General features: G+C 47.3%; 4 protein-coding genes and 2 pseudogenes across 8 annotated transcripts; 4 read left to right on the plus strand and 2 right to left on the minus strand.

The window, feature by feature from the left end:
• The first annotated feature begins 776 nt into the window (after window positions 1-776).
• On the plus strand, window positions 777-1,775 carry LOC307050411 (G/T mismatch-specific thymine DNA glycosylase-like; annotated as a pseudogene). The gene has a single exon. The product of its transcript is annotated as a G/T mismatch-specific thymine DNA glycosylase-like (transcript).
• A 16,658-nt stretch (window positions 1,776-18,433) lies between these two features.
• On the plus strand, window positions 18,434-36,434 carry VSX2 (visual system homeobox 2; the record flags this gene model as incomplete). 2 transcript variants are annotated; one of them, XM_079700540.1, is made up of 5 exons in its annotated part: window positions 18,434-18,803; window positions 20,104-20,188; window positions 24,050-24,173; window positions 35,114-35,294; window positions 36,052-36,434. In XM_079700540.1, the coding sequence occupies 5 exons, from the start codon at window positions 18,434-18,436 to the stop codon at window positions 36,432-36,434; spliced, it is 1,143 nt and encodes a 380-aa protein (XP_079556666.1). The 2 variants fall into 2 exon arrangements, with proteins under 2 accessions (XP_079556666.1, XP_079556667.1); XM_079700541.1 differs by having other exon boundaries at window positions 36,109-36,434.
• A 25,575-nt stretch (window positions 36,435-62,009) lies between these two features.
• ABCD4 (ATP binding cassette subfamily D member 4) lies at window positions 62,010-76,401 on the minus strand (the record flags this gene model as incomplete). 2 transcript variants are annotated; one of them, XM_079700039.1, is made up of 19 exons in its annotated part: window positions 62,010-62,078; window positions 62,242-62,357; window positions 63,322-63,398; window positions 63,720-63,772; window positions 64,214-64,263; window positions 64,649-64,685; window positions 65,140-65,231; window positions 65,369-65,577; window positions 67,349-67,438; window positions 67,651-67,742; window positions 67,851-67,972; window positions 68,206-68,300; window positions 69,851-69,901; window positions 70,563-70,688; window positions 71,043-71,159; window positions 72,275-72,414; window positions 73,586-73,713; window positions 73,872-73,990; window positions 76,364-76,401. In XM_079700039.1, the coding sequence occupies 19 exons, from the start codon at window positions 76,399-76,401 to the stop codon at window positions 62,010-62,012; spliced, it is 1,821 nt and encodes a 606-aa protein (XP_079556165.1). The 2 variants fall into 2 exon arrangements, with proteins under 2 accessions (XP_079556165.1, XP_079556166.1); XM_079700040.1 differs by lacking the exon at window positions 70,563-70,688.
• Window positions 76,402-81,575: 5,174 nt separating this feature from the next.
• LOC307050915 (DNA-directed RNA polymerases I, II, and III subunit RPABC4-like) lies at window positions 81,576-81,898 on the plus strand. Its single transcript, XM_079701181.1, has one exon. The coding sequence runs from the start codon at window positions 81,609-81,611 to the stop codon at window positions 81,780-81,782; it is 174 nt and encodes a 57-aa protein (XP_079557307.1). The 5' UTR covers window positions 81,576-81,608; the 3' UTR covers window positions 81,783-81,898.
• A 12,428-nt stretch (window positions 81,899-94,326) lies between these two features.
• Window positions 94,327-94,975, minus strand: LOC307049980 (BOS complex subunit TMEM147-like; annotated as a pseudogene). The gene has a single exon. The product of its transcript is annotated as a BOS complex subunit TMEM147-like (transcript).
• Window positions 94,976-108,645: 13,670 nt separating this feature from the next.
• Window positions 108,646-110,802, plus strand: VRTN (vertebrae development associated; the record flags this gene model as incomplete). Its single annotated transcript, XM_079700123.1, has 1 exon — window positions 108,646-110,802. The coding sequence occupies one exon, from the start codon at window positions 108,646-108,648 to the stop codon at window positions 110,800-110,802; it is 2,157 nt and encodes a 718-aa protein (XP_079556249.1).
• Window positions 110,803-142,799: the final 31,997 nt, after the last annotated feature.

The following is a 142,799-nucleotide window of genomic DNA, read 5'->3' on the forward strand; positions in this document are numbered from 1 at the left end:
TGCTCCCATATTTGTCCACCTGCTTGTGGTGTCCATCTGCTTATGGGGCATTTGTGTCCCTGTTTGTGAGTTCCTCAAGGGCAGGGACCAGCTTTTTATCTTTACGCCACCAGTGCCAGGTACACAATCTTTGCTCAACAACATCATTGAATAAATAAAGATACCTCCTCCAGAAAGCCTTCTCTGATTGCCCTAGTGTGGGTTCTGTGCTCCCAAGGTACACTGTGATTATGCCTTTAAAAATAAGGTAAGTCAAAAAAAAAAAAAAAAAAAAAAAAAAAAAAAAAAATAAGGTAAGTCGGGCTCAGGACAGACAGAAGCTCCGAGAGGAGGGTGGGTCTGGCCTGGGCGGGGTGGGGGTGGGGGACACGGGGTGGGAGGGGGGACTAGAAACTTCGGGGAGGAGCTTGAGCGCCAGCCGCTGTCCCAGTTCTGCCAGCAATCGAGTCTAAGTGTCTGGTTATTACCCTACCGCAGTACGTGCGTGGGCCGCGGTACTAGAGAGGCCAGTGGCTCGCTTGCCCGGCAGGAGTACCTGCGCGCGTTATCAGCAGCAGGGAATGGAAGCGGAGGACGCAGGCAGCTATTCCCTCCAGCAAGCGCAAGCTTTTTATACGTTTCCATTCCAACAAAAGATGACTGAAGTTCCTAATATGGCAGTTATGAATGAACAAGAAATGCCAGCAGAAGTTCCAGCCCCAGCTCCTGCTCAGGAACCCACACAAGAGACTCCAAAAGGAAGGAAAGGAAAACCCAGAACAACAGAACCCAAAACACCAGTGGAACCCAAAAAACCTGCTGAGGTCAAAAAATCTAGCAAGTCCACAAAATCAAAAGAAAAGCAAGAAAAAATTACAGACACATTTAAAGTGAGAAGTAGACCAGTTCAATAGTGTTTCAGAAGCTGAACTTTTGACCAAGACTCTACTGGACATTTTGACCTACAGTCTGGACATTGTGATTATTGGCATAAACCCAGGACTAATGGCTGCTTACAAAGGGCATCATTACCCTGGACCTGGAAACCATTTTTGGAAGAGTCTCTGTCAGGGCTGAGTGAGGTCCAACTGAATCACGTGGATCATGACACTTTACCAGGGAAATAGGGTATTGGATTTACCAATATGGTGGAAAGGATAACACCAGGCAGCAAGGATCTTTCCGGTAAAGAATTTTGTGAAGGAGGACGTATTCTAGTGCAGAAATTACAGAAATATCAGCCACGAGTAGCAGTGTTTAATGGAAACTGTATTTATGAAATTTTTAGTGAGGAAGTTTTTGGAGTAAAAGTTAAGAACTTAGAATTTGGACTTCAGCTGCATAACATCCCAGACACAGAAACTCTCTGCTATGTCATGCCATCATCCAGTGCAAGATGTGCTCAGTTTCCTTGAGCCCAGGACAAAGTTCATTCCTACGTTAAGCTGAAGGACTTAAGAGATCAGTTGAAAGGCAGTGAGCGAAACACAGACATTCAAGAGGTGCGATACACATTTGACCTGCGGCTCACCCAAGAGGATGCAAAGAAGATGGCTGCGAAGGAAGTAAAATATGATCTGGGTTATGAAGCAGCGTGCGGTGGTGCTTATAGTGAAAATCCGTGCAGCAGTGAACCTTGCAGCTTCTCTTCAAATGGGCTGAGAGCTGACAGTGGAGAATCAACTTTCAGTGACATTCCAGATGGGCAGTGGATGACCCAGTCATTTACAGACCAGATTCCTTCCTTTAATAATCACTGTGCGATGCAAGAACAGGAAGAAGGAAACCATGCTTAAGAAGGGTGTTTCTCGGGCTTCCCTGGTGGCGCAGTGGTTGAGAGTCCATCTGCTGCTGCAGGGGACATGAGTTCGTGCCCCGGTTCGGGAAGATCCCACATGCCGCGGAGCAGCTAGGCCCGTGAGCCATGGCCACTGAGCCTGCGCGTCCGGAGCCTGTGCTCCGCAGTGGGAGAGGCCACAACAGTGAGAGGCCCGCGTACAGCAAAAAAAAAAGAATGGTGTTTCTCAGCCCTGCTTAAATGCTGCAGTTTTAATGCAGTTGTCAAGTAGTGGCCCTCGGTTTGTTAACTGAAGTATTTTATTTATATTTTACTCTGGTGATGCAATCATGGTACAGTAGAATCAACTGTACAGACCTAAGTAGTTTGAAAGGAGAAAGTAGAGTTTTTTGTGTATGAGTTTTTGTATTGGAATTAATCGTCATTCCAGCTTTTTATAAACTATCTTTCATTTATGAAGACATTGATTTTCTTTTGGGAGTCACTTTTAACCTGTAATTTAAAAATGCAAGAGTCTGCATATTTACACTTGATTATTAACTGTGCGTAAACTTAGACGCACCGTTATCCCTTTCATACGTAAGAAGGGCATGCTAATGATAAGATTCCCATTGGTAAAGAGGCAAATGTGCTGATTTTCATCTGTGAGGTTAACCCTCAGTGGAGTCTCATTTGGTAGTTTTTAGTGGTGTCTGATGGGCTTCCTGAGTTGTATTCACACTCAGACCTCCTTGCTTTACCAGTGGTGAGCGTCTGTGAGAGTTGCTTGGTAGTAGAGTTGGAGAGTATGGCCTTGCAGCAGCAAGGCTAACCCGGCCTTACCTTTCAGGGCCAAGAGCCCTGGCTTTGGCTCTCTCACCCCCATGTGCTGGTCCTCTAGTAGGCAGAAACTATTCTGCTGGGATGGTAAGTTCCAGAGAGTGCAGAAGACCTTTTAAATTTTGCTACTTCATCTGTGTTTTACTTGAGAGACATACATTTGACAGGGAAGGAACTGAATTTCTCTCTCAGTATCTATCACCATTCGAAATTTATCCTCCTTGGCTTTAAGCATGTAACATGGAAATGATGAGAAATGAACGTTCAGGTTGAGTAACAAGATGCTGGAGGTGTTTGATCATCTTATTTAAACGTGCTTTATATACATGAGATGTACTAAAATAAATAATACAGGATTTTTCTTGCTAGGTACATCGAATAAGCCCGTAATTTAAAAAAATTCTTTCTCTTCGGCATTGCTGTTTGTTACTGTGGACTAAGTGAACCTCGTGGCCAGGTTACTTTGAAGTAATGTTATCTTTGTGATTTTCTAATGCATTTTCCATGGTGCTACAAATAGTCCAGACTACTAGGCCTGGTGGATATCAAAGCTGGGTATTTAGAAATGCCAGTTGCATTTACTTCTGATCACCTCTGAATATTCTGATTTTATACCTACCCAGGGAGCATGCTGTTTCTTGATATGAAAATATTTATGAGGTTTTGTTTTTTTTCTAAAAGGTTATATAGCCTGTTGTTTTTGTAATAAGAGATACAAATTATTGTTGTGAATCTTAACCTGCTTTTTTAGCTGTAGCTATGATGGATTTTATTTTTCCTTTAGTCTAGGTAAAGCTGTGTAAAAGTCATTCATGTTATTTAAATCACATCCTGTGCTGCTGTTTACATGGATGTTTTGTGCAGGTGCTTTGAAGTGCCTTGCATCAGGGATTAGGAACAATTTAATTATTTTTTCATGGGACTATGTAAAGCATGTAACTAGGTATTGCTTTGGTTCTTAACGATTATAACCTTACATAGATTTTTTTTTTGAGTGGAGAAAATACACTTTAAATTATGATGGACACTCACTAGAGAATGGGTTTTAAGATTTTTTTCAAGCATACAATAATGGTGTTTTTCATTAAATATGACAGATGAATGGTAAATGTTGATATACCCTATACACAACAATATGAGACTTTATCATTAAATAATATTTTAAAAGTTTTAAAATTCATTTGAAACTCTGATGGTTTTTACAATAAAAAATATTGAAGATGAAAAAAAAATTAAGGTAAGTCACAAGATTTCCCTAGTGGCCTAGTGGTTAGGATTACGGGCTTTCACTACCGTGGCCCAGGTTCAATCCCTGGTCGGGGAACTGAGATCCCGCAAGCAATGCAGCACGGCCAATAAGTAAATAAGTAAATAAATAAATAAGGCAAGCCACTTATGGAGAAGTAATATATATAGACAAATAGTTGTAGATAAAAATGGATGAAAAAAAAAAAAAGGATGGATAGGCAGAGAGCTCGGAGTCAGACTGCCTGTATATGAACCCCAGGTCCACTACTTCTGACCACATGACCTTGGGTTCTTCCCAAGGTCTCTTGTTTCCTTGTCTATACAATGGATGTATTTAATATTTCCTACCTCATAGGGTTTTTTTTTTTTAAAATTGGTCACACCACACGGCATGTGAGATCTTAGTTTCCCGACCAGAGATCGAACCTGCGCCCCCTGCATTGGAAGCGCGGAGTCTTAACCACTGGACTGCCAGGGAAGTCCCCCTCATAGGGTTTTTATGAGGATGACATGGGTGAATAGAGAAAAGCACAACTGTGCAGGGTACATAGTGAGCAATTAGTAAGCACTTGTGTGTGTTGCAGTGCATGTCACACTGATTTTCTTGCCAGTGGTGGGATCTCTGAAAACAGGACTGGACTTCTCATCTCTGTTGATGGGGTTGGACGGACAGACAGGCCTGCACGGGGCTATCTCAGCAGTCCTGGCTGCTGCTTTCACACTGAAAGTTCCAAGGGGGCACACGTTGGGCAGGACCAGCACATTACTCCCACCATTGATGGAGAATCTGCTCAGTGTCAGACCCAGAATCCCAGACCTTCCCAAAGAGGCTCACAGCTTTGTGGGGCAGCAACACACCCATGAAAGGGGTCTGACCTCATGGTTCAGGTCTGGGCCATGTGTCCCACATGGTCAACTTCAGAGGATGTCTGCCAGGCCTGAGCTTGCATGAAGGGGCCAAGCCCCTGGAGGAAACGGGCACGCTGACCAGGGAGGGAAAGCTGAAGAGTCCTCTGCAGCAGCTGACTTAGGGCCATCAAGGACCAGAAGACAAAGGGAGTATGGTCTGCAGTGCCAGAGGCTGGGAACGGATGGGTAGATGCCAGAAAAGGTTGATTTCCTCAGAACATGAGGAGGCGTAAGGTGTATGTATGCACAGTGTTTGCTGACTGGCAAACTGAGCTGCTCCAGAAATTTTCAAACATTACCGGTTACGAACATCTTGATTCCTTATGTGTGGGGAGGGGCCTGGGAATCTGTATATTTGACAAGACCTTAGGTAAGTCTCATGAACAGGTGGTTTCCTCCGCCATCCCACCCTCCAGGCCCGGGAGCTGCAGTGCCCTCGGAGAACGGGGCTGACTGTGACCTCACCTTGCCCAGCACCCTCTGACAACCCATCGAGCCCCTACTCCACGCACACCCAGCCCAGGACAACCTCCCTGGTGGAGCCCAGATCATATCCTTCCATACTGCAGCAGGAGGCCTCCCAGGCCAGCCTGGGCTGTGGGATAATTTGATATTCAAATCCTGGCAAAGACCTGCTTCAAATTGTTGCAAATTAAGCTGATTTTGTCCCTCCGAATGAGGGATTTGCTCCTGTGGATCAACCCTTCCGAGGACTTGATGAGGTCAGGATTAGAGACGGAGGGCCGGAGAGAAAAGCCTGAGGTGGGAGGCTGGAGGGCTGCTTCTTGGTGGGAGGGCGAGCCCGGCCTCTGTGTGTCTCTCCCCAGCCCCGGAGTTAGGGAAGTTTCCCAGTCTCAAAACTCAGCTCTTCACAGTGATGCGGGGTCTCTGGGCCCCTGAGGGGCCAGCCTTGCCACCCCTGGCCCCATCCTCAGGAGAACCCAGCCCTGTAAAATTCCCAAAGTGGACCACATCTCATCTTTCCAAGCATCTGAGAGCCAGGGCCCAACTGATCACCCCCATTTCACTGATGAGGAAACGGAGGCTCCAAGAGGTGAGATGAGGCTCTGCTGGCCAAAGACAACCTGGACTCAACCTCTGCCACCAACTTGCTGTGTGACCTTGAGCAAAGGGCCTCTGTGAGCCTCCTCGTAAGGATTACTGACAATGCATGCACAGCGCCAGACCGTGGTAAGCACGCCATTAAGCATAGGCCAAGGTTACTACCCACACAGCAAGCACTGGCCAAGGCCCTGAAGCTAGGAAGCGGCAGAACAGGGATTAGGACCTGGGCCTCTCTGGCCTGACTGAGTCACCCCCCACCACCACCCGCCTTCTCCTGGAGGTCTGTGCCTGCTGACGACGCCCCTCCCTGGCAGAACTTCATTTCCATCTGTTTTATCAAGGCCTGTACTGTATTTTGCAGTCATTTCGAATTGCACCATTAAAGATTTTATGCTGGAGACGTTAAAATTAAAAAGATCTATGTGCAAAGAGTCACAACGAATTTAATCAACTTGATTTAATAGAAAACAGCAAATGGAATTTATGATGCTCCGAAAGACAAGGGAATTTTTTTTTCAACAAAAAATAATAAAAAGCACTTTCTGGAAAACAGAAAGTGGAGTGGGATGGGGGTGGCTCCCCATCTGAGAGTTTATCAGAACCTAATCCGCGGCCAACAACCCCAGTCGGGGTGGTTTGCCCGCTAATCCCAGCTGCCATTAAAATATTAAAGATAAATCTAATCGTCTCTTTATCCAAAATAAGCGACTTTTGTGGGGGAGAAAACACATAACCCTTTGGGAGGAGAATTAGTCCTAATGCATCAAATGGAATTCGGTCCAGGCTGGGGCGAAATAGGGTTTAGAGTCAAATGAGATGGTAATAGAAATAAAACCCAGAATAACAAATTAAAAACCCTCATTTACACGAATTAAAAGGGTGCACAAAAGGGCTGGAAGCCCAGGCCTACACTCCTCATCCCCCAGGTCCACTCCCCCCTCCCCTGGTCTCGCCTGCCCAGCTCTTCACCCACTCACAGGCCCCCAGGAGAGGAGCCACTGCCTGACCTCATCCTCTCAACTTGTGCCCCGCAGCTTCCTACGTACTCCCCAGCTTCCCGCTCCGAGCCCAAGTCCAGGCTGGGTTCCTGAAGGCTGACTGAGCCCTTAGGCATCTTTCCATATCTGGGGTGGGCTCTGGGGTCACACAGAACTGGGCTCCTGTCCCAGGGCCACCCCTCACTATGTGAGGTCTTGGTTTAATTTCTTAAACTCCCCAGGCCCCTGCTAAATTCACGGGAAAATGCGGGTAACACTAGTCTCCACGCTTACGCAGCTTCCCTCCACGGCCTTGACCTCATTGCTGCCTGCAGCCCTAGCTCCCCTGGATTCAACAAGATGACATCAGGACAGCCCCAGGCAGCTTGGCCACTAAGGGACCCTGGGGAGGTCAGACCTGTGCCCCTGGAAGGCAGGAGAGCAATAGGTGAGCCTGGAAGGCAGGGGGGCGGCCAGCAGCCATTTTAAGGAACTAGGTGGGGTCACCCCTAAGTTGTCACTCAAGAGGCCTGAGGCCACTCCAGATCTTCAGGCTTCTCACTAAGCAGCGCTGTGTCCCCTGAGGTTGCCTCAGGGTTGATCTGTGGCTCCTCCTTCATGGTGGGATTTCAGGGGCTCTGACACATACCTCCCCCAACCCGGGAAACCCTCACCTTCGGGTCCAGGTCTGAATTCCCCACATTAAAATCACACTCTCTGCCTTAGTAGCAGGATGCTTAGCAAAGGAGACACACTCAAATAACAAAAAAAGAAAACAGAAAAAAAGGAAAAAAAAAAAAAAAAAGGAGACACACTCCCCTCCAGAGGATTCAAGGGCCCCTCCGTGAGCCATCACGAAGTTGACAGGTACAGACCAGTATGACAAACCCGCTCCCAAGAGCCTGTCTGGACGGCGGGCAGGAGAGGAGGAGGAGGAGGCTCTCATGCCTGAGGCACCCCCTACACACACACAGGAGGGCAGGAATACACCTCTGACCTCCCCCATCCTTCTTAACAAATCCACTTGAACGGGAAATTCGTGCTGACAGCATTTTATTATGGGACATTAAGTGGAATCGGATTGCGGGGCTCAAGCTTTCCCTGGCTGACTTTCTGTGCTCTGTTGGCCTCCTCCCCTCTGCACCCACCAGAGTCCCTCCTCCCTCTAGGGTGTGCTGGGAGGGGGTCTCTCCTCTTACCTTCTTCAACACCTACCTGACCCCCACCTTTGGACTATGCCAAGTGGTAATTCTGGGAAATTGGGCTGGGCTGGAAGACATCCCTGGCCACGTGGGAGTGGGTGACCTTCTCCCCAGGATGACTGACCGGAAACGTGAGGAGATGCTGGATGGGATGGGGTTTCCCCAGAGAGGCGTCCTAAGCCTGAGGTTTGATGGGCAAGTGTTGATGGAAGGTGGTCACAGGTAAAGGAGCTGGGGCGGCCCGTTGCTGCAAGCTACCTGAGCACGTGGGGAAGGGGCTGGATTCCCAGAATAACACACAGTTCTGGGTTAGCAAATAGTTAGCACCATTATACAAGGTTGTTATAAGGATTAAAAGGAAATATAACATTTGTGAGTGCCTACCATATACCAGGCACCGTGGCAAGGGTTTTACATACATTCTCTCACTAATTCTCACACCCCCATAACATGGATTCTTTAATTATCCCCATTTTACAAAACAGGAAACTGAGGCTCCCAGGGGTCAAGTAAATGCCAGGGTCTGATCCCAGCCAGCTGACTCCGGAACTGTGCTTTTAGCCACTGCACCATAATAGCTCATATCAAGTGCTATACTAGCCACTTATGATAAAATGGTCAAGGTGTGAGATTTGGTGCCAGATGGCTGGCCAGGTAGTATATGGGTTGGTTCACAATTCTGCTCTCCCTCTCTACCCTTGTCGTGCCTTCCCCGGTGGGGGGAGTTTATTGCCCCACTTCATTGCCTTTGGTCTTTGCTATGTGACTAGCTTCAGCCGATGGGATATGAGCAGGTATGACCCAAGCAGAGGCTTTCAATGGGTTTGTGTGGTTTGGCTGCCTCGGCTAGAAGCGCATGCCTTTGGTAGCCACAGTCCCAGAATGAGAGGTATGAGGCAGACCCAGAAGCAACCCACAGGTCACAACCAAGCCTAGCTGTGCCTGGACCCTGGGACCCAGAGTGAGAGATAAACCGCCTGAGATGTGGACATTGTGGTTACACCTTATTTGTAGAAGCCATAGAGTTGCTCTGCTCAGACACCCCTTCAGGAAAGAACTAGCTGTTCAGGTGCAAGAGTGCAGTTAGCAGACAGCCTCCAGCTGCAGCCTCTTCCAGATCCGCTGCAGTGCTGTTTGATTTTTTCCCAGCTTTACTGAGATATAATTGACAGATAACATTGTGTAAGTTTAAGGTGTATAGCAGGTTGATTTGGTACATTTATAATCTGCAAAATGATTACCAGTATAGTATTTGTTATCACCTCCATCCCATCACATAGTTATCATTTCTTTTTTGTGATGAGAATATTTGAGATCTACTCTCTTGGTAACATTCAAGTATATGATCCAGAATTACTAGTTATAATCACTCACCCCAGTGTTTGAGTGACTGGGCATGGTGAGGGTCCTAGGGCCTGGCCGTTTCTGCCCAACTCAAGGCTTCTTTAGTGGGCAGCCTTTGCTCCGGAGCTCCCCATTAGATTGGCTGAGACTTTGTCAGAGCTGCATTGTGGTTTGAGGCTCTCCCTGTCCCATCCTGCTCCCCCTCCCCTTTACCTTTCACAGGGTGACCCCCACTCCCACCCCCAATAAACCACTTGCATTCCTAACCCTGTCTCATTATCTGCCTTCTTGAGTACTGGAACTGACACAGTCTTATTGCCACAAAACCCGACTATGCAATTCACTAGCTGCCTGACTGTAACCGTACGATGACTCAGTTTCCTCATCTGTAAAGAGAAGATAACAGAAGCACTCATCTCATAGGTTTTTTGTGAATATTGAATAAGATAATCCATGTACAGTGCTGAGCATTCGATAAATGTTAACTGAGATTGCCAGAGGTAGCTGTAAATCTCAATAAATAAATGCTAGCTACATATGAATGATATATGATAAAATATCAAGTCAACAGGTATAAATCTAGGGCGGATCTTAAAAGACTGAAGTGTGAGAAGGGTGGACAGATGAGTTGCAATTGTGGACAAGTATAAAGCAGAAAAAAATAACGAAAGCTTTCAAATGAGATGGTCGATATATTCTGAGCCATCATTTGTAACCAGAAAAAAGATTTCCAGACTTCTATATGATCTTTCACCTTCTAAATACTTTCATGCATAGTTTCCTCCAAGAAAGCCAGGAATGGCGTCACCATCTCCATTTTACAGGTAAAGGGACTGAGGCACAGAGAGGCTAAAAGACTCACCCCACAGCACACAAGTAAGTGTTGGAGGCAGAAGTGAAACTATGTTTGTAGCTCTCCGTGCACAGAGGATACCGGGCATCCTGGAAAAGCACCAAAACAAAAAACTAAGGGGCTTCCCTGCAGCAAAGTCAAGTTGGTGCTACCTAGACCACTACAAAAGCTATTCTAGGGGACACTGGAGAAGTTCTCTAGATAGCACAGAAGAGAAGAGAATCAGGTGAGCATCAAAGTCTATGAGGTTGGAGAGGAGAGACAGATCCAAGAGAGATTTCTAGCTGTCAGGACCTGGGGATAAGCCAGATCTCTGCTGTGATGGCAAGCCCTTCAATTTTCTCCCAGGTCAAAACATTTGATTTCAAATCCTTCTCCAAGGTATCAGTGAAGTGTCACTTATGGCCTCTAGTAACAGAGACTGGACACCAGTGGTTTAGACACTGGTGGGGGGGAAAAAAGGGAAATTTCTTTCTCTTTGTATAAAAAAAGCTCTTTGGGACAGTCCAGGGCTGATATGGTGGCTCCTGGGTCTTCAGGCCCCCAGACTCCTAATCTTCACTCCACTTTCCTAATGTTGGCTTCCATCCTCAAGGTCACCTCATAGCCCAAAACAACTGCTGAAGCACTAGCCATCATGTCTGTGTTCCAGACAGGAAGCTGGAAGAAAGGCAGAAAGAGCAAAAAGGGTGTGTGCTAAATGTCTTAAGATTTCTGCTCATATTTCATTGGTTACAACTTTATCAAATTGACACTTTTAGCGGAAAAGGAGGTTGGGAAATGTAATCTTTTATCTATGGACATCACCACTCTGAATAAAACTAGAGTTCTGATACTAAGGCAGAGGAGAGAATAGAAATTGAGTAGGCAACCATCAGTCTCAGCATGCCCATAAACATAGATTTTATTAAGACATCTCTCTCCAAAGCCCTTCTCTTTATTACCTCATATTATTCATAGCTCAATGGCCCAAATTAGATTATTAAGGGAAATTAAGGTTCCCAGGTTAAATTGTGTTGGGGAGTAGACTTAGGTACTATACCCACAACTTTAAAAATTTGGTTTCAGGTTTATGAACAACTCTGTCTAATTTGACCCAAAAAGGAATTTACTAGAACAATACTGAGTAACTCAAAGATTCTCCAGGAGGTTGGGAAGCTAGAATCAATGCCCAAAATATTGTCACAGTAGTGGTCTGGTGAAGAAGCCACTGCAGTCCCCTTTACTGGACCCTAAGTGCTGGATCTCCCACTGCTGCCACCACGAACCCTGAGCAAGGAATTCTGCTGCTAATCTGTCACTCTGCAAGTTGGGCTTTGCTGCAACCACACTGCTACCAGAGGAGGTTCTCCCAACAACTTCTGCTTCTTTGTGTCCTTGGCTCCCCATTCAAAGTCCAGGGTGGTTTCTTCTGATTGGTGGAGCCCAGGTCACATGCCATGTTCTAGCTGCAAGCGGGGAAAGCAAGTGTCTGGCATTTCCAGTTTTGTTGCAGCACTGGGGCTCGGTCTTCCAAAGAGTCTTGGGACTTTTAAGTTGGGAAATTCTCAACCTGATTCTCAGATAGGAATCAGGTTCAGGTGACGGACAGCCCACAGAATAATAAATGACTATCATAGGACTTTGTGGATGTTCTTTCATGTAAACCGCACAACAACTCATTTTATGCATGATAAAGCTGAAGCTCAGAGAAGTGAAGTAACTTGCTTAAGGTCATGCAACTAGTAAGGATAAAGCTGCCCACCCCAGAGGGCCAATAAGTAAGGAATCAGGAAATTTGTGGGATCAGACCCTGGTGGTGCCTCTTTCCTTCCCTGACTGGATGCAGCATTGCCATGGTTCCCTTGCTCCCACCTGCCTCCTGGGTCTCTGGTAAAGCCACCCTCTAGGACATAGGCCCATCGCCTCCCTTCTGTGATCCTCCTCCAGGCTCCCCGACTTTCTTGCCATTTACAGTAGCTTAATATTAATGGCTTCTGCAGGCAGCTCTACTGACCACCGGGACCTGCCTGGATCTGAGCCTCCCTCCCGATTCTGATAAATAGATGGAGGCCAAACTTCTGAGCACAGGGAGATACCCTTGAGCCAGATCAGGATCCCATGGGAAAAGCTCTGGGCCTGATGAGAGGGCTGCTGGGACTCTAAGGATAATATAGAAGCAGCCATCAGAGAGACTTCTGGGCTCCAAGATCTCTGAGCTTTAAAAATTGTACTCTGCCTTAGGGATAGCGCTAGGTGCTTTCAATTTTTTTTTTTTTTTTTTTTTTTTTTGAGTAATCCCCAGTCCATCCTCTTCTCTCCCTCCCACTGCCACCTTCAACTCCTAAATCAACCAATGCTGTCTCTGGCCTGGATCACACAGTCCACCTCCCGACTGGCCTCTTTGTTTCACAACCGCCGGCAGCTTCCCTTCACCCTGGGGATAACATCCAGTGTCGCACGAGGCCCTGCAGGCCCGGACCCCTGATGACTGTGTTCCCCTTAAAGGCTCGCCTGACCGTCAGCTCTCCCCTCTAGCCTCCCTTAACTCCTCGCTGTTCCTCAGAAGTGCCTAGCTGGTTCTTCTCCAGAACATGGACACCTGCTGTCTCCCCAACCCTGCCACCTGCTCCAGCCCCCCACATGGCTGGCCTCTCACCACTCAGGTCTCTGCCCAAATGTTGACTACCCAGAAACCCCTTCCTGTCTTGCATCAAAAAGAGGCCCCTCCTGCTGTCAGTCTAAAACCCCTCACCCTGCTGTGTTTTTCCTTAGCACTTTGGATTCTTAAATTATCCTGTTTGTTTACTTACTTGCCTCTTTGTTAACTGTCTCTCAAACTGGAATCTAAATTCCATGAAAGCAGGAGGCTTTGTTTTCTTTTACCCCACAGTATTCCCATTAAGAGTATCTGGCATACAGTCGGTGCTCAGTAAATACTTGCTGAAGGCTCTTGACTAAATTATCTTGCAACATTCCTGTGGGACAAAACAAAACAAACATCCTCTCAGGGCATCAGGGATGTGGTCACTGTGTCACTGGCTCTGGATTCAAAGTCCAGGGTGGCTGCTTCTGATTGGTGGAGCCCAGGTCATATGACCATGTTCTAGCTGCAAGGGAGGCTGGGAAAGCACGTGTCTGGCCTCTCCGGTTTCATTGCAGAATTGGGGCTCTGAGACCCATCACCTGAGACTGAAGGGAGACTGGACACAGCCCAGAGGCATGCAGCAAGCTGGTAGTGGAGCAAGTCCTCTAAGCCTTGCTGTTCTCCATTGTTCCACACTGCCCACAGGTGAGCACTGGGGAAGAGACAAGGGCGATACATGTGGGATGTTTTTCTTTTCCCTTGAGTGGCTAAGGAATGGTTACTGCTGAGGGAGGGAGGAGACAGGGAGTTGTGGGCACCTGAAACCTGGTGGGTGGTGTTCTGCTGGGATAAGATCCTGAGCTGCAGATGGCACCTGGAACACCTACCTGGTGACAAGGTTTACAAGACTGGCTTGAAGGCAGTGCCAAGAGTCTATTCCTTCCTTCCCACTCCCTGGGGCCCTCCAAGAAATGTCCAAAGGGTATAGATTATTCCTTGGAGAACTAGGAGAAGGAAACCAGCCCAGATGTTTGAGGTAAGGTGTTCTTCGTAGACTGAGGTTCTGCGGATTCACCAGCCTTGACCTCAGTAGCCCTTCTCAACCCCTTCTGGTGTCCCTTCTTTTTCTCTCTGCCATTCTCGGCAGGGCAGGATGGTAGCTCAAGCATTGCTGGGGCATCACTTGCCTCCCTATACCCAAGCTCCCTTCCTCTGTTTGAGGCTCTGGTTCCATCTTCAAGTAAACAAGAATGCAGTGGATTTGGACTCTGGTTGGCTCTTGGCAGCTGCATGTTCCTGGGGAGGTCACCTAGCCTCTCTGAGGTTGCTTCTTCATTTGAAAAATGATATACATCTTTCAGGATAGTTGGCAGGATTTGTTGAGACAGTGTGAAAAAGTCCAGAACTTAATAAATGTTCATTGTGTATAACTTAAATGTGAATCAAAATCACTCCTGTTTAAAAAAAAAAATCACTCCTGTTTTTTTCGTAGCATCAGCTACTTACTGAACAGGGGAGATGGGCTATCTGGCCCAGTGTCTGATGAGAGGAGGATGAGAAAGCTGGAGCTCAGGGACTCTGCCAGGACAACCATCCAGCACAATAAGACAAGGTGTACTCTCAAGAGGTAAGCCCAAAATACACAAGAGCATTAAAAAAAGTGAAACACATTCGTGGGTGACAGATTCATAATGGGATTATTGATTCAAACACAGATCCTTTCTCTTCCTTGCATTTTCCACCCTCCTCGCTCCAAAAATTGTTGCTGACGGCTGGGAGGCGACTCAGGGAAGGAGTTAGCAAGAGACGATGACTTGGCTGCAGCTGGTGCTAAAAATGACCAGCATCACAGCAAAGGAAGGAGATGGCATCATCCTTCATCCCTAATCTCCCTCCCTGAGCCTTAGTATCTTATTTGTAACAAGGGGGAAAGAACTGGAGAAGCTGAGTGGATTAAATGCCATAAGGGGTCTGACACCCATTAATAATAGTAGTAAGAATCGTGATGTCTGGAGTCCCCAGGGCCAGACACCATGTTAAATGCTTTAAAAATAGCAGCTCCTTCAATCGCTGGCCCAAACCCCATGAAGGCCGGGACTAGGTCTGTCTTGCTCCCTGCCATATTGTCAGTCCCAAGTATAGTATCCTCCTACATGATGATGATAACCAGCACTCCCAGGAACCTTATTTTGTAGTCTTATTTTGTATACTCACAGTATAGCCTTATTCACCATTTTCAGCACTGTACATTTCTAATCTTCATGACAGTTCTAAGGGGTAGGTACTACCACTATCCCCATTTTATGGATGAGAAAACTGAGGCACAGAAGGAAAAGAGAAGCTGGGTAACTTTCCCAAGGTCACCAAGCAAGTGATAGAGCTGGAGTTTGAACCTAGAAAATCTGTCTCTAGAGCCCATGCCCTTGCCCCCTATGCTAACTCAGGGGGTCAGGGAATGCTCACAAGTCCAGTGTCAGGCTGTTTTATAGATAAAGCAATAGAAGCTAAGAGGGAAGTTAAATGACTGGCTCTAAGCCACAGAACAATTAGGCGACAGACCCAGGATGTGGGTCCAAGGTGACCAAGCTAAATGCCTCTGAAAGGGTACAGTTCACTCCCCCAGGCCAAACCCTGGGGGCCAGCCTTTCCCTGTAGCCCCAGCCCTGCCCCCCGCGACCCCAAGTCCACAAATGTCCTCAGTTTTGGTCTGACCTCAGCTAGGCAGCTCAGAGACAGCCTTCCAACCAGGAGTCCTTCAGGAGTGGGACTGGCTGCAGGCTGACGCTGGGCCCTCCCTTCATCTGTAGCCTCTGGCGAGTGTGCCTCTCAGAGGGCCTGGGGTTGTCCCCATTCCCAACCTCCTAGGGCAGGATGGAGGTTGTCTCGCTGGGAGTGGGAACTGGCAGCTTCACATACAGTGTTTGGTCAAGAGATTTTTCGTCCTCCTCTCCTGGTAAGAGCTGGGTTTCCATCACTCACTTCCTTGCCCATAGGCTGGCATCTGGCTCATGGTGGACGTCCCGTGATAAGTCAGGGATATGACAGCTGCCATTAACAAAACTTCCCCATTCAACTTCCCAGGGTAGGCTGGCATGTAGGGGAGTCCGAGAGAGGGATGGAATCAAAAGAAAACAGCTTTTGACACCAGACTCATTTGAGGTTGAGTCTGGCCTCTCTCTGCTGCTTACAAGCTAGGTAGCTTGGGACAAGTCACCTAACCTCCCTAGGAGCTTAAGTTTCCATATTCATAAAAGGGTGATAGAAATTCTTATCTGGAAGGCAAAGCCACTGCTCTGCACAGCTCTAGGGGGCATCATTCACATGGTTGTCTGTGTGAGTGGTGCCACATGGAACCCAACTCCATAGAATAAAGGTGAAAGATGCCCCAAGATTGCATATCCCTGAGTCTGTACCTTGCAAGTAAGAATAGGTATGTGAACTTTCAAATGTGGAACCAAGATACTAACAGGGTCCTTGTGAAGACCTGATATTATACTATGTAAAGGGGCTGGGGAGCTTGGGTGCACAGTAGGCATGGCATTATTGTGGGATAAGGAGGTGGCCCTTGGAGTGAACAGTGCCCATCTCCCAGACACCTGCCGCACTGAGGGATGTCCCTGCCTAGTTCTGGATCTTGTGTGGACCAGCCCAGAGCAGATGAAGACCCGCCTCACAACAGCCCTTTAGGCAAGGCCTCAGCTTCCATGTCCTATAGGGTTTCTTCTTACTTCTCAGTTTGGCTTCACGGCAACCACAGAGGGCACTAGGTATCCTGGCAGTGGGCTGGGAGAGTTGAGGGTTTCAATCTGTTTGGGGGTTTGCAGTTGACTGGCCCAGAAATTCTGACTGGAATTTCTCCCCAGCCTTGCTTTCAAGTCTCTGCCTAAAACAACTCACCCTGTCTTTATTTCCCTTCAGAGGGTGCCTTCAAGTCAAGACAGCTTTATTAAAAACCTACCACTGGGCTTCCCTGGTGGCGCAGTGGTTGAGAGTCCGCCTGCTGATGCAGGGGACACGGGTTCGTGCCCCGGTCTGGGAAGATCCCACATGCCAGGGAGCAGCTGGGCCTGTGAGCCATGGCCGCTGAGCCTGCGCGTCCGGAGCCTGTGCTCCGCAACAGGAGAGGCCACAACAGTGAGAGGCCTGCGTACCGCAAAAAAAAAAAAAAAGAAGAAAAGAAAAGAAAAAACCTACCACTGTATGCTATGCTAGGCACAGTGGAGAGGAAGGTGCCAAGGTAGATAGACAGTCCTTAGCCCCACAAAGCTCACAGAAGAATTAGCTGAGGAGGTGGAGTGCAGGGACTCCGGGGTCCATGGTGCACGTATGTGTGTGTGTGTGTGTGTGTGTGTGTGTGTGTGTGTGTGTGTGTGTATAGAATCACCTTCACTTAACACTTGGACCCAAGGGAGCCATCCTCCCTGAAAGCAAGGAACCAGTAGCTCCACTGCCCACCTTTGGAATTCAGGCTTTTCTTGTTTCTCCAGGTGAGGGTCCTGCCTGCCTAGAGCAGTTCCCTGCAGACTCTCACCACTTTTCAACTGGCCCAGCTGGCTGCACTTCTGCAGCTTCCAACACAGGAGTTAGTCAAGGGATCCCCATCGAATGGGCACGGAAGCTCGCCTTTTCATTGCCTCTCACACTCTCCCTTCTCCTCCTCCTTCCCTCCACTTCAACAACGCCATCCTCTTCATTCGTCTGTTCAGTGAACTCTGAGGTATAGCAGACCCTCTGACTTGTCTATCTGATTTACTGGGAACCCCTAGCTCCTTGCTCAGAGCTAGTAAGGGCTCAATACATATTAGTTGAGTGAATGGTTAGAAGAGAAATGAAATCTTTCCATGGAAGTTGGCGACCCTTCATGTTTATTCTAGGAAGATGCTCAGGTGTCCACCGGTGTCTCCAAAAGAAGTCACCACCGCTTTTCTTTCCCTCCAGGAACCCCTACTCCTGACCCCCTTATTCATTCATTCATTCATTGGGTGATATTTATGCCTTCTGAACTAGACATTGTATCCTGTGCTGGGGAGACAAGCTTTGAGCTCTCCCACCCCATCTCCCTCTTCAAACCCCCTTCGTTTTCCCCGTTGCCACCACACACTCTGCCCAGGACACTTGGCCCTTCCTAGTTCTGCCTTTTTCGGAGTGGTCCCATATTTGGGTTTCTTTGACCCTGCCAAACCTGTATAGGATTGAGGGATTGAGGGAGGGAGGGAGGGAGGCAGCAAGACTCCCAGTCTCTAGCACCTGCCCTCAGCCCATCCTTCCACCCCACCCCACCCCAGGGACTGTCCAAGCCAGCTCTGCCCAGAATCCCTAGCCACCCAGCCTCCTGGAACGGCCCTGAACCTTGTTGTCTCATCCCAGCCTCTGGGCGTCCTGCAGAGCCCACCCGGTGCCTGGCCCCAGGCGCCCTGGCCCCTCAGTGCTGCCCGCGGCGGGAGCTGCCAGCTTTTTGGAATTCCTAATCGCTCCTGGCCCCGGTGATTGGCTGCTCAGCTCTGACCCCACTTGGGCTGCCGCCTGGTTGGATAAAAGGGGAATCTCCTTGGGGCTCCTGAGCATTAGACATCGGAGGGGGCACCTGGGACCAACTTCGTGAAGCGGGGAGCCCGGCGGGGGGGTGGGGGGAGCAAAAGACCTGCGGCCTCAGCCCCTTCAAAGAGCCGAGAGATGACGGGGAAAGCCGGGGAAGCGCTGAGCAAGCCCAAAGCCGAGACAGTGGCCAAGAGTACCTCGGGGGGCGCCCCGGGCAGGTGCACCGGGTTTGGCATCCAGGAGATCCTGGGCTTGAACAAGGAGCCCCCCAGCTCCCACCCGCGGGCTGCCCTCGACGGTCTGGCCCCCGGGCACTTGCTGGCTGCGCGCTCCGTGCTCAGTCCCGCAGGAGTGGGCGGCATGGGGCTACTGGGGCCCGGGGGGCTCCCCGGTTTCTATGCACAGCCCACCTTCCTGGAAGTGCTGTCCGACCCGCAGAGCGTCCACTTGCAGCCGCTGGGCAGAGCGTCGGGGCCTCTGGACACCAGCCAGACGGCCAGCTCGGGTAGGTGAGGGCGAGGCTGTGTGGCTGCCTGACTGGGGTGAGAGCCGGGAACCCCACGCCGTCGACTCTCGCTTGCACCGCAAGGCCTCCTCCGGGCGCAAAAGTTCGTGCCAGGCCGAGAGGTCGCAGCGCGGGCCTGGAGCCGGCGCGCCCGGGGCGAGGGCTCGGAGGATGCTCCCGGCTGCGGCCGGGTTTTGGCCTCCGTGTTTCCGAAGCCCGAGCTGTGCTCCGGTCCCCGGGTCGGGCCGGCTCTGCCGCGGCGCCTGATTGGGGCCCCACTGGAAAGAAGGCTTAGGGTGTCGGAGCGCGTGGGGCAGTCGGGGGTCCCCTTCCATTGCTCCACTTCGGCCCCGGCCTCTCGGCGGACCCGCGCTCCTAGAGCCCGATTCCGTTCCGGGCGTTGGCGGCCCGGGAAGCGGGTGCCAGCTTCGGGCCCCAGCCCTGGTGTCCAAAGTTGTCTTTTCCTTCCTCCTTTCCTCCGTTCCAAGCCTCCCGCATTGGTCAGCTGGGTTTTAATTTTCTCCTCACGAGCTTAGACAACCCGGCCACGGCGGCGGCCCAAGGGGTCTCAATCCGAGATGCCACCTAAGCGGCACAATATCTCGGATCCCGGCTCCTTGCGGGCTCGGGACACCTGGACGACCCTGCCGCGCCCTACGCGGGCAGTTTTCCCGGCCGCACGTCTCCACCAGCTCGGCCCTCCGGCTCTGGTTCGCGCTCTGCGATTTCCCCGATTTTCCGCTCTCGTTTAATTAATTTATTTTTATTTGGAGGGGTAACGAAAAGTGGTGTGTCGCAGTCTCTCCAGTCCTGAGGGGGGGCGCATGGTGCGGGCACTGGAAAGGGGGTTGTGCCCGGGAGCCCCCAGCCCTTCCCGGAGTCCAGGTCTCCGCGCCCAGGCTCCGCTCCTGCGGGCCACCTTCCGAACCCCGGTGCCACGGCTGCTAGCGCAGGGCAGGGCGCCGAGCCCGGGGCACCGCCGGGGGGCCCTGCGACCCGCGGAGGCTGTCGCGCTCCCCTGCTGTCCCTGCCCAGGCGTGTCTGGGCCTTTGCTTCTCAGAACGAAACAGAACGGAATGTGTTCACGACCTCCAGATTGCGGCGCCGGCGTGGGTAGAAACAGCCGTGGCTTAGGCATGGGGTAGACCTCGCGGAGGGCTCTCCGGGGAGACGGAGCAGGCCCGGCTGCTCCCGGAGGCCGCCGGGGGTGGGGCCCCCGCGGGTTTCGGGAGCCTGACGCGCCCGGGTGCTGCGGAGCGCGTCCCCCATTCTGCCGCACGTGCCTCCGCCCGCTTTTCAGATTCTGAAGATGTTTCCTCCAGCGACCGAAAAATGTCCAAATCGGCTTTAAACCAGACCAAGAAACGGAAGAAGCGGCGACACAGGTAAGGCCCCTGCAGCGTTTTCGGTCACCTTCCTGCTCACCTACCCCCTGCCGTCGTCCCCTGTTCGGGAGTAGGGCCGCTCGGACCCTAATTTCGCCGGCTCTAGATCTGAGGTCCGCTGCTGTGCCAGGACGGGGAGACCGGACGTTGTTTGGGGACATGCGCCCGGGGCCCTGGCGTCCGGCCGTGCCGGGTGAGGACCTTGATCGGCCGCCGGGGAAGCGGCACCGTTTCAGGCTTTCTCCTGCTTCTCTGGGAGAAAGGAAAGCCCCCAGCTAGGGCTAAACCCGAGCCAGAGAGGAGCTGACGGCCCCCAGGTGCCAGCCCTGCATCGGCACATTCGGAGAGCCACGCACACCTCCGGGCGGGCAGATCGGCTCTCCCCTCCCGCCGGGGCCGGTTCCTCTGCCCTCTGCCCCGGCCCCTATTCCTCTCCCGCCGTCCCTGTCAGCGCCGCCAACCCCCTATCTTTCTGCCCCCACCGTTCGCAAAATCTCGAGCGTGATACCCGCATGGATGGCAAATTTTCCTTTGGCTTCTGCTCCTCTGTGATCCGTAAGCCTCAGTTTCCTTGTCTGTAAAATGCCTAGAGAGGAGTGTGTGCACTGAAGGACCCCGCAAGCCCTCGCTGGAGTGGAGTGGGCTGCCTTGGAGGATACAGACTAAAGAGTGAGGGTTTTTTTGTTTTTGTTCTTCTTTAAATATTTTTAAAATAGACATTACTTGCACAAAGTTAAAATACAGTAGGTGCCGAAAGGTATATCCTGAAAAGTAATTCCCCACACCAGACCCGCATTCCCTTCCGCAGCCGCTACCAATTCCTTGTGCAAATGTATGAGGAGGTTTTCAACAAATAAAGGAGTCAGAACCAAAAATCGACCTGACTTCCTGCGGGTGCTGTTTGCCCCTGCGCTTACCCTGGCTCTGTTTTCCCAGATCTCTCTCCGCCCAGTGCGGATGCAGCGCCCGCAGGGTTCCCGATCGCTGGGTGGACGTTTCCCCCTGGGGTGCTCTCCACCTCATCCTCTTCTCCCCAATTTGTTCTCAGCCTCTTTGCACCCTTTCTCTGGGTGCTTTTCTGCGTTCCTCTCTTCCTTCACCCCCGGAAATGACCCCCACGTTTTAAAACGGCTCTTCCTCACCTCTCAGGCCCTAACAGGTTCTGGCTTGAATGAGGGTGAACTTTGACTTGGTTTCTTGGTGACCTCGGTTTGTTCCCTTCAGGCGGCTGTTTGTTTTTGTTTTGTATTGTTTTGTTTTGTTTTATTGTAAACGGAAACGTTGTTTTTAGTCCTGATCCTGGGTCACTTTTTACATTCATCTGTCCAGCAAATATTCATTAAAACACCTCTGATGCATCCATATCATGCTGGTGGCAGGGTGGGGGTAATCCTGTCAGCCTCTGGAGCCTGGACAGGGACCTCCAGCAGGGACAGGGGCCCGGAGGGCAGGTTGGAGTCTGGCTGACGGGCTTCTGTGCTGCTGACCGAATAGGGGTGGGGGAGGGATTCCCACAGCAAGGAGAGCCCCGAACAAAGCACCCCCAGGAGCAGTGCTTCTGCATGGGGGCATCTCCTTGTGCAGCAGTTGGAGCTGACTGACCCACGGCCGAAAGTCCATGCTTAAGTTTTCTAACCCTCTATCCTCACCTGATACCCTCTCCACCAGGGAAAATTTGGGTGCTTTGGAGGGTTCCCAGGGAGACAGGACAACAGCCCTAGGTTTCGGGCTATTTCTGGTACACGAAGGGAACAGATTATTGGAGAGAGGAGAATGGCTGGTGCAATTTTTAATTATTAAAAACTGTGTTTTCCTGAGCGTCTCTCATTTGGGGAGTTCAGGTAAGAGACCCTGGAATATGGTGATGAGAGGCAAGCATCTCTTGATCACCCAGAAACACAAGGGGCTTAGCAGGGGTTAGAGAGGGGAGTGGGGATGGAGCAGCAGCCTTCGGAGTCTCTCAGATTTTGCTCTTCCCTTTTCCTGGAAGGCTCAGCTCTGGTAGACTGGTTACAATGGGAAACTGAAGGGTCTGGGGTTCTGCGTAAAGCCAGGAGCAGGGTTTGGGTCACGTTGTATGGGGTGCAGGGAGACTCCCTGGAGGGCACATCAGCATAAACACGTGGATTAGCTCTGAGGCAGGAATGAGGGGAAGTCTGCGGGATTTGAGGCATTGTTTCATTTTGTTTCTCTCTTAATTCCTTTCTTTTTTGCTTTGTTTTTTTGTTTGTTTGTTTTGGGTTTTTTGTTTGTTTTTAATGAGAGCTCTCCCAAGCAGAGGCTGGCACTTGAATGGTTCTGAATGACCTGTCATCACCTTTCCTCTTTGGCTTTGGCCACGCCCCAATAGCTGTGTGCCTCAGTTTTCCTAGTTTTGAAAAAGACTTGCATGTTTTGATTGTTTATTTTGACTGTCTGTTCAGGGACCCTTCAGTAAGTGGCAGGAGAGGAATAGAAAGGAGCAGATCTTCAAATTCTGAAGAATTAACTTTCTGTATACATAAGCATTCTGTTCCTCCCAAGAGGATAGGAGAAACAATTTAGAATCAAACCAGTCATTTTCTATAAAGAGCAGAATCTTTCTTTCTCACACATCCCCCGCATCATCCTCCAAGACGTTAAAGCCAACACCAGCACAAGGAGTATACGGGGCTGACATTTGTACTTTTTCCTTGTGTTGGGTGAGGTGAGGTCGGCAGCGAGGGATTTTAAACCACACGCTCCCCCATGCTGGTTCCAGGGTCCAAATCCCGGAGGCTCAAGCAGGGAATGTACCATTGTACAAGTGGAGTCTGCGAAAAAATCTGGACTATATTGCTCCCCAGCTTGTTGAGGAGGGTGCAGGATAAAGGTCACCTAGAACCTGGTGAAATTCAGGTCTGGAAAAAGAATTTGTGTCTGTAAGTGGGTGAGTAGTGTATTTATTCAAGAAAGGGGGATATGAACCCCCTAATATTGGAGGTCAAACATTGTATGTACTGGAGCATATCCATTTGCTAGGGTAAGAGGATGTGGCTTTTTACTGGATTCTTAAAGCAGTTTATGACTCAAAATAGGTCAATGTGAACCGCTCTGTGGGCACTGGGGGAGTGTGTGGGAAGGCGCTCTTGGGATGACCTGAATGAAACTCCCCTGAATGGGGCTCCCGCTGGGTGAGTGGCTGAGCCTGTGTGTGGGATGGCGGGGAGGTGACCCTTGTCTTCTGGGCCCAGGAAGGGACAGAGCACCCCCTTCCCCATCTCCCTGCCCCCAAGACTGCGTGGGCGGCTCTAAGGAGCCTTTAGGTCTGGGCAGGTGAGGAGGGCGGGCGTGCTGAGCTAGGGTGAGGGGCTGCTAGAATCAGTTAGTTCTCTGCTGTACAGACGCTGGGGCTGGGGCGGCTGCTGCATTTGACCTTCTGGTGAATCTTTGAACTCTGAGTACAATTTAAAAGATCAACTCTCCTGTCTGTGAGAGGAGCCCAGGAAGCTGGTCCCGATGAGGCTGAGGCACTTATTTACCTGGTGAGCCCTCCACGCTGTGCCTGGAAGAAGAGGGGCTTTCTGCAGTTTTCTAAAATTTGTGTCTTAACACCCTTTCCCCCCAAGCACTTCCAGGAAGATTCCCGGTATAAAATGTCACTGAGGGCTGAAATAATACTCCTCACCACCAGAAGGGCAGTGTGGGCCCTCAGACTTGAATGAAGAAGAGTTCAGAGGATGGGGTGGGGGGGCCAGGGAGCGAGGTTGCCTCCCATTGTGCTGGCCAAGCCTGGGTTTGGGATCTGTCCAGGAGCCATGGAGCGGGGGGGGGCATTCTGTCCTCTCTGGGACAGCTTTTTCCATTCTGGGGGTCCTGACTGACTTTTTTTGCTCCCCTCAGGACAATCTTTACCTCCTACCAGCTAGAGGAGCTGGAGAAGGCATTCAATGAGGCCCACTACCCAGACGTCTATGCCCGGGAGATGTTGGCCATGAAAACGGAGCTCCCCGAAGACAGGATACAGGTAACAGCTCTGAGTCCCTGTCTCACACTTTCCTTACCCTCAGGGACATCGACTGCCCCAGGCTCCCAGACACCCATCTCCCACCCCGCAGCAGAGTGTGTGCTTGTCTGTAATCACGTCCTCATGCACAGCAGTTCATTTAAGCAGGCAGGTGTTTGCTGAATACCTACCATGTGAGATGGGCACTGCTGGGGGAACAAGAGACTTAGCAGAGGAGGCGAGGCCTGCTGCTGCACTGTGGGCTTCCTGAGGAGTATGTGAGACAAACCATGCGCCTGGAGGTGGCCCCAGGCCTCTCTGGGTGCCTGGGGGTGGGGGAGCATCTGTCTCCCTTCCTTCCACTGCTTCCCGGTTGGGAAGAGGTTGCCCCCTCCCTTCCTATCTACTCCCCACCACCTCCATCTACCTGAGCCTCCTTCCTCCTCACAACCCAACAGCTGGCCCTGCCCAGGGCTGCTGCTCCTTGACTTCTCCCAGATCTGGCCCACGATGTGCTCATTAAGCCCCCCCCCGCCTCGCTGGAGAGTTTTGTGGCGGAACCAGCCCTGACCTGGACTGGGCTGTCCTCAGCTCTGCTGGGCACCCAGCCTCCTTTTATCAGTGTCAGGATCCTCCCAAGTCCAGGACGCCCCTAGCTGGGCAGGAGTGGTCCGCTTAATCATTTCTTTGGGAGGAGATGAAATCCGATGATTCTCCAGACAGGGCCTCCAAGAGCAGGAAGAAGTGATGTGGTGGAGGAACACTTCCAGAAGCTTTGGGGTTGCCTTAGTTGGATCAAGACCTTTAATCAAAGCTGCTCCTATCGGGACACCTGAGTGGCCTGGAGTAGTTGATGACCCAGGCTGGAAAAGGGTGGAAAGGGTCCCGACTTCCTGAAACCCCGTCTGCTCCAAATCTCCTCCTCCTTTGTGTCTCCACGTGTGGTGGGAGTTGGGGCGGGTAGGGGACAAGTCCAGAGGAACCAAATAAGGTGTGTAGGTTCCTTGCACTCCCTCACTGGAGAACCAGAGAATGGGAAACGAGGCGTGAGCTGCTTTTCCAGAAGAGCCTGCCTCTCCGCTGGAAGTCTATGGGGAATTTCAGCCAATGGCTTTAGACAGTGACACTAACAATAAGCTCAATTATTCATAAGCAGATTATCTGTTTGGCGCATTATCCATGGTGGCCTGGATCCATCATCCCCCCCAGCTGAGTTCCAGTGGGAACAGGCTGGGTGTTGCTTCTGGATCTTGTGTGTGTGTGTGTGTGTGTGTGTGTGTGTGTGTGTGGTCATGACGAGCAGCGGGGGTGGGGTGAGACTGCCCAATTTCCCCGTTGGTTGGTCCCACATTTGTGCTACTGACCAGTAGGAAAGAACAGCCTGTCTCTTGCGGTGGCTTGTCCTGAAATCCCTTTGGCTGTGGTGGTGGTGGTGGGTGGGAGTGTCTGAAAGATCTGGGGAAGCTCGCCCTCGCCCTCGGCTGTCACTGCATTGCTGTAAATGCCCAGCCGGCAGACTCTAGGCTTTTTAAAATCACTGGGGGCGTTGTCTACAGGGTGGTGTCTGAAGCCACCAGAACCAGCATGGACGAGCCAAGAGTGTGGAGTACATTGATTCCCTGGATTGTGAGGACTGGCTGTGGAATTTGCGGTTATGGGAGAACCAAGGCAAGGATCTCTCCAGCTCTTCCAGCACTGCCTGGTTCTTTGGCTAAATCATGCTCCCAGAAAGTGTGAGTTGTCAAATAGCCGTGCCCCCAAGTGTTTTACCAAGTGGCCTGGGAAAGGTCTTAACATCTATCGGTGACAGTCACAGCTCTATCCCACAGAGCAGTTCCCATGTGCCCAGTGTTCTAACTATGGAACATGCACAGGAGAGGAAGGGTGGTGCAGTGGTTAGGGACACCAACTCTGGAGCCAGACTGTCCTGGCCTCACCAGTTACCAGCTGAGTGACTGTGGACAAGTTACTTCACCAGCCCAAGCTTCCCATTGCTCATCTGTAAAATGGGGATGACAGTGGCAGCTGCAGGTGTGATGAGCCATGTGTGTGGCGTGTTCCAGTGGGTCCGGCGTGGGCCCAGCTCACTTGGTTTGAGCTCTGATCTCATTAAATCCTGGCGATAGCCTGTGGGGGAGAGAACATTAGCCTCCTTTTATAACTGAGGAAAGTGAGGCCCAGCAACTGCCCAAGGCCAGACAGCTAGTAAGTGGGGAGACACAAGGACCCACCTAAGGTCCCTTTAGGCTGCACCTAAAGCCCACTCATTCACCACCTGCCTCTTGGGTTTGAAGCCTTTGCTTTGACTTGAAGCTGGAGGAACAGAGATGATTTGATGTCAGGTGGGAGGCCTGTATCAAATCTTCTTTATTAAAAAAACCCCGATATTCATTGAGTACCAGGTACTGTTCTAAAAACCCCCAAAACTCACTCATAAAAAAATTATTTTTTGAATGGGCGAATTCAGGTACATGAGTTCAAAAGGGTGAAATGTGGGTCACCCTTGCCACCGTCCACCAGCAGTCCCTCCAGGGGTTACCAGTTTCCTTTGGTTCCTTCCAGAGATAGTTTATGTATATTCTTTAAAAAAAATTTTTTTTATTGGAGTATAATTGCTCTACAATGTTGTGTTAGTTTCTGTATTCTATTCCCAAAGGATCCTCAGAACGCCCGATGGACTAGGTACTATTACTATTCCCACTTTACAGGTGGGGAACCTGAGGCCCAGAGTTCAGACCTGAGTCCCTTTAGACTCCAGAACACTTACTTCACTACACTGCCACCCTTCCTCCTCATTTCCTCTCAGCATGTTGATTTAGTGGAACCAGTGCATCTAAGGATGGACCCTACCACTCAGAGCCAGTCCCTTCCCCTCCCCCAGCTTTCAGGCCTTTGTCTGTGTGTTGAGGCTTACGGGGAAGGGCAGTTATTAGAGGCTCCAAGTCTGAAGTTAGACATTCTCAGGTGGAATGGAAAGGTTATTGGACTGGATATCCAGTCAGGGACCCAGATCTTAGTCCTGGCTCTGACACCCACCAGGCATGGCAGAGGCCAAGCCATCTGTAAAGGGAAGAGGGGGAATCCCTCCCAGAGAGCAGCCTCCTCAGAATCACCTCTCTCACTGGGCCCCTGGGCTGCCATGGGTGTAATGGAGGAGTGGGACAGCCCCAGGTGGACAGCTGGGACACACACTTCTGCTGGGCCAACCCAAGTAAGCCCCTGGATGTGTCTGAGACCTACTGTCCAATGTCTAACGAGAACACAGTGTAGATGTGAAAAGTCAGACACACCTACTTCTAATCTTTGCTTCACTGCCAGCAAATCAAACTCTGAGCATCAGATTACTCATTTGTGAACTAATAATAACAAAAATTATCTAAAATAATTTAACAAAAGTATTGTTATTGGCATTATTAGTACTTAGCATTGTCCCAGATATTAAGTGCTTTCCATGCCCTTTTTCATTACATCCTCACAAAAGCTAGATGAGTTAGATGCTATTCTTATCCCCATTTTCTGGATGAGGAAACTGAAGGGCTGAGAGGTGAAGTAAGTGGTGGACTGGGATTCAAACCCGGTACTCAAGTACTATCTCAGGAGAGCAAACGAGGGAAACGGGAGCACCTGTCTACAGAAACTGGAATAATTAATGCAAATTGCAGTGATGAGGGACCAGCCCCCTCAGTAGTGGCGATTCCCTCTGCCTTTGTGCTTTGAGGGCAAGCACTTCCTCCCTCTATATCTCTCTGGGTTGGAGTGTGAAGGGATAAGGTGCATTGCTGGGGGAAGAAGAGATTTCCAGTCTTCATATCAGACTCAGACACGAAGTCCTTTTTGTGTCTCTGAGAAATGCAAGGATATGGCATTCTGGAAGCCCCTGCCGGATGTCAGCCCTGGGGAAGAGGAAATGGATTTCCAGATTGACTTTATTTCCTCTGTGCGGTCACTCATTCTCAGAGTTGTAAGATAGGAGAATATTAAGATATTCACTTATGTGTTTACTGTATTTTTTTCTGACAAGAGTTGTATTTATTTTAAATGCCTCCATTGCAGAGATATGGATGCGCAAAGTGAACAGAGACATCTCACCTCCACTTTTAGCAGCCTGGTGTGTTTGGAAGGATGATATTTGGATTCTCTGACTAGCACTGTTCCATTCTGCCTCTTTTAAAATGGTCCCCTCCCAAGAGTAGGGAACAAAGTTTTAGGGGATTATATTCCAGAAGTTAGAAGATAGCTGCCTGGATGGGAAAGGGTTTCCGTGTGTCTCAGCCCGGAATGTTTATGAGATCACAGGGCAGTTTTTTAAAATTACCCGTGCCAGCCCCCCACACCTAGCAATGCTAGGTTTGGTTTGATGTGGAGCCTGTATGTTTTTAAAGCTCTCCAGGTGATCGTGTGTAGCCAGTGTAAAAATGCTGGGTCAAGGGCTTCCCTGGTGGCGCAGTGGTTGAGAGTCCGCCTGCCGATGCAGGGGACGTGGGTTCGTGCCCCGGTCCGGGAGGATCCCACATGCCGCGGAGCGGCTGGGCCTGTGAGCCATGGCCGCTGAGCCTGTGCATCTGGAGCCTGTGCTCCGCAACGGAAGAGGCCACAACAGTGAGAGGCCCACGTACCGCAAAAAAAAAAAAAAAAAAAAAAAAAAAAAAAATGCTGGGTCAGAGGCTCAGGAAAAGAGTTTCTGTGTTTTAAGTGGGTTAATATGAGTGGAAGAAAGTGGAGTACTGGGTAACCTGGTGGGATGACCTGTCCAGAGGTGCAGGGAAGGATGCTGCATGGGGCTGCCAGGAAACATGGGCAGAGCTGCCCCCTAGTGGACATCAGGGGCTACAGCAAGGCCAGGCTTCTCTGGGCCTGAAGCTGGGACTGGAAAGGGTGTGCTGAAATATGCTGTCAGAAGTGCTGAGTGGATGTGGAGTGTGAGGTCGTTAAATCACGCCAGCAGTGAGCCCAGATTAATCAGCTTCCAGTCAGAGGAGAGGAGAGAAGCTAAGTGAATATGATGGAAAGTGCCACATGGCCAAAAAAAGTGGGCCCGATAGCCTGGGGCAAGATTGGAGGGCAGGGCCTGGGGTAGCCAAGGGGCCAGAAGTTGCAGAACATCTATCATGCAAGATGTCTCCTTTAGTGGGGCAATCCTGGAGGGACTGCAGAGGGAAGGAGGCCTGGGCACATAGTCCTGGGGGGATACAAGGCTGGGAACTTGTGAATACAAGAGAAGCCCTGGTTACCCACAAAGGGAGAGAGACAGCTGACAATGCTGCCTGCCGGCTTGATGGGTGCCCTGTGGCAGAAGAGCATCCCTTTGGCAAGAAGCCCTTTCCTGGGTCCAGTCCATCCTTGGAGGCACGAGCTCTTGGGACCCTCTCTGCCAGGTGTGGAGGCACCTGTCAGACCAGCTGTCGACAGCCAGAGGCCTCCTATCTGGGCTCTCTGAGTGCTGCTGGGCACCACCCGTGAAGGGAAGTGCACCAGGAAACTCAGGCTCCTTCCTGAGCTAGAAGATCTTCCCCCTCTCCTTTCCCTGGGACTACCAAGCTGGTGACCCTTGATGTCCCTTGTAGGCCGCTTCTCAGGCACTTGGAGGCCCTGAAGTGGAAGGCAGGGCTCTGGTCCTTGCTGGGGCCTGCACGCAGGCTCTCCTGAAGAGTTGCGGACCCGACTTCCTTGAGAGTGGAGCAGTGTCTTCCAGAAAGTGCGCAGTCAGGAGAGTGAGAGAGAGATTGAAGGAGTATTGTGGGCTTGCCAGAACCAAGAGAGCAAGCAGGAAAGGGGACCTAAATGCTGAAAAGGCATGTCAAAGGTGGGAGATGGGAGGACCCGGCTTTATGGGAAAAGTGTCACCGAGCATTGGCTTGAAAGCAAATCCTCATTTCGTAGCACATTTGTCCCCAGAATTCGCCCAGCATCAAGCCAACGTTTTTCAGTTCTTACAACACGCCAGGCATTTCCCGTGCACTATTCTGTTGAATTTTTACAACAGACCTGCAAGGAAGTGGTATCATAGGGCAGATGAAGAATCGCAAGCTCAGAAAGGTTAAGAATTGCACCCAAAGTCACAAAGGCAGTTGGAGATAGAGCAGGGGTCTCCAACCTAGGTCTTCTAGCTCCTGATCATAGCCAGCTGCATGGGTGGTCTCTTGCATTTGAGCCTCAAGGGTCTGGGAAACATTAGAAATGCGGGAGAGTTGCAGGGGCATCTGTTTGGCCCCTAGAGGGGAAACTCGAGGCTATCTGTATTAAAATCTTACAGCCTGAAGGTTAGCTCTGTCCCCGCATCACACCTCCTGGAGTTGTTACTGTTGTTATTATTATTTGTTAGTCCAGCCTTGCTGCAGAGCACGTGGAGGGGCCAGAAGGGCAGGTAATGCCCATAATTGATTAACCTGACCCCTGCACAGACTCCCACTGACTTTCTGTGCCTCCACTGAAACAATAATAAGTAGCTTTTATTGAGCACCTTCTGTGTGACAAACACTGATTTTAGGCACTTTCACTTATTTCATTAATCCCTGAAACAACCCAGAAAAGTAGGTATTCTTTTTTTTTTTTTTTTTTTTGGTATTCTTATTTTACGCTTGAAGGGACTGAGACTGAGAGAGAGCAAGTAACTTGCCCAGGATCACACAGCAATTTTTGCCACAGTTGGGAATTCCAGTTCAGGACTGGCTGCTTTCAGTTCTTCTTGCAAATATTTAAGTTCTGCACGCATGCTGGTTGCTTCCAGGAAGGGAAGAGAAAGGCAAATATGAAGAGTGGTTAGGGTTAATTCTAATTCCTTGTCCTCTTCCCTCCAAGGCACCAATGCCACAGCTTCCCTGCCAGCTGTCCTACAAAGAAATTGTTTTGGCTGTCCAGGTTTCCTCCATAAACTGGAGCAGCATCTGGTCTTCAAAGAGCCAGGCATTCCAGGAGCCCATAACCAAGGTCTGGATGACTCCTGGTTTGAGCGACCAGCTGGCACCAACTCCCCTTGGAGCATCTGTGGGCAAAGTCTGATCTGCAGACCAGTTATTGATTTGTCCAAATTAGGAGACTGAGGAAAACGGTTGCATTTACAGGCCCCGGAGATGATCTGAATCCCAAGTCTGCACTCCCTTCTTCAGTGTTCCAAGAAAGATGCTGTTTCCATCTGAGAGCCCTGCCCCCCTCTCAAGCTCATGGAATCCCGGGGAGGCCAGGGCAATGCACCTTTCCAGGCATCCACACTTGGGGGGGCGGGGGGAGTGGGAGTGGTAGTGAGCATCTCTGCTTTTGTTTACTCCACAATCCCTTCTCCAGAATACCTGATTCTATTTATTTTTATTTATTTATTTTTTTGCTGTGCCATGCAGTATGTGGGATCTTAGTTCCCCGATCAGGGCTCGAACCCTCGCCCCCTGCACTGGGAGCTCGGAGTCTTAACCACTGGACCGCCAGGGAAGTCCCCAGAATACCTGACTCTAAACCGTGCTGAAAACAGACACTTCTTTCATCAGTTTGTCAACAGAGCTCATTCTTGGCAAAACCCAGATCTGACCTCATGCTCTTTATTTGTCCCTTATGAATATGTGTATGTTTTGCTGCAGAAATCAAAGCTGGTTTGACTATGGGGTACTACTGTTGCTGCTGCAGGATGTTACATAACATGTAGTATATGCATCACATATTTTTTCTAAAATCCAAAACATTCTGGAGTCTGGCCCCAATGGGTTCCAGTTAAGGGCTTGTGGTCTTGTTGTTTTGTAATGCACCGTATTCAAGCAGGAAGGTCATCTCCTGCCCAGGAGGCAGATGGCTTACTTAGATTCATAAAGAGACCCTTTCCGGGCTTCTCTGGTGGCGCAGCGGTTGAGAGTCCGCCTGCCGATGCAGGGGACACGGGTTCGTGCCCCGGTCTGGGAAGATCCCACATGCCGTGGAGCGGCTGGGCCCGTGAGCCATGGCCGCTGAGCCTGCGCGTCCAGAGCCTGTGCTCCGCAATGGGAGAGACCACAACAGTGAGAGGCCCACATACCGCAAAAAAAAAAAAAAAAAAAAAAAGATAGCCTTCCCAACCCTCTGTGATCAGACTTGGAATTCCACCTTGGAATTCCATCGCCAAGGGGTTCATTCTTTGCTGTCTTCTCTGTGAGGTGGATGAAACCAGAAGTCACTTACACCTTCCTGTGGCTTAGTCCTTTTAGATTTTTCCTCTGTGCAAAAAAGCTTGAGACGAGTACTTGTAGAGGACGACTAAGTGCTAATGGGAAGGAAGATAGAACAGGACAGAGGTCTCAGACAAACTTCTGGCTTTGGGTAGGGCAGAGGGCCTGCGGGACAGACAGGGCCGCAGGGGAGAGATCTAAACACACCGCAGAGCCAGGCCAGGCCGATGGCCGAGTTAGCCCGAACTCGCATGGCGCTCCGCTTACCGCTCTTTAGTGCACGGAGCGCAGCCATCTAGTAGCCTTCAAATTACATAAACCCGTTCCTTGGCCAGGATCGCTGAGTGCGGTCTGGGTCTAGACCAGAGGGAGGCCTTGCATTAGCTCCGCAGCTCTCCAGCAGGGACGGCAGGTGCTAAACCCGGTGGTGGCAACGGTGCAGCTCACCGGAGGCGGCGCCGCCCAGGGAGGGACGAGCGATCGTTTTCTAAGAGCGCGGGCGCGGGTCAGTGTGAGGATTGAGAGGCCCGGGGAATCTGAGGCCGCGTCTCTCCCATTTTTAGAGGTTCCTAGTTATTTACAAATGAAGAAATGCCAAAACAGGTTACACACATTTGGGTCAACTTAAAGGTGTGCGAGGACCGTGCGGTCTGGAAGCAGCCCCGCAGAAAGTCTGCGACCACGGGGCTCTGGGCGCCTTGGGGGTGCGGCCGGGACGCCCCCTGCTGGATGTGGCTGGCCGCGCTCCACTGCAGACTCGGGGCTGTCGGGAGCTGCCAAGGAGCTCACTCCGCCACCTGGCGGCGGAGGCGGGAACCGCAGGGGCGCGCGGACTCCGAGCCCCCGCCGAGGCCTCCCCGCGGCCGAGGCAGCAAAGGGTTAAGCTGTCAGCGGCGCGATGTTAAACAGGTGTCAAAGGCTCCCCATATATCTGCAGATTGAAATCAAATTCTTTGCCGTATAAAAAGATAAATTACCCAGGCGCTGCCGCGCGTCCCACTCATCACGCCAGCGCCAGACGGCAAGCAATTTTTTTTTTTAAATGTGCTAACGACCTAATCAAGCAATCAAGTCGGAGAAGATTGCAGAGTGACCGGGGCAGCCATCTGCCGGCGAGCCCCGCATTCATTTCCCGCGCCCTCGCGTGGGGAGCGGGCCGGGGAGGGAGCTGCCGTGGGGGAAGAGGGGAAAAAATCCTAAACAAATTAACACCCAATTTTCCCTGTCTAATTAGTTAAATGAGAAGTGTTTGGGGTCCCCCGGGGAGGGGGAGCGGCTTGCGGCGCGGCTCGCTCTGCCTCCCCAGCATTAATTAGTGCGGGTCAATGCCGCGGCTCCCGAGAGAGCAGCCGCTTTAATTTCCCGTGATATTTCAGTGCTTGAGGCCCATCGATTCAAACAGAAATTAACTTATTTTTCAATCAGCCCAGGGCTGCCCCTGGGGGTGACTCTTCTTTTGCCGCCTCCTGAATAGAGCTGGAGCAATTTTTCATCAAAAGCTGAAACCTCCGCCTCCGGGGGCGGGGGAGAGGGCCCGGAGGGAAGGGCGGGGGCCTGGCCGAGGTGAGGGAATGGAAGTCGCCCAGGAAACTAATAGATTTTCCCCGAACCCGCCTCTGCCCTCCCCCCATCCCCCCACTTCCCGGGGCGCTTGGGTGGCTCGCCGCCGCCGGGGTCAGGGCCTGGAGGGGCTGTGAGGGGACCAGAGGGATCTGGTGGGCCTGGGTCCTTCCAGAGACCCCCGGTCTGCCGCGGGCTTCTCACCTGCTTGAGGGACAGTGCAGCTGTCCCTGGCTCTGGCTCCTGTCAGCTGCAGGAAGCCTCAGGAAAAATGTTTGGGGGGACCAAGAAATTCCCCCCTCCTCCATGCATGAAAGGGACCCTGGGATCTCCTCCCAAAACCAGGCTGGAGTGTTGCAGATACCCCCAGCCCACTCCATGCTCTTTCAGACCCCGCACCAGTCAGCTTTGGGGCCAGAGAAGCATCCCCTAGAGTGTTCGCCACCGCACTCTCCTAGGTCCCTACCTTCACGTGCTCCTCACACCAGAAGCATTTTGTCTTCCTTCCCTGACTGAAGGATGACTGCCCAGCTGCCCCAAATGTCATTCAGAGTTAGGTCCACAATTGTGCACAGTGGGTGAATGGAGGACACCATGGCGGGGCAGGACTTGGCCAGGACAGGGCAGAGAAGGGAGGCTGACTCAGGCCTCTTGGGAGTGTCCCCTGCCCTGCTTTGCAGCCGTTCCCAGGCTTCCTGACACCTGGGTGAAAAGCCCTGTGCTGCCTGAGTCCACACTGACCTCGCCTGCCCTGCCGGGACTGCTGTGGCCTCTGCAGTTCTGGTGGAGACAGAGCCCTGAACCAAAGGCGCTGGAAAGGACTTTGTCCTCTACCAGCCAGAAAAGGGATTCTGTTTGTATGCTGGAGGTGTGAACACTTGCAAGAGAGCTATGAGGGTCGGGCTTCTCGGCTGCAAACTGAGGACCACATGGGGAACTGCCCATCTGCTAGACCCTGTCCAAGAGGTGTTCCCACTCCATCACCTTAAACTGCTTTGGTTAAAAAAAAAAAAAAAAAAGACCATTTTGCCCATCATGTTCTCACAGGACTTGTATCTCATTCCGGACACCCTAAGCCTGGAGGAACCCCAGGGGTACTTCGGGGTAGGTGAGCTTAAGTAAGGATGCCCTGCTGGAGAAAGCGAAGTCACAGGGGAATGGGGCCATTGGCAATCAAAGAGGCGGGTCCCTTAACTCCAGGCAGACACAGCGGGGTAGGGGCCTGGCCTCTGCCTGGTGGAGGACGCCCCTGACCTGTTCGTCTGCACTTAACAGGTCTGGTTCCAGAACCGAAGAGCCAAGTGGAGGAAGCGGGAGAAGTGCTGGGGCCGGAGCAGCGTCATGGCGGAGTACGGGCTCTACGGGGCCATGGTGCGCCACTCCATCCCCCTGCCGGAGTCCATCCTCAAGTCCGCCAAGGATGGCATCATGGACTCCTGCGCCCCGTGGCTGCTGGGTAAGAGCCTGCACTCTCCCTGGGGCCCTGCCCCTGTGGTGAGGGGAGCGGGCTCCCTGGAGGAGGGGACAGACAGAGCCCTGGAGCAGGGACGCCTGGCCACAACAGCCTGGCGGGAGAGAGGCCCTCCAAAGCCGGTCTCCCGGTCTCCCTTGGGGGGCTCAGAGGGCAGGTTGCGCCCAGGACTTGGTGTCTGTCCCTCGCACCCACCTACTGGGTGCCTAGGACTCTCATCCTGGACGGATCCCCCTGTGGGTTCTTTTGTCCTGTGAGCAGGGGGTGGCTATTGCCCCAGGGTGTGTATCCTCCTCTTCCCTTGGCTGGAGCTGGGGTTGTGGTGAATGAAACAGCCCCTCTTGGGGGTTGAGGGGACCACTAGGTCCCTTTGGCCACCATTCTGGCTTTGCCCAAAGGACTTCTTCCCCCTAAATCTCTCCACCTGCCATCCTCCCCCATCTGCCATCTGGACCTGTGTCTGACAGCAGCGCCAGCTTATCTTGGAGTTCTGAGATCTGGAATCCCAAAAGGGAGGGCTCGGGGAGCAAGTGCTGTGCTCGGGAAGGGACAGACAGGACTCCCGGGGGCCAGGTGCCCAGGGACTTGGCTGGGAGAAGCCCTCTGCAGGCCTGGTGCCCCGCTGCTGGTCCGCAGCCTCATCCCCGGCCCCGACCCCTGGGACTCGCGTGACTGCGGTGTATGAAGTAAGGCTTTCTGCTCGTCCTTAATTCTGGCCTCTCTCTATCTTTGCCGTTTTCAGTTCAAGATGGCTTTCCCAGGCGCTTTTCTAAACCCGAATACCAACAATTCTTTTTAGGGATGCACAAAAAGTCGCTGGAGGCGGCAGCCGAGTCGGGGAGGAAGCCCGAGGCGGAGCGTCAGGCCCTGCCCAAGCTCGACAAGATAGAGCCGGAGGAGCGGGGTCCCGACGCCCCGGCCGCCATGTCCCAGGAGGAACTGAGGGAGAACAGCATCGCCGCGCTCCGAGCCAGAGCGCAGGAGCACAGCACCAAAGTGCTGGGGACTGTGTCCGGGCCCGACAGCCTGGCCCGGAACGGCGAGGAGCCGGAGCGGGAGGAGGCCCCGGACGAAGACAGGCCAGCGGAGAACCTGAGTCCGCCGCAGCTCGAGGACATGGCTTAGGGCAAGGGCGCGCAGACACCGGAGCCCCGGACTCTGCTCGGGGCCTGTGGTGCTGGGAGGTGTTCTCAGAGGCGGGGCCCAGGCCGGCTTTCCGCCACCCTCCCCCACCGCACAGGCCCTCTGTGACCCCCAGGGGACTTCAGGCACAACTCAGTCCTGGCTGAGGCTTTGGGCCACGCTGAGACATCCCTACCTAGTCCTGACCTGGCCAGCACCCTCCTCCTCCAACTAACAGACCTGCCTCGGAAGGCTTCTTGCCGCCCCAGACCACCCCCTCAAGCTGCTTTCAACTCAGTCCTCTGGCGGCTCTCCGTGTCCGAATCCACCCCTTACTCTCTGTTCTCTTGCTCAATAGCGCCCTCCTTCCCAGCGCCACACCCCCTGTGGATTGTGCTCTGCCCAGACCCAAAGCCCGCTGCTGCAAACACACTGCCCGCCACAGCGGGGACAGGGATGGAGGACCTGCACTCCAGTGCCGGTGTCCTGAGCGCCCCAGCCCCCCAGCGAAACTCTGCTCCCCTGCCTGCTCCTTCCTCAGTGTGGATGATGTACTGTCCTGAAGGCCCAGGCACAACCCCTGCCGGCCCCCGGCGCTGGGGCCCAGATTCCAGATTCAACTTGGAAAGTCTCAGCCTGGGCCCCTCGGCCAGCCTTCAAGTCCTGCCCTCACAGTCAGACTCAGGAACCCACCCTCCACACCCAGCCGGTCCCACCGTTCCTCCCCACACAGGTGCCAGCGCCGCACGGGGCAGTGTACAGTACCTGCAGTGAGGCCAGGGTCTGCCCTGCAGCCAGGGGGCACCTCTCACAGCTTCTGGGACTCACTGCACCTTTGGGAAGCCAAATCCTCCACCCAGGGCCCTTGGGTGTGTGTTTCTGGAGCATCCTGACCGCCCCCTCCACCCCCCAATATGCTGCCTGTGACCCTGACTTACCGTGCAAGGCATCCTTCCCCTAGAGATTCTTGCACATTACTGGTTCGCATGTGCCCTGCCTTGGAGCAACCCAATCGAGCTGTAAAGTGAACACATAGGAAACCACAGATCTTGACTCAACTTGATCCAGGCCATTCCTGGAGTGAGCCTGGGGCTATAAATAGCCGTCACAGTTGATCACAAAAAGAGTATGAGAAAAGGCTAGGAGAGCAAGGGAGGAGCCAGTGTTAGACCCAAACTAAGCTACAGGCACACATACCTTCCCGCTGGGTGTGAGCCGTGGTGCATGTTTTCTAGAGTCAGACAGTGATGGGCTAGGAATAGGGCACGGGGCTTCTTCCTGTCTGCTGATGGGAGGACCTGTCCATACTGATGGCCTCTCTGCAGCTGCCCCTTCCACCCCCAGGCCAGGCACATGTCCCTCCTCACCCCCATGGCATTTTCCTCTACTATCCCACCCACGCTTGCAGGGGATCCCTTGCAAGAGAAAGGCCTGAGTCAGTGAGTTGGGATTTTAATTCCATATCAAAAGTTGATTTCTTCTTCATTCCGTCCATGGACCTTCCCCCCAGTTCTTCCTGTCTTTGTCTCCCGTTGGTTTGAAGTGTTAGACTGTAGCCCCTGGTGTGTAAATAATGTACATAGAATCAGAAGAAAGAAACTTGATATTGAAGTGTTTGAAATATGGAACTGTAATAACTTCTAGGTATTCGAAACCCGTGATTTCTGTGCCATTTTCTGTAAAGATACAAGTAAGAATAAAATTGATGTAAAAACGGCAGAGGCAGGATCCAGGAGTCCTCTGTGGTGAGCATAGTGTGTGTTTGTGTGTATGGGTAGCGTAAAAAGTAAATCCATGAAGTCATGATTAGGTCAAAATTACTAGATTCCTATTTTAAAATTATTCCAACTGTAGAGGCACAGTGGTCTGCCTTTCTCCACTAAGCTGATGTCACTATTTGTCACTGCAATATGGAACCCTCTTCCACTGCAGGCATAACTGAAATATCCCAGCCAGTGAGCCCCTAAGTTATTACCTGTGACTCCTTCCTGCTTCCCACACAACAAATTACACTGACCTTTCCCTCTGGTCCTTACTTATAAACAACCCTAGTTCCTTCGCATCTCAGGTGAAGCCCACAGCCCACCTTGGCCCCCGAGAGTACTGACGCCCTGCCTTTTGTGTACACATGTACACTCAAATATGTCACCTACAACTCAAACACAGCAACAAATGGAAAAGGCAAAGTCATCTGGAACTGAAAGTCAGATAAACCTATGCTAAATCCCTGGGAAAGAGGAGAATAAACAAGAGGAACAGCATAAGGGAGAGCCCCTGAGATCGCTTGAGGACAGCTGCGCCCCGCTGACTTGATGATGTGTTGGGTGGAATTACAAGATTGAAGAGCAGATGGAATGGACTTAGATAGCTTATAGTTGAGCTTTTGGCTCAAGAAATCTCATAAGATTGTTTCCAATTGGCTCAGATATGGAACTCGTTGTCAGAAGAGGTTTTTCTGGCAGCCGGTCATGAAACGAGAATGACAGGGGGTCAGTGGTCCCTGTACCCCAGACTGGGCCCAGGTACAACCCTCCTGGACCCAGAGCCTGGGGGATACACGTGGGAGATCTCCGACTTCTATGTGCTGAAGGGAAAGGCCCAAGAGCCTGCCTTCAAGTTCTGCCCACACCGGGCTCCCCCAGGCCACCCCTGAGCATGTCGGGTCTCTGCAGGACTCACCGTCACCCCCGGCTCTAGGAATGCCTTGCCCTCACCCTGCTCACCCCCGACACTCCAGCAAATGCACAGCCTCTCATCCTTCATGTCCCTTCCTACCTGGAGCCTTCCTGACCCTCCAGGCAGAGTCTACAACCTCTGTCCTCTCATATAGCACATGAGACATTCCTCCATTTCTGCACTCTATGCATTGTGTTGTAACTTTTTATTTACAAGTTTAGCTTCCCCATAAGACTGATTTCTTCAAGGGTGGTGATGGTATCTTATTCATCTTTTATCCCCAGGACCCATCAAAGGGTCACTCAAGCCACTGTTGAATGAATAACTGAATGAATGAATGAATGTTCTTTCTCTAACTCATCCATTTATTTAACAATTTCAAACATTTATTGAGCATCTACTGTGTACCAGGTAGTGGGGCAAGGCACTGGGGACAGAGTGGTGGGCACAGCAGTCCTATTTGGGGAAGTAAGATACAAAATTGCAAGTGTCCTAAGGCCTCAGAGGCTCTAGATGAGGGACCATGAAAGCATATCCATGGGACTTGGGTCAAGGGGTTTAACCTCTGAACCTCTCCTGTGTTCTAAATCGAAATAATAACCCTGGGTCCTTCAGTCTCACACTGTTGAGAGGAAGAAGCAAGGGCAGTGGCAAAGGTATCACATGAGCAGCAGAGAAAGGTGGCCGCACCATGCAGCCTCCTCATGCTGGGGGGGCGAGGTGGGGGGAGAGGAGCTGGCAGCTGTCCTGCCCTCAGTTAGATCTCGGGGACAAGTGGGACACTCAGAGGCTTGGGAGCTGCCAGAAATCCTCCTGGATGATCAACCCAGGGGATTTACCCTGGGAAGAGGCATGCAGCTCTCTGCAAAGGGACATACACATAGGCCTCCAGGCAATCAACGAGGGGAGAGGCTGTGATGCCACAAGGGAAAAATAGGACAGGAAAGGAAGGGCCTGAATAGCCGGGGCCCTAGGGTGCAGAACTAAGAGAAACCCTGCTAGGTGCTGACTGCACCCCAGGAGGGCCTTCTGCCAGAGGATCCTGTGGAGCATGAAAGGGAGATTTTATTCCAGGCTCCGCAGGCCCAACGGGCTGCCGATAGATGGCTGCGTACACCAAGAATAGCCAGAGAGTGATAAAAGGACATGAGGGACTGAGTTTTAAAATCAATTAATTAATTAATTGATTGATTTTTGGCTGCGTTGGGCTCCGTTGCTGTGCGCGGGCTTTCTCTAGTTGTAGCAAGCAGGGGCTACTCTTCGCTGCGGTGCGCGAGCTTCTCATTGCAGTGGCTTCTCTTGTTGCTGAGCACAGGCTCTAGGAACGTGGGCTTCAGTAGTTGTGGCACGCGGGCTCAGCAGCTGTGGCTCGCGGGCTCTAGAGAGCAGGCTCAGTAGTCGTGGCGCACGGGCTTAGTTGCTCCGCGGCATGTGGGATCTTCCCGGACAAGGGCTCAAATCCATGTCCCCTGCATTGGCAGGCGGATTCTTAACCACTGTGCCACCAGAGAAGTCCCAATCTCTATGTGCCCTTAATCAGAATTGTTTCACAAGTCTAGTCCACCATTTTCCCAGAAGTTCTTTGTAAACTGTAAAGGGCTGTAAAATGTGAATAAAATGATTACCTCTCAAGCCTTTGGCTTTTGCGCATCCTTCCCCACTGTTAGTGGTCCCTGCCCCACCTTGTTCCCCATTGGGATACTTCCCCCAATCCTGACATCGGGTTACCTGCTTGCACTTGTTTCACTTGGTTCTTGTCAACCCCCTCCAACCACTGGCACCTTCCTCTCCATTTCTGTCCTCTTTATCCAGAAATGTCAAGCAAGCAGGGAAAGAGGGAATAATATGTGATATGTGTTTGGTTAGGCAGAGAACCGTGGACACTTTAAATGGATTTTCTTCCAGTCTTTTGTTCTAGCTGGTTGCAGTTATGGCTAGCAGAATGAAGGTCTCCAGAGGGAGTGCAGGCCATATATTTGGTAGTCAAGTAGCAGTGGGAAGGACTTACTCTTTTACTAGTTACTTCTTTTTTAACTGTTAATTTTGAATTGTTAATTGTGATTTTTAAATTTGAAAATGAAGAGTTGAGCTCATTGACTTATTCTCTTTCTCTCTCTCTCTCTCTCTCTCTCTATATATATATATATATAGTGCATTTTTTTCTAAACCATTTGAGACCAACTTGAAGACATGATGACACATAACTCCTTAATACTTCAGTATTTTTTTTTTTTTTTTTTTTTTTTTTTTTTGTGGTATGTGGGCCTCTCACTGTTGTGGCTTCTCCCATTGCGGAGCACAGGCTCCGGACGCACAGGCCCAGCGGCCATGGCTCACGGGCCCAGCCGCTCCGCGGCATGTGGGATCTTCCCAGACCGGGGCACGAACCCGTTTCCCCTGCATCGGCAGGCGGACTCTCAACCACTGCGCCACCAGGGAAGCCCCAGTATTTATTTTTTTAAATGAGGATACTCTCCCACATAACCACTACACAACCAATCAAATCAAGAAATTGACACTGATTCAGTACTTCCATCTAATCCTGAGAGTTATGTTTTATTCAGTATCCTTACTGAGGACTACAGCCCAGGAGACAGATAGCTCTGAGGAACTGTTCCAAAGAGGTAAGGGAGGAGCCAGGATATATAGGAGTTTTTGCAGGACAAACAAACACGTAGTTGAACATCAAAAGACTACTGCTAATCACAAAAACAGACATCTCAAGTTAATGATTTTAGCTATTTTCTATGTATGGAAAGAGTCTGGGCTCATTCAAATTATTCCTTTGATATGCATCTTAACTATCTAGGGCCAGTATCCTGTTTTTCTCCATTCCGAATTCCCCTTAGGACACATCATGGGGTGGGGGTGGAGGGGAGACTGCAGTGGTGGATGGCTTGATGGTGGGCAACATTCTTTGTTTACCGAAATGGCAGGCAACATTCTTTGTCCACAGCGTTTCCTCTTGGTCATAAATTCGACAAAAGTTTGGGAGGCATTTCATGACCAATTTGTCCCAATGACCTAGGCTCATTCCTAGATCAGGTGGGAATTCTGTTGATAGGCTACTTAATGTGCTAATTTTTCTTTTTTTATTTATTATTTATTTTTGGCTGTGTTGGGTCTTTGCTGCTGCACGCGGGCCCCCTCCAGTTGAGGGGAGCAGGGGCCACTCCCCACTGCGGTGCGTGGGCCCCTCACTGCGGTGGCCTCTCCCGTTATGGAGCACGGGCACCAGACACTCAGGCTTCAGCAGTTGTGGCATGTGGGCTCAGCAACTGTGGTACTCAGGCTCAGTAGTTTTGGCACACAGGCCCAGCTACCCCGCAGCATGTGGGATCTTTTCGGACCAGGGCTCGAACCCGTGTCCCCTGCATTGGCAGGCGGATTCTTAACCACTGCGCCACCAGGGAAGTCCCTAATGTGCTAATTTTTGAATTAGTCCCCGTTGATAACCTAAAATTCTCTGGATTACCTATTTTAGTAGTCTACTATGATCCAGGAAATGTTTTTCCCTTGCTCCTTTTTCCTGTATCTAGAGATCTAGCATTGCACTATTACAATTATTATATGTAGAGTTATATATATGATCAACTGCCTCAAGACATTTAGCCATCATTAATTTTGCCAGAGCCTTGGTTATACATTGGGTAATATAAGAAAAAACAGTCTTATAAAATAGACAGGGGAATTCCCTGGTGGTCCAGTGGTTAGGACTCCATGCTTCAACTGCAGGGGGCACAGGTTCGATCCCTCATCGGGGAACTAAGATCCCGCAAGCAGCACACTGTGGCCAAAAAAATAAATAAATAAATAAATAAAATTAAATATGGTATAAGGATACAAGTAATTCAGCTAGTAACAGTAATCAAGTCATAGTACAGCAGAGAGAGGCACAAGGTATAAATAATTTGAAAACAACGAGAGAGAACACATTTAAACAATAATTAGCATAGCTAGTTGTAATCTGGTCTCAATAAGCTATCAAGTCCACATGGGAGCCAGCTGGAGAAGCCAAATCCTGGAGGGATCAGGTAGAAAGAAAAAGAGAAATGTTTCATCTTTGTTTACAAAGGTATACTTTATCAACTTGTTGTAGGTCATAGTTAGTGTAAGAGGAAAGGTTTTCTGGAAAACGAAGATTGAAAGCCAGTATGTTTCAGAAAAAAAGTCATAAAATTATAAATCATATTTTTCAGTCAATTCAGCCCCATGTTCTTGTTGATCTGGATGAAGGCATAAAGTTTTCTGTCAGTTTTGTAATTTCTTACGCAGTTCAGTGGTATGACCTAAAAGTCATCAGAAACTTACATTTGTCAAAAAGTCCTTTTTATGAATCTTCTTAAAGGTCTTCATTTTATAAAAGCATCAGAGTAAAGCAATGATTGTCTATAAATGACAAAAGACTTAAAATGGCATGGTTACAAAGCAATTAACAAGTAATTTGGATATTTCTGTGACATACAACATTTTTACATAATAACTAGAATTATGACTGATAACATTATACCAGGGCATATTAGATTTTTAGGAATGCCATATAAATTTTGGAATATCTGTATTCATGACATTTACTCATACAATATAACCTAAAAAGGTTAGGGCCACGTATTTGACAATGTTTCCCATGTTATTTAACTTACCAAATAAACCTAATTAGTTTAATATCTCTCTTCAGGATGTTTTGAGGGTCTTTTGAAGCATCCCAAAGTTGGCTAGAGAGCTAAAGAACTTTATTTAGAATTTGACTTGGGGAAGTTTGTCAAAGATATCAAAAGTTTTTATTTATTTATTTATTTGGCCACACCACGCGGCATGCGGGAGCTTAGTTCCCCCATCAGGGATCGAACCCATGTCCCCTGCAGTGGAAGCGCGTTCAGAGTCTTAAACACTGGACCACCAGGGAAGTCCGTCAAAAGGTTTTAAAACACTTAGTCAAATAGGATCCTTGGTCACTGTGAAACAATACTTGTTCATTCAACCAACGTGACAATAAACGATTTTTAAGGAAAATACGGATCATTTAGAAGGCAAAGAAACTCACAATCTATTATCAAAAGTAGCTCAACATTTCAAGAAAACTTTGTTCTCTTTTTTTTAAAACATTTTGTTAGTCTTTTCTTTTTTTTTTAGATTTATTTTATTTATTTATTTTTTATTTTTGCCTGCGTTGGGTCTTTGTTGCTGCGTGCGGGCTTTCTCTAGTTGCGGCAAATGGGGGCTACTCTTTTCGTTGCAGTGCACGGGCTTATTGCGGTGGCTTCTCTTGTTGTGGAGCACTGGCTCTGGGCACACGGGTTCCAGTAGTTGTGGCACCTGGGCTCAGTGGTTGTGGCTCATGGGCTCTAGAGCGCAGGCTCAGCAGTGGTGGTGCACGGGCTTAGTTGCTCTGCAACATGTGGGATCTTCCCGGACCAGGGCTCAAACCCGTGTCCCCTGCACTGGCAGGCGGATTCTTAACCACTGCGGCACCAGGGAAGCCCAAAACTTTGTTCTCTTAACACAGAGAGAAAACCAAACTCTAGTCCTGCACCAGCCCACTCTCAATAACAAAATTAATTTACCTAATTCAATTCAATTCCAATCCCAGCCTGACCATGCACAAAATTATTTCCTCAGGGTTCCCTTTCTACAAACCTTCTACAACTTTCTGTATCTATATTAGTTTAGCCCTTATCTTTCTTTCCTGTTTAAAAATAACCAGCTTTGGAACAAAATCACTTTCTTTCCCCTTAACATAATGCATTTCCATTCCTCATACCTTCTTTTGCTGAAAACACACATCCTACTTTCCTTGCATACTAAAATGTTTCCCTTATTATCCCAGTAGCTTTAGTTATATATATTACAATTTTAACCCTTAAAAATCTTAATCTCGGGCTTCCCTGGTGGTGCAGTGGTTAAGAATCCGCCTGCCAATGCAGGGGACACGGGTTCGAGCCCTGGTCCGGGAAGATCCCACATGCCACGGAGCAACTAAGCCCGTGCGCCACAACTACTGAGCCTGTGTTCTAGAGCCCGCGAGCCACAACTACTGAAGCCTGCGTGCCTAGAGCCCATACTCCGCAACAAGAGAAGCCACTGCAATGAAAAGCCCGCGCACCGCAACAAAGAGTAGCCCCCGCTCACCTCAACTAGACAAAGCCCGTGTGTAGCAGCGAAGACCCAACGCAGCCAAAAATAAATAAAATAAATTTATATTAAAAAAAAGTCTAAACTAACTTTAATACCAGATATTGATTTAATATTTCCCAGATCATGTGAACCTGAAATTCATTTTGGTCAGTTTCGTTTATATTTAGAAATATTTAATTTGTAAGCACTTACTTGTAAGTCAAATAGGGCTCTTTTATAATTTAATTTTCATAATACTATCTGGAGGTAGAGACATATCGTACGTATAATGCCCACACAGATATATAAACAGAAATAACTAGAGATTTCATAGCTTCACTTTAAAACTTAGTTATGAATCAGGCATTACAATATAAACTTACTAGTTTATAAATAACAGTTGGAATACATTATATTTATTTGCTCAGATGACTATTTGTGGAAAAGACTTTTAAGTTTTGTATTTGTCCTTGATAAATCCTTAAGGAGGCTATGAGGAGCTGTTACAGGGGTTTGAGCTTAAAAAGCCCTTTTTCCATCCTTTTTTCCCCCTTTGGTTTTGGGTTCTACCTGGTAGAGCCAATTAGGCTCAGTCATTGTGGGCTGTATTTACATTTCTGATTTGTAGAGATTTGCAAGACAAAAACAGTTGCTTTTAATTCCCCAAAGAACTGGTCTGCCCCCTAAATGATATTAAAAGATCAATTTGCCCAACTACATTTTCTTTAATTTGCTTTTTTTATATCAGTGATAAGATTCCCAACTAAACTGAAAATCAAGAGATCTATGTTCTAGAACTTTAGGATTAAACTTATCATGTCTTCAAAAGTTTGCACAAAGCATTCCACAAAGGCCCTCTTTCTGAGGGTACAAGTTAACCCAGAGCAAATAAATCTCTATTATTGTTTTTATTAGTCCCTGAATATTAGCTCCCAGTTTTTATTTCACATTGTGTGGGCTCAAGTAACCCTATTGGTTTCCTTTAGCATGCTTAATATTGGCTGAGGGGCAGATTTATTATATGCCCTGTCTTATAATATCAGGCAGGGGAAGCATTCCCCACAGAGACGCAATTAGGCAAAAGAGATGTAACCATCTTATTGTATAAAGCCCACTTAAATCTACCAATTTTTAGAAACTTTCATTTCAACTCTATCATTTTTAATACCTTTAACTTTAGTTTACATCAGGACCCCATCAACCTGTCTTGGTTTTACAAGGAGTCCAGAAACCTTTCTTTTTATCCTCCAGCCATTTAATCTATTTTTGTATAATGGCTTTGGGGTCCCCAGGGAGGGGTTGAGCCAAGGGACTCAGGACTTTTTGTCAATCTTTTTATTTATTTATTTATGGCTGCATTGGGTCTTCGTTGCAGTGCATGGGTTTCTCATTGCGGTGGCTTCTCTTGTTGCAGAGCACGGGCTCTAGGGGTCTGGGCTTCAGGAGTTGTGGCTCGTGGGCTCTGGAGTGCAGGCAGTAGTTGAGGCGCATGGGCCTAGTTGCTCCGCGGCATGTGGGATCTTCCTGGACAGGGCTCGAACCCGTGTCCCCTGCACTGGCAGGCGGATTCTTAACCACTGCACCACCAGGGAAGCCCTTGTCAATCTTTTAACTTGATTAATTGGCCTAAATGTTATCCCAAGCAGTTGCTGGTCAAGTATCTCAGTGTAATTTTCTTCCAACTTTATGTATATGAGACATATATAGGTATATATATATATACACACACACATATATATATAGTGTTGTATCAAACCTTTGTTTTAATCCCATTAACATCCATTTTATTTATCCCATTTCCTTTTTTTTTTTTTTTTTTTGGCCACGCTGAGAGGCATGTGGGATCTTAGTTCCCCAGCCAGGGATCAAACCCGCACCCCCTGCAGTGGAAGTGTGGAGTCTTAACCACTGGACCACCAGGCAAGTCCCCTATGTATCTCATTTTTTAATAACCATCTAAAGATTTCTGTCCTGTTGGGATGAGTACTTTTAAAATTTCCATCCTATTGGGACTTCCCTGGTGGCTCGGTGGTTAAGAATCCGCCTGCCAATGCAGGGGACACGGGTTCGGTCCCTGGTCTAGGAAGATCCCACATGCTGTGGAACAACTAAGTCCACGTGCCACTACTACTGAAGCCCACGCAGCTAGAGCCCGTGCTCCACAACAAGAGAAGCCACCGCAATGAGAAGCCCGTGCACTGCAACGAACAGTAGCCCCCACTTGACACAACTAGAGAAAGCCCATGTGCAGCAACAAAGACCCAAATAAAAAAATAAATAAAAATAAAATAAAATAAGATAAAATTTCCATCCTGTTGGGAAAAAGTCTCTTGACTTTCCCCTCAGCTTTTCTTTTTTTTCCTGTTGATCAACCTAATTAACATTAATTAACCTAGTATTTTTATTAGCTTCTGTAAGACCCACTGAGGGGAAGCTAAGACACAAATAAGGTTTCGCAAACTGGTTTTTGTTTGTTTTAAACTAAGAGAGTTTTTAGGTGAGCTTTTTATATGAGAGTTTTTATATATATATATATATTTTTAATCCGCCTTCTAATTTGTTTTTTTCACAGGTAAAAATGAAACAGCTGTTTATAATGAGTACTCTCTAAAAATTTACCAGTTTAGAAGTTTTTCCAGTTTAAAGGATCCATTGTCTGCCCGTTGACAAGCAGTATCTTAGTAGGTACTCAAACTAATAAGATGCAAGAGGTGTCCCCACAAGAGAGTGCAAAGGATGCAGCCTTCGCAAGATCTAGGAAGTTTACTCCCCAAAATAGTCTAAGAAAGTAAAGGCCTTTGCTGTACAAGACACAATGAAGGTTAAGATGACAACAGCCCCTGAGAGTTGGTATAGTCAGACAAAAGACTGCTCAAAATCCCAGTCTATTTGACTGGCTGCCAAGTGTACACCTTATGTGTACCTTCCAGATGGGAGAGACAAAGCTCTCAAAATACAGGGGGGAAAAATGCCTAAGAAGACCAGGTAGAATGTTTACATCTCAGAAACACAGGGAGAGAAATGCAAGTTACCCCCTAGAAGGGCTTTTTTTCCTTTAAGGTCAGAGTTCTGAAAAGATGTTTTATCAAGCCTTTTCTAGCTGTGTACACAAACAAACAAAAAAGAAAGGTCAAAAGAACCCCAGTTTGGCCATTTTTAGGGTGAGATTTCCTTTAATTTCAATTAATAAGCAAGAAGTTTATTCTGTGCGTACATAATAAAGTCTTTCCAGTGACTTTCAACTGAGGATAACCAGGTACCTTTCCTTGAAACTTAGTTTCAAGGAAAACCTACTTCCCCAGTGAGGAGTTTAACACCACTGAATAAAACTTAGGATCATCAGTCAATAATGGGAGATCCAAGACCCAGGAGAGACTCACCCAAATTTGTCTGGACTCTCTGAGGAGGCAGACTGGCTCAAGAGGTCTCTGCTGGTGCCAAAGCTCTGGTTTGTCGTAGAGTTCAGGCAAAGAACAGAAGTTGAAGCCAAGCAGGAACCTGTGGGGTCCTCCTGGGTACAAAAGCCTACCTGTGTCCCCTGTTTCTTGTTTTTAGGAAAAAAGGCTTCAGCCTCCTAGACCTTCCCTGAGTACAAAAGGCAGATTCAAACAGTTTCTAATTAGGGAAGTAAGGGAATGTAGAAACAAAGGAGGAGCAATCAAGAAACAATAGTGCAGAGGACTTCCCTGGTGGTCCAGTAGCTAAGACTCCACGCTCCCAATGCAGCGGGCCTGGGTTCAATCCCTGCTCAGGGAACTAGATCCCACATGCTGCAACTAAGATCCCTCATGCCACAACTAAAAAAAAAAAAAAAAAAATCCCGCATGCCACAAGGAAGATCCCGCATGCTGCAACTAAGGTCCAGTGCAGCTAAATAAATAAATATTAAAAATAAATTAACTAATTAAATAAAAAAGAAACAATAGTGTAGCAATTAAAGCAGGATCCTGGGTCCTCCTCAAGGGATATATATAACAATATCTTTGAGTTCTTCTACAGGAACTAAGGTCCCCACCCAGGTGGAGGATGGTAACTTCAGGCTGAGCACAAGATTCCTGGAACATTGCCCTGTTACCTCACCACAAACCAATCAGAAGAAAGTCACACACACCCTGCAGCACTCACCCCAAATTTTGCCTATAAAAACTTTTCTCTGATAATTCTAGTTATTACTTTAAAATGTATATCTCAGAAACAACTAAATTTCAAAAAAACAAAAAAACAAAAAACTTTTCACTGAAAGCCATCAAGTAGTTTGGGGTTTTGAGCACAAGCTACATGTTCTCCTTGCTTGACCCTGCAATAAACCTTTCTCTGCTCCAAACTCCGTGATGTTTTCATGTGTTTGGTCTCATTGTGTGTTGGACACATTAACTTGCATTTGGCAACAAAGTCCGCTCTGGATCCCTTTGCTGAGTGCCCAAACTGGCAACTGAAAAGAAAAAGCACAACTTAATAATTGAGAGAAATGTTTTATTCAGGAACTTTACTGAGGACTGTAGACCAGGAGACAGCCTCTCAGATAGCTGTGGAACTCTTCAAAAGAAGTAAGGAAAGAGCCAGGATATAAAGGTGTTTTGCTTAAAAGAAAAAAGAAAAAACAAATGTAGTCAGACGTCAAGATTACTTCTAATCACAAAAAACAGACATCTCAGGTTAATGATTTTAGTGACTTTCTATGTATGGGAAGATGCAAGAGCCTAGGCTCATTGAAATTATTCCTTTGATATGCATCTTAACTATCAAGGGCCAGTATCCTGTTTTGCTCCATACTGAATTCTCTCAGGGTGCACTGTCTGGGGCAGCTGCAGTGGTGAATAGCTTGATGGCGGGTAATATTTGTTGTTTACTGAAATGGCAGACAACATTCTTTGTCCACGTGATCATTCCAATAATGTCCTTTATAAGTGGTGGATCCAATCCAGAACCACACATTTATTTTTTTTATTTGGCTGCATTGGGTCTTAGTTGCGGCATGCGGGATATTTTCATTACAGTGCATGGGCTCCAGAGCGCGCAGGCTCAGTAGTTGTGGCACGAGGGCTTAGTTGCCCTGTGGCATGTGGGATCTTAGTTCCGCAACCAGGGATCGAATTGTCCCTTGCATTGGAAGGCAGATTCTTAATGACTGGACCACCAGGGAAGTCCCCAGAACCACACATTGGATTTAGTTGCTAAATCTCTGTAGTGTCTTCAATTGGGAACAGCTCTCAGTCTTTCCTGGCCTTCCTTGACCTTGATATTTTTGAAGATTTCAGGATAGTTTTTTTATAGAATGTCCTTAATTTGAGTTTTTATGGTATTTCCGGTATTTCCTCATGATTAGGTTGTATAACCTGAATCTAATCATAAGGAAATATCAGACATAGACTCATCACAGCCCCTTCCCAGCTCTGCTTGTACCCCCGCCCCCTTCACCTGCGAGGGTGGGGTGGGGGTCCCAGAACAGGAGGTGTGGTGGGCAAACTGCTTATGAGTCTGCCTTGAACCTTAGTTGTGCGTGCTCAGCGGCACATGGGATATGGGCAGGCTGCTCCCCTGCCCTTCAGGTACCCAGTGTCATTGGGAAGATGTGACCACACACGGTGTACAGAGAGTAAGGCAGCACCTCAGCACACAAGCTACAGGTTGAGGTGCCATGAGTGCCCTGGGAGTGTTACCTGAAAACTGGGTTCGCCTCTTGGTAGGTGTCAAATCAAAACACACAACCATGCCAAAGCACAGGAGAAGGAAGGGTTTATTACTTGCAGCAAGAACACCAGGGAATCTTTCCCAAAGCAGTGTCTCCTAAAACAGCAAAACTGGGGAAATTTCAAGCTAAGGGTACATGCATATTCATGAAAAGGCTTGGGTGGTCGACAGAGTCCGAGCTTTAGTTGAAGTCAGGAGGGTCAGAAAAGGTCAACATCATTCCTTAGGTTCCAGTTGATCTGGTGGTTGAGCACTTCAGGCTAATCTTTACTACTGAAACAGAACTGGGAGTCTTTACAACTGATATGTTATCTTTGCTATTGTTACTTTTCTTGCCTGATAACAGTCATTTGTTTCTGCATTAAAAAAATCTTTTTATTTAAGTATAGTTGATTTACAATGTTGTGTTAGTTTCAGGTGTACAGCAAAGTGATTCAGTTTCACATCTATCCACTCTATCTCTAACTATCATCTATTATCTATCTATCTATCTACTATCTATCTATCTATATCTTCCTTTTCAGATTCTTTTCCATTGTAGGTTATTAAATGTTTCCGCATTCTTTTGTTTCCTTACGATTATTAATTACTGAGACCTGCTCAAGGGCAGGCATAGTGGTCAGGCTTAGATCACAAGATGGCTTAAGCCAAAAATGGCTTCTCTCGTGTCAAGAAAGCCATGCCTGGTTCTTTCTCCAGGGATCCCCCTACCCTATCTTGTTACAGGAAGACTGGGGCAAGAGGACAGACTCCCCGTGTTTTCTCATCCATTAGATATCTATGGAGCCCTTACTATGTGCCTGCTCTCTGTAATGAACAGAGCAGACACAACCTCTCCCTGCCCTCGTGGAGTTAACATTCCAGTGGGCAGGGGCCAGGGAAGACAGACAGAGAAGTATGTCAGGCTTTCCTGAAGAAGGGGAGAGTTGGTCAATCATTTATTGAGAGCACCCTATGACCGAGGCTCTTTGCTAGCTCCCTGCTTGGTGACAAGGCCTGCTATTGCTAGGATGGCCAGAACGGGGTTGGGGATGGGATGGGGCAGGTCTTTGGAAGGGCAGGGCCAGGTGTAGGAACCCAGCTCCCTGCAAAGGTGCCGTAGGAGGCAGTGTGGAAGGAAAGGCTAAGGCTCTGACTCTGCTACCTGCCCTCCTACCTGAGTGCCATCCCCTCCATCTTAGGCACCTGGCTGGACAGTACTCAGAGGATTCCTGTCAGCCTCCAGATTTGCCCTGCATGAAGCAGCTGGTGGCCTTTGTGTATCATCTCAACCCGGCCAACTCGGACCTGGAGTGCTGTGCCCAACTTGTGCAGAGCCAGCTCCAGTGCCAGCCGTAACACCAGATCCACAGCTAGAGATGGCTCTGGCACCAGCTCCAGCTGTAGACATATAGTCAGAGCCAACTCTAGAACTAGAACAAGCTCCAATTGGAGCTGGAGTCAGCTCCAATGTCTGCTCTAAAGCTAGAGCCTGCACCAGCTCCAGGACAAGCATCGGCCCTAGCACCAGTCCTAGTTCTAGCTCCAGAGCTAAAAACAGCTGTGGTACCTACTCCAACACCAGCTCTAGAGCTAGAGCCAGTGCCAGCTCCAGAGCAAGAGCTAGATGCATTATCAGCTCTAGCACCTGACCCCAACTGAGAGCCGTATTGAGTGTCAGCTCCAGAGCTAGAGCATCTCCTGCATCAGAGCCAGAGCCAGAACCAGCTCTAGGACTAGGGCCAGCTCCAGAGCTAGAGCCAGTACCAGCACTAGCTCTAGCACAAGGTCCAGAGACAGAGCCAATGATAGAGCCATTGGCATGTCCAGAGCCAGTGCCAGCTCCAGCCCCAGCTCTAATACAAAAGCCAGAGCTAGGACCAGCTATAGGGCCAGAGCTAGTTCAGAGGTACAGCCAATTCCTGGACCAGCTCTCACACCGGTTGCAGGGCCACATCCAGCTGTAGCTCCAGCTCCAGCACCAGTGCCAGTTACAGATGTAGAGCCAGTGCTAGCTGCCAGCTCTAACACCAGAGCCAAAGCTAGAACCAGCTCTAAGCTTTCCATTAGCTAATTGAGCATATTTAAGACAGTTGATTTAAAGCCTTTGTCTAGAAAGTCCAACGTTTGGGCATCCTCAGGGATGGTTTCTGTCCATTTTTTCCCCTTTGAATGGACCACAATCCTGTTTCTTTGTATGATTTTTGTTGCTGTTGTTGAAAACTGAACATTTGAATATTATAATATGGTAACTCTGGAAATCAGTTTCTCTCCCTTCCCCAGAGTTTACTGTTTTTGATTATTGAAAACTGCAGTCATCTGTTTGTTTGATAACTTTCCCAAACCATTTTTGTAAAGACTGTCATCCTGGTCATGTGTGTTCATTTGAAGTCTCTGTTCAACTAGTATTTTCACAGAGATTTCCTTGAATACCAGGAGCTAAAAAGAAACAAACACCCCATCTCTTCCAGTCTTTACAGACTGGCTCTTTTCCGGCCACTCCTTTAGCACTTAGCCAGGCAGTTTAAAACTCTGCTTTAGCCTTTATTTCCTGCTTGAACCAAGCCCAGTGACCAGCCAGAGGTGAAAGCTTAGGGTCTTCTCAGGTCTTTTCCAAACATGAATCCTGTCCTAGCCATGCATGTGGCTTTCTAAATTCCGTAGTACACAGGGTCACTTTAGAATACCCCAATTTCCCAAAGAGACTCCCCAGTATTTCTTCCTAGGCTTTAGGTGGTCTGTTGTATGTCTTAAGCATAATCTTTGCTTCAGGTGGCTGCAGGTTTTTGTTCACCTTACAAAGGTAGTTTGTTTTTTGTTTTTGTTTTTTGGTGTTTGGGGTTTTTTTTGGCCATGCCACACAGCATGTGGGATCTTAGTTCCCTGATCAGACAGAACCCACGCCCCCTGCAGCGGAAGCACGGAATCTTAACAACTGGACTGCCAGCGAAGTCCCCCACCTTACAAAGTTTTTGAGCAATGCCTACTATTTTTCTGCCCTGAATGAGTTCCAAGTCAGGCAAGACAGAGAAGAGTACCTGTCAGTCTTTCTAGCCCCTGATAGGTTAGAACAAACAATAATTTGTGAATAAGGTCTGCTCTGCTTTCTCTGGAACCAGGGACTGGGGTCCCATACTGAGAACATGGGCTGCTTTCTTCAAGACTGCCACGAAGCTGGTGAAGAGTTGAGGCAAGGCAAGCAAAAACACCACACAGGGACTTCCCTGGTGGCGCAGTGGTTAAGAATCCACCTGCCAATGCAGCGGACATGGGTTCGAGCTCTGGGCCGGGAAGATCCCACATGCCGCAGAGCAACTAAGTCTGTGCGCCACAACTACTGAGCCTGCACTCTAGAGCCCGTGAGCCACAACTACTGCAGCCGGCGCGCCTAGAGCCCGTGCTCCACAACAAGAGAAGCCACCGCAATGAGAAGCCTACGCACCGCAACGAAGACCCAACACAGCCATAAATTAATTAATTAATTAATTATAAAAAAAAACAACACACAGCTTTCCTACCTACCATATTGAAGTTGTCTTGATGCAGTCTTCGCTATAAATCTATGACTGTTGTCCAGTTCAGACAAAGTTGGTTCTGAGAGTTTCTGCTTGTTTTTCAATGTTCCTTTTGAGGGATGGGTGTTTGGAACTGCCTGCTTCACTATTTTGCTCTCTCCTGCTAGTGTCCTTTGATGCATAAAAGTTTTAATTTGATGAAGTCCGATGTATCCATTTTTCTTGTCGCTTGTGCTTTTGGCATTATATTTAAGAAACCATTGCCAAATTCAAGAAGATCTGCCCTATGTTTTCTTCTAAGAGCGGTTTAGTTTAGCTCTAAAATTTAGTTCTTTGATCCATTTTTAGTTAATTTTTGTATCTGGTGTGTGAGGTAAGGGTCCACATGCATTCTTTTGCATATGGATTTCAAGTTTTCCAGCACTATTTGCTGAAGACACTATCCCCACTGAATGGTCCTGGCACCCTTGACAAAAATAATTTGACTTAGATATATGGGTTTATTTCTGGAATCTCCATTCTATTCCACAGAACTTTATGTTAGTCTATTTTTATGCTAGTACTACTACACTGTTTTGATTACTGACTTTGAAGTAAATTTTGAAATCTGGAAGTGTGAGTCCTTCACCTTTGTTCTTCTTTTTCAAGACTGTTTTGCCTATTTGTGATCCCTTGTAATTCCATACAAATTTTAGGATCAACTTTTCAATTTCTACAAAAAAAATAAAAGGCCATTGGAATTTTATTTTTCAAACCTTTCTTTTCTTGCCATCTTTTTTTTGTTCTTTTTTACATCTTTATTGGAGTATAATTGCTTTACAATGGTGTGTTAGTTTCTGCTTTATAACAAAGTGACTCAGTTATACACATACATATGTACCCATATCTCTTCCCTCTTCCGTCTCCCTCCCTCCCACCCTCCCTATCCCACCCCTCTAGGTGGTCACAAAGCACCAAGTTGATCTCCCTGTGCTACGCAGCTGCTTCCCACTAGCTATTTTACGTTTGGTAGTGTATATATGTCCATGCCACTCTCTCACTTTGTCACAGCTTACCCTTCCCCCTCCCCATATCCTCAAGTCCATTCTCTAGTAGGTCTGTGTCTTTATTCCCGTCTTACCCCTAGGTTCTTCATGACATTTTTTTTTCTTAGATTCCATATATATGTGTTAGCATATGGTATTTGTCTTTCTCTTTCTGACTTACTTCACTCTGTATGACAGACTCTAGGTCCACCCACCTCACTACAAATAACTCAATTTCGTTTCTTTTTATGGCTGAGTAACATTCCATTGTATATATGTGCCGCATCTTCTTTATCCATTCATCCAATGATGGACACTTAGGTTGCTTCCATCTCCTGGCTATTGTAAATAGAGCTGCAATGAACATTTTGGCACATGATTCTTTTTGAATTATGGTTTCTCAGGGTATATGCCCAGTAGTGGGATTGCTGGGTCATATGGTAGTTCTATTTTTAGTTTTTTAAGGAACCTCCATACTGTTCTCCATAGTGGCTGTACCAATTCACATTCCCACCAGCAGTGCAAGAGGGTTCCCTTTTCTCCACACCCTCTCCAGCATTTATTGTTTCTAGATTTTTTGATGATGGCCATTCTGACCGGTGTGAGATGATATCTCATTGTAGTTTTGATTTGCATTTCTCTAATGATTAATGATGTTGAGCATTTTTTCATGTGTTTGTTGGCAATCTGTATATCTTCTTTGGAGAAATGTCTATAAGCCATTGGAATTTTAATAGGGGTTACATTTAATCTGTGAACCAGTATTTCGTTAGGAAATATTGCCATTTTATCAACATTAAGTCTTCCAGGGACTTCCCTGGTGGTCCAGTGGTAAAGAATCCGCTTTCCAATGCAGGGGACGTGGGTTTGATCTGTGGTCTGGGGAACTAAGACTGAGACCCCACATGCTGTGGGGCAACTAAGCCCACACGCCACAACTACTGATCTCACGCACCTCAATGAGAGAGCCCATGTGCTGTAAACTACACAGCCTATGCGCTCTGGAGCCCAAGCACCACAACTGGAGAGAAAAAAAGAAAAAAAAACCCTGCACACCACAACTAGAGAGAAACCTGCACACTGACACAGCCAAATAAATAAATAAATAAAATATTAAAAAAATAAATACATAAATAAAGAAGTCTGCAAAATATCTAAAATAAAGTTTTCCAATCCATGAACATGGGATGTCTTTCAATTTATTTAGGTCTTTAATTTCTTTCAGCAATGTTTTGTATTTTCAGAGTGTAAGTCTTGCACCTCCTGGGTGAATTTTATTCTTTCTGATGTTATTGTAAATATTGATAGAATTGTTTTCTTAATTCCTTTTTGCTTTGTCTATTGCCAGTATATAGAAATACAATTGATTTTTGCATGTATCCTGCACCTTTGTTGACTTTGTTATACTTTGTGTTTTTTTGTCTTTTTTCTTTAGGATTTTCTAGATATATGATCATGTCTTCTGCATACAGTTTTATTTCTTCCTTTCCAATTTTGATGCCTTTTCTTTTTCTTGACTAACTGCTCTGGCCAGAACCTCCAGTACAATGTTGAATAAAATTTGTAAAAGCAGTCATCCTTGTCTTGTTCCTGATTTTAGTGGGAAAGCTTTCAGTCTTTTACCAACTGAGTATGATGTAGGGTTTTGTTTGTTTGTTTTTTTTTGCGCGGTACGTGGGCCTCTCATTGCTGTGGCCTCTCCCATTGCGGAGCACAGGCTCTGGACGCACAGGCCTAGTAGCCATGGCTCATGGGCCCAGCCGCTCCGCAGCATGTGGGATCCTCCCGGACCGGGGCACGAACCCGTGTCCCCTGCATTGGCAGGCAGACTCTCAAGCACTGCGCCACCAGGGAAGCCCTGATGTAGGGTTTTTTATATGTCTTTTATCATGTTTAGAAAATTCCCTTTCCTTCTAGTCTGTTTATTGAGTGCTTTTATCATAAAAGGGGGTTGGATTTTATCAAATACTTTTTCTGCACCAATAGAGGTGATCATGTGGCTTCTCCCCTTCATTCTACTGTGGTGTTTTATGTTGATTTTCATATGAACTACCCTTGCATTCCTGGGCTAAATCTCACTTGATCATGATGTATAATGCTTTCAATATACTGCTGGATTCTGTCCACTAGTATTTTGTTGAGAATCTTTACATCTATATATTCATAAAGGGTATTTGTCTTCAGTTTTCTTGTAAAGTCTTTATATGGCTTTGGTGCAGGGCCATGATGACCTAATAGAATGAGTTAGGAAGTGTTCCCTCTGCTTCTATTTTCTGGAATATTTTGAGAAGGATTGATATGAAACATTCTTTAAATGTTTGGTAGAATTCACTAGTGAAGCCACCTGGCCCTCAGATTATTGGGGAGGGAGGGAGGATTATTGGCTGGGAGGTTTTTTATCACTGATTCAATCACTTGTTATAGATCTATTCAGATTTTGTTTCTCCTTGAGTCAGTCTTGGTAGTTTGTGCTCTTCCAGGAATGCATGGGAACAAGGCTCTCAGCAGGACCAGCTTGGCCCATCTCTGATGACAGAGGTCAATGGGCTTGAGGAGAGGGATGGGAGTGCAGCCTTGCAGGCCCAGTATTTTGGACTTTAATGTAGGGCACAGCTAATTTGCATTTTTAAGGTCCCTCAGGCTGCTTTGTGGAGGATGTGGGGGGTTGGGAGAAGCAGCAGGGAGACCAGGGATGAGGCTGCCACAGTTGTCTGGGGGGAATTGGTGGTGGCCTCAGGGGAGGGCAGAGGTGGACTTCAGATATATTTTGGAAGCAGAACCCATGGGATGTAGTGATGGATTGGATATGGGGAAGGAGGTCCGGAGGGTCTCAGGTCTCTAGCCTGAGCTCAGGGTGGACAGTGGAAGTGTCATTCCCTGAGATGGGCAAGATGAATGCAGCAGGTGGGGGCGGGTCAGAGGCTGAGGAGTTCTGTTTTGAACTTGAGATTCCTAAGCAAGTCATTTCAGGTCCTGGAGCTCAGACTCTTCAACTGAGGTAAAAAGGAAAGAAAAGGAAGCATCTTCCTCGCAGGGTTCTTAAGAGAATGTGGCAGGAGCTGGGCTTCCCTTAAGCATGCAAGCTCTGCACAAATCTCTCAGCCAGTTCAAGACTGAGACTTGCCTTTGTTTCCCCCTTCACTCCCTTGTGGGCTGGCAGTTCTGGGCCTGGGGTCAGGGTCTGATAGCATGTTAGGTAAAAGTCTCTGCCCTGTCTTTGGACTTTCCCAGGGAAAACTTCCCCAGAGGCATCTGACCCTCAGAACCCTTAACTACTTACAGATGGGCAAATCCACTGGCCAGTTGTCCAGCCTCACCCTGCCAGCGGCTTGAGGACAGTGTTCCCCAGCACATGTCCCCTGCCTGATGCCTGTCCACACTTCACCCTACTTCCTGGTAGGACAGTCTCTGGAGCTCCCCAGTCCAGGGCTCCCTTTCAGCTGGTTTGTTCTCCAGGCACCAGTTCTCCTGACAACTCCCTGTGCCTCCAGGGGTTCCTTCCTGGCCCAGGGTTTAGCCCAGGGCCACCCATCATTCTGACACCTAGACAGGATGCCAGAAGGAAATAGCACCAACAAGACAATGTTTCTGGAAAGGCAGTCTTTACAGAGGGCAGCTGGCATTGCTCTTCTCTGGCTTCCTGGGAGACTGTCCTGGGTGCAGAACACAGCACAGCTCCCTGTGGGCTGTGGCAGAACAGAGACTAGTTTGTTATTCTAGACCGGGGTGGTACACAAGGTGATACGGTAGGTAAGTGGACACTTGATGGAGACAACAAAAGGTTGCTTTTCTGCCCTGTCCCATGGCTCCAGGACTCCTCAGAAGAGTGATGAGAGGGATATAAGGATAACATTTCTATGTCTGTGTAGATTCCTGGGAAGCAGAATGAGACTTAAGTTTGGGAAATTATTTGCCTGGCTTATTTTAAAACATTTAAAATAAACATTTTGGTCCTTGTCATACACTGAGGACACATAACCTGACTTCTCCTCATGCAGGTTTGTATCAATTCATCTAAAACTCTCAAGTAGCCACCATCTCTGAGATGAATGATGGATAAGGGTACAGTCTGCCTCTAAGAACGGCCTTCTCTTGGCAGTTTCTGCAAGGGAGGGCGCTGAGTATTTGAGTATTAAGAACAGAAACAGCACTGGGAACATGTTTGAGGCAGAGGAAATAGCAAGTGCAAAGACTCTGAGTTAGGAACAGACTTGGTCTCTATAATAATCTGCTAGCAGCAGCACTTGTGGAAAAGGCTTAGGAGTTGAAGGAGCTTGTGAGGATGAAGCAAGTCAGTGAGGCAATGCTATCACCAGAAAGGCTGAGGGGAGCTTCAGCTATATTGATGAAATTACAGAAATTAAACCAGAGAGGGAGTCTTTCCACACCTGAACCCCACAATTTAAAACATGCCCAAGGGTGGGAGTCAGGGGGATCCTGAGGGAGACACGTTTCCCCTTGGCCTAAGGAAGAGCTCTCCTCAGAGGGGTCTGAGGATGGATGGCCCCCAATGCTAGAGGTGTCTGAACAGAGGCCAGAAGAGCACTTAGCAGGATATGGTTGGGAGATTCAAGTATGGGAAGGCTCCTGAAGCAGATGCCGACCTTGACGGTCCCTTTCAGCCCCATGAGAAGGGCTGCCACGGGCCTTCCTGATGCTGACATCCTGTAGGTCCCTAAGGAGGCTTCACCGGAGACTGGACACACCATCAGACCTGGTCAGGTGCCCACCCCAGAGTTCTCTCAGCTCGGCACCTGGACACACTGCTTTAGCACCCGTATGGGGCAGAGCTGAGAATGGGCTTGAGGCCTCCATGCCAGCCACGCCATGGAGGGAGGGGTTAGACATGTTACCCAGGGCGACATCTCCCCAAGTCTGGAGCTCCACCCTGCATCTGGGATCATTTTCAGTGGTATCAACAGGCATTAAATAACCTCGTCTTAGAGAGAGAGAAAATCACTTCCCTTGCGGTTCCCATTCCATTTCCCCAAATCTATTAAGATTCTCAGTTGGGTGCTAGTATGTCTAACTCCTCTGTAACATCCCTAACCTCCCTTTGTACACAGAGCAAGCAAGCCTCAGGTGTAGAGTCTTTGCAGGTGCAGTACAGAGCTGCCATTCATAACACTATTTGTATTAATTTTTACAGTTACTTTCTATTTATATCAAGTGTAAACTTTCCTTTAAAAATGCATTTAGGGGGCTTCTCTGGTGGCGCAGTGGTTAAGAATCTGCCTGCCAATGCAGGGGACATGGGCTCGAGCCCTGGTCCGGGAAGATCCCACATACAACGGAGCACTAAGCCCGTGAGCCACAACTACTGAAGCCCGCGTACCTAGAGCCCGTGCTGCGCAACAAGAGAAGCCACCGCAACGAGAAGCCCGTGCACCACAACGAAGAGTAGCCCCTGCTCACCACAACTAGAGAAAGCTCGCGCACAGCAACGAAGACCCAATGCAGCCAAAAATAAATAAATTAATAAATTTTTATTTTAAAAAATGCATTTAAGAAATGAATTAACTTAAAAATATTACGGGATTTATTTTCATCTGGGTTAAGAAAAACAGAAGGGCCCTCGAGGTTAGTGGCTGAAGGACAACTGGCAATGGGTAAGTGGGAGATGCCAGTGAAGTGAAGAACCAACGGGCAGAAGGTTCCAGCACAGTGGAGAGTGCTGCTCCCACCCCCCAGGCTCTCAAAGACAAGCCTGGAGAGTCAATTAAAAAGATTATTTCGGGGCTTCCCTGGTGGCGCAGTGGTTGAGAGTCCACCTGCTGATGCAGGGGACACGGGTTCATGCCCTGGTCCGGGAAGATCCCACATGCTGCGGAGCAGCTGGGCCCGTGAGCCATGGCCGCTGAGCCTGCGCGTCCAGAGCCTGTGCTCCGCAATGGGAGAGACCACAACAGTGAGAGGCCCGCATACCACAAAAAAAAAAAAAAAAAAAGGTTATCTTAGGGACTTCCTTGGCAGTCCAGTGGTTAAGACTCCATGCTTTCACTGCAGGGGGCACAGGTTTGATCCCTGGTTGGGGAACTAAGATCTCACATCCTGCATGGCGGGGCCAAAAAAAAAAAAAAAAGATCATCTTATGATGATGAAGAAAGAAAAAAGGGGAAAGTTGCAAGTTTAAAAACATGTTTATCTTTTCTTTTTAAAAAAGTTATAAAATTTAAATAGTTGATTAAAGTTAAAAATCTACTGTTGCAAAATTGATGTATTCTAAAAGATTTCTGGATCACTTGACTCCAAGTCCAATACACTCTCCATTTTGACCCTGCATTTCTTATAGATCCTACACTTTCAGGTTTTCTTTAGAAAACACGATCTGAGGTTATACGTTAAGTAATCAGCACTTCAAGTGTACGAAGCTCTGGCTGAGGCAGCAGGAGGCACCCTGGCAGGATGAGGGTCCTGTGGAGGGCCACACGTGGGCTGGGTCCACTGCTGCTGGTGCTCCCCACACGGGACCTGTGAGGCAAACCTGGAGCTCCTTCCTTGCACCATCAGCCCTCCTGGTCTCTCCTGGGGACTCGACCTCCTGGGCTCGGCTCTCCTGCCGGTGGCCAGCCTTGGCTTCATTCCACTTTGATTCTGGTCAGCTCCCACCTTCCTTCTCCACAGAGTTTCAGAACCAAGGAGTGAAACTACAAGAGACCACCACCACGTGGAGATCAGGCTGCCCTGGCTGTGATAGATCCCCTGCCCTCTCTGCCATCCCCACTCTCCATTGTGAGGGGGCTCTGGCCCCGGCCAGGCCCAGCCTTGGCATTCTTTCTCCTCCTCAGGCCATCCTGCGGGCAGGGGTACCTTCTCAAGGCTGCGCCGATGGCCCACGCTGACGAACGTCATGCCCAGCTGCTGGCCGATGCGGTAGAGCTCGCTCTCCACCTCCTCGGTCAGGGCACTGGTGGCTTCATCAAGCACTGAGGACAGGACCCAGTGGGAAGAGATGAAGTCCTGCCCCAGACCCACCTCTGCTGCTCCTCCAACCCACACCCACCTCCGCTGGGACCTGGTGGGAGGCTGAAAGCTGTTACAGGGACCCTGCCTTAGGGAGAGCGTGGGCCAGAGGAGCGGAGAGCTAGGCTCCATCTGGGAAGCCTTCTGCCAGCTGCAGGACAAAACCCCTCAGCTTCCTACCCTATTCCTAATCCACCAGCCACTGCCTAGGACCACTCAATCCAGGGAATCCTAGTTCCCCCAAGGATGTCAGTCCTTAGAAAAGTTCACACCTCTGCCAGGCACAGCAGAGGGATGCCCATTCGCTGATGGCAGGGCCTGACGACCGTAACGTCAGAAGCCCCCTCAAGGCTGGCTCCAGCTGCTGCACTGGCACAAAGGTTAAGAACTGGCAGCTTGGGCTTCCCTGGTGGCACAGTGGTTGAGAATCTGCCTGCTAATGCAGGGGAAATGGGTTCGAGCCCTGGTCCGGGAAGATCCCACATGCCGCGGAGCAACTAGCCCTGTGAGCCACAATTACTGAGCCTGCGCGTCTGGAGCCTGTGCTCTGCAACGAGAGGCCGCGATAGTGAGAGCCCCGCGCACCGCGATGAGGAGTGGCCCCCACTTGCCGCAACTAGAGAAAGCCCTCACACAGAAACGAAGAGCCAACACAGCCATAAATAAATAAATAAATAAAAGAAGTCAAAAAAAAAAAAAAAAAAAAAAGAACTGGCAGCTTAACATATACCTGAGGATGCCAAGCACTGCTGCCTCATGGGCAGAGCCCTGCCATCCTCTCCTGCAGGGACAGAGATACCTGGCCAGGCACAGGTGTACTCTCCTACCCATACCAATGCCTCTCCAGGTGCACACGAACACACGCTGCTATACCTGTGAGCGCAAACGTTACCTGGCTAGCACGTGTACCTACAGGGCGAACCTCACCTGCATACTTCGGCTGCAGGTAGAAGAGCCGGGCAAAGGAGAGCCTCTGCATCTCTCCTGGGGACAGAACATCATACCTGAGAAACGGGAACGAGAGAGGCCCACTGGAGGAAGGAGGCTATAGCTTGGCTTCTGCACAGAATGGTCTGGGCAGGAAGAGGCTCTCAGCGCAGAGAGGCTGCCCCAGGACGGATGGATGTCAGCCCCCTTTCCACCACAGCCCCGCTGCCTACACAAGGCGAGGCCAAAATTCTGTACCACGGACATGAACCAGGTCCCCAGCAGCCCAGCAAACCCCTAGAATTTGGGGTCAGAAGTCACTTGATCCCTTGCCCAGGCCTCTGGGACCCACTGTCTTTGGGGGAGCTGGCTCTGGAGCACCCCAACCTCCTCCTTACCAGTTCCAATCGACCTGCTGGTCCAGACCCTCTGTCCTTGCCACCAAGCTGGACTGTAACACACCCAGAGGGAAAGATGTCCATGAAAGGGCCCATCCCTGCTTCCTGCCGTCCTGAGGACCTCCTCAGGCCCACCACACACACCCGAGACAGAGCTACCCCTGGTCGCGTGCCAAGGTGGGGCTGGGGGAGCAGTCTGCCCCAGGCAGAGAGAAGCAGTCCGTCAGCCACACTGTTTAGACTTGCTGGAACGTGGTGACCAGAAAAAGCAGGCTGATGTAGATTATTGTTTTAAAATTTGCTAGAGAGTGGACGCTGCTCGTTGCCCGAACCTGGCCAACAGCTCCCACTGCCGATTTATATACCCACTGCCCTGCCCCAGGCTCAGACTTCCAGTCCTGGGGCAGGGACGGTAGGGCCAGCTCCGCTGGGCTAGCACCTGTGGTCAGTGCCACCAGGTGGGCTGGGGCCTCAGGGTCCCTGCCCTCACTCACCAGGCCTGCCAACTCCAGGAACCTCATGATCCTCTCATCATCAGCAGAACCTGCAAAACACAGAAGCCTTCAAGAAGTCAGCTCCTCTGGGTAGCCAGAATAGATGGGGCACATCATGGCCGGGGGCCCCAGAATGTGGGCCAAGGCTCTGAAGCGACAGGTTACAGCACTTCATCAACACGGGAGGGACCCAGTGAAGGAAGTAATCCCTTCCTTTCCTCCAGTGGTGTCTCTCCTCCGGAGGGGGAGACAGAACAAGATGAGGTCAGGGTACAGACCCCCGAATAGTAAACAGTCAAAGGAGGAGGTGGAGGGGACCCCACCTGAAACCAGCAGCCTGGCTGGGGCCTCTTCCAAAAGGTACAGGTGAGGCCACAGTCAGGCAGAGAAGAGACGGTGGGATGGGAGGTTGTGTCCTCAAGAGGCTCAGCTCACCTGAGTCCGGGTAGATCTCCTTCAAGGGATATATCACCTGATAAAAGCAAAACCACATGGGCCTAGGGCAAGGGTCCAGGAAAGGTGGGGCTGCACACAGCTATCCTCCCTCAGAAACAGCCCCAGGAACTGCCAGAGGCCAGGCTCCTCTCCACCCGAGGAGAGCAAGGAGCGTCCTGGCTGAGGGTCCGGCGGGAGAGGCGGGGCTGGCAGACAGCAGGGCAGGGCCCCCAGAATCCAAGCTGGTGTTCGACAAACACATGTGATATTTGGCTTACGGCCTCCACAGGTTAACCTGCCCCCAGAAGTTGCTCTGAGTACATGGGCCTAATCCATAGAAGTGAATAAAAAGTCCTTAGAGCCAGGGAGTTCCTGGGCTTGGTTCATTTTATACCCCACCTGCTGTCCCACAGCTCTCCAGGGCTGAGACCTGTCCCACCACCAGGGTCCAGGTTGGCAGGAAGGGGTGGGAGGAGTGGGCCCCGGCTAACCTGCTCCCGAAGGGTCCCGTCAGTGAAGAATGGCTTTTGTGGCAGGAACAGCACCCCGTGGGGTCCAAAGTCCGTCAGCATCTGCACTGTGCCTACAGAAAGCACCATTTTAAGATCTCCCAGAAAGGTAATTGCCCCTCACTCTGCTTTCCCAACAAGAGGCTTGATTCTTACACACATACCCCCCACAGGCCAAGGCTAGCTCAGAGCAGGGAAGGCCGGCTCTCACCCCATGTGCTCGCCCAGAGGCCACCCAGAACCCGGAGCAAGGAGGTCTTGCCGGTGCCCGTGTTGCCTGTGATAAGCAAGCTCTGCCCCTCAGAGACCTTCAGGCTCAGATCCTTGATTAAGGGTTTGTTAGAGGAGGGGGCGGAGATGCAGACCCGCTCGAGGAGAAAAGCTGTATCTGTTCGCTCTGTTGCTGGCCATCCTGGGGCCCTAGGGTGCAAGAAGGGAAGAGATGTTGGGAAGATAAGCGGTGTCAGTATTGCTGGGGGCAGGGGGGTAGTTCTTTCTCCTTGGGGGCATCACCTCTGGACTGGAGGGTTGCCATGGGCTGAACTGTGGCCTCAAAAATCATATGCTGAAGTCCCAACGCCTAGTACCTCAGAAGGTAACTGCATTTGGAGACAGGGTCTTTAAAGAGGTGATTACATTAAAATGAGGCCTTTAGGGTAGGGCCCCAATCCACTATGACTGGTGTCCTTTTAAGAAGAGGGAGAGACACCAGGGGTGCACAAGCATAGAGAAAAGGCCATGTAAGGACACTGTGAGAAAGCGGCCATCTGCAAGCCAAGGAGCAAGGCCTCAGGAGAAATCAACCCTGCTGACACCTTGATCTTGGACTTCTAACCTGTAGAACTATGAGAAAATAAACTTGTTCTTTAAGCTACCCAGTTTATGGTACTCTGTCATGGCAGCCCTAGCAAACTGACAGAGATGGACTGGGCACCTGCTCTGCGGCAGGCTGGGCAAAGTCCTGCCCATGACTGATCTTAATCAGTCTTATCAGCTATGAACCACAGCTATTATCCCCACAGGGCAGATGAGGAAACTGAGTCAGGTGGCTGAATAACCTGCTCAGGGGCACAGAGCCGCATCTGTCCAATTCTAATGTTGGTGGCATTACATGCATTTTCATGGCATCACCGTGTGGCTGATGGTAAGAATGAGAGCGGAAATACTAACACAGTTTTGGAGTTTCTGGCTCTCCACGATGCCCATCTCCCCCACAGAAGAGCATCTCCAGTTCCCTACAGTCCCTGCACCACCAGCCCCACACCCCCACCTCTGGGCTCAGAGCTGCATGAAGCTTTAATTCTGAACAGAGGCAACAGTTAAGGCATTAGCTCCTAAGAAGACAGTTGAGTGTAGACCCTGAAATTCAGCCTGTTTCCATTTTGAAAGCTTACTCTGTGGCCTCCGTCCAAGCACTTTCTATGAACTATGATATCTAATCCCCACAACAACCCTAAGATGAAGGTTCCATTAACGTCTTTTTTTTTTTTTTTTGGCGGTATGTGGGCCTCTCACTGTTGTGGCCTCTCCCGTTGCGGAGCACAGGCGCCGGACGCGCAGGCTCAGCAGCCATGGCTCACGGGCCCAGCCGCTCCGCGGCATGTTGGATCTTCCCGGACCGGGGCACGAACCCACGTCCCCTGCATCGGCAGGCGGACTCTCAACCACTGCGCCACCAGGGAAGCCCCATGTCTTCTTTATAGAGATGAAGAAACTGAGACACAGAACAGTTAAGTAGTTTGCTCAAGAAAAGTGAGGACATGAACAAATCCTTGATGCACAGAAAGGTCAGAAACATCACGGAGCCTGCAAAGATACAGGAATAAAGACACCTCTGGGCCTGAGTGGGGACAAAGAATAGACATGCCCCAAGGAAGGGGACTGGCGGCAGGGCTCAGCGAGGAGGCGGGAATAAAGGAAGACGAGGGATCCAATTCAGATTTTTGTTTTGTTAACTCAGGCCCAGGCAGACTGTACTTTGTTTCCATCAGCTGGGGGATGGTGTAAATAAACACAGATGCCAGAACAGCAACACTGATGGTGAACATTTACAACGTGCCTGGCGTAAGACAGAGCTTTCCTCATTTGCTCCGCCTAACTCTGCTGCCCGGCTGGGAACGGGCTGGGCTCCAGGGTGCTTCCAGCGCCTGCATTCTCCACCACCGAGCTGCACTGCCAGCCCAGTGCTCACCTGGCCAAGTCCCACTCGCTCTCGTCCAGGATCTCCCCATCCCGTGACTTCAGGGTCATGTCCAGCAGGGTCTCCTGAAGTTCCCCGATCCTGGGCGAGAAGTGAAAACCTGAGGAGGGTCTGGGCGCCCAGGTGAAGGCGTTACTCCTTTCCCTCTCATGCCCACTAGTATATGGTGAGCTTTTCTGCTCCCTTTTTCATTCTGCTACTTCTCCCTGAGGTACACGCTTTGCTTAGGACCTAGAGGGGCCAGACGCAGCCTCACCTGTGGGCGTGCCTAGAGGGGCCGGACGCAGCCTCACCTGTGTGTGTAGCCTGCCACATCGGAGAGTGTGGTGGAGAGGTCAATGAGCCGGGTGAAGCAGCTGATGAGGTACATGCACACAAAGGCGTTCTGGACAGGACAGAGGGCAGTGAGCGCGGGCCTTGACTCCAAGGCCCTGGGTGCTGGGCCAAAGGGCAGGGGGGATGGCATGAGGGGGTCCCCAGAAGGGATTCTCACCTTGCTGACCAGGGTGCTGAGCTCTGTGGGGCTCAGGTCTCCGTAGACGCCGCTGAAAATGGGGATCGAGATCACGACGTAACTCAGGATGCTGCCCAGATAGTCAAACATGTTGACGCCGACTGCGGAAGACAGAAAGACCTAGGGTGAGAGACCTGGGAAGCAATCCTGAGCTCCAAGGGGAATGGGAAGCCAAGCAGGGTCAAGCTGTTCTGGGGATCCTCACTCTCCTGAGGTCACTCATGGCAAAGGCAAACTGATCAGTGCAGAGAGGGAGGAAGGAGTTGTGGGGAGGGAAGCAGACTCTCCGCCCCGACCACGGTGGTTCCTGCCTCCCGGGGCTCCCTGCACCTACTGTACAGCCAGAGCTCCTTGGACATCAGCTCCCTCTGGGTCTGAAGGAGTCTCTGCAGCCTGCGGTCTGTCCTCATGTGCTCCACGTGCCCAGCTCTGATGAGAAAGGCCGGGATGTCCACGGGGCCTGGAGAGCCTGAGCCCCCCTCCTCACACTCCCCTTTAGGGACCAAGCCCACCCAAGTGATCTTCCCCTCAGACCCTTTCGGCCACTAGCAGCCAGCCATTGCTTCATTCATTCAACACGGTATTGTCTGCGGAAAGACCATGAACTCTAGACTGGGCAGACCGGATTCAAATCCTGGCTCTGGCCAGTCACTAGCCGGGTGACACTGACAGGTTATTAAGCCTGTGAGTCTCAGTTTGCTCATCTATAAAACGGAGCTTATAATACCTACGTAATAGGCTAGAGTGAGAATTTCTGAATGTAAAGCGCCAAGCACATGAGGGGCTCCCAATAAAAAGAGCGGCTATTATTAAACAAATATACACGCAGCAGTCACTAGGTGGCAGGCTTGGTGCTAGTGAGCCAGCGAAACAGTTTTGGACAAAAGAGCCCCTGTCCTCGAGGAGCTCCCAGTTCAGGGGGGCAGGCAGGTGCGCTGCATTCTTCACCTGGAACATGGACAGTGTTACGTAAGCCGTGTGTCTTCAGGGCTAAGGAAGCAAATAGGCGTGACCCCTAAGGGAGTCTGGAAAGGCGCCCAGGAGGAGGTGACTTGGAGCTTCAAAGATGGGCAGAAATTCTCCAGGCAGAAAGGGTGGGGGAGGACAGAGGAAACGTTTCAGATTTTGCAGGAAGGACAGAGAGGCTGCAGGAAAACACACTCGGAGCTCCAAGAATCAACCTGCTTTCCCCAGGGCCCAAAGCTTCATGAGCAGTGGCTGCAGAATCCAAAAAAAACCTAGCGCAGGCCCAGCCCTACCTGGTCCCCGCGACCAGCCCCACTCATAGATCACTGGTATCCTTGGTGCCCCCAAGTGGTGGCAGCTACAAACTGCAGCAGAGACGGACAGAAGAGCAAAGTCCCAGGGCTATTAGATTCAGGTGATCCAAGGAGTAACTTCTACTCCTTAAACACAAACCTCTGGGCACTTACTGTCAATCCAAATACTGAATCCAGAGTCCTCATAGGAGGCAGAGTGCAGGGACCTACTCTGGCCCCGGGGGAAGGAATGGGATTTCACAATGCTGCTGTCAGGAGACCACTTTGCTCCACTAGGACAGTGTCTTGTGGCGAGCAGGTCTTCTGACCTGAGAGGCTCCATTCCCTCCCATGCTACAGAGACAAAGGATCAGCCTTGGACGTCAGGCACTGGCAGAAAGCCATTTTACAGACAGAAAAGCAGAGGCAGAGGCAATGCCTTACAGGCATCAGTAAGATGACGAAGCATTCACTCATTTCATTCTTAGAACTAGTTTAGGCCCCATGCTAGGCCACAAAAAGAACTAGTTTCAGAAGCAAATCCATGGACCTAAGGATGAGGCAGACGAGGACAGTGAGAGATAAGGGGAGAGGGTCATAGCCAAGTGTGAGGATGCCTGGCCCCTGGCCTTGGTGATGGTGGGAGGGTTGTTTCCTTCTCCACCATCTCCACTATCAGCTCTGACAAGGCAGAAGGGGAACTATCCCCACTAGACTCACCTGAAAAAAGCAGCAGGCTCAGCATTCACCCGGATCTGCATGTGCTTGAACCTGGGAAGACCAAAGGCAAATGTGTGCTGACAGTGGGCAAGACTGGCCTGTGTCCTTTCAGAGTCCTGGATCAAGAAAACCTCCAGGCAAAGAGGAGCCTGGCTCCACTCCAAGACTGTGGCTGCCTCAGCCCGAGCCTTCCCTGGACTGTCAAAGGGTGGGAAATTCCAGGCCTGGGAGGGATGGCAGGAGACATGCAGCCACGGCAGCCACTTGCCTCTCCAAAGAGGACAGGTGCAGGCCTGCCATGGCTCCTCTTCTTCCCAGGGCCGGGTCTGAAGGAGGAGGCCAAGAAGCACAGTAGGGACTGGACCCATCGGCTGACCAGAATAAGGGTGGTTGGAATAGAAGCATGTGAGAAGGCCCAGGGATGATGATGATGATGATGATGATGATGATGATGATGATGATGATGATGGCCAACCAGTCACCGTTCTCAGTGCTTCTCACGTATGATCTCATTAAACCTCCTTACAATTCTGTCAGTACCATCCCCATTTTAGAGATGGGAAAACTGAAGTTTAGAGAGGTTAAAGACCCCGCCCAAGACCATATGGCTAGTGACTGGCCTAACTGGGATTTAAACTGAGGCAGCCTTTCTCCAGATCCCATTCCTTAACCATTACGCCTGGCCCAGAAACCTCAAGCAAGGGAGACACACCTGAAATCCCCCTCCAGCTTCTCCTGCTGCACCAGCTTTGCCACAATGGGACCCATCAACATTTTGTTCACCACGGTTCCCAGAATGAAATACCCAAAGATGCTCACAGGCCCGAGCCAGCCGGTGCTGAAAGGCAGAGAGAGGGAGGGTGTGGGGAGTGACATATCCCCACAGGCCTCTGCTCTGACTCCTGCCCCGTTGGGCAGCCCCTGTCCCATCTCAGAGCCCTGTGTGGCTTCTGCTCCTGTGCGGGGGCATCTGGTACCTTGACATTGACACACCACAGGGCCACAGGGAGGGCAGGGGCCCAAGCATGCAAGACAGGAAGACTTCCTGGGGTGCAGGTGGGAGGGAGGGAAGACCAGCCTCTCGTGGACCCCGACCAGGGAGAGCTGACTCCCCGCCCAATGTGAGGGAGGGACTCTGGGGAATCACCAGGCAGGGGAGGAGGAAGGGCTCCGGCAGGAGGAGAGCCTTCACCTCTGGAAGCACTGATAGGTGTAGTAGACGAGGGTGAAGGGGGAGATGATCAGCTTGCTGGCCATGCTGCTGAGCTGCCGGCAGAACCGCTCCACGTCCTGGCTGATGCGCTGGTCCCTGGAGCCAACGACACAGAGTGACTAGGCCCAGGGAGCTGGGCTTAGGGTTGAGAGAGCTAAGGCAGTTCCAGGTTACTTCTTATTCTGACCTTGCCTTTCAGTGCTGTCAGCAAAGACCCCGTGGGAAGGTGGACCCAGACAAGGGCTGGTTTCCTAGAGGCAACGAGACCCTTAGGACTTTCGAACAGGGCTCTGAAGAGTTGCTTCCTATGGTGCCTCCGTCTACCCCTCGGAAAAAATGGCAACTGAAAGGTCCAGCACACGAGGGTCCTGAGCCAGCTCTGAGCAGAGCCAAAGAAAAACCCGAGGGTAGAGGATCCGCGTTTCCGGATGATCAGGAAAGCTACCTCACTTACCTCACTCCTCCCAACCTCTCTCTCTCGAGCCTGAGCCTGCCCCCATGTTAGCTATCTGGCTGTGGAAGTTGTGTACAGGTTGAGCCATAGAGAAGAGGCCTAGAAGAGGAGGTTAAGGAGCAGCAGTGGCTTCCCAAGAGTCTTTGCTGCAAAGCTCCACGTGAGCTGAGGAGAGGTTACCTCAGGCAACAAAGTGCTTGGGATGGTGTGGAGCAGGGAAGGAATGAGGGTGAAGAGAGACCCACGTGTCCCAGCCCATCACCAAGGCCACACCGACTCCTATTCCCAGTGAGACGTGAGCTTCAGCAAGTCACTTGCATTCTCTGGGCTTCAGTTGCCTCACGTGTAAGGGAACCTGGGGCTTAGTGAACCTAAGAGAGGTGATAGAATGGTGACTGGAATCCCAGACTGAGTCCTAGACAGCATTAGTTTTTTACTGCTGAAAACTGGAGCGCTGCTCTTCTAGCTTTTTCTACCAAGGACACTGTCTTCAGAGGGTGCCTTATCTGGAAGCCCAGGATATGAAGTGGACAAAAGGGAGCTGCTCTTGGCCTCTTCCTTTTAGCTCCCTGTCCTCAGCCCTGCAGCCTCTCCGGGGTCCTCTGCAGGGCACCCTTCCCCCTGGGCTCTGGGCAGCAACATTTGCAGATAACGGTGGATGACCTCACGGGGTCTGCCGCAGGGGGTATCCAGGGCTGTGTCAGCCCAGGTGGACGAACCACGCAGAGGGTAGCAAGGACTGAGAGGGGGCGCCTACGGGTTATCGATGTCATCCCGCAGCACGTTGAGGGTGTAGTACACGCGGCCCCGGAAGTAGAGGCGGTGGAGGTGCTCGGTGAGGTCCTTCCTCCAGCTCACATACAGCAGGTTGCAGGTGAACTGGTCAAAGCTCTTCAGCTGTGCAGCGGGGGAGACAAGGGGAAGGGAGAGATGCAAGTCTCTTTCTACCAAGTCTCGGCTCCAAGCTCAGGCTGGCGGAAAGCCTCTGCTGACCAGTCCCAGCCCATTCGGCTGTCCACTCAGCACTTGAGCCTGTTAAGAGTGTCATGTCATGGGGTTCATCCCTTCCTCATTCACTCATGTGTTTATTGACTGCACCAAATATTGAAGGGCTTACCAAAGGCAAGGCCTTCTAGCCTCCTCTACAGCGTATTGTCTTACATCTCCAGAGCACATGAGCTTCTGGAGATTGGGAACAGTATCTTCTATTCCACTTATGTTCTTACCTTTCTGTCCCCCAAAACTTGGAACAGGGTCTGAATACATAGGTGCTTATTGACCAAAGACCCATCAAAAGTGCCAAAGTGTGATGAGAAGTGGCTTCCCCAAGAAAACAGGTAGTGCAGCCTGACAGAGAGCATTAGGCTTGAGTCCTAAAAGAGCCCTGACTCTCATCATTCCGTTTATGGAGCCCCTGTACGCTAAGCGCGAGGGAAGTAACAATGAGCTCACAGTCTAGTGAGGACACAGACAATCACAAGGGTGTAAGGATTGTTAGAGCAGAGCTGAACTCAAAGGATCAGCAGTCGAAGGGGCAGAGTTTGGTGGAGGAAACACGAAGGACAAGTTGAGGACGTGAAGGAGATGACAGCGGAGGAATCGTGAAAAGTGAGCAGGTGTTAAGCAGTGAACAAGGGGTGGGGGAAGGAGGCCATTTTGCAAGAAATCAGCAGGTGCAAAGGCTGGGAGATATGACAAGTGCCAGGCTCAGGGACAGCCTCAGCCCCCACCAGAGGACAGCAGCAGCTCTGGCTGCTGAGCCCAGTTTTCAAGTGCTCTGAGCTCCCTGAAGCAAGAGTTCTGGGAATGGAAGGGACAAGGATCATTTCCACCAAATGCTGGATTAAACCAGAATCCTGTGGCCAAGCCCCAGGAGCTTGAAACACTCTGGGAATTGGTCCCATGTGGGCCAACAGCAAGATCAATGCCCTGCCTAGAGTTCCCAGAAGAGGGAGGGAACACACATCCACAGCTTGGTTCCTGCTTCCTGGTGGCTAAGTCCCACTGGGCACTGGAGAGGCATCACACTAGACTGGAGAGGAAGAGAGACACAGGGAGAAGACCTTACCACGGAGTTGAGGACGATGAGCACAACAGCCAGGAACGTCAGGGTCTTAAACCCATTTAAATCTTTGCTTCCTAGGACCCCAAAGTACTGACTGGGAATCAAGCCAACCCGGTAGATCACCAGTTGTTCTGGGGGGAAGGAGAGGAGTCAGGAATCAGTGATGAGGGGTGAGAAAAGACAGAGGGAGGCTTCTTCTTGAGTCCTTGCCTCATCAACACCCCACAGAAGGAAAAGGACCTCAAACCAGGGCTGCCCTCCCCCCACCAGCCTGGGCTCATTCACTCACCCAGTAGGGCCACACACAAAAGGGTCAGGAACATCAAGGCATTCTGTGATGACCAAGAGGGAAACAAAACCTTCTGTATCTGCAGGAACCGCTGGAAAAATTGCAGATCTAACCTGGGCCTGAAGAAGAGAAGCAGGAGAAGCAAAGTCCTAAAAGGACAACGGAGCCTTAGAGAGCAGTTACCAAGCTTATCTACAGCTGTTGGTGGGCAGGGCGCAGGCCATGCAGAAAGAATGGTTTACGAATGCTGAAGATGGTAGGAGGGAAACAGACCAGGGGATAAAAAGGAATTTAAGTTGATAAATGGTATGAAAGCTTATTTACCAAAAACCTATAGCTAAATTAATAAAGAAACTTTAGCCACATCCTCTTTTTTGGTCACAAACAAGACAAGGAAACCCACTACATCAAGGATTTTAAGCTCCTGGCTAAAGCAATAAAGAAAAAAAAAGAAATGAGGTAAAAGGAATGAAAGAAAAGATTAAATTGTCATTATTTTCAGAGGATGTGATCATTTACATAGGAAACACAGCAAAGCAATAGACAAAATGTTAGTGGGACTTCCCTGGTGGTCCAGTGGCTAAGACTCCACACTTCCAATGCTGGGGGCCTGGGTTCGATCCCTGGTCGGGGAACTAGATCCCACAGGCATGCCGCAACTAAAGATCCCGCACGCTGCAATAAGGATCCCGCACACAGCAATGAAGATCCTGCATGCCTCAACTAAGACCCAGCACAGCCAAAATAAATATTTTTTTTTAAATAGACAAAACGTTAGAAATAAAAGGAGTCCAGCAATGTTGCTAGATACAGGGTTAACACATGAGTATCAATAACCAACAATAACCAACTAGCAAATATAAAGAAAATAAGATGTCATTTACAGAAGTACAGAAAAACCATAAAATATCCAGGAATTAACTTTAAAAAAGAATGTATAAGACATTTTGGAGGAAAAACCGAAAGCTCTATTATAGGATGTGAAAGAAGACTTAAATAGAAAGACTTCATTTCTAATAGAAGTCTGTAACTGCAATGCAATACCAGTCAAAACCAGGAGTTCTTTAAGGAACTGTATATGGAAATATAAAGGTCCATGAATTAGTCAGGACAACTGTGAGGAACAGGAAAGGAGGAGGAAGAAACCCACCTAAAGCATCAGGTTATTAAGACATATCACATTACAGGGTTGGAGTAATAACAAAGTGTGGTATGGATACAGGAACAAAAAGACCATGGAACGGAAAGACCAAAAAGAAAAAATTCACCTATGTTTACGTGGGCACATATAGAGATTATATCACAAGAAAGGGCATATTAAACACACATTATATGCCAAGCCCATACTACGTGCCCAGTACTGTTCTACACATTTTATGTGTATTAATTCATTTAATAATCACAACCCTAAAGATGAAGAACTGAGGGTAAAAAGGTTAAGTAACTTGCCTTGTCACCCACCTGGTAAGTGGCAGCCTTAGGATTTGAACACAGGCAGCCTGGCTCTGTGCTCTTAACTATGCTGTACAGCTTCTCTAATTTTTAATTATTAATTAATCTGTCATTAATTGAAGAAGGTAGAGAAAAATTTAGGTCATTACCTCAAACTATGTATAAAAATAAACTTTAAAAACTCCAAATGGATTAAAAATCTAAATGTGAAAAGTAACATTACTTAGTTAATAGAATATAGAAATATCTTAATGAAAATATAATGGAAGGTATTTCTCAAATAAGACCCCCAAACCACAAACTATAAAGCAGGAAAACTAACAGATTTAACTTAGAATTAAGTATTTTTGTTCAACATAGTGCCACAGATTAAAAGACTTGGAGAAGTTACTTGCAGAGTGGAAAATAAACAAGGTAATAAAATCTAGTCCATATAAGTAATGACTGCATCAGGAAGACAGGAAATCCATAGAAAGTGGGAAAAGGATATAAATAAGGGGAAACCCAAATGCTTAACAGAGGAAAATTAACACAATGGGACACCACCTTACACTAATCAGGTCGATAAACAGAAAACCAAACAATACCAAACACTGGGCGGCGGGGTGGGGTGTCGGTCGTTAAGAAGCAGCAGGAACCTTTACGCAATGCTGTTGAGAAGTTGGGTGTGACCATTCCAGAGAACAAATTTAGCAGAATTAAGTGACCTAGCATCCTACCCTGGGATGGATACTCCAAAGAAGATCACCCATATCCACAAAGGAGGCAAGTGGTGCTTAAAAGCTGGAAGCAATCTAAGTGTCCGTCACTAGGGTAATGTATACGTAAACTGGGGTCTAATGCACTTAGGTAGCACCATGCAGCACTCAGAAGTGCAAACTAGATTATTATACCATGGATGATCTCAAAAACACCATGTTGAGTAAAAAGTTTTAAAAAAAATCACAGTATGTTATGAGGGCGGAAGGTGCTCCTTCCCCACACAGCCCCGAAGTAGGACGTCCCGAGGCCCGGTCCTCCTCCCCAGCCGCCGTACTCACCGGGTGCCAGCCCGGGGCGCGGGCCCCCGAACCGCCATGACCCGGGATCCGACCGACGCGGGAGCCCGGTAGCCCCCGGGTCCGCTCAGAGTAAAGTCTGAAGAACTCGCTGCCGCGGAAGAGGGGAGGGGCCCGGGAGGGGCCCCGGCACCCGGCTACCACAGAGACGGGCGGATAGAGAGGAAGGCGCAGGGAGACGCAGCCGCTCCCGGAAGCGACCGACTTCTCGAAAAGAACCACAGTGCTGAGTCTGTTGACCCGGCGCCTAGAGCGCCCCCTCCTGGATATGGGAAGTTTCCCCTTTGGCAAGAAGTAGCCGAGAATGTGACTGAAGTATTTTACAAGTATTTTAAGCTCTGAATATAGATGTTTCATACATTCTCCCAAAGAAGCCAGAGTGATCTTTTAACAACATGTCAGGCTTCCAATTTCAGTTAGAATAAAATCCAAACGTTTCCATGACACAAGTGATCCGGCCCTTTCCCCTTGGTCTTCATTGAACAGGCCCCTCTATTTTGGCCTCAGGGTCTTTGCCTGGATCAGTCTTCTCCCTAGCCTAGAGCTTTTAGTGGCTGGCACATTCTCATCATTAGTTCAAATGTCAGCTGCTCACCCTACCTAGACTATGCTGTCCTTGCCCCATCATTCACTGTTGCATTATACTTTTATTTTCTTCATAATATTTATCACTGTCTGAAATCATCTTGTTTCGTTGCTTATTGTTTGTCTTCCTTTATAGGAATAAATTTCATTGAGCAGGGACTCTGTCTTGCTCATTGTTGTATTCCCAACATCAAACGCTGCTAGTACATAGTAAGTGCTTAGTAAACATGTTAAATGTTGAATGAATGAAATGCTTATCAAGTGGCTGATCACAAGCAGCATGATCTCACAGGGCCCTAAATTTGAACCTGGATGTACCTTTCCACCTTCTTTCAATCCTTATTAAGTGTCAACTATATTCCAAACACTCAACAAGATACATGTATCACCTGTCTTCTTGGAGTTGCCAGTCTAGCTGGGAAGGCCAACCAGTTGACAGTTTTGGTTGTCTTTATGAAGCACTACGACAAACTGCTCTACAGCAGGGTTTCTCAACCTTGGCACTATTGACTTTTTGGGCCTGATCATTCTTTCTTTGGCGAGTGGAGAGTCTGTCCTGTGTATGGTAGGAGGTTGAGCCGTATCCCTGACATCTACCCACTAGATTCCAGCAGCACGACCCCAGATCCAGTTGTGCCAACCAAAAATGTCTCCAGACATTGCCAAATGTCCCTTGGTGGGTGGGGGTGGGGAGGAGCAAAATCCTAGCCTTGTCCCAGCCCCCAGCACTGAAAACCACTGTCGCAGAGCCATAGAGAGGGCCATCCAACTCAGGATGGGGAAAAGGAGAGAGAAGATAACTGAGTGATTAACTATTCCCAAGTGTGATTTCCTAAGTATGTCTTTGTTACTTTGAAAATCAAACAAATAAACACATCAGGATACAATTTCGGAAAAATTAAATAAGGCAACAAGAGTATCAAGGCGAGCAACCTCACCTTGCTAGGGAAATCCAGGTTTGTAGCTCTTGTTGCCTTTCACTCTCAATAGTGTTCTGCTTTGGGGTTTGTCCCAGGGCTCTTCATGCTGTATATTACTTTAAACTTTACAAAATGCTATATATATCATATTGTTCATTAATATTTCAGTTTATATTTCTAAATTATCTTTTGAATAATTTCCAACACTTTAATCCTGAAGCGGAGTAGTGGGAAACCTAATGAAACACGTAAAATTAAAAAAAAAAATTCTTGGGACTTCCCTGGCGGTCCAGTGGTTAAGAGTTTGCCTTCCAGTGCAGGGGGTGCGGGTTTGATCCCTGGTTGGAGAGCTAAGATTCCCTATGTCTCGCGGCCAAAAAACCAAAACATAAAACAGAAACAATATTGTAACAAATTCAATAAAGACTTTAAAAATGGTCCACATCAAAAAAATCTTTTAAAAATTTCTTAATATCAAATATCCTGTTAAAATTTCCAATTGTAACTCAGATATTTCCCTTTTTTTTTTACTTAAAAAAAATCAGGATCTAAATAAGGTCCACACATTGCAGTCAATCAATATGTCTTTTGAGACCCTTTTAATCTATAGGTTCCTCCTCCATCACCTTAGATTAACCACTGTCATCTCTCTCCTGTCTTGCAAAAACCTCCTAATTGGTTTCCCCACTTGAATTCTTGCTACTGTTCTAATGCAGTTCCTACACAACAGCCAGGGATACTGCAAAAATCAGATCAATACCTCGCTTAAAACTCTTCAGTGGTCCCAAAGGCTCTAGTGCCCTCGCTCCACCAACCACAACCTTTTTAGGCACTGGGAAACAACCTAGTGCCCTCCACTCTTCTGTTCATCTCTACTCTTCCTTCATCTCCAGTGTAATGTCCCTTCCCCAGAAAGCCCTCTCCTGACCACTTTCTCTAAAGAAGGACTCTATTATTCCTTCCCATAGCACCCCATATTTTCTCCTCATGGCACTTCTCGAAGCTTGTTATTATATTTTCATTTTGTGTGCTTACTTTATGAATGCCTCTCTCTCCACAGACTATCAGCTGCATGAGGGCAGGGACCATGTCCACTGTATTCACCATTGTCCAGGAGCACTTAGTAAGGGCACAATAAATATTTGTTGAACAAAGATGAACAAGACAATTAACCTCACAAAACACACAGGCCATTGTCTCTGCTCATACTGTTTAACACTAGGACTGAAATTCCCCTTTTCCAGCTACCAGACTTGGGGCTACTTCCTCTGTCATACAAAGACAAAGAGTTCTTTTTTTTGGTTAAAGAAAAAAAAAAAGGAAAGTAATTTGATAATAACTATCAAGCTTTAGATGATGCCATAGTTTCACTTCCAGGTCTTCTCTTATAAATATATTTACACAAGAGCGCAAAGGTTAATCACGAGGGTGTTTCTGCAGTGTGGTAGGTAGGTAATAGCAAAACCCTAGAAACAACCAGAATTTCTATCAAAGGAGGAAAGGGTAAAATAATATGACACAATCACTTTATGGAATACACTTTGCATCCCTTAACAAGAATGAGAGAGGCTGCATGGCCATAGTGGTTCAGAGTATGGGCTTCAGAGCCAGATTGCATGGGTTCAAATCCCTGCTCTACCACTTAATATCTGTGTGACCTTGGGCAAGTTGCCTCAGTTTTCTTATCAGGGAGCTGTGGGAAGTATCTAAACAGCACCTGGCAATGATCAGGGCAAAATGGTGTACTATATAGTAGCATGAGAGAAATGCCTATGTTGTATTGTCTCACTCATTTTTAATTAACTAGTTTAATGGAAAAATTTTGAAACACATGATAAAAAAATTCGCACAGGATCATTAGGCATATAGTGAAAAATAAGTGTGTCTCCTGCTCCAGAGACAACTACTGTTCACAGTTTCTTAGGAATCTTTACAAAAATGTTTCATGTAAATGCAAACTTATATGTGTGATTATTTTTCACATACACACACAAACACACAGCCTTACCCATTCCTTTTAAACACTCTGCCTTGAAGCTTGCTTTTTAGATTTTATAGTATATCTTGAAGATACTTCCATATCACACAGACCCACCTCATTTCTCCCCACTACATAGTACTCCACTGTATAGAGAAGCTTTTTTTTTTTTTTTTTTAAATTTCTTGGCCGCACAGCATGAGGCATCTTAGCTCCCCAGCCAGGGACCAAACTGGTGGCCCCTGCAGTGGAAGTGAAGAGTCTTAACCACTGGACCACCAGGGAAGTCCCTAGAGAAACTATCCAGTTCCCTATTGCTGGGCATTTTAGTGATTTATAGTTGCTTGCTATTACATAGAATGTTGAAATGAATATCCTTGGATATAGCCAAAATATGATTAATTTTAAAAGATGGCATACTCCATATTTTATTTGAAAAAAAGCATATTTGTGTGTGCATAAGCATATACCTATTTAAAATGATTAGAATCTGTAGGAATTAGGAATGCAAGGAATGGAGAGAGCAAAAGACAGTTTGAACGAAAGAGCCTGTGTGTTTAAATGGGTTATTTTGTTTTTTTAAATGTGACCTGCACAGTAAAACCTTCCCAGAGGTTGTCTCTTAATAAGAAAAAATTACTTCATCTTCTGACCCTCCCAGCTCCTGGTTCACACCTCAGTAATAGACAAGAGTTCTTCCTTCTCATCTCTCCTGCTAGCCTGCCAGTCATCTTCATGTCCTGTAATACTCAGCCCAGTGCCTGGCACGTAGGTGTTCACTAAACAGTTCTGGAATGAGTGAAGCTACTCCTCTGACTCCAGTTTGCCTGCATATAAAATTAGGATGATAGGGCGTCCCTGGTGGCGCAGTGGTTGGGAGTCCGCCTGCCGATGCAGGGGACATGGGTTCGTTCCCCAGTCCGGGAAGATCCCACATGCCGCGGAGTGGCTGGGCCCGTGAGCCATGGCCACTGAGCCTGCGCGTCCGGCGCCTGTGCTCCGCAACGGGAGAGGCCACAGCAGTGAGAGGCTCGCGTACCACAGAAAAAAAAAAAAAAAAAAATAGGATGGTAAAGTGGACCCCCAACTCATGGCCATCGTGGGAAATTATTGAGCAATGTGAATGCTCTTGAAAAAGATGAAACAGTGTGTAAAAATACTCAAGAATAGCCACTGAATCTGAAACTTATCCTATGGGCTGACCAGGTCAAAACACCTGCAGTGTAGCTGGTTCAAAGGCTCATGGCAGCTTCCCCACAAGACCAGCCTGTTAAATTTATTTTCTGACAAAAGAAGGACAGAGCAGGAGGGATCGAGTTGTTAGCCAAGCAGAGCCCTGCTGTCAGGTCTTCTAGATCTGAAATCATCTGGGCCTGTTCCACTCCAGATGTAGATCATTTTGGAAAGATGTGCCCCCTGAGCTGTACGTCTGTTAAAAAGTTTAAGTTTTCATATTAAAAATCACCCAAGGGTTGATTTGATTTCACCCAAAGACAACTCCTTGATTGTAGAGTAATCTTAGAGGAGTGAGGAGCTGAGGCTGACGAAAATAATTCATTCAACTTTCAATAAATGTTTACTGAGCACCTACTCTCTATGTGCCAGGCATTGTTCTAGGTGCTAGTGATACAGCAGTTTCAAAACAAAAAGTCGAGCCAGCGCCGGAAGTTGGCTGCTGTACAGCGGTGAGGCGGAATCTGTTCGGAAAAGAAGAGAAGTTTCTCCGTGTTACGTGGGGACAACCATGGACACCCAGAAGGACGTTCAACCCCCAAAGCAGCCAATGATATATATCTGTGGAGAATGTCACACAGAAAATGAAATAAAATCAAGGGATCCAATCCGTTGCAGAGAATGTGGATACAGAATAATGTACAAGAAAAGGACTAAAAGATTGGTGGTTTTTGATGCTCGATGAAAGATGAAATTCAGAGGAATGTCTTCATTTGGATTTGGATTTGCTATTAATGTTGTCGTATAGCTTTTTATTAGTGTACTTTATGAATACAACTATATACAAATGATTTCGTTTTACAAACCATATTGTATTTAGGTATCAAGAGCTTATATAAAGATATTTTTGTTCAGTTACATGGTTTGTAATTTAATTTTATCGTATATGTAATCTGACACACAATGAAGGTTAAAAGTGCTTCCCCAAACTACACTTTAATCAAAACCTAGAATCATCTGGGGCCCTTGTTAAAAATGAGGTTTGCTAGGGCCCTTTAAAGGTCTGATTAAGTAAGTTCCTAGGAAACCACTGTTTTACATCACCAATTGTTTGTAAACTCTCCAGCCTCATTTTGTATAGAGTATACCAATGCACTTACTGTCAGTGTGCATACCTCATTTTGAGTTATAATTTATTTGTTAACTTGGCATAGGCCTTTCTGTATTTGTATATAATGCTTGACTGTTTTTTAAATCTTTGGCAAGGGAAAAGAAACTTTAATGGTTGCTTTATCTAAGGCAAAATCAACCCCAAGTAAAGTGGATGAAGCAGACTATTAAGGCAGGTGCAGTTTCCCAGGTGTAATCATTCATTAAGGTAAAAAACTCTGCTTTCAGGATATAGAAAAAATAGGAGTTGGTTTACACTAAATTGGATGAATGTTTAAAGCTTTTGCCTTGATCTTAGGCATATGGATGCTCAGATACTCCATCTGTTCCAGGATTCGATTAGATATATTTCAACTTTGTTAATAGTTTTGTGTGTCTCGCACATTCAAAGTATTAACCGCAACTGTGCCGTTTAAAAAAGAAAACAAAGCATTGTTTCTACTACCATCCTCAAATATTAAGTTCTGTAAATTTATTATGTGCTATACAAAGTACTACCATACTCAAGATTTTTAAAGAGTGCTTCCTTGGTCCAGGTTTTCCTGGACTGTGGCTTTCATAATTTTGTAATTCTGCCATGTTCCTTCTTGAGCTTGTCCTTTTTGTACAAGAGTCCCAATAAATATCTCTTTAGGACAGCCTCCTAAACCACACACACAAAAAAAAGTCCCTGCCTTCAAGACCTTAAGCAGATACAAGGACTTGCCTGGTGGTCCAGTGGTTAAGACTTCACCTTCCAGTGCAGGGGCCACGGGTTCCATCCCTGGTCGGGGAGCTCAGATCCCACATGCCTCACAGCCAAAAAACCAAAACATAAAAAAAAACCAGAAGCAATATTGTAACAAATTCCATAAAGACTTTAAAAATGGTCCACATCAAAAAATCTTTAAAAACAAAAGAAGACCTTAAGAAGATACATATAATAAACCAAAAAAATGATATGAAATGTAAATCATAATGTTAAGAAAACTATAGCAGGTGTCCCAGGTTAAATCCTTTGCGATGCACACCCTGAGATGTTTAGCACCTCAGTGGCGAGAGAGAATGTTCTAGGATCACATGTGTGGAAGGGTGGGGAAGGAAGCAGGATTGAGCACAGGGGGAAATCAGGCTGAGAGGTGGCTCGGATGACAGCCTCAGCAGACTCCATGGGGAGCTCCAGAGCTAAAATGGCCCATCTAAGTTGTCTCCCTTCTGCTTGGCCCCACTCAGTTCTTAGATGCGGGCTGCCTAGGGAAGGTCATGACCTTGGGCAAGTCCGCTCTGTGGCTGAGGCAATCCCTGAAGGGGCTGACAGCTGAAGGCTGTCTGCTTACTACACTCCGAGCAGCTGGGGTGACAATCTTTCCTCAAGGAAGGAACTCTGGGCTGCACATCTCTGTGTCTGTCACACAGGCTGCGGGGAGAGAGAGGGATCCGGGTGGCAGTGCCCCTTGGGAGAGAGTGATCAAGGAAGGTCTCTCTGGTTGGGTTTAAACAGCAACCCTGAGTAAAATGAGGGAAGGAGCCACGTAGATTCTGAGGGACCTGGAATGCAAGTAGGGAAACCAGTTAAGAGGCAATTCTGGTATTTCAGGTAAGAGGTAGTAATTGTTGAGATTACAGAGTAGAAACTGTAGAGAAGTGTTTCCCAGCCAGGGTGATTTTGCCCCACCCTCTCCACCCCTCACTACCCAGGCCAGGGACTTTTGGCAATATCTGGAGATATTTTTGGTTGTCACCACCAGGGATATGCTCCTGGCATCTACTGGGTAAGGCTAGGGATGTTGGTAAGCATCCTACAATAATGCACAGGACAGCTCCCCAGAGCAAAGAATTACCTGTTCCAAAATGTCCAAAGTACCGAAGCTGAGGAATCTTGCTTTAGGGAAAGTGACAAGTGTTGAATTAGGGATGTATTTTGAATGTAGAGCCAACAGGATTTGCGTTTGGATGTGGGGAGTGAGAGAAAGAGGAGTCGAGGGATTCCAAGGTTTTTGGTCTGAGCAACACAGTGAATGATGGTAGCATTTACTGAGATGGGGAGCTCTGGGGGAAGAACAGATTCTGGGTGGGGAACAGGTGGTAAATCAAGAGTGTGTTTATTGGGCTTCCCTGGTGGCGCAGTGGTTGAGAGTCCGCCTGCCAATGCAGGGGACGTGGGTTCGTGCCCCGGTCCGGGAAGATCCCATATGCCGCGGAGCGGCTGGGCCCGTGACCGTGAGCCATGGCCGCTGAGCCTGCACGTCCGGAGCCTGTGCTCGGCAACGGGAGAGGCCACAACAGTGAGAGGCCCCTGTACCGCAAAAAAAAAAAAAAAAAAAAAAGAGTGTGTTTATCAACAGGTTAAATCTGAGATGCCTATTGGTGATGTTACTTAGGCAATCGGCTGTTTGAGTCTGGAGCTCAGGAAAGATGTCTGAGTGGGAGCTGTAGATGCGGGGTCATCAGAAGAAAGGTGGGATTTTAAGTCAATAGCTCGTAAGAGATCACCTAAGGAGTAAAGGCAGGTAGAGAGGCAAAGAGGTCAGAGGACTGAGCCCTTTGGGAATCCAATATCTAGTTGGAGAGGAGGAGGGAGAGCCAGCAAAGGAGATGGGGAAGGAGCAACAGGCAGGTAGGAGGAGAACCACATGAGTGTGGTGTCCTGGAAGCCAAGGAAAGCAAGCACTTTAAGAAGCATGGCTGGCTCAGTTATATTGAATGCTGCTGAGGGGATGCAGGTGAGAAAAGAATTGCCCACGGGGGATTGCATCATGAAGCTTGTCAGTGACCTTGACAAGAGCAGGCTCCATGGAGTGGGTTTGGGAGAGAGAGGTGATGAAATGGAAGTAGCGGTTATAGGCAATTATTTCAAAGAGTTATGCCATAAGAGGGGAACACATAATATGCCAGTAGTTAGAGGAAGATATGGGGTCAAAGAAAGATATTACAACACATTTGTAGGCTGAAGGGAAGATCTAGTGGAGAGGGGAAAATAGTTGATGTTAATCTCTGTTGCCTACTTACTACATCTCAGGAGCTGCATTAGGCACTTCATATGGATTTTTTTTTTTTTTTTTGGCCGTGCCTGTGGCTTACGGGATCTTAGTTCCCACACCAGGGATTAAACCTGGCCCTCGGCAGTGAAAGCGCAGAGTCCTAACCACTGGACCACCAGGGAATTCCCTGTATGTATTATTTAATGTAACCTGTACATCAAACCAATGAGATAGACTATAGTGTTTTCCCCATTTCACAGAAGTTAAAACTGAGGCATGGAGAGGATCGGTTGGTTACATGGCCACGGTCCCATGGCTAGTAAGTGGGGGAAGTTGGATGTAACCAGGATGTCTGGCTCTGGAGCCCAAGTTCTCACTTTCTTCTTCATCTGAATTCATTTCTTATTGCAGATTGTAACCACCGGCTAAAGTTTATTATCATTTGTTTTCCCCTTCAGAGGAAAACAAAACTATTGACCCTTCAATACTCAGCTGAAGCTGATCTCCTGGGTTTTGTGTCTGACTGCTCCCACCGTGAGCCCCTCTGCTTCTGGAGCAAACCTCGATCTATCATAGTCTCTAACACAGCCCACCCAGACCATCACCCACCTAATTGTGTCTGTTTACTTGTCAGTCTCCTGCAGTGAAGCAGGAGCTCCTCAAGGACAGGGGCTGTGTCTAATTTGTCTAATTCATCTTTCTATTCTTAGTTGGCAGGACAAGCCCTCAAACAATAAGTATTTGTCAAGGAGTTGAATGGATGGATGATTGAACGAGTGTAAAAACTTATTAAGAATATTGGAAGCTGGGCTTCCCTGGTGGCGCAGTGGTTGAGAGTCCGCCTGCCGATGCAGGGGACACGGGTTCGTGCCCCGGTCCAGGAGGATCCCTCATGCCGCGGAGCGGCTGGGCCCGTGAGCCATGGCCACTGAGCCTGCGCGTCCGGAGCCTGTGCTCCGCAACGGGAGAGGCCACAACAGTGAGAGGCCCGCGTACCGGAAAAAAAAAAAAAAAAAAAGAATATTGGAGGCCATAAGACAGCTGAGTATGGGCATCTAAATGTACAAGCTGGATACATACAAAAGCGCTCTCAGTTCAGAGGAGTGGGGGCTTAAGGGTGAAGATGCTTGTAAAGAAGGCCTCACGTCCATACTAGTCAGTATGTCGAGATGGAGTCCAGGAGTTAGCACAGGAGGTTTCTTCCCTTTTCAAAGAATTCCATGGTCTTACCACTGGAAGCCCAGAGAATCAGGAAACTTGGGTTCCAGTCCACATTCACCCCTTACCATCTGGATGGGATTGCCAGATAAAATATTGCATGAAATATTTGATATTTGCGATACTAAAAAATATTCATTATGTATATGAAATTTAAATTTAACTGGGCTCCTATATGTATATTTGCTCAATCTGGCAAACTTCCAGCTGGTAACCTTGGCCAAGCTGCATAAAACCCCCTTAAGCTTCAGTCTCTGTATCTATAAAATGGAGAAATTTGAGCTTTCCTTATTGGCATGAGAATTAAATAAGGTCTTCAAGTAGAGTACTTAACACAGCAAAGGGCACATGGTAAGTGCCCAATAAATGAGATAGTCGGCTTCATAACATTTATTTTAATTTCCTTCTCTTCTAGAGCATTAACGTATAATCCATCAAATTAGACTTACGCAGAGCTTCTCAGGAATGCGTCAGTTAAGTGGCCAGTTAATGTGAGTTTGGGCAGCTGGCTAGGATGGTGAAGTATAGAGTTTGAGACTCAGTCCTGGGCCCCAAAGAGGGTTAATGGAGGATCCGAATTCTCATTCAGCCACTGATTTCTCAGTCAGATCTTGGAGTTTCCCCACAACAGCACACCAGTAAAAGAAAGATGTGATCCTTCCAGAAACCAGTAGAGGGGGGAAGTGTGTGCATTTTGGGATAAAACTGGGATACAGCAGGATCAGTCAAGCAGCAGCAGCAGCAGGTTTTCACGTTCCTTTAGAGAACAGCGGAGGGCCCGAGAAAGCCCTGAGGAGGATACTGGCCATAGGCAGTCAGTGAGACCCCCAAACCGCCAAGTAAATCAGCCTATAGAGGACCAGCCCCTAAGGGCGGTTTTGGGCATACACTGTGTAGAAAGAAAAAGAGACTCTGTATGTTGAAAGATACCAAAAAGCCAAAAGCAGGCGACAGCCAAGAGAAAAAATTGCAAATTGTATAACAAAGAATTCCAGAATGCATAAAGGTGTCCCATCAGTCGTTAAACCAAAGACAAAACCAAAACCAACCAAACAAAAAAAACACACCGAAAAAAGATTAATCTCGCTAGCAACAGGGAAATAAAAATGGAAACAACATTGCAGGGAGTTTCTGCCTTATTTTCCTATGGTTAATATTCATTGAATACCTATTCTGTGCCAGGCATTGTGCTAAGAATTTCCTAAACATTAACTCAGCACTTAATTTGTCAAAAACCTTTAGAAGCAGAAACACAGTATTCCCATTTTACCTATAGAAAACTGCTGCTCAGAAAGGTTAGTAACTTGCCTAGAATTCACTCAGCTGGGAAGGGCAGAGCAGGGTTCGGACCCAGGTTTGCAGGCTTCCAAGTCCTTCCTCTCCTCACACTGGTTGTTTTAGCATTTCGGTTCAAGCACAATCTAATGCTTGAATATGGTGCTTTGGAGAAGGCCCTGGAAGTTGTGAACCCCAAGCAGCCAAATAGGAATGGAAAAGTAAAAACAAACAGAAACCTCAGAAAATCCAACAGCCTTACGAGCAGGCCTGGGGAAACAGATTGGAAAGTGGGGATTTGGGGAATGGACGAGATGGGTGTTCGGAAGCCCGGTTGCGGGGGGCAGGGAACCAGTTGATGGCCTCAATTTTAAGCGAGATGGAGTCTGGCAGGCCTGAAGTTTCACAGCCTTAGAGGCTGGAACCCAAGGAATCTGTTTGTCGTCCACTGCATGCTGAGTTGTAAATTCTCATTTCTAAACCTTCCAGGCTGGAGTCTGCAGCTCCCTCCCCCATCTCGCACCTGTGGGCAGCGGGGGCTCCAATGAATGGACAAGTTCCATGAATTCTTGCCCCTTCCCCCACTTTTTACATAGCCAAGCCGCGGGACAAAAGGCGCCCGGGCCCTGGGGCTCCTTCCCCGGGCTCCTGCCGGCTCCGGGGAGTGTCAGACGGCTGGAGCCGCTCCACACCGCACCATTTACATTTTTTACAGCCTCCCTCCCACCCCCTGCTCCCCTGTCCCTTAGGGCCATGGCCAGGGCCACAGGTCCTCTAGGCCCCTGGACTCTCCTTACAGTTCCCTGGAGGTTGAGGGCAGTTGCCTGTGAAGCAGAGAGCCAGGGCAGCAGGAATACAGGTGGGGCTCCATGCTGGGTCCACATCCTAGAATCTAGGGCTGAAGGTGCAGGTCCTTTGTTCGGGACAATTTATTCCACCAGCCCAGCAGCAGCAGCAGCCAGAATTTGCTTCCCTTTTCCTTGTAAGCCTGATCCAGGCCCCACAGAGTGACTTCCCCATAGGATATGGGTCCCTATCTTTCTTGCATAGCTCCCTAATCCACTGATAAATGCAGCTACTATTTATTGAGCACCTACTGCATGCCAGGGACAGTGCAAAATGCCTGTGCATCTGTTCCTTCATTTAATTCTTACAACAACCCCAGGTGAAATAAGTGTGGACCCTATTTTCCAGATGAGGAAAGAGGTTCAGACAGGAGAGGTGTGTCCCCCCGGGCCTCCACGCACTCAGCGGCCTATCAGTTGTTAGCAGTAGTGCCAGGATATGAGCCCAGGTCTCCTCATACCCCCCCACCCTGACTGTGAATCTGAGGACCGATTGGGCAACTTCTTCCTCAAACTCTCTTGCACAATCCCTCAGTCCCTGCTGTTTACCTGTTTACCAGCTGGTTCTAAAATCGGACAGGCCATCATCCTGATCCTTCCTGATCCTTAGGGCTGGCCCCACCTGGGCTCGCCTTGCCCTCCTAGGTAGCCTCCTATAGAAGCCCACATTTTGTTTCAAATAGTAGTTCAGTAGGACAGGCCAGGAAAAGGGACAGTTATTCCTCACTTCTGTGAAAGGCCCTGTGGAGATTCAGGCCTGGCTCAGATTTGCTGCTCGCTGACCTTCCTCCATCTCTTGCAGGCCCTGCCCTGTGGACTGAGGCCAAGCTTCAGACAAAATGAGGGCCGGTTGATTCTAACTGGCATGTTCCACATCTTCTGATAGCCCCCCAAGGCGCCTCCAACTTCCTAGGATATGGGCCAACACATCAAAAGGCACCCTGCAGGGAGAGGAATGAAAACTCTGGAACCTGGCCACATCCTGCCTTAGAGAGAAAAGCTGAAATACAGCCACGGAGGTGATCACGGTTTCAGTCAGCCCAGCCAGCCCTTGGCGTCCTCAAAGGGCCCAGCAGTCCCATCCCTTAAAGGGCTCAGAAGCCACTTTAGCCACAATAATTCTATGCACTTCACGTACCCAGCAAATGACAACACAAAGCACTTCCTTCATTCATTTACCAAAACACAGAAATAAATACGTAAGTATCTAAATACTTCTCTACATATTACCTTCTTTGACTAAGCATTTCCACTTTGTGAATCTTACAGAAATGTTTGTACAATGTGTGCAAATACATCTTTTCACATTGTTTGTAACAGGGAAAAAGTGGAAACAACCTAAATGTCCAATTGCAAAGAGTTGATTAAATATATTATTGTACATCCCTACCATCAAATATTCTGCAGCTGCTAAAAGGTGTGAGCTAATTTTATATGTACCAACAAGGAACATAATCCATGACATACTGTTGGGTGAAAAGAAGCAAGTAGCAGAACAATATATAAATGTCATTCCTTTTTGTTAAAAAAATGTATTTATTAAGGTAGAAGGTAGATAGATAATTTATTTAACCTGAGGATTTAGGACGGCGGTTGTTACCTTAACTGCACATTGGAATACCCAGGAATTAAAAAGATCCAGAGGCCCAGGCCCACTTCAGACCACGTATCAATATATCACAATCTCTTGGGGTGGGAGGGAGGGAGTGTTTTAACTTCCCCAGGTGATCCCAATGAGCAGCCAACTTGGGAAACACTACCTTAAAAAAACAGAAGGAAGGAAAGGTTGACTCAGAAAGGAAAATCAAGTTGTAACCTCTTTACATGAAATCTAAACAGATATTACCTACTCTGTCCTTTCTGGGAAAAGAAAGGGGCTGGATTGCCTTGAATTATCACTAGCCTTCTGTAAGCACTGAGTTAGTTGAGTTTAGCTCTGAGCAATGCGAAACTTTTTGATGACACCGGAGGGGTTCTAGAAGTTGAGCACTTGACTTCAGGAGATGAAGTCTCCAAGGGCAGCAGGAAGGTTAAGAGCCCGCATTGCTGCGCCTTCTGAAGGACGTGGGCCACCACCTCATTAGTAAATGGGAACACAAATGAAGCACTTTGCACAGCGCCTGACACAGTGGCGGTGCTTAACATGTGGTAGCTTATTTATTTTCAGGAATGGAAAGAGCTCAGAGATAATCTTAGTGCCTGCTGAGTACCAGGCATGTATATATGGTGTCCTGTAATCCAAACAAGCCTGAGGCCAACATTCATATACCCATTTTACAGATGAGGAACCTGGGGCGTACCGGGGTTGGCATCTTGTCAGAAACCAGAATTAAAAGCCGGTTCTGTCCAGCTCTATATTGTGTACTTTGCTTACCACACTCTGTCCCTTCTTAGGGACCTTTTGGGCAGGGATTTAACTCTGATTAGGGCTCTCATTTTTAGACTCACTCTTCATTTACCTTCAGAGGAAGGGAATGTGTGGCTGAAGTTACCTGGGATCACTCTGCTTAGAGATGATAGGACACCTTAAAAGACTGTGCCCAGAAGTGGTCTGGAAGGCCTGAAGTTGAAGCCACACCATGAAAGGAAAGGAAAGGAAAGTTCTATCTCTGAGCCCAAAAGGAAACGTTATGGGCTTTGGGCATTTGTTCTGCACTGCGGATGGATGCAGGCAGAAGACCCCTCCAATCTCCCACCCCAAATTTTCCATTCCCTCCTCCCTCAAAGCAACTGCTTGAGCCTGGTTTTCACATCTGTGTTTCCTGGCCTGGCTGGCAAGTTTATCTTCGCACCTCAGAGGATTTGGTGCTGCTCCCGTCCTTTTTCACTTCCCTTGAAAAAAGGGAGGTGCTCTTGGGCTTTGTCCTGTTGTCTCTTCCTCCTCCTTTTCACACCACTTGAATCAAGTACAGCAGTCAAAAACAGCGACTTAGGGCTTCCCTGGTGGCGCAGTGGTTGAGAGTCTGCCTGCCAATGCAGGGGACACGGGTTCGTGCCCCAGTCTGGGAAGATCCCACATGCCGCGGAGCGGCTGGGCCCGTGAGCCATGGCCGCTGAACCTGCGCGTCCGGAGCCTGTGCTCCGCAATGGGAGAGGCCACAATAATGAGAGGCCCGCGTACAGGGAAAAAAAAAAAAAAAAAGGAAAAACAGGGACTTATTGAGTATCCACCTTAACCAGCACTGCGGGTAGCACATCGGTCCTGGAGAATCTGCCTTAGATCACCAGTACTCCCTCCACCTGGAATCTCTGCTCTATCGTCTCTGCTTCCTGGGCTGTGCAACCCCCATGCCACCTCCTCTAGGAAGCTTTCACGGATCTCATCCACTCCGTGTCCTTACGGCACTTGCACACCTCTCCTGCATGACTTTCCATATCCTGTACTTGGTTTATGGCTATTTGTATGTATGTCTTCCCCACTAGACTGAACATTTCCTTGAAGGCAGAAACAATCTTTTCTTTTTTTCTTTTTGGCCAAGCTGCGCAGTTTTTGTGGTTTTAGTTCCCCGACTAGGGACAGAACCCGGGCCCTCGGCAGGGTGCGGAGTCCTAACCACTGGACCGCCAGGGAATTCCCACAATCTTTTCTTTATCTTTGTATGCTTCAAGAACCTAACTCAGTGCCTGGCATATTAAGAACAAAAAATTCATACGGTTGTTTGCTTAAACTCTTTCCAAAAAAGGATTTTAAGTGCCTTACTGAAATACATAAAGAGTAGCAGAAATGGGACTGAAGAAAAGCAAGGGTAAAGAAATCATGGAATGAGAGTGCTCTCTTCGGCAGCACATATACTAAAATTGGAACGATACAGAGAAGATTAGCATGGCCCCTGCACAAGGATGACATGCAAATTTGTGAAGTGTTCCATATTTTAAAGCAACTACATGCCAATAAAAATTTTTTAAAAAAAGAAAGAAATCATGGAATGAGAGCCCATAATAACAACAAAAATGTTTGAGTTCTTACTAATGCTGAGCACTGTTCTAATTGATTTACATGCATCACCTCATTTAATCTTTATAATAACCCTGGGAGGTGATTACTGTTATAATTATTTTACCTTTGAGGAAGCGGAGGCACAGAGAGGTTGTCACTTGCCCAAGTTCACACAGTGGGATGCGAACACAGGCAATGTGGTTTCAGAAGGCTGTGCTCATAACCACAGCCCTCAGGATACCAACCACAGACATCCTGTGTGTAGAGCTGGGTTATGAATCTGGCTCTGAGGTTTCTAGCAGTCGAAGCCAAGAAGAAAAGGCATTTAATGACAGGAGTGATTGTATTTATTAGAAACAATAAACCAAATCCTTGGGAGAAATGCAGCTTTTTGTAACCTTGAGTCTGAGAGAACTCATCAAGAAGACACTGCTTTTCAAACTTTATAAGTTGATCTTCCATGGGTAAAGATTGTTAAACTCCCCAATACAGGTATATTTGTTTATATTTATACATATGCACTGATGAACTAATATATTATGTGCATTGTAAAACACAAAAGAAGAAATTGAAAAGAATGAGAGAAACTATAAAAACACATGGAAATTCTGCTGAGGACAATCTTGTACGCTCCCTGGGTAGACACAGGCCCCTCCTGAGTTCCCTGGTACGGTAGGTGATTCTATGGGATGGATCCTGGCAATAGATAACAGTGGCTGACTTCACATCACCATTTCTTTTTTTTTTTTTTTTTTTTTTTTTTGCAGTATGCGGGCCTCTCACTGTTGTGGCCTCTCTGGTTGCAGAGCACAGGCTCTGGATGCGCAGGCTCAGCGGCCATGGCTCACAGGCCTAGCCGCTCCACAGCATGTGGGATCTTCCCGGACCGGGGCACGAACCCGTGTCCCCTGCATTGGCAGGCAGACTCTCAACAACTGCGCCACCAGGGAAGCCCCACCATTTCTTATAACAACCAAAGCATGACACAGAAAATGCATTTCAGTGACAGCAGTTCTAAAGGGATCAAAATAATGTTGTCCAAATGAGTACATCTCTGATTGGCTGGTTTGATCTAGTAATAGCTATTCTATTTACTACATATATAAAACTAATATTATAATATATAACTTATATATATATATTATATATGTATAACTAATATCAATTGAGCCTTTTCTGTATGAGAGTCATTGTACTAGATGCTTTACTCATGCTCCCCATTTAATCCTTATTGCAGTCCTTTGAAGTAATTATCAGTATAATCACCATTTTACAGATGAGGAAACTGAGGCTCAGAGAGGTTAATTGGTTCATGGAGTAGAGCTGGGGTTTAGACTCATGTTTATTAGATTCTGAAGCCAACGTTCTTAATCACCTTCTCCACAGAAAATTTGAATATAGATGGTTTTAAACAGTAGTTTCCCCCTTTTACAAACCTTTTTTATTTACCAAAAGAATGCATTCTTGTGGTAAAAAATGCAAACAAAACTGAAGTGTGCAAAGTAAAAAGCCCACCTTTTCCTACAAACAGGCTCACCAGGGTTTCCCCTGTTAGTCTGCTCTTTCTAAAGTCTTCTAGACTTCTTTCTACTCACTGAACATGTATATATACATATCAATTTTGCAAAAGTAGGATCAGAACATATATTTTACTTTGAACTCCCTCTTTAACGTGGCTATCTTTCCAGGGTGGTTCATGCAGATCTATTCACATATTAGGAGCAGATAACACAATTGACTTCTTACCCCTCTCTTCTTAAAATATTCTCTCTGGGTTTTTCTTTCTGCCTTTTGTGTGTGTGTGTGTGGAATTTTGCAAATACTGTTTACTTCACTGAAACCTGGAGATGGGGAAAAGGTATGTGAAAGTCTGGGACACCAAGTCTAGGAGTGCATATTGACAAGGGCGACATACAAGGCCAAGGTGCTGAGGGCCAGCAGTGCCGTCCAGCTGCCCAGGGAACAGAGGTGGACGAACATCTCCATGACAAAGGCCTTGTAGACGCTAAGGAACATCAGTAGGAGGACTGCTGGCTGGAAAGTGTGGTACAGGTCATAGCATGTGATCATCCACACCTGGGCAGGTGCGACGACGTAATGGACCAGACAGATGTTGGAGTCAATGCTCATCTGGATGTATTTCCAGTCAAACTCAGTGTCCGAGCTCCATCCCAGAGGGGGATGTAGGAGGACATAATGAACTTGGCGGTGACCCAGCCCAGGGTAGGAACCATGATCTTGTATTCCCCCTTGCTGGCATTCTGGGACATGACAACGTTTAGGCCTATCAGGTCTGCCACAACCACCCTGGCCTTCATGAACTCCCCAATGAAGTCATAGATGCCACCTTCCCAACTGGGAAAGAAAGTGGCCAGGAACAGCATCTTGCACAGCTGCACGATCAGGTAGGTGACTCCGGCCTGGACACACTTCCAGAAGGCGCTGTACTCGGACAGCCTGCTGCACTTGTAGGTGATGAAGTAGGGGAGAAGTAGGCCGGGGCGAAGCAGTTCCCAAAGTGGAATAGTGTCATGGCGCCGGCTGCCCAGCCCACTGGACCGCGCCTCTCTGCCTCGGAGGCCTGGCGCCTGAGCCTGAGCCTGGCGCCCACCTTCCTTCTGCTTCTTTTTTTTTTTTTCCTCTGGGTGACTCTAAAGTTTAGTCCCTTTTCTTTCTCCCTTCTTTTCCTTCTTCTTCTATTGCCTTGCCTCTAGAGCTTATCCATCTATATGCTAACAACTCCCAGACTTACTTCACTGTTTACCTGGAACACCGCAATTTTCTCTGTTTTCAATTTGCTTTGTTGTTAGTTTTAAGCCTATTGGAAGATGTATATTTGCATTTGCTTATACTTACAAAAAGAAAGTCTGGAAGGAAACTAATGAAAGGGGTTACCTGTGTGTGGTGGTGGGGAGTGGAGGGAATTGGGAATAAACTAGCCAAGATCAAAGGCACCAGGCTTGAGATTACGAACAGAGTTAATTGGGAGAACTTGGGTTTGGCCTGTGGTCTTGTCTCTCCTTTACGGATGAAATAGAGGTGACAGAAGAAATGTAATGAACTTGGTGGAGAGAGGACCACAAGGCCTTAAAACCTGGTCTGAGGCCTAGCTGTTCCTGTGGGGTACCTGTGCCTGTTTCCTTGGGGCAGCGGAGGGGTAAGTTATCCACAAGCCTTCTTCCCTGTCCAGGTGAATTCCCCAAGGGCACCTGCAAAGGTCCTGTAAATAAAGCAGGTGTCAGTCTAATGACATAGCCCACCCTTTGCAAGCTCTCCTCCTGGCTAAGGATAGGGCTGCCTGCCCTCCGCCTAAATGGGAATGCTGCATGCGGGTAAGTTTCCTTCCCCTTCGCTTCCATAAAGTGATCCTCCCATTCAACAAAAATAGATATTCAACCCTCCTATTATAAAACTTATCAAACACATCAAAACTGAGAGAATGGCATAATGAACCACCTTGAATGAATGGTAAAATGAACCCCTGATTCAATAATTATTGACATTTTGTCATATATGCTTTACCCTTCCTTTCTTCCTCCCTTCCTTTCTTCCTCCCTTCCTTCCTTCCTTTCTTTCTTTCTTTCTTCCTTCCTTCCTTTCTTTCTCTTCCTTTTTTTTTAAAATCAGGTAACAAAAGATCAGTGTTTAATGGCAAACAGTGGGGGGGGCACTTTTTCTTCTTCTTTTCCTCTGATTTTTAAAGAGCAAATACCTAAAGTCCTATCATTTCAACCCTGAATTCTTACAAACATATCTGAAAATTTAGGACCTTTTCTTACTATTATCACCTCTAACAAATTTAACATTAATTCCTTAGAATATTATTAATTCCTTAGAATATGCTAATACCCAGTCTATATTCAAATTTACCACAAAATAAAATGACTTTAAAGCCATAAAGAATGCCAGATTGGAGTTGCAAACGAAACCAGAGAAGCTAGCATCAGCCCAGCAGCCCTCTCAGCACAGGTCTCTGAGAAATGCCAGTGTCCAGGAGTGAGGGTCGTTCCTTGGGAAAAGCAAGTAATAGTAGTTCTTATTGAGCACTTACTGTGGACCCTCCTGAGCTATGGCTTCTGACTGGAAGAGATGACATTAGCTCTTTGTGTGTCTTCATAGTATTGAACATAATGCCTACATAGAGTAGACACTCAACTAATTGAGATGTGAATTGATCATCATACCTCCCTGCTGTTAAGTGTTTCTTTGCAGCAAAGGAGTGACTTCACTGTTTAATTCAATCATTCGAATAAAGTGGATATTATTATCCCTATTTTACAGAGGAGGAAACTGAGGGTCAGACTTGTCTAAGTTCCCTAAACTAGAAAGTAGAGGAGCTGAGCTTCAACTCAGGTTAGTCTGACTCAGAGTCTGAGTGGTCATCTGTCTTGGTAATCACCAAGGGACTCTTATAGGGGTAGTAAAGGCCTGAGTCGGGGTAGAGTCCTGGGCAAAGAGAGGGTAAAAGGGCGGGGTGGGGGGCGGGGAAGAAGAGAAAGGAACAAAGGAAGGAAGCCAGGAGATTATGATGTCATGGAATTAAAACTAGCAGCCATTGGATAAAGAGCCATGGTATACAGGGAACACAGGTATTTGTTCTGCTGTGGAACAAATGAGCTTTTGAACCTCAACCCTCAAACTCTTGAGTCAGGTCCACGGACATCACTATGTACTCAGAGCTAGTCCAGGATCTGCCCCATACTCGGAGCTCAAATATCTGTTGAATGAATGACAGTGCATGAGTGAATGTGTGAGTAAGTGAATAACTGAATAAATGATGGACTAATATGTAAATTATTTAATAAGGCATTGAGTGGCTGCATTAATTGAATGACAAATGGATGAATTCTTTAAATATCTATAGAAGGAGAATGAGGTGGGAAGACAGCTACATCTAACAGCAGCAACATGTCCAGAGCATTTTATCATGAGACCTGTGCTAAGAACTTCATAAGCAGTTTTTCATTTAATTCTCAGAGCAAACTCTCCAGTACTATTATCATTCTTTAAGTGAGGAATTAGGTCTGGAGATGTGAGAAAACTTGTTCAAGGGCACATAGGCACAGAGCTGGAATTTTAATCCTGCCATTATGCGCCAAAGCTCAGGCTTTTCACTATACAGTCAGTGTTCAATCAATATTATTACTTCATTCAATACCGGACTTGTTTTTGTAGCTGATCCAAATACAGGTGAACCACCACTTATACAACCCCTGGAAAGCTGTAAATTTAAACACAGTTAATTACTTATCTCAGCTCATTATGTAAAGGAAACTGTCCTATTGTATGCCCCTTTATAAGTGAAGGATTACCCTGAACTCATTTGCTTCCTAAATCTGAATTTTGTTCAAAGCAAGGTATATATTAACTAAAGATATCTACTTGTAGGAGTTGGTTTAATTATTGCTGGGAATCTGGGATTTTTGGTGTTTGGACAGCTTATGATGAGACCCTTAATTTTGTGACAGCTCATCTTAATGGTTTAAATAAAGGTAGATTAAAATGTACCAAATCCAAAATCCATTAAAGACAAGATATGTTCAATATATGTAAAAATAAGCAGATTTCTTCATGATAAAAGCCAAGTCCAACTATAAACCACAAACTCAGAAAAAAATATTTCTAGTTCCTGTCGTAGACCAAGGGCTGTCTTTATATAAAACTCTCTTTAATCAATAAGAAAAGGTCTATAACCAAATAGCAAAATGGGGCAAAGGATATTCACAGGAAAGGAAATATAAATGGCTCTTAAATGGATGAAAAATGTTCTCCTTTACTCATAATGAAAATTGTAAATTAAAACCACACTGAGAGACTAAGTTTTCACCTATTAGATTGGCAAAGATAAAAAAAAATGTGATGACACACTATGCTGTCTTAGGGGTAGGAAGGCTACACTCATACTTTGTTTTGGGGGGAATAAACTGGTACAACTTCTACGAAGAGAAACTTGGCAAAATCTATCTAAATTACTATACGCATACACTTTGAAGGTACAGTTACACCTACACGTGTGCAAAATTATGTATGTGCAAGGTTACCAATTGTAGCATGGTTTAAGAGCAAAAGAAGGAAACGACCTTAAGGTTCATCAATAGAGGACTGGATAGGGACTTCCCTGGTGGTGCAGTGGTTAGGAGCTGCCTGCCAATGGAGGGGACGTGGGTTCGATCCCTGGTCCGGGAAGATCCCACATGCCGCAGAGCAACTAAGCCCTTGCACCACAACTACTGAGCCTGTGCTCTAGAGCCCATGCTCCAGAACGAGAGAAGACACCACAATGAGAAGCCCACCCGCGCACTGCTACGAAGAGTAGCCCCTGATCGCCACAACTAGAGAAAGCCCACGTGCAGCAACGAAGACCCAATGCAACCAAAAATAAATAAATAAATTTATTTTAAAAAGCAAGCTACATAAGAGTAGTATATTACATTTATACTTTAAAGAAAGGACAAAAGTGCTCTCTGAGAGATTTGCTTCTTTATGCATAACAGATCTCTGGCATGATACCTTAGAAACGATGTTGGTTGCTTTTTTTTTCCTTAATACATCTTTATTGTAGTATAATTGCTTCACAATACTGTGTTAGTTTCTGTTGCACAACATAGCGAATCAGCCATATGCATACACATGTCCCCATATCCCTTCCCGCTTTTTAAATTTTATTTATTTATTTAAATTAATTTTATGTATTTATTTATTTTTGGCTGCATTGGGTCTTCATTGCTGAGCGCGGGCTTTCCCTAGTCGCTGAGAGTGAAGGCTACTCTTCATTGCGGTGCGCGGGCTTCTCATTGCGGTGGCTTCTCTTGTTGCAGAGCATGGGCTCTAGAGTGCAGGCTCAGTAGTTGTAGCAAATGGGCTCAGTAGTTGTGGCACGTGGGCTTAGTTGATCTGCAGCATGTGGGCTCTTCCCGGACCAGGGCTCGAACCCGTGTCCCCTGTATTGGCAGGAGGATTCTTAACCACTGTGCCACCAGGGAAGCCCTCCCCTCCCTCTTGAGCCTCCCTCCCATCCTCCCTATCCCACCCCTCTAGGTCATCGCAAAGCACCGAGCTGATCTCCTTGTGCTATTCTTCTGCTTCCCACCAGCCAACTATTTTACATTTGGTAGTGTATATACATCAATGCTACTCTCACTTTGCCCCCGCTTCGCCCTCCCACTCCATGTCATCAAGTCCATTCTCTATGTCTACCTCTTTATTCCTGCCCTGCAACTAGGTTCATCAGTACCTTTTTTTTTTTTTTTAAGATTCCATCTATATGCGTTAGTGTATGGTATTTGTTTTTCTCTTTCTGACTTACTTCACTCTGTATGACAGACTCTAGGTCCATCCACCTCAGTACAGATAATAACTCAATTTCGTTTCTTTTTATGGCTGAGTAATATTCCATTGTATATATGTGTCACATCTTCTTTATCCATTCATCTGTTGATGGACATTTAGGTTGGTTCCATGTCCTGGCTATAGTGCTGCAATGAACATTGTGGTGCATGTCTCTTTTTTTTTTTTTTTTTTTTTTGCGGTATGTGGGCCTCTCATTGTTGTGGCCTCTCCCGTTGCGAAGCACAGGCTCCGGACGCGCAGGCTCAGCAGCCATGGCTCACGGGCCCAGCCGCTCCGCGGCATGTGGGATCTTCCCAGACCGGGGCACGAACCCGTGTCCCCTGCATCGGCAGGCGGACTCTCAACCACTGCGCCACCAGGGAAGCCCTGCATATCTCTTTTTGAATGATGATATTGGTTGCTTCTGAAAAGAGAAACTGTAGAAAGGGAACAGGGCTGAAATTTGAATCTTGAATACTTTAGTAAATTCCTGAACCAATATTTACAAACATTTTGAATAATACACAGTGGCACTGTGGTCCCTCCCTACTTCAGCCCCCCCAACCCCATCCTAAGACCCCCCAGTGGATGCCTGAAACCGCGGAGAATACCGAATCCTATATATACTATGTTTTTCCCTATACTAACTAGTTGGGTAGCGTCTACAGCGTGGATGGGCTGATGGGAGGGCTGATTCACTCACTTCCCAGGTGGGACAGAGCCGGGGGATGAGAGATTTCATCAGGCTCCTCAGGACAGCGAGCAATTTAAAACTCATGAATGTTTGCTTCTGGAATTTTTCATTTAATATTTTTCCACTGCAGTTGACCGCAGGTAACTGAAACCAAGGAAAGCAAAACTGCAGATAAGGAAGGACTACTGTATTATTATTTAGATATCATTTATGTATATAATACATAGGCACATATATAATATATATTAGTCAAAAGTAAAGTATTTAACCCAGAATAAAAATATGCACAGAGAGACTAGAAAAATATACATGTGTATATGCACAGAAAAAGCTGAAAATATACAGAAAAAGAACTGGGCAGTTGTTTTAGTTCTCATAATGAGGAGAATGGGTTTAGGACTAAAAGGGAGGACTGGCTCAATTTACTCTATTTTTTACTCTGTACCGTTTGGGTCTTTTGTAAAGACAAAGTTTCATTTGTGTAGTCTAAGAAAAGAAACTAGATTAGAAGGAAATGTACCAAGATGTTCACAATAGCTGTCTTTAGATAATGAGATTATAGGTGATTTTTCCTTCTTACTGCTTTACTTTTAAAATTCTCCCAATTATTCATTTTCCCAATTAGTCTATAAATAAGACTCTTACTTTGGTAATGGGAGCGCCAACAAAGCTTTTTATCACTAGGGTTTCTTTTTAAAAAATACTTTCAAAGATTCTATTAGCCTTTTAAAGAATTTTAAATTATCTTCATTGCCTTTATTAAATGATAGCAAGTAATGCAGACTCCTTATAAAATGTCAAAAGACACAGAAAGCTGTGTGGAAAGAAAAAGTTATCTCGTAATTCCACCTCCTTCTACAAAATCACCACTATTGTCTGAAACTTTTAAAATACTGCATTTATATTAAGAACTTAAAAATAATTTCAAATTCACTGGAGAGCCTGAGAACTGGAATATACTTGCGTTGTGCCAAGCACAGTCCTAAATGCTTACATTTATCTTATTGAATCCACCCAACAACTCTGGGGGTAAACGAACTCTCTGGCGTAAATGTTAGGCCCCAGTAACCACTAAATCAGGGCTCTGAGGTTTAAACAATTTGCCTAAAGCCATACTCTAGTACGGGGCAGGGTTGGCATTCAAATCCAAGTCCAGGAGGCGTCTAAACCACTGCCTCAGGCGACTGCCATCATGGTGGGTGGGGCTGGTGTGCTTAAGATGCAGGGACTGGACTTGAGTTCACTTCTGGTGGCCCCCTCATCCAGCTTTCCTGAGGATGGATGTTTGATAAAGGAGTTTTGACTTAGGTGATAAGTATAGGGTTCATGATCGGCAGAGGAGAAGATGATTAGTGGAGCTGGGGCATAACCGACACTGGGGGGCATTTTACAGTGGTAGCGAGGGGTAAGGCGATAAAGAGGAGAGGTGGGTGGAACTGAAGCCCGGGAGAAGCTGTTAGCCTCAGCACTCCAAAGGGTTAAGGCTGGGCAGGAAAGCCCCTGGGGGGAGCTACCACCAAAGGCTGCAATCTGGCAGCCCTCACCTCCCCCACCAGCGGGGAACTGGACGGGCGGATAGGACTAGTTCCTCCGGGATTATCTGAGGCCTCTGGGCTGAGGTGAGCTGCGGGGAGGGACGGAAGCCCCAGGTACCACACGTCCTTACCTTCCTGCTGGGCTCAGAAAACCAGGTGTCCTGGGATAGGTGCCCTGGCCCCAGACAGAAGCATCTTTGGCCCAGGCACACTTTGGGAGTGAGAGGTGTTGAGCCTCAAGCCTGGGGGATGCTCAGAGAAAGGTGGGGATGGAGGCCTTTCTGGAAGGGAAGGGGGCCTGCACCAAGGTGGGGGCAGTGAGTTCTCCAGCCTCCCTGTCTCTTGGGGGCCAGGGATGGGGGAGCTGCCTCAGGAAGAGATGCATCTTGGGGCTTCAGAGAGCCCCAAGTCCTCTAACCAATCCCCCAAGGCTAGCTTCCCGGCTCCAGCTTCGCTCTCGCCCCCACCTCCCCCTCTTAGCCTGGCCACAGACTTTCCTTAGGTCTTTCTATCTAAACCTCCTCCCTTCCCTTTCCCCTCCCCCTAAATTCTTTGGAAATCTTTCGACTTTCTTTCAAGTTTTCCCTGGGCAGTTTGGGGTCCGTTTCAGAGCTAGGTCAGGGCGCTTTAACACCCACAGCTGGGTAGAGTGGACGAGACAATAGCTGCTATCACTTTACCATTGGAAGTGACCCCCGAATTTGCACTTCTTTCATCTTGGGACCAGAGCCCTTGAGGGTGGGCGATTTCCTGGGGGGAGTGGCTTAAGCCGCTTCCCCACCGGCCAGTTGGCTGTAGACGGTCCATGCTCAATGGTCCACCACAGATATGAAACCAGTTCTGGAGTGAGAGTGGCGCTCAGCTGGGGACACTGCCCACAGGGTGACTTAAATGTCCCAAGCTGGAAGGTGGAGAGAGAAGCGGACGCCCCCTGGGCTCTGGGCCACCCTCGAGGTCAGTAAACTAGGAAGTTTCCTCAAAATTAGGAAGGGTGGGTGCCTCGAGCAGTTTGGAGACCCCAGGTGAACGAGGGGGTGGCCTTGGGACACTAAAGGGCTCAAGGGTCATAGAGTGACTCTGAAGATGCCGCGTGTGTGTGTGTGTGTGTGTGTAGAGGGGACGCATTGTTTCCAGTTCTCCTTCTCCCCACCCCCACCCCCAGCCCCTTCCCCTTCCCCATCCCCACCCCCTGCTCGCCCGCCTATCTCCCCTCCCCACCCTACACAATGGTCTGGCCTTAGCCCCTCCCCAGACTCCCGGTGTTTCCCCAGTTGGGTCCCTTGTCTCAGATACCCCCAGCCAGCCAGCTCTCTCCCCAGCTACCCAGGGCCTCCTGGCGGCTCGCTCCGCTTCCCCTCGTGGGCCTCGCTGCCCATTCTCCTTCCCTTCCAGGCGCGTGGTCCCCTAGAGCTACTCAGCTTGGGAACTACCGAGGCATGATTGACTGGGTGGCCTCAGGCCCACCCTGGTGCCCCCAGACCCTCCTGCTGCCCTTGGTTGGTGGGAGGTTCCTTGGGAAGTCCCAGCCAAGGGACTTGCCTGCCACCAGCCAGGACCTGTGGCCGCCCATGCCCCGCGAGGCCTCCTGGCCACCGGGGAAGAAGCCAAGATGGCTGGTGCTCCCTGGAGCCAGGGGCGCAGCCTGGGCATGGGCCGGCCAGAGAGGTGTGGAGCCAGGCCGGCTGAGATGCCAGCCATGCCTCCACGGTCTTAGGCAGTCTTACTGAGGGCTGAGGCCAGTGTGGCCCTCCTTCATGCTTGTAGGGCCTGGCTGGCTATTGAGACTGCAGGGCCTGCTTTGTGAGGGATGGGGAGAACACGGGGTCCTTGGTGAGCGAATGCGGGGCCCAGGATAAGCCTGGCAGGGAGAGTGTTTGTTCTAGAGGCCAGAGGCTTACCAACACTGTCAGCAGATCCTTTGGCCCTTTCTTCCCTTGCCCTGCCCAGAGCGCTGACTCACCCCTTTTAAAATGCAAGGGACAGAGGCCAGACCTGGGCTCCGAGACCCCATCTGCTTGAAATAAGGAGACTGGGGGAGGAGGAAAGCGTGCCTTGGTGAAGGTGAGACTTTGAATTGCCTGCAGAGTCGCCCGTGTCCATTCATTCATTCCTGGGCTCCAGAGCCCTTCTTAGGTGCCAGGATGCTGGCTGGATGCTTTCTGGATGTCCTATCTCCTTCCTTCCAACCTCAAGCCGGGGAGCCTGTGTCGCCTTGAGGGGCCCTGCCTCGTCGGTTTCATGTTTTTTCAGGTCCCTTCTGAGAGGGGAGGCCAGCTGGGCAAGACCCCTAGATTAGCTTTCAATTTCTGCACCTTATTCCACGAATGCACCTGGTAATTGTCAGATCTGCTTTGCATTGCGTTTCCAGGGAGCCATCACCAAAAAGACTGTTGCACCTGAACCCCATCAACCAATTGTCTACTTAAGTATGATTAGCTTCCCCAGACGGCCTCTGGCCTTTCCCCGCTGCCCCATTCTCTCCTGGTCCAGACCCACCTGAGTTGACGCAAGGTGCAGAGCTTCTCCAGGGAGCTACGTTTTCTCAGCAAGCTTTTGAGGAAAAAAGAAGTAGGGTATTACCTACTCACATCTCCTCTTACCTCTCTGGGGGAGAGGAAGGAATGAGTTAGGGTGGGGTGGGGTGGGACTGGGATGGGAAGAGTAGGTAGGGTGGGACAGGGAAGGGGAGGGAGGAGGGTGGGGTTTGCGCAGGAAGACGTGTGGTCTATCTGGACGTGTTGGCAGGTATCCGGATACTACAGCGAGAATTCAGGCAAGTCGACTTTACCTTTCTGGACCTCAATTTCCTTATCTGTAAAATGGCCAGCTTTGCCTCGAAGCCCCAAGAATCCATGTGTTTCTGCATCCTTTGGATAAAGAGCATTTTGGGCCCTGTATTTCCCTGTATGGTGGAATTACAGGGGTTAGGAGGGGAGCTCTGGAGTCAGATAGCTTAGGTTTCGTAGTTTTAATAGCTTGTGGTCTTGGGAATGTTATTTAACACCCAAGCCTCCATTTCTCTATGTGTGAAGTAGAAGTAGCTATCCTAGTGAAGGTGCAGGTGTGATGGAGTTGTAATTCATGTAGAAGGAAAGTGAGAACCACATATAAATATTACCTCTGAAAAGCCTGAAGTCCAAACGCTCACCCAATGCAAAGCCCACAGAAACTTGTAATTGTTTAAGGGAACATTGTGCCCTCCTCCTAGTGTGGAAGGGCAGGAAGAATCACCCACACGATTTAAATTAATTATCCCCTCTTATTTTTTTTGAGATTTTGGTTGAATTACCTAAATGTACATAGTAAGCAGTAGGTGAATGGTGGTTATTTTCATAATTTTGTTTGCGAAGTATCTAGCAGAGCAGAGCTCTCATTTATATGCATTTGTATAGATAGCAGCGTTTACAAGTGACATGCAAGAAAAACAAACCCCCCAGCGTCTTTGTTGTCTGCCAGAATGAAAAAGCTCTTCTGTGTTTACAGTTTGTTCCTCAGGGCTCAATTTTTTATCGCATATGGGAGTGCTCCCAGTCAAGTTTATCTCCCGAGTCCAAAAAACTAACAGTTTTTTAAAAAGTAAATATGAAGTATATAAAAGATGAACAGATTAAAAGCCCAATTCCAGGGTCAGATAATGTGGGACAAATAAAAATCTGGTGAGAGGTTAGACCAGGTTTGTCACAATAAACACATTAAAAAAAATCTACAAGCAAGAAATTTTTATCCAAAGATGATTCTGATTACCAGTTTTTAAAAAGCTTTCTTTTTTATGGTTACCAAGTAAAATTCCGGTGGTAAGCCTTTGGTTCTTTAAAAACTTTTTTTCAACTTTACTGAACCATAATTTACACCCAAACGCATCCCCTGTAAGTACGCAAAACCCTTTCCTTTTAGGTGTGCAGTTTGATGAGTTGACAAATGTATACACCCAAACACAATTTTTAAACCTAAGGCTAATCTAAAGGAATTTATTAAAATCTGAGAACAAAGATCTGAGAAAGGGTAATGGTCTCCTTTTTAATTTAAAAACAGTGTCCACAAAGGAATATTACTCTGCTTTGCAACACAACACAGAAAACCTACCAGTAATTAGGATGATTAGTTTGAATTGAAAGGTGGCTGGCATTTTAAACTGTAGTAGGTGAATCACAGGCCCTAAAGAGCATCTGGTTTCAACTACTGGCTGCACCACTTATGAGGCTTGGGGCAAATTGGGCAAATGAGCCTAAGTTTGATTGTCTCTGTTTTTTCACCTGTAAATTGGGGATAATGGTAGTACCCACCTTAAAGTTCCGCTGCCAGGATTGGGAAAGTGCATGGCAAATAGTAAACCTTAGTTATTAGATCTATGTCAGCACAGTGGCTAGGCTGCTGCTACCTCTTTGAAAACACTAACTTTATCCCAGGGCAGCAGTTCTCAAACATTTTGGTCTCAGGACACGTGTACGCTCTTAAAAATTGAAGACCCTAAAGAGCTTTTGTTTATATAGGTTACATCTGTCAACATGTTACATTCAAAATTAAAATTTAGACATTTAGAAAAGATTTCTTTATTAAAAAAGAACAAACCTGTTACATAGTAACAAATAATAGTTTTTGTGAAAAATAACTTTTCCAGAACAGAAAAAATTTAGTGAGAACAGTGCATCTTTAAAATTTTTCAAATCTCTAATATCTGGTTATCAGAAGATAAGTAGATTCTTATCTGTGTCTGTTCAATCTGTTGTGATACATTATTTTGGTAGAAGTACATGAAGAAAATCCAACTTCATCCAGACACATAGATGGACAGAGGAAGAGTATTTTTTTTTTTCCTTTGGCTTTGCCACCACGGGGCTTGCGGGATCTTAGTTCCCCAACCAGGGATCGATCCTGGGCCACAGCAGTGAAAGTGTGACGTCCTAACCACTGGACTGCCAGAGAATTCCCAGAGGAAGTGTATTTTGGTAGCATTTTCAGTGGATATTCTTTGACAACTACACTGAAACTCGACAAGTGGAGTTCCCCAAAGCTTAGTTATAATGCAGAATCTGAAATAATATCCAGGAACTTTTGTACCATATTATATTAAAAATCCGTTGCTTTCTTTTATACTTTGAATGGATCTTTTACCCGTGCCATCCCATTGGTTATTTGGGAAATACAGTTCATTGAGTGATGCAAATCTTCAAATGTTGAACATTCCATTATATAGTATAAAAAGTTACATGTGTTAGTGTCACCACTGGTCCCATCAGAAAAATCTTTAAGTATTGGGAAGCTGTCAAGCTCACTGTAGTGGATACAAGTTTTCCAAAATTCTAATTTTCAAATGAAAGCTCAAAATTTTTCACTGGCCATAAATAGTAGTAGTTTTCCTTGAAGTGACAGCCTCACCTTATTCATTTTTGAGAAAATGTCTGTCAAATATATCCAAGTCTAAATGACTAATGCCACTCAATTTTTCTTTCAAGTAAACATGGTATTCCATGAAAAAGCGGCTAGTTCATCATGCAGCCCAAACAATTGTCACTCATTCATTATGCACCAGTGTGCAGCAGAAATCCTCTATGAGTACTCCCCATTTTGTCACTCCCAACATTGAAGTCATGTATTTAAGGGTTATGATTTTAAAAAATAATGATCTTTGTTGCTGCATCAAGGACATTTTGGAGTGATACTAGCTTTCTTTTTCCCAACTGTGGCTACATGATGGGGTAGAACACAGTGATTTCTAGTTTAATTCATGCTGAGGTACTAGCTGTACTCCAATGTTAACACAATGAAAAAGGCAAATCATATCTTAGTGTTGTTATCTTAGTATTATTATGGAAACAGTTTAACTTGCAGCCCCTCAGAAAGTCTCAGAGAACCCCAAGGGTCCATGGACCGTACTTTTTTTTTTTCTTTTGACTGCGCTGGGTCTTCGTTGCTGCGCGTGGGCTTTCTCTTGTGGTGAGCGGGGGCTACTCTTCGTTGCGGTTTCGCGGGCTTCTCATTGCGGTGGCTTCTCTTGTTGCGGAGCATGGACTCTAGGCACACGGGCTCAGTAGTTGTGGCTCGCGGGCTCTAGAGCGCAGGCTCAGTAGTTGTGGCACACGGGCTTAGTTGCTCCGCGGCATGTGAAATCTTCCAGGACCAGGGCTCGAACCCATGTCCCCTGCATTGGCAGGCGGATTCTCAACCACAGCACCACCAGGGAAGTCCCCATGGGCCATACTTTGAGAATCACTGTTTTAGGAAAAAGGAGACCAATTTAGGCTATGTGTGATTGTCTGTCTTTAACAGGTGTAGAGGTACAGCTTTTATACCTGCACTATATATCTCCGTCCGTTACTTTCATTGTCTCATTTATATCCACAACAATCCTATAAGGTAGATACTTTTATTATTGTCCCCATTTTAACAGAAAAGGAACCAGAAACACAGAGAGGTTGAGTGACTTGCTCAAGCTAATATCAGAACCAGGATTCAAGGCCATTCTCTAAGGCCAAGCTCTTCCTTTGTACCACTGAGTAATTAAACAGACCCCTACCTGCTATGGGGGGATGGGAATAGATAGGCGCTATCTTGAGGGAGAAGGCAGAGGAGTGGATAAGGCGCCATTGCTGGGTATCATCTGGGTGCCTTGGCTGACCTCTGCCCTCTCTCCTTTGCCCTGGTAGGATGACATCCCGGGAGCAGCTGGTGCAGCAGGTGCTGCAGGAGCTGCAGGAGGCAGTGGAGTCCGAGGGCCTGGAGGGTCTCGTTGGTGCTGCTCTGGAGGCCAAGCAGGTCCTGTCTTCCTTCGCTCTCCCCACCGGCCGGGAGGGAGGCCCCGGCCCCCAGGTGCTGGAGGTGGACTCGGTGGCCCTGAGCCTGTACCCAGAGGATGCTCCCCGGAACATGTTGCCGCTGGTGTGCAAGGGCGAGGGCAGCCTGCTGTTCGAGGCGGCCAGCATACTGCTGTGGGGCAACGCGGGCCTCAGCCTGGAGCTGCGGGCCCGTACGGTGGTGGAGATGCTGCTGCACCGGCACTACTACCTCCAGGGCATGATTGACTCCAAGGTGATGCTGCAGGCCGTGCGCTATTCCCTGTGCTCTGAGGAGTCCCCGGAGATGACCAGCCTGCCGTCCACCACGCTAGAGGCCATCTTTGATGCGGACGTCAAGGCCACCTGCTTTCCTAGCAGCTTCTCCAACGTGTGGCACTTGTACGCCCTCGCCTCCGTCCTTCAGCGCAACATCTACTCCATCTACCCCTTGCGCAACCTCAAGATCCGGCCATACTTCAACCGCGTCATCCGGCCCCGCCGCTGCGAGCACATGCCCGCCACGCTGCACATCATGTGGGCCGGCCAGCCCCTCACCAGCCAGCTCTTCCGCCACCAGTACTTTGCCCCCGTGGTGGGGCTGGAGGAGGTGGAGGCTGAAAGTGCCAGCCCCGGCCCGGCCCCGACTCCCACTGCCCTGACCCCGCTGCCCCCGCCCGCCAAGACCCTGGAGCTGCTCAACCGGGAACCTGGCCTCAGCTACTCCCACCTCGGTGAGCGCTACAGCGTCACCAAGAGCACCTTCTACCGCTGGCGGCGGCAGTCCCAGGAGCACCGGCAGAAGGTGGCCACCCGCTTCTCGGCCAAGCACTTCCTGCAGGACAGCTTCCACCGCGGGGGTGTCGTGCCGCTGCAGCAGTTCCTCCAGAGGTTCCCCGAGATCTCCCGCTCCACCTATTATGCCTGGAAGCACGAGCTCTTGGGCTCTGGCGTCTGCCGGGCCCTGGCCCCCAAGGAGGAGCTGGCCATGGAGGAGCTGGAGAAGCTGCCGGAGCAGCAGGTTGCCAAGGGGCTGGGGTGCTCCTCGTCGGCCATGTCAAGCCCTGGAATGGTCTTAATGCAGCGGGCTAAGTTATACCTGGAGCACTGCATCTCCCTGAATACGCTGGTACCCTATCGCTGCTTCAAACGCAGGTTCCCCGGCATCTCCCGGTCCACCTACTACAATTGGCGCCGAAAGGCTCTCCGAAGGAACCCCAGCTTCAAGCCTGCACCAGCCCTCTCGGTAGCCGGGACTTCCCAGCCAGCACCTGTTGGGGAAAAGGCCTTGCTCCCTTGGAAGGATGAGGCAGGAGAAGGGGCAGGGAAAGCAACGGGTGGGGGATCACCTGCCCCCCGGGAGTTCCTACCCCTGAGGATGCCCCTGTCCCGTTGGCAGAGGCGCCTGCGCAGGGCAGCCCGCAAGCAGGTGCTCAGTGGGCACCTCCCCTTCTGTCGCTTCCGCCTCCGCTACCCGAGCCTGTCTCCCTCCACCTTTTGGGTCTGGAAGAGTCTTGCCCGGGGCTGGCCCAGAAGTCTGTCCAAGCTCCAGATACACGCCCCCAGCTTGGGCAAAGGGGGCATGAAGGAAGCGGAGGAGAAACGGGAGAAAGAAGCTGGCAGGAATGTGACAGCTGCCACGGCCCCACCTGCAGGGACCCTGCAGATGGCGGCTTCTCCAGGAAAGGATCCAGGGAAGGCCCAGGGAGGGTCTTCCAGAGAGGGGGCCCTGCAAGAGGGGGCCCTGCAAGACGGGGCCACGGCCCAGGCCCGGCCCCCCAGTGGGTCCCTGTCCAGACACCCTGTGGTGGCAGCAGCGGCGGGTGGCAGGGGCGGCCAGGTGCTGGTGATGGACATGCTCGCCACCACCAAGTTCAAGGCCCAGGCCAAGCTGTTCCTGCAGAAGCGCTTCCAGTCCAAGAGCTTCCCCTCCTACAAGGAGTTCAGTGCCCTCTTCCCCCTCACCGCCCGCTCTACCTACTACATGTGGAAGCGTGCCCTCTACGATGGCCTCACCCTGGTGGATGGCTGACGCGGAGGTATGAAAGGGGCTGGGAGGAAGGAGGACCACTTTGGAGAAGGTCAGAGACCTGAGTTGTGCCCCCCTGGCTTGGCCAGGATCCCTTTTGCTCTCACAGCATCGACCCTGAATCCAAGGGCAGCTTCGTGTTGTTTCCCAGCTCCAGGGCAGAGAGAGCCAGAGATCAGCCATCTGGCCCCCTGCAGAGAGCTACAGGACCCGGAGATATTCTCTTCAGTTGTTTACCATTCTTATTTTTATTATTGTGTCTTGGTTTTAGTCTTTTGTTTTGATTTAAGTGGGTTGGCTGGGCCCCCTTGCTGGTGTTGGAAGCTGTATGTATGTGGGGACCTGAAGCGGGGTTGGTTAGCTAAAGCTGCTTTCAGCTTTTCCCCGGGACAAAAGGAGTATTGTAGCATGGCCGTCTGTCCCATTGGGTAGAATATGTCTTCAGTTCCTTTTGGGGGTTGGCACCCCCCTTACTCAAAGATGTTTCCCAGAGGAACATTAAGAGATCAGATATGGAGCAGGTCATGGCTTCTGCCTGGTGCCCCTAAGGGAGAGGGTGCCAGGCTCAGTGTGAGCAGAAGCAGGGATGTAGAGAAAGAACCAAAGTTGGCCTCTAGGGGATCACTGAAGGCTGGCCTGTCCATTGTGAGGAGTGTGGTAAAGGACTTGGGGAGAGGGCCTTGGGTCTCTACTTGCTGGTGCTTGGTGCATCTGCTGTGGACCCCGCAGTCCTCAGCCAGCCCGGCTGGCTCTTGGGGACCCCAGTTTTTCTGTTGAGCTTCTCCTCAGAGCCTGTGCCCCATCTCCAGTGAGAGACCACACAGTGGCCAGGCAGACAAGAGACTGAATTTGCATTGTCCAAGAGTGAAGTTGGAAAACCAAAGAAATAAAGTGATGTGGTGCTCACAGCCCTTGGTCTCTGGTATTTGTTTTGTCCTATGTGACTGCCCATTCCCACGTTCCCTTTTGGTTTAAGGAGCAGAGAGTGACCATTTCTCTCCCTTCATGTTCCCAGGTCCAGGACTTGGAGGATGGAGGGGATTACTCTGGGGTTTCTACTTAGAACTGGTTATTGACCTTGGGTGTTCTTCCCGCTGGGGGCAGGGCTATGGCTGCCTGGAAACATACTTCCCAACAATGGGAGAAAACTGGCCAACTCAGTGTGCTCAGAGGCCAGGCCAGCATGAGGGTCAAGTCTGTGTCAGGCTTCTATTTAGTCCTTGTGATGCACTCCAGCAGGCTAGGCCCAGCCACAGGTAAGGAAACTGAGCTTCAGTGTGGTTCACTCACATGCCCCCTCCAGCAGGACTGAGTATTAAGGCCAGGCCTTTGCTTGTTGGGATGCCACATCCTTGGGAAAGACGTTCCCTTAGGCCCTTTCTCCCTGTGTCTAGGTATTCTGCAGTAGCTGTCATCCTCATGGTCTTGGGGAGTCGTTCTTGGTTCTGCTATTTTTTCACCCCACGTCCAATCCATCAGCGAGTCCTATTGACTCTGACTTTAAAGTATGCCCAGAATCCTCCCCTTCACGCTGCTGCCACCACCATCTCTCCTGGCCCACATCTCAGGTTCTACCTGCCTCCTCCTTCCACTCTTGTCCCACACAAGCCGTTCTCCAGGGGCAGCCAGAGAGATCTTTAAGTGAAATCTGATTCCGTCACTTTCCTGTCTGAAAGGTGTCGGTGGCTTCCCTTCAGTCTTAGAATTCCATGCGCTGCCTTACAAAGTCCTTCATAAACTGGCCCCTGACTATCTTTCCTGCCTCTGGTCCCTTTGTTGCCTTTACCCACCACATCCAGCCACATTGGCTGCCTCTGATCTTGAATGTGCTATGCTTACTCTCCCTTTAAGGGCCTTTGCATCTATTTCTTTGGCTTAGAGTGCTTTTCCCTGTTATCTTTACAGGGCAGACTCCTTAACATTCAGATATGCGTCACTGCCGCATATCCCTTCTACATTCTGTACATGGTGCCTATTCCCATCTGTTTTTGTTGTTTATTTGCTTATGTCCCCCACCACCACCACCTCCTTAGGGCATAAACTCCATGAAAAGCAGGGCTCTTCCCTGACTGGCTTACACCACTGTATTCGCAGCAGGTAGATTAGTTTCTGACACACGGTGCTACAATTTGTTGAAAGAAGGAATGAATGAAACGGGGTCACTGTGATGTCCTGCTGTTATTCCTTGACATTTTTTTTTTAATCAAACCTAATCCTAACTATTTCTCATTGTCCATATTTCTCCATCCCCGCAGCTACCACCTCATCTAGACCAGCAGCTGCTCTCATCTCTGATACTTGAATGGTTTCCAAATTGACTCTGCCACCACTCAAACTATTCCAGAGGCCCCCCCGACAAAGTCCAGAATGATCTCACTGAAACCTAAATCTGACTTGTTACTAGATTTCCCATTACCCTTAGCACAAAATCCAAACGCTAATGAGGCCCCCCAGCTTGATCCCTACCAACCTCTAGGCTTATTTTTCCCCAGTGACCCCTCATGCTGTAGCCCTCATCCAGACTGACCTTGCCTCCTACCTGCTTTTCCAGGAATCATGCAGCATTGTTATGGCATTGTCTCTGCCTGTCTTTCTCTGTGGGGTCTCCACTGAACCCCCAGCGCCGATGTAGTCGCTTGGTGGTCCCTTAACGTTTAGTGAAGAGATTGGACAAGTGATGTTCCTGCCTGGCCTGCGATGGCTACCTACAGCCAGCAGGTGGCACTCTGGTGCAGCAGGAGACAAAGTCTCTGGGTTCCCAGTAGGAAACAGTATCACGCTGTTTCCAACCACGGCCTACCACCCTTACTGCCTTAGCTGTCAGAGGGTGGCAGCATCTTCCGTCCTGTGAAATGCCCTGGTTGGAGCTCAGATTCTCCTGTTTGCTCCCTTCCTGCACCCTCAGAACCAGAGCAGATCTGACTCCTGGAGCAGTGTCTCACAATGGGGTCTAAAAACCACCTGGATCTCAGTCCCTGGGGGGGCTTGTTAGGAGTGTGGATTCCAGGGCTCCACCTGGACCTACTGATTTAGACATTGGAGAAGCAGTATATGCACAGGAGCGAGCTAGTCTACCTTGCTGTGCCTCACTTTCTCCATCTATAGATGGGATTATAGTAACGCCTATAGTATAGTATGTTGCACGTAGTAATGCTGGGTGAGGATTTACTATTGGTAACAATGATGTCCAGTCTGAGAACCCCTGGGAATCTAATTCCTGTTTTCTAGGAGGAAGCTAATGCCTAAGGAGATTCTTGCTTAAGGTTACTCTCTAGATTAAAAACACTCCTGTCCCAAGATGTAAAGTTCCTTTTGTCAGAGGCCAGCACTGAGCCCAAATCCACAGGGAGATACTTTAGCTTCTGTTGGAAAAGAATTAAGAAAAATGATATGTCAATATTTATTGATTTGGAAAAGGTTTTATAAGTATGGTTATATTATTCTTCTGCAGAAAGCTGTTTCCTTTATAACCTTCTTAGAAAGGCGGAAATACCTAAGCAGTGACCATATTTGCTAAGAATACTTCATGCTGATTTTGAAGTTGACGTTTGTTGAAATTATTTGCATTTTTTTGTGCCACTTTCTATCTCAGATGCAAATGTGGAAAGAAATTCCAGTGAAATGAACAATGTTTGAATAAAGGGAGAAAACAGAATATGTGAGGTTAGCTTTTCACATTTGGTACTGTTGTAAGGTAACAATGGGTTCTAAAATTTTGAATATAAAAGCTTCACCCTAAAAAAACAATCAGGTGAAACATGAATAATTTTTTAAAATTCAGTATTCATATATTTATCGCCTGGGGAAGAGATCCTCTATTTTGGTGGAGATCATCTTGTCTACCTTGATGCATGGGTTTGCTCCTCAAATATTTCTGAAGTCCAGCACTCAGACCCTTGAGTGACTCTTGGGCCCTGAGCATCACCTCATATCTCACCTGCCCCTTCTGGCTGTTCCACCCTTATCTCAGTCTCACCAACCACCAATCTGGGCTCACCCCCCAACACCCACCAATCTGCTCTTCTCTCAGTGTTGTTTTTTTTTTTTACCATTGTTGCTGCCAGAGTCAGGTTATCAGATGAACTGGCCAGAAAGCTGGGTGTCATCCTAGAATTTTCTCTCCTCCACATCTCCATCGCAGAAGGACCGTAGGAACACTGCAGGCTTCCAGTGTTTCCACATTGCCGATTATCCCAAGGAAGTGAATTTGATTGGTCCAGGCCATTCTCATCCTTTCATCTGAGCACAGCTCTCATGCCAGGTCGCATCTCAAGTCTGGTCCAATTGTCTGTGGCTGAGGTGCTGGATCAGCCTTGCTCACCAAAGGGGTCTGGCAGATGTAATAGGCTGCTAGCCAGCAACCCATGTTAGGCTGAGCCCTGTGCTGTAAGGTGAGGATACAGAACCATCTGACCTCAGCTCTTGTCCTCGTAAAGGCCTCGGTTTACTGGCAGCTGAGATCTGATTCAGTACGACAGAGGCTTTCATACGGAATGCACAAAAAGTGCAGTGGGGTCACAGGGAAGCATATGCTGGCTTTGGCATCTCATAGCTCATCCGGACCCCCTCCCAACTTGTAGCTTCCTAGGGCCACCTCTTCTCTGAGAAATGTAGGCTGCCTGGGGGTCTCGGAAATGCCTCAATTGCTCCTCAAATGACTCTGGATGCTGGTTGTGAAAACTCATCCCAGTTTGGTGGCTGTCATGGGAGGATGGGAACTGAGGGACAGGCGCCCTGACACAAGGCAGTTGTTAAGGTGGGGCTGGAAGGCCCGGGGGTGTGGTGAGGGGAACCTGCTCTGGCCCTGGGTGCTGTCTGCTTATCTCACTGGTCTGACTTCCAGCAGGAAGGTTCTAGTATGATTTCCCCTCCCCAACTGAGGATGCCAGTAGGTTGTCACTAGCAGTTTCCTAAATATTGCCATTACTGGTTTATCTCATGGAAGGGGAGGAGGAAGCTTTCAGGGAGATTAGAAGCAGCGGAAAGTAGGTTTAACGGTATAAAAAAAATTTTTCCATGGAAAATGACTTGAAAATAGCATGAAATCCGCTTAACTCCAGCGGCTCTGCCAGGCAGAGAGAGCTGGAGGGGGACCTAGATCGGAGGGCAGCCAGGAAAAGATGAGGCAGACGGCTGCTCACGGATGGCCCTCCACCTGAGGAAACCGCAGGGATGGTAGAGGGCGAAAGCTGCAGGTGATCCTCTCCATGCCTCACCTGGGCTAGATTGCAGCTCCCAGGATGCGGGCTGGTGGGAGGCCAGCATCCGGGAGGAGGGGAAGCACAGGCTGTGGGGAGTCAGGGAGGTATTTGGGGAGCACCTGAGCGCCTTTGCGTTCTGCCTGTCCCCAGCCGAGTACGGCTCAGAAGGGTCAATGCGGTTTTATGGCTCGTACGTGTTGACAGTCAGCCAAGCTCAGTTTCTAGACCCCTTGACTTTGGGCAGAGTTATCTGTTGTCATTTAAGACAGAATTGGGGGACAGCGAGGGGGTATAGCTAGGCTGCATTGCAGTACCCAGGACAGGGGCTGGTGGCTGTGGAGTCCTTCGCTCCTCAGACCTCACCTTCGTGGGGACAGGAGGGAGGCTGGTATCTTTGGGATATTCAGTACTTTAAAAAAAAATTAATTAATTAAATTATTTTTGGCTGCGTTGGGTCCTCGCTGCTGCGTGCAGGCTTTAGTTACGGCGAGCAGGGGCTACTTTTCGTTGCGGTGCGGGGGCTTCTCATTTTGGTGGCTTCTCTTGTTGTGGAGCATGGGCTCTAGGCATGCAGGCTTCAGTAGTTGTGGCACGTGGGCTCAGTAGTTGTGGCTCATGGCCTCTAGAGCGCAGGCTCAGTAGTTGTGGTGCATGGGCTTAAGTTGCTCCGTAGCGTGTGGGATCTTCCCAGACCAGGGCTTGAACCATGTGCCCTGCATTGGCAGGCGGGTTCTCAACCACTGTGCCACCAGGGAAGTCCAAGGGATATTCAGTACTTCATTCATTCATTCATTCATTCATTCAGTCCACATTTGTTGGGGCCTAGAGGTGAGGGAGAGGAAGTATACAAAGCTTGATAAGACCTAGCGCCCCTTGGAGTGCTTTAGAAACATTGACTATATAACCAGTTCTCAATCCTAAATCCAGAGGTTCTCAGGGGTCCAGTAAGCATAGTTTGCAATTTTATGTCTTTGTTCAGGATCTTAGATGATAATCTGAAATCATTTTATTAGAGGGGTAAAGGCAGAGGCCTTTTACAATGATAAGTTGCCATTGAATGACATCTCAATGCAATAAGGCTTTGATTTTTTTTTTTTTTTTTTGCTGTACGCGGGCCTCTCACTGTTGTGGCCTCTCCCGTCGTGGAGCACAGGCTCCGGACGCGCAGGCTCAGTGGCCATGGCTCACGGGCCCAGCCGCTCCGCGGCACGTGGGATCTTCCCGGACCGGGGCACGAACCCGTGTCCCCTGCATCTGCAGGCTGACTCTCAACCACTGTGCCACCAGGGAAGCCCAAGGCTTTGGTTTTTTTTTTTTTTTTTTTTTTTTAAATAAATTTATTTGTTTATTTTTGGTTGTGTTGGGTCTTTGTTGCTGTACACGAGCTTTCTCTAGTTGTGGTGAACAGGGGCTACTCTTTGTTTTCTCATTATGGTGGCTTCTCTTGGTGCGGAGCACAGGCTCTAGGCTCACAGGCTTCCATAGTTGCAGCACGCTGGCTCAGTAGTTGTGGCTCATGAGCTCTAGAGCTCAGGTTTTAGTAGTTGTGGCTCACGGGCTTAGTTGCTCCGTGGCATGTGGGATCTTCCTGGACCAGGGCTCGAACCTGTGTCCCCTGCATTGGCAGGTGGATTCTTAACCACTGCGCCACCAGGGAAGCCCCAAGGCTTTGGTTTTTAAAGTCAGTCTCTTGAACCAGGGACTTGTTTTATGTTATGAGCTGTAACAGAGGGAGGCAATGATGCTATGGGGTACAAGGGAGCAAGCCTGCCTCTGCTTGAGGATTGGGGAAAGATTTCTGGAAAAGCATCTTAAAAGGCTCATAGGATCACCCTGTGGGGGTGAGTGGGGAAAGAAGAAACTGAGGAGAATGAAAGGCCTGGAGCTGGGAAAACCCCCAAGAGAGCAGGATTTTGCTACAGCCATTGGTCCTGGCACCTTGATGAGGCCCCAAATCATCTAGAATATCAGCTTCTTAAAAATTACCATGTCATGTTGGTAGCTTGAAAATGGCCACGATGGAGTATTTCCACTACAGAACTGGCAAATCCTACAAATCAGCCAGATGTGCTGTAGCGCCCTCAGATGTCCTGTGACATCCCTTGTGGTCTTTCCTCTCCCTGGAACACTCTTCCCTAGATCTTTACAAAACTGGCTCTTGTCAGTCCCTTAAGCCAAAGTCATGTCACCTGTTCAGAGAGGCCCTCCCTGACCCCTCCACCTCACTTGGGCCCCCGGTCACTATTACCACGTCCCTTCATGGCCGTCATCACCATCTGAAACAGTTGTTTTCTGCATCACTGTCCATCTCCCCCACTGGAATGCAAGCCCCCAGAGAGCGGGAACTCATCTGACTTGTTCATTGCTTTATGCCTCTGACCAGAACAAGGCCTGGCCCATGGTAAGTGCGCAATAATATTTATTGAACTGTGAAAAGAGCCGGTTTGGAGTGGGAGGCTGTTCCTCCTGGGCCCTGTGCCAGGGACCCCCTGTGGCTTGCAGTGGAAAGGCTGATGCCAGGTACTGGCCTGCTCTTGGCCAGGCCACACTGGGGATGATAGAGGGGAGGGAGGGGGCAGGGGAGGGGGAGGAGGAGGAAAGTCTCTATTGCTTTAGAAGCTCCTGCACTAGATGGGAATGGGCAAACCCATCAGATCCTTGTCTTGGGGATAGTGTTGCCAGATTCAGCAAATAGAAATAGGAGATGCCCAATTAAATGTTAATTTCAGGTAAACAAATAGTGCTTTAGTATAAGTATGTTCTATGCAATATTTGAGACATACACTAAAAAATTATTCATTGTTTATCTGAAATTGAGATTGAACTGGGTGTCCTATATTTTATCTGGTAGCCCTACTCAGAGAGTCAGCAGTGATGTGCTGGTGGGCGCTCCCTGAGCCCTCTGGTCTTAGTAATATCCTCCCCCCTCCCAGCCAAGAGCTGTTGCCAGCTCTCTCTGGGCTGTGGGAGGATGGCAGGGGCCCCCCACCTCCATCTGCCTCCCCATGTATCCAGAGAGGTACTGAGCACCTTGACTTTGACCACTCTGAGTGGCCTTCACCTGAAGCCCATCTGGAGCGAGCCGTGGGCTGGCCGTGGACCTCAATGTGGTTAAACATTACAATCACCTGGGTGCTTTTATTTTTTATTTTTATTTTTGGCCATGTTGCTCAGCTCGTGGGATCTTAATTCCCCAACCAGGGATTGAACTTGTGCCCCCTGCAGTGGAAGCATGGAGTCCTAACCACTGGACTGCCTGGGAATTCCCACCTGAGTTTTTAAACTGGCTTTGTCCAAGCTCAGTTGCAGGCCAATTCTATCAGAACCTCATGATCTCATTAACCTGCCTTATGATTTTACCTTCTGAATATCTCTAAAATCTGCCCACTTCTCCCCACTTCCATCATCATATATTGGACTGTATTATACCCTGAACCAACCTTCCCCAGGTACATTCTAGCCACTTCTAGTCTGTTCTTCATGCTGCCACAAAGAGGGCTTTTTTGAAACACACGTCACTGAACACGTCACGTCCCTTGCTTAAAATCCTTCAAGGCCATCCCTTTTTTCTTAGGAAAAGATCAAAGCAATAAATTTACAGTGGATAAACATGACAGACACCAATGAATCAAGTGATTGAGGTTAGCAATACCAGTAATAAGACATACAACGTCTATGCAATTCTTGCCAGAAATTCATAACCTTGATCTAACCCTGAGAAAACGTCAGACAAGCTGAAACTGAGAGACATTGTACATAATAAATGATGAGTACTCTTCAAAGGTCTGAAGCTTATAAAGAATAAAACTGGAACTGTTACAGATTGGAGGAGACTAAGGAGACACAACAATCAGATGTAATGTGGACTCTGGATTGGATCCTGGAACAGAAAAATGAGATTAGGGGAAAATTGAGTGAAATTTGAATAAGTGCTGTAGTTTAGTTAGTAGTATCATACCAATGTTATTTTCCTGGTTATGATAACTGTACGTACCCATGCAAGCTGTTAATCTTAGGGGGAATTAGGTGAAGGGTACATGGGAATTCTCTGTACTATTTTTGCAACTTTTCTATAGGTTTAAAATGATTTCAAAATAAAAAGTTAAAAAAAAATCCTTTAAGTCTTGTTAAGGTATAAGACTGCTAGAAAATGGATTTTGGGCTTCTGGAAGACCAAGAAAGAGGGAGGTCTGGGGACAGGCCAGTCATGTGGTACCTCTCAATGATACCTGGTAGATGGTCTCTTCTCTCCTTCCTGGTCTATTCTTAAGCAAAATTTTATATAGGAGCTATTCTCTCTAAAGTATTGGACTGGGGAATATATGGTGTCAAGCCTACTGGGGGTCTGACTGTGGTCAGCATTTTCAAATTCCAAGAATTTGATTTTCCAAAGCTAGATAGTAAATTCTTGGTAGTCAGGATTGAAACTTAGAACCCCTGGCCTCGTGTCCTGTGGGAATAAACATATCTTTGCAGCCAACAAATGAGGATTCAACAAACTTACTGAGTAACTGCTACGTGTAAGGTTCTATACTAGACATCAGATTTGCAAAGATGCATACATGTTCTTACAGTTGATAAGAAAATGTGCTAAGGACATGAACTAGAAATTCACAAAAGAAAATTTCAAATGGTCAATAAACATTTAAATGTGTGGGGGAAAAAGTATTAGCAGCCTGGAGTATCTTTCATTATGTGAAAATTTCAAGCTCATCTCACTTCACTAGATTTCTTTTCATAGATATTGTTATCTAGATGTAAATATCTGTATGCAAATAAATTAAGAAAATGTAAGGAAAAAAAAAAAGAAAGAAAATCCTTAACACAGCCTCAAGGGCTCAGCATTGTCTAGCCCTGGTCTGCCTCTTCCACGGTCCCAGATCACTCTCCCTGACATACAAGCCTTTCACATGCTGTGGCCTTTCAGAGGAAAGATTTTCTCTGCCTGCAATGCTTCCCTGTCGCCCCTTTCCCTGCTCAGACCTCAGAGTTCAACCAATACCCCCTTCCTGGTCTCTCTCTTTTTTTTAAATTAAAGTATAGTTGATTTACAATGTTGGGTTAGTTTCAGGTGTACAGCAAAGTGATTCAGTGATTCTTTTTATAAATACATGTATACATACTTATATATATTCTTTTATACATATATATGTATATATATATTCTTTTTCAGATTCTTTTCCCTTATAGATTATTACAAGATATTGAGTATAGTTCCCTGTGCTATACAGTAGGTCCTTGTTATTTATCTTTTATTTATTTATTTATTTTTCGGTATGTGGGCCTCTCACTGTTGTGGCCTCTCCCGTTGCAGAGCACAGGCTCCGGACGCACAGGATAAGTGGCCATGGCTAACGGGCCCAGCTGCTCCATGGCATGTGGGATCTTCCCGGACCGGGGCACGAACCCGTGTCCCCTGCATTGGCAGGCGGACTCTCAACCACTGCGCCACCAGGGAAGCCCTCGTTTTTTTTTTTTAATAAATTTATTTATTTTTGGCTGTGTTGGGTCTTGTTGCTGTGCACCGGCTTTCTCTAGTTGCGGCGAGCAGGGGCTACTCTTTGTTGTGGTACATGGGCTTCTCACTGCGGTGGCTTCTCTTGTTGCGGAGCACGAGCTCTAGGCACGTGGGCTTCAGTAGTTGTGGCACGTGGGCTCTAGAGCACAGGCTCAGTAGTTGTGGCGCACGGGCTTAGTTGCTCCTGCGGCATGTGGGATCTTCCTGGACCAGGGCTCGAACCCGTGTCCCCTCCATTGGCAGGGAGACTCCCAACCACTGCGCCACCAGGGAAGTCCCAAGCGTACGTTTAAAACAGCACTTTCATAATACCAAACACCTGGACATAACCTGAATGCCACCATCAGTAGAATGGATAAATTGTGGTGGAGTTACACAATGGAACACCATGCAATAATGAGAATGAATGATGTACACTATACCCAACAATACGGATCAACTTCCAAAACAATGTTGAAGTGAGGAAGCCAGATACAAAAGAGGATGATTCCACTTACATAGAGTACAAAACAGGCAAAATTAATATATACTTTTAGAAGTCAGATAATGACTACCTTTGCAGGGAGGTAATGATTGAAAGGAGGCATGAAGGGAGTTTCTGGGGTGTTGGAAATGCTATTTCTTAAATTGAATTCTGGGTGTGTTCAGCTTGTGAAAAATCAGTCAAACTGTACCCTGAAATTTGTGTACTTTATGTATATTTCAATTAAAAGTTAGTAAAATACTGATGCTTGGGTTGAAAAATACCACTAGGGAAACCAATAAGCAAGCTACAGATTGGGAGAAAAATACTCATAAAACATCTGACAAAAAACTGATATCCGGGCTTCCCTGGTGGCCCAGTGGTTGAGAGTCCGCCTGCCAATGCCGGGGACACGGGTTCGTGCCCCGGTCCGGGAATATCCCACATGCCACGGAGCGGCTGGGCCCGTGAGGCACGGCTGCTGAGCCTGTGCGTCCGGAGCCTGTGCTCTGCAACGGGAGAGGCCACAACAGTGAGAGGCCTGCGTACTGCAAAAAACAACAAAAAAAAAACTGATATCCGGCACTTCTCATTAATAGTTGATGGGAAAGGTCTGGAGGTTTCTTTTTTTTTTTTTTTTAATAAATCTTTTTTGGAGTATAATTGCTTCACAATACTGTGTTAGTTTCTGTTGTACAACAAAGTGAATCAACCATATGCATACACATGTCTCCTTATCCCCTGCCTCTTAAGCCTCCCTCCCACCCTCCCTATCCCACCCCTCTAGGTCATTGCAAAGCACCAAGCTGATCTCCCTGTGCTATGCTTCTGCTTCCCACTAGCTAACTATTTTACATTCGGTAGTGTATATATGTCGATGCCACTTTCTCTTCGCCCCAGCTTCCTCCTCCCCCCACCGTGTCTTCAAGTCCGTTCCCTATGTCTACCTCTTTATTCCTGCCCTGCCACTAGGTTCATCAGTACCATTTTTTTTTTTTTTAGATTCCATGCATATGTGTTTACATATGGTATTTGTTTTTCTCTTTCTGACTTACTTCACTATGTATGACAGACTCTATGTCCATCCACCTCACTACAAATAACTCAATTTTGTTCTTTTTATGGCTGAATAATATTCCATTGTATATATATGTGCCACATCTTCTTTATCCATTCATCTGGTGATGGACATTTAGGCTGATTCCATGTCTTGGCTATTGTAAATAGCGCTGCAATGAACATTGTGGTACATGTCTCTTTTTGAATTATGGTTTTCTCCGAGTATATGCCCAGTAGTGGGATTGCTGGGTCATACAGTAATTCTATTTTTAGTTAGTTTTTTTTTTTTACTTTAGCCACAATTACTTTATTGAAATTATCCTCATCAGTGTTCACTCATGACTTCTTTTTTTTTTTTAACATCTTTATTGGAGTATACAGCAGAAACTAATACAACACTGTAAAGCAATTATTTTTAGTTTTTTAAGGAACCTCCATACTGTTCTCCATAGTGGCTGTATCAATTTACATTCCCACCAACAGTGCAAGAGGGCTCCCTTTTCTCCACACCCTTTCCAGCATTTATTGTTTCTAGATTTTTTGATAATGGCCATTCTGAAATGTGTGTGGTGATACCTCATTGTAGTTTTGATTTGCATTTCTCTAATAATTAGTGATGTTGAGCATCTTTTCATGTGCCTCTTGGCCATCTGTATGTCTTCTCTGGTGAAATGTCTATTTAGGTCTTCTGCCCATTTTTTAATTGAATTTTTTGTTTTTTTGATATGGAGCTCCATAAGCTGTTTGTATATATTTGTATCTTTTGTGTGTTGTTTCATTTGCAAATATTTTCTCCAATCCTAAGGGTTGTCTTTTCATCTGGTTTATGGTTTCCTTTGCTGTGCAAAAGCTTTGAAGTTTAATTAGGTCTCATTTGTTTATTTTTGTTTTTATTTCCATTACTCTAGGAGGTGGGTCAAAAAAGATCTCACTGCGGTTTATGTCAGAGAGTGTTTTTCCTATGTTTTCCTCTAAGAGTTTTATAGTGTCTGGTCTTACATTTAGGTCTTTAGTCCATCTGGAGTTTATTTTTGTATATGGTGTTAGGTAGTGTTCTAATTTCATTCTTTTACATGTAGCTATCCAGTTTTCCCAGCACCATTTATTGAAGAGGCTGTGTTTCCAGCGCCACTTATTTATTTATTCTTTTAAAAAGAAATTAATTAATTTATTTATTTATTGGCTGCGTTGGGTCTTCGTTCCTGCGTGCAGGCTTTCTCTAGTTGCAGCGAGCGGGGGCTACTCTTCGTTGTGTGCATGGGCTTCTCATTGTGGTGGCTTCTCTTGTTTTGCAGCACAGGCTCTAAGCCTGTAGACTTCAGTAGTTGTGGCACATGGGCTCAGTAGTTATGGCTCACAGACTGTAGAGTGAAGCCTCAGTAGTTGTGGTGCACGGGCTTAGTTGATCCGCAGCATGTGGGATCTTCCCAGACCAGGGCTTGAACCTGTCCCCTGCATTGGCAGGTGGATTCTTAACCACTGCGCCACCAGGGAAGTCCCCCCAACACCACTTATTGAAGAGGCTGTTTTTTCTCCATTGTATATTCTTTCCTTGTTTATCAAAGATAAGGTGACCATATGTGCATGGGTTTATCTCTGGGCTTTCTATCCTGTACCATTGATCTATATTTCTGTTTTTGTGCCAGTACCATACTGTCTTCATTACTGTAGCTTTGTAGTATAGTTTGAAGTTGGGGAGCCTGATTCCTCCAGCTCCGTTTTTCTCTCTCAAGATTGCTTTGGCTATTCAGGATCTTTTGTGTTTCCATACAAATTGTAAAATTTTTCGTTCTAATTCTGTGAAGAATGTCATTGGTAGTTTGATAGGGATTGCATTGAACCTGTAGATTGCTTTGGGTAGTAGAGTCATTTTCACAATATTGATTCTTCCAGTCCAAGAACATGGTATATTTCTCCATTTGTTTATGTCATCTTTGATTTCTTTCATCAGTGTTTTATAGTTTTCTGAGTACAAGTCTTTTGACTCCTTAGGTAGGTTTATTTCTAGGTATTTTATTCTTTTTGTTGCAATGGTAAATGAGATTGCTTCCTTAATTTCTCTTTCTGATTCTTTGTTGTTAGTGTATAGGAATGCAAGAGATTTCTGTGCATTCATTTTGTATCCTGCAACCTTACCAAATTCATTGATTAGTTCTAGTAGTTTTCTGGTGGCATCTTTAGGATTTTCTATGTGTAGTATCATGTCATCTGCAAACAGTGACAGTTTTACTTCTTCTTTTCCAATTTGTATTCCTTTTATTTCTTTTTCTTCTCTGATTACCGTGGCTAAGACTTCCAAAACTATGTTGAATTTAACACTGGCGAGAGTGGACATCCTTGTCTTGTTCCTGGTCTTAGTGGAAATGCTTTCAGTTTTTCACCATTGAGTATGATGTTTGCTGTGTGTTTGTCATATATGGCCTTTATTATTTTGAGTTTTGTTCCCTCTATGCCCATTTTCTGGAGACTTTTTATCATAAGTGGGTGTTGAATTTTGTCAAAAGCTTTTCTGGCATCTATTGAGATGATCATATGGTTTTTATTCCTTAATTTGTTAATATGGTGTATCACATTGATTAATTTGCATATATTGAAGAATCCTTGTGACCCTGGGATAAATCCCACTTGATCATGGTGTATGATCCTTTTAATATGTTGTGGATTGTGTTTGCTAGTATTTTGTTCAGGATTTTTGCATCTCTGTTCATCAGTGATATTGGTCTATAATTTTCTTTTTTTGTGATATCTTTTTCTGGTTTCTGTATCAGGATGATGGTGGCTTCGTAGAATGAATTTGGGCGTGTTCCTCCCTCTGCAATTTTTTGGAAGAGTTTGAGAAGGGTTGGTGTTATCTCTTCTCTAAATGTTTGATAGAATTTGCCTGTGAAGCCATCTGGTCCTGGACTTTTGCTTGTTGGAAGATTTTTAATTACAGTTTCAATTTCATTACTTGTGATAGGTCTGTTTATATTTTCTAATTCTTCCTGGTTCAGTCTTGGAAAATTGTACCTTTCTAAGAATTTGTCCATTTCTTCGTGGTTGTCCATTTTATTGGCATATAGTTTTTTGTAGTAGTCTCTTATAATCCTTTGTATTTCTGCGGTGTCAGTTGTGATTTCTCCTTTCTCATTTCTAATTTTATTGATTTTCATCCTCTCCCTTTTTTTCTTGATGAGTCTGGCTAAGGGTTTATCAATTTTGTTTATCTTCTCAAAGAACCAACTTTTTGTTTTATTGATCTTTGCTATTGTTTTCTTCATTTCTATTTCATTTATTTCGGCTCTGATCTTTATGATTTTCTTTCCTTCTACTGACTGGGTTTTCTTTGTTCTTCTTTCTCTAGTTGCTTCAGGTGTAGGGTTAGATTGTTTATTTGAGATTTTTCTTGTTTCTTGAGGTGAGATTGAATTGTTATAAACTTCCCTCTTAGAACTGCTTTTGCTGCTTCCCATAGGTTTTGGGTTGTTGTGTTTTCATTGTCATATGTTTCTACGTATTTTTTATTTCTTCTTTGATTTCTTCAGTGATCTCTTGGTTATTTAGTAGCACAGTGTTTAGCCTCCATGTATTTGTGGTTTTTACAGTTTTTTCCTGTAATTGACTTCCAATCTCATAGTGTCTTGGTCAGAAAAGATGCTTGATACGATTTCAACTTTCTTAAATTTTCTGAGGCTTGATTTGTGACCCAAGACGTGATCTATCCTGGAGAATGTTCTGTGTGCACTTGAGAAGAAAGTGTATTCTGCCACTTTTGGGTGGAATGTTCTATAAATATCAATTAAATCTATCTGGTCTATTGTGTCATTTAAAGCTTGTGTTTCCTTATTTATTTTCTGTTTGGATGATCTGTCCATTGGTGTAAGTGGAGTGTTAAAGTCCCCTACTATTATTGTGTTACTGTCGATTTCCCCTTTCATGGTTGTTAGCATTTGCCTTATGTATTGAGGTGCTCCTATGTTGGGTGCATAAACATTTATAATTGTTATATCTTTTTCTTGGATTGATCCCTTCATCATTATGTAGTGTCCTTCCTTATCTCTAGTAACAGTCTTTATTTTAAAGTCTATTTTACCTGTTATGCGTATTGCTACTCCAGCTTTCTTTTGATTTCCATTTGCATGGAATATCTTTTTCCACCCTTCATTTTCAGTCTGTATGTGTCCCTAGATCTGAAACAGGTCTCTTGTTGACAGCATGTTTATGGGTCTTGTTTTTGTATCCATTCAGCCTGTCTGTGTCTTTTGGTTGGGGCATTTAATCCATTTACATTCAAGGTTATTATTGATATGTATGTTCCTATTACCATTTTCTTAACTGTTTTGGGTTTGTTTGGTTTGTTTTTGCGGGTCTTTTTCTTCTCTTGTGTTTCTGGCCTAGAGAAGTGTGTTTAGCATTTGTTGTAAAGCAGGTTTGGTGGTGCTGAATTCTCTTAGCTTTTGCTTGTCTGAAAAGCTTTTGATTTCTCCTTCGAATCTGAATGAGATCCTTGCTGGGTAAAGTAATCTTGGTTGTAGGTTCTTCTCTTTCGTCACTTTAAGTATATCCTGCCACTCCCTTCTGGCCTGCAGAGTTTCTGTTGAAAAATCAGCTGATAACCTTAGGGAGATTCCTTTTTATGTTATTTTTTGTTTTTCCTTTGCTGCTTTTAATATTTTTTTCTCTGAATTTAATTTTTGTTAGTTTGATTAATATGTGTCTTGGTGTGTTTCTCCTAGGGTTTGTCCTGTATGGGACTCTCTGTTCTCCCTGGACTTGGGTGACTATTTCGTTTCCATGTTAGAAAAATATTCATAAAACATCTGACAAAAAAACTGATATCCGGGACATCTCATAAATAGTTGATGGGAAAGGTCTGGCGGTTTCTTAAAACAACTAAATATACACTTATCCTACAACCCAAAATTTTCACTTCAAGGTATTTACCGAAAAGAAATGGAAATATATGTCCACAAAAAGATTTGTGTAAGAATGTTTGTAGAAGCATAACAACTCCAAACTGGAAACAACCCAAATGCCAATTAAGAAAATGGATAAATAAACTGTTGTTTATATAAAGGACACTATTCAACAATAAAAAGGAACAGACTACTGACACACATGACATGGATAAATATCAAAAACACTATGCTGGGCTTCCCTGGTGGCACAGTGGTTGAGAGTCCGCCTGCCAATGCAGGGGACATGGGTTCGTGCCCCTGTCCAGGAAGATCCCGCATGCTGCGGAGCAGCTGGGCCCGCGAGCCATGGCCGCTGAGCCTGTGCGTCCGGATCCTGTGCTTTGCAACGGGAGAGGCCACACAGTGAGAGGCCCACGTACCGCAAAAAAAACAAAACAAGAAAACCAAAAAAAAACACAACACTATTCTGAGTGAAAGAAGCCTAACATAAAGAAGTTTATGCTGTATTATTCCATATCTGTGAAGTTCTAGAACAGGCAAATCCAATCTAATTTAGGGGAAAAAAAAAAACCCAACAAAGAGATTACCTCTTTGCAGGGGGTGGGGATGGGATAGGGCAAGGATTAGCAGGGAAGGAGAATGAGGGAACTTTCTGGAGTGAATGTAATGTTCTATATCTTGATAGGGTTTTGGATTACACAGGTATATGCCATTGTCAAAATCTGACAAATGTACACTTGAGATTTTTTCAGTTCATTGTAATATAAATTTTATGTAGAAAGTAAAAAAAAATACTGTAACCAAATATTGAACTCTAGCTGATAATATACATGCTGAAGTATTTAGGGAGGAGTGGATAGATGTCTATGATATATTTTGAAATACATTAAAAAATTAGAAGGGATTGATAGAAGGATAGAGTAATAATGGGAGATTCTAGGTGAGCGTTTACTGTAAAATTCTTCCAGTTTTTCTGTATGTTTGAAAATTTTGTTATAATAAAATTTTGGGAGATATAAAATGTGCTGATGAAGTCTCTTCCAAGAAGTACTGGATCTTGCTTAAAATATACCACTTTTAAACATTTAATGCCAAAGATGGTGTTTAAATGTTAAAGAGGAAGATAACTGGTCTGTTCTATTTAGCCCAGCTAGCTATGGCATTGTCTATGTTGGATACATAGGAAATAAGTAGCAAATGAAACAACAAATCAACCTAGCAACAGAAAATACATTGATGTGTTGGTCCTACCCCTGCCCCCACCCAATCCTAATCATTCATTTGGGGCATGGCTGGGGATCAGGATTTTAAAAACTTCTCTATGTAGTCATAAAGTATAGCCAGGGTTAAGAACCACTGCTGGAAAGCCAGTGTTTTGGCTTAGTCACAGGGTCCAACATAGTCCCTGGTACATTGTAGGTGCTCAAGAAATACAACAAATAATAGTTGAATGAATGGTTGAATGATTCAATGAGAGAATGAATGTAAATGTGCTGCAAGCAATGTGTGGATCTTCCACCATCAATAATAATGATGCTACGATATAAAAAATAAAAACAATAAGACAGGCATCACTGGTGTTGGGGTTGGGGAGGGAGGCAAAAAGAGAGGCCTTGGGGGTGAAGTGTAGGTAAACTGGATTACTGGTGAGGCACAAGTAATGAGGCTCATTTCCAGTTAGATGCATATAGACTTTGCTCTGCCTCCCCAGTCACCCTGGAATGTGGGGTGCCTTGGGGAGGGAAGGGGTTTGATATGGTCCAGATCAAGTTGAGGGGCTGGTGTTCCTGCAGCTCTGTGGTTATTAGGCTTGGGAGTCAAAGTCCCACTCTGTTCCATCCTGGAGGGCGCTGAGCTTGGTGGGACTCAGAGGCCTGGCACAGGTCCTGCTCCTTAGAGGGTTGGTCAGCTGTGTGGCTTTGGGGAGTCATTTCACCTTTCGGTTTGCAATCTCCCTAGACATGAACTGAGGGCAATAGTAGCGGCCTTGCTTTCCTCAGGGAATGTTGGGAAGATCAATCAGAAAAACATGTGGGAATAATCTTTCAGGAGCTAGAAAGCCCTAAGCATTCACTCCGTCCTCAGGATTCTTCCATCCTAACCCAAACCTCTGGACTAAGCTTAAACACCTTTCTCCTCAGGGTCCCAGCATCTGGCCATATTGTAATGGTGGCTTAGGCTTTGTCTTCCTAGCTTCTCCCAAATCTGACCCACACCTATGCTGGTTGAGAGCAGGAGTGAAAAGAAAGCAGTTATTTTGATCCACCTTCTTAGTGCCCAGCACACTGGGGATCAGAGTCAGGGTTTAGACAAAGCTGTTCCTGGCATCCAGGCTTCCTGAAGGGCAGGGCAAGTGTGTCAAGAGCCTTGGAGGTCATGGGAAGGGTGGAGGATTGGCAGGCAGTGCAGGCACTTATGGGCCATTCCTTGGACTCTCCCAGGTAAAATTCAGGACATCCAGTTAAATTTAAATTTCAGATAGACAGTAAATAATTGTTTAGTACGAATAGGTCCCAATTGTTGTATGGAGTCTTGTATTTTTATTTGCTAAATCTGGCAGCGCCAATGCTGCTATTCAACAATGTATTGGAAGTCCCAGCCAAAGAAATTAGGCAAGAAAAAAAAAAAGCATCCTAAGTGGAAAGGAAGGAATTCCCTGGTGGTCCAGTGGTTAGGACTCCACAGGGGGCATAGGTTTGATCCCTGGTCAGGGAACAAAAATTCTGCAAGCCGCATAGTGCAGCCCAAGAAAAAAAAAAAAGGCAAGTTGGAAAGGAAGGAGTAGTTTATTTTCTTATTTGCAGATGACATGATTTTGTATATAGAAAATGCCAAAGAATCCACAAAAAAACTATTAACAGTGATAACCAAATTTAGCAAAGTTTCAGGGTATAATATCAACCACAAAATGAGTTTTGTTTCTATATACCAGCAATGAAATTAAGATTTCAGATTCAGCAATCTGAAAAGGAAATTAAGAAAGCAATTCCATTTACTATAGCATCCAAAAGAACAAAATACTGTGGAGTAAATTCAACCAGGGAGTGAAAGACTTGCACACTGGCAGCTATAAAACATTGCTGAAAGAAATTAAAGAAGACCTAAATAAATAGAAAGATATCCCATATTCATGGATTAAAAATCTTAATATTAAGAATAGCAATACTCCCAAAGTGATCTATGGATTCAATGCAATCCCTATCAAAATTCCAATGGACTTTTTTTCTTTTCAGAGGTGGAGAAGCTGATTCTTACATTTATACTTAATTTCAAGGAACACTGAATAGCCAAAACAACACTGAAAAGGAAAAACAGAGTTGGAGGACTCACATTTCCAAATTTCAAACTTATTACACAGTTGCCATAATTATAACAGTGTGGTACCGGGATAAGGATAGACAGACCAATAGAACAGAAATGAGATTCCAGAAATAAACCCCAAATATCTATGGCCAGTTGACTTTCAACAAAGGTGCCAAGACCATTTAATGGGGAAAGAATTCTCTCTTCAAGAAATAGTGCCTCACTCTATACACAAAAATTTACTCAAAATGGATCAACAATTTAAGTATATGGGCTAAAACTGTAAAACTACTGGAAGAAAACATATGGGTAAATCTTTATGACATCAGATTTGGCAATGGCTTCTTAAAATTGACATCAAAACATGAGCAACAAAAGAAAAAATAGATGCATTTTTCTTCATAAAAATTAAAAACTTGTGCATCAAAGGCCATTATCAAGAAAGTGAAAAGACAAACAGAATGGGGGAACTATTTTAAACTCATATATCTAAAAACATTCAGTATCTGGAATACATAAAGAACTCTTACAACTCAACAGCAAAGAGACAAACAACTGAGTTTTAGAAAGGGGCATTTGAATAGACATCTTCCCAAAGAAGAAATACAAACAGCCAATAAGCACATGAAAACATGTTCAACATCACTGGTCATCAAGGAAGTGCAAATAAAAGACCAGGATGAGGTATCACTTCCCAGCCACTAGGATGCCTATAAATAACAAAAAGAAAACAAACAGAAAATAACGTGTTGTTTGGGATGTGAAGAAACCAGAACCCTTGTACATTGCTGGTGGGAATATACAATGGTGTAACCACCATGGAAAACAGTTTGGTGGTTCTTGGAAAAGTTAACAAAGAACTACCATATGCCTTAGTCAGTTTGGACTGCTATAACAAATAGCCATGGACTGAGTGGCTTAAACAACAGACATTTATTTCTCCCAGTTCTGGAGGCTGAGAAGTCTGAGATTAGGGTGTCAGAATGGCCAAATTCTGGTGAGAAACCTCCTTCTGGCTTACCTCCTTGCTGTATCCTCACTTAGCAGAGAGAGGAGAGAGAGCGCTCCCATGTTTCTTCTTATAGGGGCACTAATCCCATCATGGGGCTCCACTCTCTCATGACCTAATTACTTCCCAAAGGCCCCAACTTTACATACCATCACAGTGGGGGCTAGGGCTTCAACATATGAATTTGGGGGGACACAATTTAGTCCATAGTACCATATGACCCAGAAAATCCACTTCTAGGTATAATCTCCCCAAATTGAAAATATACTAAAACAGATACTTGCGTGTGAATGTTCATAGCAATATTATTCACAATAGCTGAAAGGTGGAAGCAATCCAAATATCTATCAACAAATGACTGGATAAACAAGCTGTGGTATATCCATACAATATTCATCAGTAAAAAGGAATGAAGTTCCGACACTTGCAACAACATGGTTGAACCCTGAAAACATGCTAAGTGAAATAAGCCAGTCACAAAAGGACAAATATTGTATGACTCCACTTCTGTGAGGTACCTAAAACAGGCAAATTCATAGAGACAGCAAGTAGATTCGAAGTTATCAGGGGGCTGGGTAGGTGGGAATAATGGGCAGTTATTACTTAATGGTTATAGAGTTTCTGTTTGGGGTGATGAAGAAATTTTGGAAACAGTGGTGATGGTGGCACAACACTGTGAGTGTAATTAATGCCATTGAATTGTACACTTAAAAATGGTTAAAGTGGCAAATATTGTATTATATACATTTTACCAGTAATAAATAAATAATCTTTGTAAAAAAGAAATTAAATACTGATACATGCTACAACTTGGATGTGCCCCCAAAACATTATGCTAAGTGACAGAAGCCATACACAATAGTCTATATATTGTATGATTCCTTTTATATAAAATATCCAGAATAGGTAAATCCATAGAAACAGAAAGCAGGTGGATGGTTGCCAGGGGAGAAGGGGAGAGCTAAACAGGGAGTGATTGCTTAGTGGGTACTGGGTGCTCTAGAGGGATGAAAAAATGTCGCACCTAGAAAGAGATGGTAGTGGCACAACATTGTTGAATATACTACATGCCACTAGATTGGACACTTTAAAATGATCAGTTGTATGTTGTGTGAATTTCACCTCAATTAAAGAAGATATCTGGGGCTTCCCTGGTGGCGCAGTGGTTAAGAATCTGCCTGCCAATGCAGGGGACACGGGTTCGAGCCCTGGTTCGAGAAGATCCCACATGCCACGGAGCAACTAAGCCCATGCGTCACAACTACTGCGCCTGTGCTCTAGAGTCCACGAGCCACAGCTGCTGAGCCCACGTGCCACAACTACTGAAGCCTGCATGCCTAGAGCCCATGCTTCACAACAAGAGAAGCCAAGACAATGAGAAGCCTGCGCACTGCAACGAAGAGTAGCTCCCAACACTTGCTGCAACTAGAGAAAGCCCGTGCGCAGCAACGAAGACCCAACGCAGCCTAAATAAATAAATAAACAAATAAATAAACAAATAAATAAATAATTTTAAAAAGATATCTGGCAACCCTACATGTGACCCCTCCCTAACCCTGTGCCTTGTCCTCTCCCGGTTCCACGGACTTCTTTGCATGAACTTACAGAATCAGATCAATTCTTATTCCTAAGAACATGGCCCATCACCAACCACAGCCCTTAAAAACCCTTCTCTGGGCCCTCAGGGGCTGCTGGGAAACAGGACCTCCTGGCGGCTCTGCCCCAATTCAGTGATATTTGGATTCATTCATTTAGTACATACATACCTGCTATGGATCAGATTAGGTCCTGGCCCTCCGGTTGCACAAAACCTGCATTGGTGAGGGGATGGGAACAGATCAGATATGCAAACAGACAATAAAGACATGCAACACTGACCCTGGAAGACTGTGCTAAGTAGGAGATGTGACTAACCATGCCTGGAGGAGAGAGGCAGCTTCTGAATGGTGAGGAGGAGGAGAGTTCCTGAGGGGAAAGGGCACCCTAGGATCAAAAACGCCTGGAGGGCTTCCCTGGTGGCGCAGTGGTTGAGAGTCCGCCTGCTGATGCAGGGGACGCGGGTTCGTGCCCCGGTCCGGGAAGATCCCACATGCCGCGGAGTGGCTGGGCCCGTGAGCCATGGCCGCTGAGCCTGCAGGTCCGGAGCCTGTGCTCCGCAACGGGAGAGGCCACAACAGTGAGAGGTCCGCGTACCGCAAAAAAAAAAAAAAAACGCCTGGAACGGGCTTCCCTGGTGGCGCAGTGGTTGAGAATCCGCCTGCTGATGCAGGGGACGCGGGTTCGTGCCCCGGTCCGGGAAGATCCCACATGCCGTGGAGCGGCTGGGCCCATGAGCCATGGCCGCTGAGCCTGTGCGTCCGGAGCCTGTGCTCCGCGACGGGAGAGGCCACAACAGTGAGAGGCCCGCGTCCCGCAAAAAAAAAAACAAACGCCTGGAACAAAGAGCCGTTGCACAGGGCTCTTGAAAATGGGGGTGTCGTGGGCAGAGGATAAGGCCACAGTAGGCGTGAAGCCAGACTGCGAGGGGCCGTGAGGGGTTTGGGCACATCTTGGGGGCCACAGTGAACAGTTTCAGCAGGTTTTGTGCTCTGGGGTGGCCGTAGGGGCTCTCGGTATGCCTGAGGCTGTATATAAAATTGCGTGTGCAGGTGTGCATCTTTCTGGGGCAAGTCTTCAGCTGCCAGTGCATCCTCAAAGGGGTCTGTGTCTCCAAGGAGGTTAAGATGTTAACTGTTAGCCAAGCTGATTATTGTTGCTCTCCTCGGGCCCCCTGCGTTCCAGCCGGGCCTGATTCCTCTCCACTCCCCAGCACGGGCCTGGTTCCAGGCTGTGTTTACTGCCTGAACCTGCTCTCCACCTGCCTCCTATCACACCCTCTCCCCTCGAGGCTTCCAGGAGCCGTCCCCAGCAGCCTTTACTGCCTGGGCCACCTCTGAGTTAGTCACCGTTGTTTGGCTCCCATGTTGGAGTCTGTGGGTCTGTCTCCATAGAGGGCCTCACGTATTGCCTCCCCTCCTAACAACCTGCTCGGGCCTGTTCCACCCCTTCCCTCTCCTGACACAGCTCTCAAATGTCACCAGTGAGTGACGAGCGATGTCCCAGGTGCCAACTCTGAAGTCACCTCAGGGCACTGCTTTTTCTTCCACCCCCTCCTCCTCTTCATCTTCTGAAAAGCTCTCCTCTCTTGACCTACCTGACATTGCAGCTGCCTGTCTGGAATCTCCTCCTACTTCTAAGATCACTGCGTTTCTGTGTCTCTTTCTGGATTTTCTGTTTTTCCTTACCTTTAAAACTGTGAGTTAAAAAATAGAGCTAATTCACACATTTGGGGGAAAATGTCAAAACAGAACAAAAGAACATATAGTGATAGAAACTTCTTCCTACCATGGTTTTCAATTCTCCAAAATCTCTCTCCAGGGCAAATGTGAAGTCCTTCCAAAACTGTGCCGTCCCATACAATAGCCACTAGCTATACGTAACTATTGAGCACTTAAAATGTGGCTAATTTGAATTGAGATATTTTGTAAGTATAAGGTACATGCCATATTTCAATGACTTAGTACAAAAATAAAATACAAAATATCTCATCAATAATTTAAAAACATAATTATAATTCAATAAAGCTGGAAAAATAACTTTAAAATATTGATTAAATGTTAAAATGATACAATTTGGGATATATGAGGTGAAAAATATATTAAAATTAATTTCACCTGCTTCTTTTTTATCTTCTAATGGGGATACTGAAAAAATGTAAATATCATATACGGCTTGCACTTGTAGCTAACATTATAATTTATTGGACAGCACTGTTCTAGAGCTAGACTCTGCATTTATAAGTATACATGTACATATGTATTCCTTTAAAAACACAATACATACACAAATAGCAGACTTCTGTAAATTTCTTTTTGCCCTCAACCATCTTTCTCAGAGATTATGACCTATTAGTTGAACTAAGCCTTACAAAGTCATTCTTTGTAATGCCTGCAGAGCATCCATGAGATGACTGTACCATCATTTAGGTAGCCAGCCCTCTACTGATGGGGATTTAGGCTGTTTGTAATCGTTTAATGCTACCGTAACACAATGAGTCAGTGACTATCCTTGAACCTACACCTTTGGGCATATGCGCAAGGATATCTGTAGCCTGAATTCCTAAGAGTGGATTCACTAAAAGTGAATGTTCTTGGAGTACTGTTGTTGGCTTACCTCTGTGCATCCTGCAGTGTGTACTGAGTATACTGTGCTCAGGCCAGTACATGGTAGATTATTAGCTGAACAGAAAGCTCAAATGTGGAGAAGTTCTGAGCGGGAAGGGGCTCCAGAGTTCACTATTTATTATTTCACAAATGTCTGTGGTGGGTTACCAGATGAGCAGATGGGGTCTCTACCCTTAGGGAGCTCACAGAAGAATAAGGAGACGTGTGCAAACAAGTGATTCAAGCCAGTCAGATGATTTAATGAGGGTACGTGTGAAACGCAATAGGAGCGTTTTATAGATGATGAAACTAAAGCTCACAAGCCCAAGTGACTGTACCGTGGTCGCTGGTGTGGATCTCTTTTCCCCTTTAGAGCACACACTTCTGAGAGTCAGGATCCATCACAACTGTTTTACATCTGTTGTGAGATTGAGCTCCCCACTCTGCAGTCAATATATATTAGTTATTATGACATAACAGCCTTGAGATTTGTATTTTCATACTTGATCTCATTTAAATATCTCAACAGCCCTTAAGTTAGGTTGCTGCCACTTGATGTCAGCGTTCCGCCTGACCTACTGCCTCCCCCGGAGCCCACGCCTGCTCCACTCTGGCCCTTAGCTGGCAGTACTGCTTGGTGAGGTGTGACCAGGAAGGCTGCCTGAGTGCCCCAGGCAGACAGTGTACCAGGTGTTTAAGGGTTCATCCACTGGATCCAGGATCAGGGCTCAGATGCCAACTCCATCACTCTTATCTGTGTGACCCTCAGCAGTGGATTTTGCCTCATCTGCATGAGTCATCATGATGGTCCCTACCGCAGAGAGCTTGAGGGTGAGGGTGAAAGAAAGCCATCAGTGCTTAGACTGGTCCAGAGATGGAGGCTGTGTTCGTGGGCCCAGCTACATTACTTTATGTAGAACTGTGGAATAAGGGCCTGGAACCTGCAAGCACCTCTTTTATTGTACGGTCCGTATTTTATAAGCTTTTGTCTACTAAACATACTTTAGTCAGATGGTATGGTCTTATCACAGATTTGGAAAAGCTTTTAAAAATAGCTCATGTTATCAATGGACAAATGGATAAACAAATTGTGTATCCACACAATGGAATATTATTCAGCCATAAAAAGAAATAAGCACTGAAAAGTGCTACAATGTGGATGTACCTCAAAAACCTTATGCTAAGCGAAAGAAGCCAGACACAAAAGGTCACGTATTGTATGATTCCATTTATATGAAATATTCTTAATAGGTAAATCCATAGAGAGAGAACTCAGATTGGTGGTTGCCAGGGGCTGGGGGGAGGGGGAATGGAGAGCAGCTACTTAATGGATATAAGGGTATGAGGTTCTGGGAAAACGTTTTTCACAGGGAGGTCCCTCTATGGCTCGGAGCATGTAGGAGAAGAGTGAGGAAGGAATCCGAGGGCCAGCAGGACTTTGCCCAGGACTGGTGCAAAGTCTTACTTCAATCCACCAAATGACAATGAGGCAGGAGATAGATGGGCCCCAGGCTGAGCAGCTGGAGTTTGTCCCCTGTGAACAGATACTCCAGGATGAAGACAGTAGCAGGAGGATAATAGGAGAGGCTGGGCCCTGCCCAGATAAAAGAAACCACATATTCCTCATTCTCGAAGTCAAGGAGACCTTCCTGACTGTACATGTACATAAATGCTCCTTGGAGGTCAAAAAGGGAGTGATGTCAACCTACCCATAGACCTCTTTGCTAGAATCCATCTTGGCTAAGAGATATGCACATACACAAGGGAGGACCCTGAGATAAACCAAATACAGACTCAGAGCCAGGCAAACAAGATGATTGGCCAAAGGGAACCCAGAAGAAATGCCCCATGTAAGTGATTAAAACTACCATGAGGGTGCGACTTTTTCTCTGAGCCAGCCTGTGTGTGCCTGTTCACATGTACTCTTTTTCCTCCTAATAAACATTTGTTTCACTAAAAAAAAAAAAAAAAAAGGTATGAGGTTCATTTTGGGGGAGATGACAATGATTGAAACTAGATATAGGTGGTGGTTGCACAACATTATAAATGTGCTAATTGCCACTGAATTATTCACTTAAAATGGTTAATTTTATAACAAATGCTAGAGAGGTTGTGGAGAAAATGGAACCCTCCTACACTGTTGGTGGGAATGTAAGTTGGTGCAGCCACTGTGGAAAACAGTATGGAGGTTCCTCAGAAAACTAAAAATAATCCCACTCCTGTGCATATATTCAGACAAAACTATAATTCAAAAAGATACCGGCACCCCTACATTCATAGCAGTACTATCACAATAGTCAAGACATGGAAACAACCTAAATGTCCATTGACAGATGAATGGATAAAGAAGATGTGGTACATATATACAATGGAATAGTACTCAGCCATAAAAAAGAACAAAATAATGCCATTTGTAGCAACATGGATGCAACTAGAGATTATCATACTAAGTGAAATAAGCCAGAAAGAAAAAGACAAATGCCATATGATATCACTTATATGTAGAATCTAAACTATGACACAAATGAACCTATCTATGAAACAGAAACAGAATCAGGGACATAGAGAGAACAGACTGGTGTTTGCCAAGGGGGAGGGGGTTTGGGGAGGGATGGAGTGGGAGGTTGGGGTTAGCGGACGTAAGCTTTTATATATAGGATGGATAAACAACAAGGTCCTACTCTAGCACAGGGAACTATATTCAGTATCCTATGATAAACCATAATGGAAAAGAATATTAAAAAAATAATGTGTATACATGTATAACTGAATCTCTTTGATGTACAGCAGTAACTAACTCAACATTGTAAATCAACTATACTTCAATAAAAAGTAAAAATAAATGGTTAACTTTATGTTATGAGAATTTCACCTCACTAAAAAGTAGCCCACCTCCATTCTCCCTTTGATGCCATTAGGGACTCCAATTAAGACCCCAGTTAGAAACCACAAATCCTTTCACATTATAAAGGAGAAGCCTTGGGAGGTAGGATGGGGAGCAGCTCACCAGGGGTCACAGAGCTGGTCCCAGCTGGAATAGAGCCAGAACCCAGGTCCCATTCACAGAACAGATCTTTATTGAGAACGAGTCCCTGTTCTAAGCACTGAGGATTCAGCCAGCCATGAATGAGGCCCTGGAGTCCCTTTTCATGGAGTTTGCATTCTGATGGGGGAAGGCTGACAAACACACAGGTAGTAAAATATCAAGCAGGGAGAGAGCTATGAAAGAAAACAAAGCAGGTAAATGGTAGGTGGGAGGCAGCTAGGGAGGGCCTCTAAGATGAGGTGACATTTGAGCAAGCAATGCAGAGCAGGTATCTGGAGAAGGGTGTTTCTAGCGGAAGGGCCAGGACCAGCAGGTACAAAGGCAGAAGTGGGGCAAGATCATGCTTGGTGTTTTCAAGGACCAGCAAGGAGGCCGCCTCTATTTGCCTCACTTCTGAGAAAGAGAGACTCATTTTGCCCTGGAGAACATGGTAGACCATTCCTGCTTAATAGCTACTTAGTCAATATTTAATTGATGCTCAAGGATGGAGGAAGTTGAGAGGTTGAGCAGAGTCTGGGGTGGGTGTTGAAGCTACACAGGTTTTTGCCTGTGGAGAGGTCAGGGCAGCTGCCATCTACCCAGCCTGGCCCCTGGCCCCTGTGAGGGGAGCTCCCTGAGGCTTCCTGGGTGGACTCCTGGCGGGTGGGGCGGAGGGGTTCAAGCAGCTCTGAGTCAGGCAGCTCCGCCAGGATGACGGTCCTTAATTGGCTTCTCTGAGTGTGGAATCCTCTATGCACCACCCCAGGGAGACCACGCAGCTGGAGAGAGCCGCTCATCACCTCTCCACCTGCAGACATTGGGGGGGGGGGCATGGAAAGAAGGGGACTGGAGCTGGTGTGGGTGCTGGCAGGGGCTCTGAGTTAAGGTGGGGTATCCGTGCTGGGCAAAGAGCTGGTGAGTTCTGAGATGTTTTCTTGCTTGAATAACCAGACACAGCTCCTGCCCAAATTGGGGTAAAGAAGAAAACAAGAGTTGCTTCAGGCAAGAGTGGAACCTGACCCGTGCTCGCTCATTTTTATTTTACTTTCTGACTCACCTTGCTGGATCAATGGGGTTTGAGGTACAGACATTTAAATTAAAGACTGAAAACTTGGCAATTAATTTTAAGGCTCCCCAACTTCCCAGCTAGTTGGGCAATTTAACTTATCTCTCTGAGCCTCAGTTTTCCTGTCTATAAAATATGGGTTGACATAAAAAGGAAGGAGCCCAGTAGCCAGCATACGGTGGCACTCGACAATCCAAGCCTAAAACCCTGAAGTTGCCTTTCATGTTCTGTCTGAGGTTGAGAAGATCCCTGCTTCATCTCACTTGAGCAGCAGCTCTCCATGGGGACTTATGACTCAAGCGCCATCCATCCCAGCTCCCCTTGGCAACATATAGGTCACCTGCATGGGCAGGGTGACAGCTGACCTGTTCCCTGGGCACTGGGTCAGCATTTGGGGGAAGGATATGGAAGCAAGGACCTGCCTTCCTGTCAAGAGGCATGCTTCCTGTGTCTCTGGCTGGATACCAGCCGCCACACCCACCTTTGCACGACCCTCCTCCCCAGGTCCTGGTGGTCTCGTTTCCCAAGATTCCTGCTCTTCCTCTAGGGATCCATTCTGGATCACAGCTAGATGGGCTGTGGATGCCTATGACTCTGTCCTTGCTTCTCATTGGCTTCTCAGAAGAGGGCTAGAGGCTGTTCTTGGTCTTCACCATCCACCAGGTGGCTTGACAGGTGCTGGGCAGGTTTGCTGGGCTTCTTGGGTTGCAGGGAAAAAATATTCCTTAAAGTACGTTGGGGGTAAAATATGTGGTCCACTCTCCATGACCCTAACCCCTGCTCAGTATCATTTAGGGAAGGGAAGAGGAAAGAATCAATGGGAGAAGTTAGGGGGGTGCAGATATATATATATATCTGTGATTCTGGTGGCATCAGACTTGGGCAAGATGGGGTAATGGCCCTGGCATGTGGACAGTGGAGCCAGATGGCCTGGGTTCAAATTCCAGCTACTATCCTACTAGCTGTGTGACCAAGGGCAGGTTACTTTACCTCTCTGGACCTCAGTTTCTTTATCCCTAAAATAGGGATAAAATACTAATAGAATCAGCCTTCTAGGGATGTTGCAAGGTTTCACTGATTAATATTCGTAAAGTGCTTAGTATAGGCTTGGTGCAGAGTAAGTACTCAATATCTTCTTATTTTGTTTCAGCTTATGTAATTGATTTTACATATCTCTGACAGTGAATTTTTTTAATTGAAGTATAGTTGGTTTACAATATTATATTAGTTTCAGGTGTACAACATAGTGATCCAATATTTTAATAGATTATGCTTCATTTAAAGTTATTATACAATATTGGCTATATTCCCTGTGCTGTACAATATATCCTTGTAGCTTATTTATTTTATACATAGTAGTTTGTAACTCTTAATCCCCTACCCTATCCCCCTTACCTCTCCCCACTGGTAACCACTAGTTTGTTCTCTATATCAGTAAGTCTGTTTCTGTTTTGTTATATTCATTCATTTGTTTTATTATATTCATTCATTTGTTTTATTTTTTAGATTCTACATATAAGTGATAACATACAGTGTTTGTCTTTCTCCATCTGACTTATTTCACTAAACATAATACCCTCCAGGTCCATCGATGTTGTTGCAAATGGCAAAAATTCATTCTTTTTCATGATTGAGTAATATTCCATTGCATATATGTACCACATCTTCTTTATTCATTCATCTGTTGATAGACACATAGGTTACTTCCATATCTTGGCTATTGTAAATAATGCTGCTATGAACATTGGGGTGCATGTATCTTTTGCAATTAGTGTTTTCATTTTCTTCGGATAAATACCCAGGAGTAGAATTGCTGGATCATATAGTATTTCCATTTTTAGATTTTTAAGGAACCTCCATACTGTTTTCCATAGTGGCTGCACCAATTTATATTCCCACCAACTGTGTACTAGGGTTCTCTTTTCTCCACATCCTTGCCAATATTTGTTATTTGTGGTCTTTTTGATGATAGCCATTCTGAGAGGTGTGAGGTGATATTTCATTGTGGTTTTGATTTGCGTGACAGTGAATTTGTTTTTGTTTGCTTAAGTTGTCATCTATCTGGGCATTGGGGTTACAATGGAGGGAGATAGACATTAATCCAATATTCATTATTCAATATATTAGTCCAGTATAATATTAATCCAATATTCATTAATCCAATATTAATCCAATATTCATTAATCCAACATACAGTTGCAATGGGGATCTGGGCTTTGAAAACGGGAACATGGGGCTCAGAGAGTGCACAATGAT

Source organism: Hyperoodon ampullatus (assembly GCF_949752795.1).
Source record: "Hyperoodon ampullatus genome assembly, chromosome: 3".
Lineage (NCBI taxonomy): Eukaryota > Metazoa > Chordata > Mammalia > Artiodactyla > Ziphiidae > Hyperoodon > Hyperoodon ampullatus.

Bases quoted from the DNA above. Each gene is read 5' to 3' on its own strand.
- LOC307050915 (XM_079701181.1), top strand. From the start codon at position 81,609: ATGGACACCCAGAAGGACGTTCAACCCCCAAAGCAGCCAATGATATAT.